General features: G+C 39.6%; 3 long non-coding RNA genes across 5 annotated transcripts; 2 read left to right on the top strand and 1 right to left on the bottom strand.

Annotated features, from left to right (window-relative positions):
- Positions 1 to 75,744: 75,744 nt before the first annotated feature.
- Positions 75,745 to 113,188, bottom strand: LOC128788324 (uncharacterized). The gene is made up of 4 exons (XR_008431026.1): positions 112,992 to 113,188; positions 85,199 to 85,269; positions 78,888 to 79,016; positions 75,745 to 76,078 (listed from the first exon to the last, which is right to left on the bottom strand). It is a non-coding gene; the product is annotated as an uncharacterized LOC128788324 (long non-coding RNA).
- Positions 83,252 to 84,602, top strand: LOC128788326 (uncharacterized). Its single transcript, XR_008431030.1, has 3 exons — positions 83,252 to 83,551; positions 83,664 to 83,722; positions 84,424 to 84,602. It is a non-coding gene; the product is annotated as an uncharacterized LOC128788326 (long non-coding RNA).
- Positions 108,074 to 109,197, top strand: LOC128788325 (uncharacterized). Of its 3 annotated transcripts, none has more exons than XR_008431028.1 (4): positions 108,074 to 108,259; positions 108,369 to 108,539; positions 108,733 to 108,923; positions 109,040 to 109,197. It is a non-coding gene; the product is annotated as an uncharacterized LOC128788325 (long non-coding RNA). The 3 variants fall into 3 exon arrangements; XR_008431029.1 differs by having other exon boundaries at positions 108,345 to 108,539; XR_008431027.1 differs by lacking the exon at positions 108,369 to 108,539.
- Positions 113,189 to 144,179: the final 30,991 nt, after the last annotated feature.

The raw sequence follows: 144,179 nt of genomic DNA, 5'->3' as shown, positions 1-144,179 counted from the left end.
ATGGTCCGCCTGAGCACCACAAAACCACCGTCCTCTGCTCTCAGTGTCTCTCCTGTGGCATTCAGACAGCCTAGTGCAAGTTACTTGATTTCAGTATGGAAGAACTAAAACTATTAAACCAGAATACAAGGAAAAGAAGGGAGAAGGGCATCAGTAAAGTGACAGAGACTGGTGGAGCAAGGGAGGCAGGCTGGGTGCAGAAGGTGGGAATAGACTCTGAACCGTCTGAACAGGGATGTTAAAAGAATTTGCAAAAAGAAACTGGGCATCTTGGCTGGGGAAGCAAATGGGAGCAGGTAGAGAATAGACAGCGCTGACAAGGTGGGGCATTGTCAGGGGAAAAGAGAGAATCACCTACAACTGTGTTGTTTATCGAGATGCTTGAAATAGAGAATTATCTTCTTATTGCCATCAGATGGCTCAAGTAGCACTGTGGGATGGTTCAGAATATTCCACTCCTCCTGATGACTCATTTGGATCTTAGTAGACTGCTACAGGATAAAATCTCTGTTCATGCCATTTGCTATTAACCCCCTCACCTAACTTGCAAAAAACTACTTGCTCAAGCATGTGCACTGACACACAGACACATGCACACACATGTCAGAACTATATTGAAACAATGGTTAATCTTGTTCAAAGAGGATTAAAGTGTATAGAATCAAGTAGAGAAAAACAGGAATAAAATCTGCTGTGCAGCAAGCAGCATTTCTTGTATACAGCCCTTGTTTGTACGGTACAATTCTCACTTGTGGGCCTTCCATCTTTTCTGCTGGGGCCCAGCTTCAGGAACTGGATGAAACAAAACAATGCCAATATTGGTGGCTACCCTATTTTGTATTCTCCTCACTAACAAGGTGCAGTTCTATGTCTTATTTGCTGGATGCTTCTCAAACTACCCATCAGAGCCTGAACGACAAGGTTTTCCTGTGGCACTATTTACCACTCTGGTCCTTGGATGATCCTCAGAGATCCTCTAATTCATATTCACAGAAATCCCATGAGCTAAAAGAGAGACTCTACCCACATTTTAAGGATAAGACTTTGGCACAAGCATCCTCTCCATTCTGGGAGCCCAAAGTCCTGGTAAAGTAGCACAGATGCTGGCACTGTGTGCTGTAAACAGCTTTCCCCTGGACCTTCCTGGCAGGGGCAAAACCTTGCCAGAGTTCACAACCAAGGAGCATATGAGGAACCAACATTAACAGACTTACAATTTGAATGTGTTAAAAACAAAAAGTAAAATACCTGCCCTTATAGATTTCTGCCAAATACATGCCCTTTGTTCTATACAAAGCACAGTTCTGAAGCAAGCACTACCAGGCACTAGGAGGTTAGGGAGCATTTCCCATTATCCCAGGTTAATAAAACTGGTTTTCTCAGCGTTATAGTGCTGTAACACAATATAAAATAAAATCAGTTATAAAAACTATTTTCTATCCTTTAGTATCTTCTTATTAAGTATTAGGATCAGGGCACCTGTGGCCCACAGGGCTGGTCCTGGGCCGTGGCATTTCCAGCACTGCAGGGACTGAGAACAGCCTGGGTGAGCTGAGCTACAGCCCACCAAGGGGACTTTCTGAGTTTGTCATCTCTTCAGATTGGCAAGAGTTTATTGTTTAATATAGTTCATTTTTTTGTGCTGCTGAATGCTTTTCCTGTTAAATAAACAGATCTTCTCCAAGGAAATATTTTCCCGAACCAGTTGGGGGAGGGGCTGCTTGAATCTGCTTTCTAGAGGAACCCCTTTGGAGGTTTTTCTCCCAAATTTGCCTTAAACCAGGACAGACTCAAATTTTGTACAGTTGGCAATTCCAGTAATGCTTTGGGGAGTGTAATGGGCTGCTGAGCATTGCTAGTTTGTGTCCAAGCAGACACAGTGGGCACTAGCTGAGATCCACAGCTCCTGTAACTGGTGACAGCTCAGGATCCACACGAGCTCACTTGCATGTGCTGAACTGAGGGCAAGGACTACCAAGTGACCATCAAAACCACCTGCCAGGCCAAAGTCAGGTTTCCTTTTCCTTTGGCACAAAAGGAAGACTGGAAGGTTGCAAGGAATGCACATTCCTTTCACACTGCCCAAGGCAGGAGGATCCAGGTCAGGGCAGCAAGGAAGGCCACAGTGCACTTACTGGCTGAGTTTGTGGTTATTTTGGATTATTGTTCCAGTAACACTTTTTTCAGCTTCTTCTGAATTTTCATCCTTGAGTATTTTCAAGTATTTTGAGTATTTTCGTGAGTATATTTCTTGAGTACTGAGTTTTGAATACGCCTAGAGCTGAAAGTCATAACTCAAAGAAACCTGTAATAACATTAATGCTTATGCTAACTTTTACAGGAACCTTCAGACACCTCTGGAAGCAAAGCTCTGAATGGGATAAATCCAGAAATCACAGGCAATATGCTTTCCCCAGTTAAATGGGAGAGTATTTAGAAAGAAAATAGTTTTTTCAAGGTGAACGAGCGTGGCAAAAACTCACTGCAAAGAGATTGAACCATAAATTCCTTTTTGCACAGCACAGGAGACCTTGAGCCCCAAAAGGCAGCTCAGTCTTTGGCAGAATAAGCTTCGACATTGCAGCATAATGATGCCAACAGCAATGACCTTGCACTAAGTGTGGTCAGATGGCACCTTCCAGGAGGACACAGGGTATGTTTTAGTGAAGAGTAAACAGTTGCCTGAATATATGCTAGACACAAATTACTGAAACTCTGATGATATGGACAAAATGTTGCTATTTCAAACACTAAGGCCAGCATCTTCTCAGTGGAATGGTGGTGGCCTTTTGGGGTGAAATGTTCTTGGCACACTGTTATAACCTGAAACCAGCCTCGCTCAGGGCAAGCTTGACCAAGGCTAACAAAATTATTCCAGGAGAAAAACAGTTAAAGTAGTCCAAATAAAATCTGTAAAGGCCTCTAGTATTATTTTGAAGGCATTCTTCTGATATGGAGAAAGGAAAATTCAAGTTCCTCCCTACAAAGTATTTTTTTCATTCTTGCCTCAGCTCAGCACTTCTATTTCACCAGAAATATACTTACAAAAACCTGCTAAAATCACATTCTGGAATCCTAAATGACCTATGTGGAAGAAACGTCCTAAATAATCTAGAACTGTTAGCTAATGTGTGAGCATTTTCAATGAAAAAAAAAAAAAAAAACAAAAAAATAAACAGAAGAACCTGATGTGAAAGCAGCTCATTCATTTTCCTACAGAATGCTGGATTACTTCTGATAAAACTTGTAATTTATAAAAATCTGTTTCTTTGGAGAAGGTACAACTCACCCCCCTGTACTCTCATAATTAAGAAAAAAATGAACCTGGTATGTGATTTATTGATGAAAAAGTAGGGAAACTAGGAGTTGAACTTTCTATGTTCACAATGGACACTGTTAATTTTGAAAAGTTAAAAAGCAAGTGGGAAAAAAAGGAGCTTAGGAGATGACAAGGTACTGGAGCTTCCTTCTTAATATCGTTTCCAACACTCAGATGCAGGTAATCCTCTGTATAAAAGTTATATTCTTCTTATCTAAATCTTGTAATAGCAGTATTCATATCTTCCAGAACAAGACATACATTCTTAGAAAGTAAGGGGTATTGGCTGATACCCAAGTAGAAAAATAATGGAAGAAGTGGTATAAACCCCAGACATTCCTCTTTCAATGGATTAAAAAAGTCAAAATCAACCACCCCTAAATTTAAACCAACCTATTCAAGTGCTATTTCCTAGCTTTGGTTCCTTTTTGTCACAACATTGTTACTGAAACGTGGATTTTGGTTGATGAATTTACTTGTAGCACAGGACTGTATGACAAGCAATGTTTCTGCATTTTGTTGTATGTCATTAGTTTCCTCCCCATAAACCATTCAGGCTGTCACTCAAAGATACCTTCCATGTGTTCTTTAGTCTCACTAGATTAAATTTTGAATTATTTTAAAATAAAGAGTGAAAAATGAGATGGTATAGTGAAATCTGTGTTTATTCAATTGCACTTTTAAGGGTATCCTGATATTTGAAAAAGTGGCCAAGCACATTCTGCCTGCTTGTTTTGATACAGATACATCTGTCAGGAATTCATGCGCAAGCTTGTATGGGATTCCCAGGATTGTGTGTGTTGTAAAAGAAATCTGTACTGGTCTGCTCCCAATATAAATACACTTGTGACTAAAGCTCTCACATGCAGATAGAGATCTAGCAAATCAAAGTCTGTTTCCAGGAGCTGTAACTTATTGAATTTACATACAAAATCTAACAGGTGATGGAAAAAAAAATACATCAAAGTGTACTTGAACTCTACTGTAGTACACTCCTACCATTAGATCTTATTTTATTGAATGATTTATGCCTTATTGGCTTTTCTAGATTTGCTTTTATATATCTGCCTTGCTATTTCAAGATCCATTATCTTTAATCCAAAAACTGCCATCCTACCTAAACCTATTTAGGATTTTCTATGATTAAATTTCATTGAATGAAGATTAGTGAAAATGATGGCTCTTTCACAGCACAGTCTGAGGCAACACAACAACCACAGCTTGGCATAACCCAAAAATGCCTTGCACACCTTTACATTTTATAACATCAAGATGTGAAGCTATAAAATTGGAAGGATTTTTTTTCTTAACTGAGAAAAACCAGCGGAAGACACACTGATGTGTGTTCAGCTTGCTCCTCACAGCAGAAAGCCTTGCAGTTTTCATACATTCATGTGTGATTTGTATCACGTGCAGAACACAGGACATGTTGTTTCTGTTGAGATGCTGACAGGGACCCGTATCTCAGGGTGGGAGGGAGCTCAAACCAGGACATGCTTGAACCACAGACTAGTTCCTCTGGAACTTGACTACTTTGCAGGAAATTCTCTGATTTGGAGCCACCACAGATGGCTCAAAATCTGTCTGCACATGCAATTAGCAGAAAATGAACAGAAAATTGCCATTATTTGGGAAAGACCAGCGCAATAACTGAAAATAGTCCATTAAAGCTTTTACATCCCATGCTTTCTGTTCACTTCTGATAAAATCCCACTCCCCATTTAAGAACTCCTAGAAACTATTTCCTTGATCATTTAAGGAACTTGGAGCATACTGTGTAGTTTGAAGTTACCCAAATTCCTGAACTTTGAGGTGGCAGCAGTGGACAGGGACTCTGACTTTGGGTCTGACCGTGTTGAGTACTTTGCAAAAACAAGGACTTTGATTCTAATGCCTTTTGAGCAACTGCCCTTTTTACAGAATAAGTTAAAATCTTACATATTTGTAATATACAATTTCAAATTTTAGTTGAAGAAATAGCATTTAAAAGTTATTCCTCTGCAGAGCAGTTAACAATTATTAATGTAAAAAACCCACGCTAACTTCATCACCTTATTAACATAAAGGAAACATTTTCCTTTAAAAAATGCATATAATAGTTTAATCTGATCTTTTCTCCCAAAGTTCTGAGTTAGTGCATGATTATTTCTAATGGAAGATCTCAGTATGCCTTTTCTGCAATGAAAATGTTTAAAAGATAAAATTATTTAAAAATATATTTTCTTACATTGCTAATTCCTGATAATTTAAAAAAACAATCTTTTTATGCTTACTGTATTGAGCTCAGCATTTTGTAAATAGAAAAGTTTAAGATTAAAAAAATCCATGTGTGTGAGGTTTAGTGAATAAAAATACTCCAGTTATTGGTCAGTTATTCAGTGACATCAGAGTACACGGTAAGCAAGTCCACATTCCTTTGAGACAACAGCTTCTGGTTTTGAGGTGTATTTTAGTGGCAAAAGAATATTAGTTGCATTATGAGTTGTTGATTTACTGAACTGTAGAGGACACAGCCTCAGACACTACCTGAACAGCTTCCCATCTGAACTGCACAGGATGCTGCTTTGCCAGTATTTCAATGTTTAGCTGAATGAGCATATTGTCAACATTACAACAGGGTGGAGTCACCTCTTCCCTTGACCAGCACTTCATGGAAGCTTTGGTACAAAAAGGCCCAAAGTTATACATGGGGGAAAACAGGCATAAATAAACATAAAATTAAAAAGTCTAAAAATTTTTCCACCCTCCAGCACCCTCCCTAATAAAGGGCATGAGAGAACCTGATGTCATGAGGTGTGTGGGAGTCCCTTGGGAGTTTCAGGTCCCTTCCTTTTTCTCTTCCTCTTCTCTTTCCCCTTCCCCTTTCCCCTTTCCCTCTTCCTTTCCCTTCCCCTCGCTGAGCTCTCGCACCACTCCATGGGCTGGGTGATGTTTAGGATGTTTTCTTTCACCTGAAGTGGTCTCAGTGGCTCAAGCAGCGCCTGAGGAACGGCTCCGTCCCCTCCGCCAACCACTCCAGTGCCAGCAGCAGGAGATGAGAGAGGGGCTGGCCCCAGCTCCACCCAGGAGCCCCCTGCCAGAGCAGCCCACACACTCTGAGGACCCTGCACCAACCACCTGAGGCTCAGCAGGATACCCAGGGCTGCCATGAGGATACAGGGAAAATGTGCGTCAGTATGTGAATGTCACAGGGCCACAGGTCTGATCTTCTCCCCAGTCACAGACCTCACTCGTCAGGACTTGAAAGGACTCTGGATTTGTGCTGGTTTTGGCTGGGGTAGAGTTACATTTCTTCCCAGTAGCTGGTAGTGGCTGTGCTTTGGATTTGTGCTGGAACAGGGCTGATAACACAGGGATGTTTTAGTGATTCTTTAGTTTAGGCATGCACAGAGCCAGGGCCTTTTCTGCTCCTCTCCCACCCCACCAGTGACAGGACTGAGGGGCACAAGGCCTTGGGAGGATACACATCCAGGAGAGCTGACCCCAACTGGCCACAGGGACATCCCAGACCATACAGCATCACTCCAGTATACAAAGCAGGGGGGTGGAGGAGGAAGGAGGGGATATTTGGAGTGATGGAGTTTGTCTTCCCAAGTCACTGTGACCTGTGATGGAGCCCAGCTTTCCTGCTATGGCTGAACACTTGCCTGTCCAAGGGAAGGGGGGAAGAAATCCCTGGTTTTACTTTGCTTGTGCACACACTTTTGCTTTCCCTATTAAACTCTGTTCATCTCACTCCCTGAGTTTTCTCATTTTTCTCACTTTTTTTTTGAATTCTCTCCTGTGTCCCACGAGCATGAGGGAGCGAGTGGCTGCGTGGGGCTGAGTTTCCATCTGGGGTTTAAACCATGACAGAGTTTCTCACACAATTAAACCCTTGTTCAACTGCAGAGGGAAAGGCTACTAAAGTGACAAAGCAAACTACAGAAGAAGCTTCCCCACCCTTCTCTTTCCAGATTTCAGAGGAGGTCCTTTGCTGGGCTGGTCTGAACACCAGCAACTCAACGAGGGTCAGGCTGTTTCACATCACCCTGGGACCTGGACTGTGCAGGGACAAGGTTGGAGGCAAATACCCCTCTGAGGACAGGTCTGATGCAGTCTGTTTACCTTGCTGGAGGGAAGACAGTGTCTGGGCTTGAGCTGTCATTCAGTTTAACCATCTGGTATGGAAAAGCAGAGCATGTGGTTCAGGACTGCAAGCTCATACTTGTTTCTAAGTCATCATTGGCCAATACCTGTTCCAAGCTCTGTGGTGAATATTTGAACATTTACACAGACATTGTGAAAAAGAAAGGAACTTTTTAATGGAAAAATGGCTGTGTGGGCAAACATCTTCTGCTTCAACAAAAACCTGGCCAAGGCAGTGGTTAAGGTATGAAAGACTGCAAAGTACAGTGTATTATTTTCAACTTCTAGTCACTTTTTTTTTTTTTTTTGAAGGGTTTAGTTGTCATTAGTTATCTGTTACCTGCTCTCCAGAATTTACTACTGATATTCATTAGTGTTACAGGAGTACTTGAGATCTCTTCTGAATTTTAGGGCACTGCTGTGGTACCGTGCACTTTGGAAAATGTACAGGGTTAATACAGATATTAATGAGGAGAAATACAATACAGGCCAAGGCTGGGAGCAAGAGCAGTGGATGGGGGATGTGTTGCATCTTTGGGGAAGAAGAAGAGGCTAAGAAATAAATTAAAATGCTGCTTTTAAAATAAACTTAGTAACTCAATGTGGAACTGAAGTAGTATCTCTGACTTCAGAGGTCCCTTTAATTCAAGAGGTGTGTGATTTAGTGTTACCTGTTGTTATTTCAACCTTAAGGTATACAAATAGTGGCAAATATAAATAAAAATGGGGGAGGAAGGAGAACAGAGCTACAACAACCATGCAGCTAATCAAAGAGTGCTCCCTGAAAATACAAAGATTTTCTTTCTAAAATATAAGTCAAAACTAATCATAAGACCGTGATGCATGGTACTTTCAGCACAGCTGGGCAAATAATGCCCTTTTATGTTGACTGTGTGAGGCTGATATTTGGAGCCATCACAGTAACAGTTGCAATTGCTTGGGATGATCAGGAACAATTAAAATGTTTCATTTGAAAGAAAACTCATGCAACTCTTTATTTATTATTTAACTAATGGGAGAGGTTCTCATCTATAAATGTTCATCTATTATTTAGAGAGGAAAATGCAGTACCGTGGTTTTTTTCATGTATCAGATTATTTTCTTATCTGCAAGGGCTGAATGTAACAGTTTATAAATGGACAAAAATAGCTTTTGAAAGGTACTGCAGTATTTTCCAAATGACAGAATGTCTCTGAAAAAAACACATTATGCCTCAAACATCCCCTCCCCAAAATACAAGATTGTAAATAAATAGCATTATTTCACACAAGGAAGTTATGATGGTAAACTGCAAAGATCTCTGTTTTCTACCTATAAACATGATATGTAGAAGGTCTGTCCTGGAGCTTTCCCCACCTGCTCAGGCCCATGAAAGCCCTCGAGGCTTTGGCCAGAGTATCTTCAGCCAGAAGGATTAGACTGTCAGTGTAGAATGCCCTGTGCTGATTATAATGTGATACAATGCTCTGGAAAAGTCTGATTTTCCCCTAAACCACCTGGCTACTAACTAAGCTTTCTTCCACCTCACATTTTTGTCAGCTTAGGCTCACTCTCCTTGCTCTCTGATACACCCAAAACTATGGAACTAAAGTCAATGTTTATGCAGGTCATTCTGTCTATGTCCTGCCACCCATTTCCTTATCATGTGTTATGTCTTTCTGAGGTAGCAACTTACAGCATTTATTTGCATAATTTTACATCAGAAGAGTTCCTGCTGAGATGTCCTAAACTCCACAGAACAGAATTCCCCAAGCCTCTGGTTTCTTTAACTTCTTTGGAGGCTGAACCAGGGGTGATGCCTCTATAGCTGAGCCATTTCAAACTCCTTTTCCACTTGTCCCCTGCTAAGCAGATGTACTGAAGGGTGGTGGCCTGCATGTCCAATTCACATGGAATTTTTGCAGAGCAACCAGCTAGTGACAGATCCATCAAGCATTGCTTTTGAAGAGCAGTTCCCTGCCAACTACTAGCTGGAAGGCAGAAATTAGCCAAGATACAGAAGTTTTAAGGCACATCAGGAGGCTAAAAGCACAGTGCATATTTGTAACTTTTCATTCAGGGTGTAGGCATTTCAAGTGCCACGGGATATTTATTGCGTGTATTGTCTATAAAATGACATTACTAAAGCATCTTCTGCTTTCAAAAGGCTGCAGAGGCCAGTATGCACCATCAGCAGAGGACAGCACATGATCTTTACACATCCATATAAAGTTTTCCAATACACTTGTTGGTGAACTTGCTTGAACTCCATTATTATATCCAAAGACAGTAGCCAGCAGCTATTCAGAAGTGCTCAGAAAATGTGTTAGCAGTTAGCAAGTGACTTCATCTTTCTGTTTTATTAGTTCTTTCAAGAACTAATAAACTACAATAACAATAGAACCTTTAGCACTCTTACTCAGACCAATGTTTGGACACCTGATATGCTCCAGTGAAGTGTGACAGCATCTGTCACCAGCCCATGTCACATAATTACACAGCATCTCCTTGCAGCTGGGAACTACTTGGATGGATATGCTTTCTGTAAAGGCAGGTGGAGAACTTCCCTGCAGGAATGGGACCACACAGTCTCCACAGCTTTCCCCTGCCAATACCAGAACTCCAGGTGTGCAGCTGGCCCTCACTCACTGCCAGTGAGAATCATACCTGTGAAATAATCTTCCAGATACTTAAACCCACGGTACATTTAACTACAAGACACTGGTGGCATAACCAGATTTATGAGTCCCCTTGAGTTATGCAGTGCTGACAGAAATGCTGATACAACCTACTTTAGTCTCAACATTTTAACACCAGTTACTTCGGTTACTAAAGGTTTTGCTGTGCAAAGATCAAAGTGCTAATAAGTGTTAAACTCCCTAAAAATATTTTACATGTTTCTTATGCAATGGAATGCTACAATTTTCCAAAGTCTGGTATCTCAACACTTTTACAGACTTGAATCCGTAACTTGCACTCAAGTGAGTGCCACCTGAGGAATAAAACTTTCTGTTGCTATTCTGCCAAATTACCTGATCCTCAAACTCTGCCACCAATTCTGGACTGACTACTGCGACCACTGTAATTCTTTACTTAGGAAAAAGCTTATTTGTGGCAGATAATACTTTTCTGTTAGATTCCTACCCCTCTGAGGAAACAGAATTTTTTTCAGATTAGAGAAAGTAATGAAAGAGCTAGATTAATGCAAAAAATGCATGAAAAGCAGTTTCTCTAGCTGATATCACCATGCTGCTAAACAGGATAGCAACAATAAATCCATAGCATGTACACAGCACCAGTATGTACACCTGGAAGCTTATATAAAGAAAGCATGTTCATCAGAAAAAAGCCAGCTACATTTGGTTCTTGGTTTTGGGTAATTTTTGCATTGTTTCTAAGTACCTACTTTTTGGTGAAGCATTATAAAATGCATTTCAGAGCAAATTATTCACCTGTTTTTCCTGAATAACTTAAAATTTTCTAGCAGCAGATGCACACAGAAAAAGACAGAGTGGCTGCAGAACCAGAGTCACCACCATTAAAAGTAATTAAAATGCAGTATCAATCTTTCATGGCAATTATTCTTTGAGTGACCCTTCCACACTATAAGAAGTGCCTAGCTAGAGCTTTCCCTCCAGCAGCAGCACTCTGACCTCACCAAAGGAAGAGAACACTCCTCACAAGACATGCCAGAAGCAGCCCCAACCAAGAATGGCATCTCCCCCTTCAGACACCCAAAATTTACACAGAGTGGTCAGACCTGGCCACATTCCAGGCTAACATTCCCTGCAAAGTAAAAATCCTTTGGTTATGTCAAAAAAATCCTACACCTAACTCAGTTGCATGTCGGGCAAATACAAGTCCAGTAAACGCAACAAGTGCAAATCTCCCTTTTAAGGAAAAACAATTTATATGAAATTTATATGGCTGGCAATCCCCTCATTGCCTTTCCCACATATTTCTATGCCACACTTTTATTTACTCATTTCTCAGTCTGTGGTTGCACCGTCTCACAGGTCACCTCTAAGTGTCAAAGCTGATGCTAATGTGGTGACAGCAGGAAAGGCACGGAGGGGTCAGGCTGATCTAGATCTTGATACAAGGAAAGAAACAATTTTTCTCCTGTGTCTCACCAGTTTCCTATCCTGGGTTCATCTCTAGGCCCCCATATGCCATTACACCCTTCCAGCTTCCATTCCAGTGGCTTTCAGCGCCTGCACACAATCCAGCTCTGAGTACCACAGAACAGTGCACTGGGACAGGAGAACCATGGTCACAATTAAACCCACTTCTGTTTAGGTTTGGTATTGTTAAGTATTCAAAACATCCTGCTCTTACAGGGGGCAATTGATGTGAAATGCGACTCAATAACAATATTGACAAGGGAGATACTTCTTAAATGGGACAGGCCTGGGGCTCCTGCACTCCTTTCCACTACCTCTGTCAGGGCCAAGGAGTTCAAAATGCCCTTTGTCCAGTGCAGCTGCTCTGTGTGTGCCTTTGACTTGAACTTCAGCAAAGGGACAAACAAATGGAGCAATCAAAAGGAGACTGTCCTCCACCCCAATTCCTCAAAGAACCCTTGCTCAAAGAACTACTTGTGTTCACACTAGAAATGTCCTTAAACTCCTGTATGTAGCAGAAATGAAAAAAGATTAAGCAGTGCCATGATTTCTGCAATAAATTAAATTAATTTCAAATAGTGTTGTGTAAAGTAATCCATCTGCTTAGAGGCCACATTTCATTGTGCACTTCTGGATGCGCACCCAGAAGTGAAGTACTACACAAAATTCTACAGAAGTTTAGATTTTCGATTGCTAAATGCTTTTTAAAGAGTGACTACTTTTAACTTAATTGGTTATGTTATTAAAAACTTAAATTGCAAAAACTATAATCAGCATCTACTTTTCTGAGAATCTGAATTCAATGAGAGCAACTGTTCAGAAGTATTTCCTGTTTTAATGGATCAATGAAAAAGTACTGAGATAAAATAACAGCATGGGGTAAGATGAGGAATAAAGCTACGCTTAGTGGGACAGTACATCTTTGTGCTGAGGCCCACGGGACAGAAAGCATAACCAGAACTTTTCATAATGAAAAATGGTCACCATCATAAGGGGATTCTTCATTACAATCAGGCATGTTCTTGGCTTTTCCAACACCATTTTCTCAGTATGAGTGAAGATTACATATATGTGTCCTGAAGTAGGAGATGGAAGGGCGTGCATTAAAGGCAATAAGAGCAAAATTTTTTTTCTGATCTTTCAAAGATTTGACAGGAGGAAAATATGGGTCCTTTGCAGGGATCCAAGTTCTGTTTGCTAATTGAATCAGTCTTTTCAGTTTCCCACTATGCCTCAGTCAGAGCAAGAGGTGAACAGAGATGAGGCTTCCCAAAAATTCTTCTGTCCGAGAACTGACACCAATAACCTCTCACTCCCTCCTCTACTCTGTATCACAGAACACTCCTGGCAGTGACCAGCCTTTGCAAACTCTAGTTCCTGGTCACACTGTTTGGTTTTGGACTTCAGCTGGGGAGGAAAGACAAGGAACACAGCATGAAAAGGTGATCCTGGGATCAGCCAACATCCATGTCAGCGAGCTGCCACTGCCACATCCGAACAGGCAGACACTGACAGGCAGTCACGGCTCCTGGGACATGGATGAGGAGGGAGGACAAGCTGCCTTGGGATAAGGGCCTCTCCTGGGAAGGTGAGGCTTAGTGGGCTATTGGCAGTATCAGGGCATGTAAATGCTTGTAAAGTTCCCTGGCTTTTCTGGATGTCTACAAATTGCATAATAACACAATGAGGAAAAGGGCCATTTGTCCTAATACTGAAATATCCCATGTATCTTACCTCTTCAGAGTTTATTGCTGGGGTCTCAACACAGCCATCAGCCCTGAGGCAGACCTAGCAGGTGCTGAAAAACACAAGGGGAGAGATTGACTGATCATAACATCAGTGTTGGGGAAAAAAAAAAAAAAAAAAAAAAAGAGAACAAGTAGAGGAAAACTAAAGCACCAGGTAAGAAAATCCCATGTCCTTTTTCCACCTTAAAATAAATCAATTCTCCAAGGCTGATTTATTATTTTTTTCTCTCTAGAAAACTTAAAACTCTAAACAACCATATCCATGGGGTCTCTCACACTGCACACCTAAATAAAGGATTTGTCATCATCCAAAATTACTGTGATATGTAAGTGTTCTGCTTGCTTCTTTTCTGTGGCACTGAAATCTCAATATGCAATTTCTGTATTTTCCTTCCACTATTCAAAACTAATTCCATAAAACCAAACCAAACTAAACCAAACCCAAAAATCCACCTATCGATCATGGCTGCAACTGCCAAAAAATCCACTGCAGTCCAGGACACCCAAGAGCATCCAAGCTGTACCTGCAACTTTGGCTTTCACTTTGGAGTGATCCAAGGGATTTAGGAGCTGGTGGAAACCACACCAATAAAAGCACAAAGTAACGTAACAGCTGCGTTTCCGACATTAGCGTTTATATAAATACAGCATCTTTCACACTAGGTCAGAAAACAGTGTGTATTTTCATAAAAATAAATCTGTTTTCTACAGCAAGCAAACCATTAGAGACTCTTCAGTTTCTGTGCTTCTCACCTCCTTAAAATTCCAGAAACAACGGAAGAGCACATGCGGATGTATACACACACACACACACGCGCGCGCACACACACACACACACACACACACATGTCAATTAGAAGAAAAATGCCAAGAAATTATTAATGTGGTATATCTGATACACTATGAAAGAATTAGTCACTTTAAAGAATAAAAAAATTGCCAAAAAGAAAGCTATTTTGAGTGCATCCTGTACCAGAACACTCAGCAGGGTTTGAGAGAAAAAGATACATTTTTATTATTCTAAAATAAGAATGTAGTTACATGTTTACAATGTAGCTGAGATGCTCTGTTGCTCTTCATCTTTTTTCAGAGCTAGCTACAAAGAAGCTTCCAATAGGCTACATCACATCCATGATTATGAAGATACTTAAAATCCCAGAAAGGGATTTATCGAATTACCCTTTGATTACACAGAATGTTTTACAGTCAGATCACTACTCACCTGCATCCAGAACTTAGTGCTAAAGGAAATAATTTGTGAATGAAAGAGCTATTTTGTCATGTGCAAAGCGCTTTATGCCTTGCAAATTGTTGGGAAAAAATAGGTATATCCTCTACCTCCCAACCCTATTGTAACTCAAATATGATTAAATACAGGTGTTAAAACCATACTATTTTTGTATCCAAGATTCATAACTGAGATGCTTGTAAGTATGAAGCACATGAGAAAGTTAGAAAAAAATATTTGATTCAGATAAAAGGCTGCAGCTAAAAACTTGGAAATTGCATTTCTCTGCATCTTTGTTTGTACCCAAACCTTAGCAGTGCCTGGAGGTGGTGGGATTCAGCCTATGGTTTCACTGGGTGGACGGTCCTCACCCAATCACTATATTAAATATTTATTTGTCCATTTTGAAGCTAAGATTCACATTAGGTTTCAGAGCATGACTACATTTGCAATCAGATTATCACTGTTCCTTTACTAGGTACTAAAGCCATGGAGCAGTATATCTCTAATTGTGGAAAACATTCTTAATAAATCAGTCATGGTTGCATTTTAAAAATTATTTTACAAGTGGTGAAACATTTTGCTTAATAAAATAGTCAAAACTGACTGAAAATATTTATTTAGTAAAACACATCAAACTGTTTTTTTTTAAAGTCGAAAAAACTCTCCAAGCAAATGATGACATGTTCTTCTCAGACTAATTTCCTGCGATGGACAATTTTATGCTGTTTGCGCCACATTAGTAGTTGTGTAAGCTGAAAAAAGTTGTTAAACAACTATTTTTTTGGTGCCTACTAGTACTCTGACTGTAGAGTCTTTTTCAATTATTCCAGACTATCTTCCCCTCAATACTTTATGTGATTTAAAAAAATGTTTATTTTAGGAGTTGCTTTTTCCCCAAAAGGTTTAATATTTTGTAAACATTTCCATGTAAAACATGCTTTGTCTCTCTGCATGTGTCTTACCCAAGATGGCATTTAAAATAACGTTCCCAACTGGATTTCCGAGGGTCAGATGCAACTTGGCAAGGCAGAGACAATGAGCTGATTATACCTTTGCGTTTGGTTTGGGGCGATTGTTTGCAGCCAGTGCAGCTGAAGAGTTAAAGCCATGTGCTGAATTTAAATCTATAAACATGAAGGATGGTGCCAACTTGGCAGCGAATCCTGCATTCAAAAGGAACGGGGCTCCCTGGCTGCCCCGACGACAGAGGCAGCAGGAGGAGGGGGAGCTGCTGCCTCCCCAGGCTGCACATGCGATGCCCCCAAACAGCCCCTACTTTGCAGAAAGACTCTTTACAACAGAACAAGAAAGGTCACAGTTTGCATTTCAATGAGCATATTAAAAGGAGATCTGGCATTATTTTGTTCCTTCATAAGAAAATTCTCAGATCTCAAGCTACAGCTATAAAGATAAGTGGTTTTTGTAACTGAGTTAAAATCAGTCCAGCTCAAGCAGGGCTTACGGGTTTCAGGGTAATGGGCTACAGTGAGCCAGCCTGGAAATGAGATGTCAGCTCCCAGCAAAACTGCAATAGTATCCTGCACAATGTGTTCAGACACACCATTTAAAATTCAAAATGCAGCTTGGAAGGAATCGAATTACAGTGGATAAATCTATATTTCATTTTAAGAACTGCAGAAGGCCATACCTTCTCTAAAACTAGAGGATGAAAAACAAAGCTAAGGACATGCTTTCTTTGGGAAAGACAGTGTTTTTTAGTATATATTTTAAGCTTTGATTGCAAGCTCTCAAAAGATCAGGCTGTTGGTGATATAGCAAAGTTTTCAGGAGATATCTTTATGAGTGTACATTAAAGCTATATGAACGGCTTTCAATTTTCTGACTCCTAAAAGATGCCAACTCTTTGTCAAGTCTGTACACAAATGGAGGTCTCCACACCATCTCTGCATCTAACTAAGCACGAAACATTTCAGGATGCAACCCAAACATACCTAAATAGAAACAGGAAGAAAAAAGAGCACCCAAACCCAAACCAGAAGGGAGATTAAGCTAATGCAATGCTTTCTGTTAAAGGACAAATGTCATCTTTTATGCAGCTGGACTCTTTTTCACAGAAGAGAAAAAGCTGGCAGCACCCCAGTGCAGTGGTGAGCAGTGCCCTCTCACTGCCTCCAGACGCATGGACATTTGATTTGCTGCTGATTAGTGCGGGCAAAAGAGGGGGGGGAAAGCTGGCATCAAGTCACATCCTCCATCTTAGTCCCAGCTGGTACCAAGCTCCGAAGAAACAAAGCGACTTCAGACAGTGCGATCATATATTCATGACCAAGAAGAAATATAAAAACCAGCACGTTTGAATTCCTGACAACCATAGAAGAATAGTGCATTGGCATGTTGAATTTTTCCAGCCAGCCTTTGCTGACCTATAAACCTTTGTGACTGGAACAAATGCAAATAGAGCTGACTTGCCTCCCAAACTACTGAAGGGTATTCAAGCCGAGTTGTGTCTAACAGGCTAACAATAACCTACTGTCCCACCCATGCAAAACACACAGTCTGGGAAAAACAGCTTTAGAAAAGCACTTGACGGAGACATAAAGTGCAGACTATGTCAGAAAAAATAGCGCCATCTTTCTTTTTTTATACTTCACCTAAAATTCCACAGTATAAAGTAATATGGAGTAAAATTATCTAACTATTAAAAGAAGAGTGCACAGTTTTAAAATAGGCTGGAAATTGGCAGCTGAAAAAATCAGGGACTGCACTGTCTGAAATCCCATTGGCTTTAGACACTAAATTTCATGCCCTAAAAGCAAACTTACAGTAAATTACAAACCTAAAAAATGGTTGTATGCTTCTAGCAGTGGGGAACAAAGTGACATGGACCCCCTTATGTATCTGAAGGAGATCTCTTTATTGTAAAAATCAGCCCCTTTTTATACCTTTAATTTCAACCTGACATATCTGAAACCAAACCGAGACTTAACAGAACTTAACAGAAAGAAGGCACCCATTGGCTGGCTCAGCTGCCACGCTGCACGCCACACATCCTCCCAGCCAATCAGCTCCCTGCTCATACGCTGACCACGTTCCTTCAGCCAATCAGCTTCCTGCTCGTACACTGTCCACGCGTTCCTCCAGCCAATCACAATCTCACTTCCAGCTGACTCTCTCCTCACTCATAAAGGCCTCTCACCCCTCAGCCGATTCCCACCCATCCAGCCTGCGGCTGTGCCTTTCCCATGGGGGCTTCCCGTGAGCATAAACCTTAACCACTCTAATCATTATGACCCCATATCCTACATATGCTAACCAATTGCATACTAGCACTGAACTGCACTACACTTCAGGAAAAGTGTATTCAGAGTAAAAGGTCTGCTTGACTACAAAAAATCCAGGATATTTAAGTGATCACTATTCCTGTGTTTTTACTCAGTGAAGGGAGATAACTGATGGTATTGACTACTCCAGCTTCCATGCAGGCCCAAAAAATACTTCAGTTGAGGAAGATCCAACTCTCGTGGAGACAGTAACCCAACAAAATCTTTTCCAATCAGCAAAAGGAAGCTAGGCATCACTGCAGGGCATTGACTCAGTGAAACAAATAATTTCTCTTCATGAGGGAACTAAAACGGGGAAGTGGGCGGCTCTTTTCCGAAGTATTTGCATGCCCTCACTATCCTTGTATTTGAATACAGGTCTGTGACTGAATGGGACCAAGCAGCCTTTCCTTGGTCCACCTTCACCAGAGGCCAGTTAAAGCAGCCTAAGTCCCTGTGCAGATGGAAAGGGCTGAACAAGAGCACAGGAAAACAGTGGGAATATGGTGCTACCTCAGTGCTCCTGCTGTGTTAGGCAGAGCCACTAGGGATGGAGTCTGGCCCTAGACTTCAGCCTGAGCACTTTCACTGTATCAGATGAATTTGTACGTCTAATTTATCCTCCCTTAATTCAGGTATTCATCCATCTAATTCCCTGAAGCTGTTGATGTAAGCAATGAAGAAAAAGGGACACCTCATGATGAGCACTCAGATCACCAGCTCACTGCTGGAAGCCTGACCTGAGCAAACTCCTGATCTGGAACTGAGATTAGTCCCCAGATCTCACCTTCCTAAAGCAGAAAAGATACAGAGCATCAGTCCTACAAGCAGATGCCATTAGTCTTTTTGCATTCAGCAAACTATTTGCGTGTTTAAAATTGATTGTGTGCAAATGCTTGGATTCTGAGCATGACAGATACATTTTTGAAACTTTTTCAACATCTGGCTTTTAAGAACAGTGTGTTAAGGAAAGCTGAGAAGATATGTCTCAAGTTTCTGTTAAAGCGCGTATGACATACAACCATTTCATAAACATTTCCCCATTCCCTCATGAAAAAAAAAAAAAGCAGAGACAACTGGCAGCCAGAATAGCTTAAAAGATACCACAAAAAGAGAAGCTCACATTTCCATCACCTGGGAGAAAAATGTAAGGCAGAACCCTTGTAAGAGGCTACTGAATTTGCACAGGAAGAGGGAAGTCTCTTCTGGACCAAACATCAATGTACATGCACACTGAGATGTTTAAAGCAGAGTCTGGCTGCATGTGGAATCACTTCAGAATCACTGACTTATATAGGCAGGGACAGATGCAAAAGATGTCCAAAATAAGTAATATATCTGTGGGGAATTCCCAGCAATGAACTTAAAAACCTGCCATTTTGGCATGTTCTTTATGAAAGGAGATCTGTATCCTCAGCTCTCTTGGACATCCAGGAGATTTGGGCTTGCAGCAGCCCACAGGGTGTTTAGGCTGGAATACATCCCATGAATAGCAGCTGCCTCTGTTAGGAACCAAGTGTGACTTGCCTTTTGAGCTGCTTGTGCAGCCAGAAGAACAAGAAACAATGATAGGAGTTGTCTTCTCAGGTGACAGAAGACATTCTCCACCTCTAGAGCCATTACAAAAGGATCCTTGATGTCCCTGATGACCTCAAAAGACAAGATGTAACATGCAGAGGCTGAAGCTTTCAATCCATAGGGTTTCATTATAAAGCAAAAACACATCCCCAAAATAAATTAAATTCCACCACACTGAAATTGAAAATGGTGAAACCAAAGCGGGTATTTCATTGAAACTCACTGACGGTTGTCTCTTCCTTGTGTTTCTGCATAAATTTTGTATCCACTAATTGTATATTGTTTTTCAGTGGCATTGGTATTGATCCTGATTTGTCTGGATTTGCGGCATTTATAGGCATTGTGCAGCTAAAGCCTGTAGAAAGACAAATAGGGGACTATGAAAGGCATGCTCTTCCTCTCGTTTTTTTCAATCCATGTTTGCTAAAGGTGTTAGTGTTGCAGAGTGTCAGCAATATACTGCCATGTGATGAAATCAAGGATGAAGAATGAAGCCAAATTACCATTACTCTAGCATAAAAACAACTAACAGATAGTTCTGTAAAAACATAAAGATGTGTAAGAAGTCTCTTTTACATTTAATGTGATGCAGCAAATTTATTCTGTGGATTAAAAGGAGTTTACCTCTGAAGCGTACATTAAAATGCACGGCTTTTATGAACTTGCTACAATGTGAAAAACAACTATGCTTTTTCTTTTTTAAAAATCTTTTCCTGCTACAGTCCCAAGAACTTGAAGGGTCACATGAGTTTCAAAAGCATTAACTTATCTAAAACTTTCATCTTATCCTTGCTAACTTTTGAAATATGGAAGCAGACAAAGCATAGTTGAAAGGTGAGCTCCCAGCTGTGGCACTGCTCTGGTACAGGGCTGCAGGATGTCTCACACATTTGTTAGAAGCCTTTCGGAAATGCACAAGCTCTGTTTACTCAAACCAATCAAATCTGAAAAGCCTGCCTCAGTCTCTTTTGGGTCAGGGCACTGCTCCATGCACCTCCTGGCTCTCAGTTCACATCACCTCTTCCATCCAGTCATTCACAGGACTGTTCGCTCTGGGGTAGAACACATTTTCCCAAAGGTCTGCTCCACTGGACAGCTCCATGACTGATTACAAGTAAAGCTTAAAAAGTACTGGTAGACACCACAGTTCCCTTCATTGTATTTTTCCTGTCCTTGTTCTTTTTTAAAAGCACTGAAAATTCTTACTAATGCCAAAGACAGACCTGACAAAGCCATTTAGTCTTTCATGACCGGTGACAAAACCAACCTGTGGACCCACAGGGGATACTATGAACACCCAGCCAGAAGAGCATGTGTGGGTATTCTCAGCTCAGTCAGAGAGAAAGAGAAAGGTTTTCTAACCAGGCGACAGCCTGGGAAGCAGTTGGGAAAGAATGTAAATAATTCTCTAATCTACCTTGTTATTCACATTGTTTATAGATATGTTCTGCCCCTGTGTGTCATTCACTGCCCACCAATGGTGTGGGATGTTTTTACTCTAAGACCAATGAAATTAGTCTGCATGATGTTCTCTATATATAGAGTGGTACATTTGAAATAAAGGAGAGAGTTCATTTTCTTAACCTTCTAATCTTCAGTTCTCTGTTCCCATCCTGCTCAACAGCATCAAGCGTGAATTTACGTGACACTTCATATATGTGTCATGTCTTACATGAAGCTGAAGAGTGGGGGGAAAAAAGGCCTTCACAGCATTTTTTTGAAACAGCAGGATTTCTCAGTGATCCCTTTTGCCCTTCTGCAAGAAGAATACCTGAGTAGGTGTTTTGGTCAAATGAACTTTAAATTCAGACTAAATGGCCTTTTCAGTTCAAGGGTCTCTTGATTAAGTTTCTTCATATGAGATCGGGAAATCATCAACAGTAGAGATCAGATATACTACAGAAAGGTACTAATCAGAATGCTTTGAGTGCTGTGAAAACATCAGCAAGCTAGGAAGGCCACAGATGGGACAAATGCAAACCCAGCACTAGCAAAAGGACACACATGGGGAGCTTTACACATACTATAAGCTCAAGAATGAACTCAGAAAACCACCTTTTAGGTCCACTGTCCTTAAATTCTTGGCCAGTGGTTTTCTATTCCTAGCAGGCTGTTGCTTTTTTTGAATCCCAAAGGCAGCACAGAAATTCCACCCATCTCTGTATGAAGATGGCCCCGGGTCTCCTTCTGACACTTCCTACTGCAGCATTCTCAAGGGTGAAACTGGGCCCATAATCACAAGACAAGCAGATGTTGCTGATTTCCTCAGCAGCACTTCATTTTAGAAATGTTAAAGGCAGACAATTGAAAAAGAACATTTCTGGAGAATAACATTTGTTGTTGGCAAGGCAAGCCAAAGCTGATTTGGGTTAATAAACCAAACAGTTATCAGAGGAACGAATCAAAACCACATACCTTTGGATACGTCTTTTACTAACTCACAGCTACAACACTACCACCATGTCTTGGTTATACACAATAGAACAGCCCTAAGACCTTAATTCAGTGCCTGCCCTTTACTCAAATCAAGCACATGAGAGAACTGTCCCAAAGACCTGAACTAGGGATGCCTCTGTTCCCATTTTCCTGCTGACACTAACTCCAGCCTGGAATGGACTCTCAATCACTCAAGAGCTACCGACCCACAACGTGCCTGCCAAGTGGGAGAGCTTCTCCAGCTTTGCTGGCACACGAGGAGTATATGTGCAGCCTAACATCCTCTGGGGCTGCCAGCCCATACGTCTTTATGCTCCTTTTAGAATTTTCTGTGCTGTGGATTTGGAAGTCTCCTTTCTTTACAAAGAAAATTATCTCTGATAGACAGTTTAAGCATGTCTGATTAGTAAGTGTGAGAAATCATCCCTGTTCCTGTGAGCTGGAAAGTTTTCTCATTCACTGTTCAGCTTTAGTTTAACTCATCCCTATTTGAACAGAAGAGCATTATCCCACTGTTGGGGGTTAGGATTTTTCCTTTCGTTTCTTTCTCTCATGGAATTTTGTCCCATCTGCTGCTTAGAAACAATAATGACTGGTACTTAAGAGAAACACAAAAATTGGCCAAAGTAGGGGAAGGGTGCAGCTGGCTGCTCTCTTACCTGGGAGCTTTTCTCTTGAGAAGGGCAGAGTTACTGCAAGATTTTGGCCGGGGTTAAGGGGCTGGGCTGGGCTGGGCTGAGCTGGGCTCTTCTCGCTCTCTTGCTGTTTGCATCAGGGGAGAAAGGTTGAGCTGTTGGTTACTGCGGGGAGAATTCACTGCCACCGCCAGAGCCCAGCCCTGTAATTGCTTCTTCCTCACCATGGGTGAGCCTTTGCTCGTAAGAGCGGCCATTGGACTGGGACCTTATTGACACCCTACCTCACTAGAAAGGACCCTCACCATCTGCTCGGGTGCCTCAGGGAAAAACCCGGGACCCCGAGCCCCTTTGAGGGAGCCTCCCCCGGCCGTGTCCGAGAGCCCGGCTGCCGCTGCCCAGCCCTGCCGCTTCTCTGCCACTGCTCCGGGTTTTTCACTACGCTGTAACCCCACCTCCCCTGCCTGCCGGGACACCCGCAGCTCCTGCTACAGCTCTGGAGTTTCTGATACGTTTCGTTTGCTGCTGTGGGGTCGGCTCGTCCCTGCGGTTCCTGCTCCAGCCCATCCCGCCATCCAGAGGGGCGCCGGGCCCGGCTGCCCCTGTGGGCTTGCGAAGGAAGCCCCTTTTCCATCCCGCCCGCCGTTACCCACGTGCAGAGAGGCGGCGGAGCTCGCGCCACAGCGCCCCCTGCAGCCGCGGGGGAATCACTGCAGCCACCCTGCCCGGCCGGGAGCCAGCAGCGCCCCTGCTGGCTGTGCCCGGAACTGCGCCGCAGGGGAAGCACCTGCAGCCGAGAGAAGGCTGGGACTGGGTTTGTGTTCTGCTGGTTTGCCTTATCATACACATACACACCAGTAAATAAATGTCATTCCTTTTCCCATGTCTTTGCCTGAAAGCCCCTTAATTTCAAAGTTGAAATAATTGGGAGGGAAGGAAGTAATATTTTACCATTCTAAGAGAGGTTCCCACCTTCTTTGGCAAACACCTGTCTTTGAAACCAAGACACCCACACTGGAACAAAAAGAGTCAATCTTCCCCTCAACACAGTATTTTGTTCTGAAATAAAAAGTTCAAATTATAAATAATTCAAGATTTGAATTCTACATCTAATTCTATGCAGACAGGGTTGTTTAAATGAGGTGTAAAGAACAAGTAAAATAGATAAACAAGGACTGTAGATAAGATCTCATCCAAACTCAGCCTCAGAAATTGCTTAGCATTTGGAGAGTACTTTGGATTGAACTGTTACCACTGAGGTAGTTGGGTTTCCTTCCTCAGTCTAAAAACTGAAAGTTATTTGTACCAATGCATTCTGGAGAGCAGACAGCTCTCAAGTCATATAAACCTGTGCACACTTGGTAAAACCTCTTGTATAAAAGGGACAGCCCATACTGACACTGCATTTCACAGAATATTATAAACAAGAACCTGGCAGAAGAATAAGTGACTAGTAAATTTTAAAAGGAACAGTGAGAGAAGGTATTCTTTCAGGAGGAGTGCCATGGAAGGGTTTTGCTATGGGATTTGGGGTGTGAAGGCATTTTGGAGCAAGAGGTATTGGTGAAGTTCTCTCAGATCAAGTCACACATGCTTAAATATATAAAAGCATGGATCTCTGTATAAAAAATAGATGTTTATCAGGTGCAGCCAACTTAAAAGTAGTAATTTCCCATTAATTTAAACAGCAAAACTTAAGGGAAAAAAAAATTTACACTTCTGATCAGATCATCAAAATTTATACCTTTGATAATTCTAACATGTTGTAGTAAAAATACTGGGCTTGACTTCTTTTTGTTTTGCATTTGATGCAACCCCTGCAGCTTGCAGTGGACACTGCTGTGTCACAGACAGTGTTTTCTTGGAAGAAAAGTTAAATTGGTTAATTTTTTAGTTTAGTTTAGTGCACTTATTTCCAGGAAAGGATTTTCTTGGTTACATTTGGTAATATTTTTCTAAGAACATATTTATTCTTGATAGTATTATATATAGTGTTTCCCTTGAGCCATTTGTCCTTATTTTGTAAGGCAAAGGGGACAATATAATTCTTTGGAAAAATGATTTGCTGCATCTCCCCAGGACAACAGTACATCTCATTCTTATCTCCAACAAAACAGCACAGGTAACAGCACAGAAATCCTGCACCGCTTCCATCAGATCACAGGTGATCACAAGCATCTTCCTCCAGACTGCACTTTCTTCTGTGCCAAATATAACATAAGCACCCTTCATTAGTCAGCCCAAAGATCAATTTTGGGAAAGATGCTGCCATGCAGACTTGTGACCGCTGGAGCCAGGATTCTCACGAGCCCCAGACCCATTACATTAAGGTACCAAACTGTGTTTACCTATTCATACTACACTGGTGCCACCAGTTCCTACTTGAATCACATGACAGTGGGAGAGCAGATACTAAAATGGTTTATACTGAGAAAGCTAATGGGTCTTGAGGAATAGCGTGTTGTTCTATTACAGGGGCATTGGTTCAAGTTTTGCTGTTGGCTTCAATGAAAGTAGGATCCAGCCTCTTTAATTTATAGTCTCTGCTGTAAATAATGAATTATATATCAGAGCTTTAGGAACTTGAAATAAATGTTAAGAGATTTGCACAATTATTATGAGACTCACTTGTGTGTGACAAGGGAGACAAGTCTTTTGGATTATTCAGTCAATTAATTAAAGACTTTTCTTCTGTTCCGATGCTTTCTCCAAAATTCCCAAAAAGTAAGTTCATGACTGAGGTAAAAGACTCTTATTTTTAGAAACATGGTCAAACCCCGTGTAAGCAGTGGCACTGTCACAGAACAAAGTGGGAAGCACACAAGGTTATATGCTGAGTTGTACAAAAGGGTTGCCTGGCCAAACCATTTGGAATGGACGATTAGGAAGTCTCCAAATGCTGCACTGAACAGCCAAGCAACACAATCCCCCCGATTGTTCTGCAAGGGGCAGTGTGAGCCTGCCTGTGAGGCGGGGGCAGTTCCCACGCCTGCCCTGGGCTGTGCTAAATCACCTCCATCGTTCATGTACCCGAGCTCAGGCTCTGTCACCATGTGCACAGGACACCCCAATAGTGGGGGGGGGGGGGGGGGATGCATTTCGTATGCCTCATTGCTCTGGCAGAGGTGGCTATTAATAAAATTTTCTGTAAATCAGCCTCACTTTTAAGAGAAGCATTTTCACTTCCAGGCTGTTCACTCACAGATGACAATACAGAATAAATTTAAATTACTTTTTCTGAGATTGTGGCATATCACACTAGAAACAACTGCAATCAGGAGAAAAGGAAAAGAATTCACATACTGACCCAACTTAAATCCCCGAATAAACACAGGAGTTATGTCCCTCCTTATTCCAATAATCAATTTATTTAATTACTGCCAACGCTGGGAAGAGCACAAAAAATACACACATACTCCACATAACCTTCTTGATTGTTTTATATTCAGACTTCCAGACATACTTCATACTTTTATTTAGTCCCAAAATGAGTCTACCTACATAGCTGGTTTTTTTGAGGAAACTAAAATATTGGTATGCCTTCGCTGTAGACAATCTTCTGGATGGTTTCAACTGCTGACTTCTATGTGCCTTTTAACTTAACATTTCTGTATACTTCACTAAGACCATTTTAAAAAGACATTAGCTACAGGGATGATCAGACATTAAATACATTCAATACTCCAGTAGCCTCTAAAACTACAGAAGTCTCAAAAATCATTCTACATTGACATGAACACATTTCCTTCAACAACTTTCTGTTGTGGAAATTTTATTCATCCTGTCCTTGCTTATTTTTTGCGTATCACAATAGCAACAGAGCCTTGCGTTCTCTCTGTGGCCTGATTATCTTAGTTCATTTCTCCATTCTGCTTTTTACAGGGTGATTTCATGCTACTACAGTTATGTTTTCTTGTGGTTTCAATTCTAGCACTAATACATAAATTGTATACATGTACATATACATGTATGAGACAATTCATAGTCATGCTTCAGGAGCATTGTAACAGGCTTTGAAGAAGACTTTGAATTTCTGTATCTGAACTGATTGAATCTGGATATCGGGTGTGCTGGAAATCTCACTTATCCAGACCAGGTATCAGGCACCTAGATAACAACAGCTTAATAGTGAAAGAACACAGAAAAAAAAAATCTTGTTCATTCTGAAGGAGTGTTTAGAATAAACCAACACAATATTCTATCCTTCCTTCATCTGTAGCAGGTCCTTGTGTTAGAATGCTCATGGTACTGATCTGAGGGAAAGAAAGGTGGGTAACTTTACCTCCTATGAGAAAATGACAATATGTGTGTCACAGGTTAAATAGAATTTCATTGCATTCTATTTGTGAATTACAGGTTCAATCTGAAGGCATTGTGATAGCCCTATATTATACACACACCCACACCCCCACACAACCACACCCACCCACACACATATATATAAATATAAATAAAATATGCTACTTTTGAGCTTTGTTCTTTGGTCCAAACTTCAAGATGAAAATAAACAACACAAAGGAAGTAAATATCTAACATCCTTCTACATCATAATTTCTTACAGCAAAACACAGCATTAATTTATGCTAGAAATATTTCTATCTGCCCTTTTTGAAACATGGAATGCACTTTATTATCTCAATGCACTTTTCGTCAGGCCATGCTCCCTTGGGTAGGAGGGGCTGTTTCCCAACACAAGAACAGACAACTCAAGAATTTGGAGCTCTACACTCTTAAGTGGAATGGACATTGCCAAGCCCTTTAGGGTCACATTTATTGAAGGAGATCATCCTTCTTAGTCAGGGCCTGCTTTGCAAAGCACCCAGCTCTCACAGAGACAGAGTGGCCAAAGTCCTAAAACACTGAGCTTCTGGGTGTCATCTGTTTGCAACTCACACTCCAGCTCCAGTTTTGAATACTAGATACTGAGCTCTTGTTTTTTTGGCCTTAGCATACAAACACCATAAAATTTCAGAAAGCTGTAATGTAGGTGAGGGCAAATCACATGGGACTAAACACTCTGGTGGGAAAAAACTGCGGAAGTGAGCCCTTGGTGAGCTGGAGTGTCAAGAGCCCAGCTGTTACTGTCAGATGAGCAGGCATCCTGATTTATTTACAGAACATGATACATCACAATGAAAGACACAGACCAATGTGCTACACAAACTGTGTTTGTAGTGGCAGAAATTATTTACCAGTTTTGTAAAATCCTCCAAGGACAACTTCTGCCTTGCCTGATGCAGAGGGGAATACAGAGTTAACTACAACAGCAGCTGCCTTAGCCATGTATTTCTTTTATTTATTTATTCTTTGCATTTATTACTCTCATACTATGGAACTGCAGTACTTTTTTCAGAAGTCAAAAAGCAGGAGGATCTGTAAAGGACCTGTATTAATCTTTGGCTTCTGTTACAGTTTTTATAAGCAGCCACAACAAACACTGGCACTATACTTAAGGGCATCGAGGGATTTACCAGACTGTCCTTGCAACTTCATGAAATTTGGTTTGATTTGGAGAAGAAATCTCACAACTTGAACACTTGTAATATTTAAAATGCTTTGTGAAAGACACCATCAAATGCCAAAACCATTCAGTACTTACATGGAATTTCTGTTCAGATCAATAAGAAAGCATAAGAAAATGTAGGCAAATATTCATGGGGTCTTGGGAAAACAAAGATGTAGTCTTATGAGAAAAGACAAGTTTTTCATATTTGTTTCTCTGAATATTTATGCCTTTTGGAAAATAATTCAGATACAAACCAAAAGGTATAAGAATTAATTTAGCACAGTATATGCAGACTAGTGTTTACATCCCAATATTTGTATTCTGATACTGGAGTTGTATCCAGCAGCCACTTCTTTAATATCCTTACCTAAGTGTTCCTTTGCCTCACGTACACTTTTTGGGTTTTCCCCCCAGTTTGAAAATGCAGACATCTGAGTAAGAGGGGAAACACTGTTTTACATTATCATTAATGAAACATTAGTTTGATGAAAGTTTGCTAAATGAAATGACAAGATTGTTACTTCTCCAGGGGCAGTTCTGTTCCTACAGATCATCTTCCTGCTGTCCTTGTGCCATGTGACTAGAATTTCAAGGATGAGAGACTTCAGATTATTCTACTGTCTGAACTTTGGGATAGCTTCCTGTGCATTTAAAGGTTCCACAGGCCAAAATCCTCTGCTGTACAGCACAAGAAAAGCTGCTACAAGACAGACACAAGAGAAGCTTTCTCATTCCTGCTGCTTTAGTATAGAACTCCACATACAACTGACTTCTTAGTTAAGGCATTTAGGAAAACAATCACTCTCTGCACTGCATTGTCATCCATTTATCAGTTGTTCATTTTTATCTCTTTACTTTCAATTAAATGGCTAAAAAAACTGCCTTCGTGAAAAATGTTATGCATATTTATAATCCCATGTATTTATAAATCTTTCTCATTGCTCTTTGTACTTAAGAATGGAAGAGAGGTAATTTGTACACCAAGTTCTATCTGCACACTAAATATCCTGCAGAAGTCACACAGAATGGAGATGCTGTGGTAGAACAGCTTTATCTATACCCTGCTCACCATGAGACCTCGAAACTGTGAAGCCCAGAGCAATACAGATCATCAGAACCGAATGCCAACACAACAGCAACACCACACCTGACATTGTATCTTCTGCATATACATTGGAAATACCATGAGCTTTGATATTTTTCCTGTTTTACACTGTGTTAAATCCTTCTCTAAAACCTCAGAAGTGAAAGGAAAACAGAAAAAATACAGTAAAAAATTACTAACTATAACCTAACTATAATTTTGCACATAAAAAAGCGATGCTTTTTTTAATGTGCAAAACTCATGATTTGAATACTGTTCTCTGTACTGTAACTGGTAACAAATGCCATGTGCCCCAAAACCTGGTACTTTCTCCTCTCCAGCAGGAGACTTGTTTCATGCAGAACTTACAACGTGCCACTGCGTTGCTGACTGTTGTGGACTCCTGGGCATTGGGCCAAACTAGTTTGGGGGAAAAATTCCACATCCACAAAGGGGGAACAAAATGAAACAGGTCCCTTGCAGAGACATAGATGTGTGTGTGTGTGTTAAGAGTAGCTTTAAGGTACAAGAAGAGATTATGAGAGTTCTTTCAGAGATTATGTATGGATGAACCAGCTACACAGTCCATGGCCAATTATAGTTTATTTATTGCTATTGGTGTGCACACATATACATGAGGACACTACATGCCCACACATCAGAATGAACTGCTGAAAAAATGGGATGATCCTCTTACTATGGCTCAAGAAATACATGTTCTCTCCTCCTGCCAGTGTAACCTTGCCTTGGGGACAAAGCCTGATAATATTCAGTGAGTGTTATCCTCCAAGGGCCTTAGCAGACATCACCATATTATATTTTTTAATTAACTCCTACCATCTCCATGCCCACACTATCTACTTCCACACAGAACTGAGTGAGCTAGCCAGCCAAACCTCATGAGTTTCTTCTTCCATACACGTAAGAGGAAGGTTCAGGCAAAATCATGACCACTATGGAATACTATGGGAATTTGCCATAAGCACATCTATCAATCACAAAACTCGGACAAATACCAAAGGGAAAAAAAGATGGAAAAATTTTAAAGCTGTGATCATAATTTTTTCTGTTTATGCAGTACCTAGCACAATAAAATAATGCCTCCTTATCAGTATGTCAAGTACAGAAATAGCTCTAAAGTCCCTTCTGGACTAAGATGGAAAGTTCTGCTTCTGCACGTTAAGCTGTTCAATTGTGGGAGTAGCAAAACCAGAATACACGTAACAAGAAGAATGGTTTTGCTTCTGATTTTTATTTAGAAATGTTTAAATTAGAAAAACATAAGGGAAATGGAAGTGATAGTTTTAAGGATAAAATTTTAATTATAACTTCCTAAGTATCCATGAAGTACTATTATTCTGACACCTTGTTTTCAAAGGCAATCTAACAAGTGGTGCCACAGGTGATATAATTAAATTAATTATCAGAACCATCAGGGATGGTAGTTTTCTGTTAGTGGAGAGATCTTATTGTGCCAATACTCTCTGTAAGTGGGTTTCTGAAAACACATCTCTGGCTCCGAACACTCTGTGAGGCTGATCAAAATTTTGTATTATTTTGATTTTTCAATAGATACACCCTTTGACTCCACTGTGAGATTGGAAATATTTACATACTAAAATAGAGAGTGAGAAAAAGCTGTCCTAATGTACTGATTCCTGTCCATGGAGCAGTGTGGCTATCACAACAGCCTGTCCCTAGCACTTAGGCTCTCAGAACAGTGGGAAACAGTCTTAAGAGGGGCCTAAAAGGTCTGAAGACATATCTGGGATATTGTCCCAGTCAGAAAATGCAGTCCTTTGACACTGAAATGCAAGAAAACGGCTATGTTCTACTCAAAATAGTGGGCGAGAGAGGAAGAGTTGACAAAATACTCAAACTGAGTATTAAAACATACTTGCTGTGCTCTCTCTACTCCATATACCCTTAGAACCACGTACTGAAACAGAACAGAGCTCTCTGTCATGGAAGAAAAGAGCCAGAAAGGACAAATGAAATCAGTTACAGAAAGAATCACAAAAGATTTCAGGTGAAATTGAATGTTTAAATATAAAAAATACAGAGTTACCTAATTCGAATCTACCTCCTCATCACCTTTCTTGCTTCCAGTGAGGAAGCACAACAATCCCATCTGTGCCTTCCTGCCTCGTGTGTGTAACATGCTTTACTTCCACTCAGCTTGCTTTACTTATGGGAGATATAAGACCTTGTGAAAAGCCAATGCTGGGATTTCCTGACTTGCCTGATACTGTGGCAAGTATTGTTCTCCAGTCCTAACCAAATTAAAAAATATTTCCTAATACTGGAAAAAATATGTTGAGTCTTCTTGATTATAATCAAAACAAAAGTCATGCTCTGGAAAGGGTATGTGCCAAAGACAAAACATGTACAATAGCTATATATAAAGTTTGAAAAAAGGGCCTCTTCTAATCCATTCTTTAGCTTAAAAAGATTACTAAAAACATATTTTGTTGAAGTAATGTAGAATATACTTTAAAAATGGCAATAAAAAATAATTTGCTTTAGGTGAAAGCTCTTACATGGTTACTGTTCATTAACTTCAGTTTAATAAGCACTCCCACAAGAAAGGCTCTGCTGGGCTGGATCTGCCCAAGTTTGGCACAAAATATTGTACTAAAGAATTTAAAGGTGGCAAGTATAGAAACACCAAATAAAAAGTTTGTATTTGGGACTCTGGCTGAATAATAAATAATAAAATAATAATGAATACAGTTTTTGTGAGTCAGGAGCACCCTTTGAGAGCACCATTTTGTCCAACATCTTTTGATAATACGCTGTGGGAGGAGCTAAGAAAAGGGAAGATAGTGATTGGGAGGTGAGGGAACAGGAGGGAGGAAATGTTTAAGCCTGTCTCTTCTGGCAGCTATTACATAAGGGCAGCAAGCAGGTAGGTATGTCTGGAGAGCTCAGTGTTTCAGTGCACAAGTGAAAGGGCAGTTGTGCCATGCACTGCTGTCACTTCTGACTTGGTGGTCTAATACCTGACACATGTTTCAAAAGCAGTTGAAACTCCTACAGGGTATATAGAGATTTTTTCAAGTGTATGCTAAAGCTGATTGTCACATCTCAACTGTTTGCTCAGAAAGACGTCAAGTGGGCCAGAAAAGTCTATTTATGCTTATTTCACAACCCTAATGTTAAATAGAAGGAGTTCTGTTTGTGCAGTACTCCAAACATGCCATATTGCAAATAAAGGCACACATCGCTTGGGAGCCTTGGTCACTCAGGCCAGGTAGGTGCAGGTGCAGACACTGGAGGTGAGAGCTACTGCTTTGCTTTGCTCTGAGGTGGGAGCAGCACCTCTGCTGCTCAGCAAGCATGCTTCTTATTGCCATTGTGCTGCCTGTTGTCAGATTCCCAGAGGGAACAGGTCTCTCTGGAAAACTTTGTAAAGTGCTGCCTCACAGCTAGCCTGTCAAAGATGAATCCTGTTCAACAGTACCCTGTTTGCAAGGAATGAAAGTAGATTCAAACAGTTATTATTAAAAAAATAATCCAGTGTATCTACGAATTTGATTTCTCTTAGCTGAAACATAAGACATTCAAATTAAAAGGTCATGAGCTCCTCTTCATATCACTTTTCCAGAACAGAAGAGAAATTAAATGGCCTCAGGCTTTGGCCAGAAGGGAGCAACAGAAGGGGGAAAGAAATTTTTTTGTTCAAATATACCATTTATCATGCTTTAATTAAATACAGCTCAGGAATTTCCCCAGAGTTGTACAGGGAGGACCAGAGTGCTTGTGATGGACATTTAGGATTCACAACCACAGTATTGTACTTTTTTTATCAGCACAGCATTCCCTAAACAGGCCACTAAATTAACCCCCAGGTGCTGACAATGACTGTTGCTTCACCCCAGTTTGCACCAGCCTGCTCTGTCCCACCTTATGGTCTCAGTCTATAACATTATCTCTGATCAGCCCTGGACTTCTCAGTGATTTAAGTCGTTCTCAAGCTGCTTGTTGCCTAAATTTCGATCTTTATGAAACACGGAGAAAATATTCCTTGTCACAAAGACGTGTGAATGCAGTAAAGGACCAGCCTGAAACCCCTCCACACTCAGGTCATGTCCAATTGCAAAGACTCTGCGTTGGATTGAACCCAGCAGCTCACCAGCTCTGCTCGCAGGAAAGAAGGGAGGCAGCAGTAACTGGCAAGATCAAAGCCTCTGAAACTATTCCCTTCTTTCCAGTTTGTAGGAAAGGCAGAGAGGGACTGGCTTCTAACAGTCATGGAGACTTTTGCACAAAGAGACAGATTAATCATATTCTCTCCAGTAAATGCCACCAGGGAAGTTGGGAGCTGTGGCTCCTGCAAACTCCATGTATTTTCTCAGACTCTTCTCCTCAAGCTGTCCACACGTAATTCCATTGGCTTGCGTGTGCCTGGACCTTTCTCATGTGCCAGCTGGTATTTACCCCCCGTGTGACACACTGTAGATAAACTGACATAGACTATGCCCTCTCTCCACTTTCACACAGATTACAGACACTTGGTACAAATAAACAAAACAAAACCATGCTATGCAACTGATGTTCCTCTTTAAGCACTGCATTTCTATGGAAGAGTACTGTAATAAAAATTATAAATAAATAAATAAAACCACTGAGGGGATTTAAAAAAATACTTCTTCTGGTAGTTCCTATATTTATTCAATACTCTAATAAGCTTTTGTACATACTGAACTGTGATGTAATTTCTGTCTCCATAACACTGTTTCCATAGTTCAGGTTAAATTTCTCTTGAGCTTAATTGGAGTCTTTGCTTAGCAAGAAAGTGGGGATTGGCTGAAGTCCTGAGTGATAGGAACTGCAGTATGCAGTGACCTCCAGTTCTGCTGCAGCACCTCATTCTTACTGCCCTGTGCAATCTTCTCCTCCCTTTAGCAGGAATGTTTTTAAACTTGAGCTCTTCATTTCCAGTTCCAGTGTCAAGGGACTAAATTTGAAAGAGCTTTGGCCTTCATTAGCACATCATCAGTACTAACAAAACCACAAGCAACAAAAAAAGCACATCAGCATGCTTTTCAGCACTGGCACTGGCTGACGTCTCCTCCTCCTCTGAGCTTTTTGTGTGTTGTGGGATTTTTTTGTTGTTGGTTCTTTAATCAGTGAAACTAGACTATTGAGCTTTGGGAAGAAAAAGAGAGCCAGTCCTTTCATTTTATAATTAGTGGAAATTCAGTAGGAGCATTAACAGCTGTCTCTTTCAAAGACGAGCTCAGCATCATCTATGCACGAGTTAGAGCACAGACTGGAGAGAAATAGTAGCAACAACATGTCTCACATCCACACTGGTGACACACTGGCCATGGGTTCTGACTAAGGGACAGCCCCAGCTTCTTGTTTGGACAGGCTAATGGCTTTGTTTGGCTCTTTACGAGAACACAACTTTTCATTTTTTACTTTCTGATTAACAATGTGGAGGAGAGAACGCATGAGAGAAGCAGACAGAAAGACAGACAGAGTGTCCCACATGATGAGATCAATTAGGCAATCATTTTGGACATGTTCAGACAAAGAAGGTGGTCTCCTTGGAAACTGCAATCACATGCACACACACTCAGAATAACTTCTCCCACATTCTATTCTCTGCTCGGTACAACAAACTTGGATGTAAGCTCCGAGGGACAATTGCACATCCAGTGTTGACAGACTTGTCAGCATTTCCAATGCCACAGGACAGGCCCCCTGCTCTCCTCGCCGACAAATTTACCAAAGACTGAAGTATTAAAAAGCGTATCAGGAGGGTGACAAGGAGGGGCCAGGCAGAGCTACCGAAGTTTAAAGACAAAAATTACAACATTTTGGAAAGCAAAACGGTATAAAAATACCTCTTAAGATCTTGAAAGTCTTCAGAAAACTCTCAAACATAAAATCTAAGAAAGTCACATGCCCAAAATGAAATAGTAAGCTTACGACTGGGATGAAGAAAAAATCCAGCTACTTAGTATTTTTTTTTTCCAACTTGAAAAATAAAGGAAAATATTTATATCCAAATTTGCAAGAAAATTTCTTCAGACCCCACTGTTCTTATTTACTGAAGTATTTAACCGCTGAGACAAAGAAAACCCCACCCCCTTCTGCAAGACTGAGATATAAACTTTAATGTTTTGAGCAATAAAGTCAGACATTACCAAAACAGGCCTTAACTGTGTTGACGTTTGTACTGACAAAAGGTGGCTGTTTGAAAGAGAGGAGAGCATGATTCAAGTATTTTTTTCAAGAAAGTACAATTATATAAGATTAGACTCCTCCTAAACACAACGTTTCTGAGTCTTCTGTAACATTAGAAGACATCCTGGAGTTTTTACCATATTAAACAACCTTCACTGTACTCATTTCTTTGCATTAAAACTCTCTCTCACTAGAGTGTAATACGGCTCAATTAATATAAGAGGGGTATGGTGCAGAGTACTGAGACCAAACACAAGCTGGAACACAGTTTAATGTAACAACAGGTGAAATATCTGCCATTGTAATACAGCTTCAATTAACCTCAAAATGAACTTCACTCTGTCAGGCAAAAAGACAAAATTTTGTAATTGGAAGCTTTAAAACCAAGCAGTGCCAACATAAGCAGTGAGAGAGCAAACTAACCCTGGAAGAGATCAGTTACCAGAGCTCCCGTTTCGCCCTGCACAAAAGTTCCACATTGGAACTCCCTGGAACTCCTATGAGAAAAACTTGGAAATTAATGCAAAATAAGATGGTCTTACACACATATAGAACTGCAATTACCAGTGGAGCCCAAACCTGCCTGAGTAGCTCTGAACTCATCAGCTCACTGTTAACACTGGGACTTACAATGAAGGAAGATGAATTAGTCCCACACTCTGCACCAGTAATTACCCTGCTAAGGACATTCCTTTTTCAAACGGACCTCCAGATGCCATACTAAGTTCTTCCTATCTGAAAGCAGATGCAAATTACAGCAGAATAAATTATCACAAATGTTTAAAAAACTATAAAATATAGAGAAAACTGATCCAAATTGAAATTTTCAGCTAAAGCTGTGCTTTGCAATCAGTAGGTCTAATGGAAAGGTTTACGCAGGATTCTCTCCCCATTTTGCTTCCCAAGGGAAGCATTAAAAAGGAGGGAGTACACTTATCCTCTCCTTCTGCAGAACAGCTTTTTGCAAAAGGTATATGTTGCAATTTCTTTCTGAACCTTAGCCCAAGACTCCTTGTGAGCATATTTTTCTTGCAAGAAACTAAATCAAACTGCAGAAGTTCTACTTCTCTAGAGATTCAGCTTCATGACTTCACCTGCTGAGTTTTGCAACTACAACACATCCTGTCTCTAAAGTCCAAGGGAACAGGATTAAGAGCACAAATTCCTAACTTCATAAAACTACTAAGAAAGCATTTTTATCCAAGTAAAAAAGGCCAAAGGTCCAGGGTTCCAACTGACTTCAGCAGGAGCCTTTTGGGCTTCTGAGATACTCCAGTCCCTGAGCCAGCCTTTGCCTATGACGTCACAGTACATGTCACTTGTAATCTCAGAACTAGTACAGGGCACTGCTGTGTAGGGATACACTGAAGGGGATTCTTGGACCAGTTTTACAGCTGGTCTGCCCGCAGAAGATAAAATTGCTTGGTGGATCTTGCAAATTAGAGCTCTGTGTGCTTTTAATAATGAAAATCTCAGAAGGTGAACTGTAAATTCAAATTATTGTTTTCAAAATTCGTAATTGTAGGCATTTTATTCTTTTGCCCTGATTTCATGGAAACATTTTTCATATAGAATGGTGGAAATAAAATCTAAAAATTATAGCACTCCTATAAATCTCTCCAGTGCAGTTGGTCATGTGAAGGATTTGAGTTTTGCGCAAGGGTGACCCACCCATTTCAGAGATGCCTTGATTCAATCTGCTGCTCAGATCAGAAGTGCTCACAAACGAGTCAGCTGGGCAGCCAGATGTATCAAAGGCAATTTCAGTGTTCTGCTTGGCAAGCCGCTGCCTTACATGAATACAGGAGGGGAACATTTTGAGTCTCAACCTTTGTGCAGGAATGATGCCACAGTTAAAGCAAATGTCTCCATCTCAGGGGCTGATGCAGCCCCATGGAAGCTGTGTCCTCCATCACCTCTTAGATGGAAATCTGGGCTGACAGGCTTCTTTACACTTCCCATTCTCCTCTAAATGACTGACTCACAGAGATGGAAACATGACATTGACACTGTGGTGGGATCACTGCTTTTTCTTAATCACACACACGTGGAGAAAGGTGAAATGGGCTTAGCAGTCTGTTTGTGTTGCCAAAGAGTCAATCAGATGCTTTCTCGGACAACCCTCCTAGAGCTTGCGATGAGTCTGTGATGAGTCATGGTTCACTCCTGTCCTCTACTACAACCCTGCTAAGAATTTCACAGCACTGGCCCAGGTAACCTGAGCAGGTTGCTTTCTGCTGCTTTCATTTTCTTGGACAGAAAAGATCAAGGATATCCTGATTTATGTCCAAAAATAATTTTGTGTTGCTTCCCAGATAAGGAAAATTGAAGGTGCCTAATTCTGCATTGCCGAGATTGTGTTTACTGAAGGTAATGGGAAAAAAACCCAAATTCCATGTTTCAGTAAGCACTGAATCAGGCAAAGAGACCTTCTAAAGTGGCATATTAAACCAGAAATATACGAGGGGCATTTTTTCTTGTAAAAAGCTAAACTGTGAGTTAAATAACACACTGTCAGCTTTTAATTACAGAAAGCCACTTAACAATGCATTTGAACAGATAAAGAGATGGGAGCTGAATTCCAGAAGAGGTGTTCTCCTTTCCTTTTAAAGATAGAGAAGAAAATACACCTAAAATTAAGGAAAGCACGTCTGAACTAAACCAAAATTCTATACACATTACTAAATTTTAGAATCATCACAGCAATCTCACATAGAAATCATGCTGGTATTTTCCATTCTACATTGGAAAAAGGGCACTTTTTGCTACATTTTTCCATTAAAAAGATTAAAATATATATATGAATTTCTAAATTTAGAAATACTTAAAATTACTAAAATATGCAGATTTTGAAAAAGAAGCACAAGTTAAAATATACAAATCAGGAGAGCAATTCAGGGAGAGAGGGAGGAAGAGAGAAAGAGAGGAAGGGAACGATGCTCTTTGGTCTCACCCTAGGATGGGATCCATTTTTCTCACCTGTGGGAAAGTTGCTGAAGCTTTGCCCAAGGCACAGATTTGTGTTGAACATGCCCTGTGGTGTAGAAACAGGCTCCAGGTTTAAACCCTCTGCCACATGAACCTCTTTGTTACAGCATTCTTGGTAGTTCATGTATGTTCATGAATTCAACAACTCAGGAAGTTTCAGGCAACATCTGCCCAGCACAGAGAAAGAATGATAAAGTAGAATTCCTTTCCAGCTGTGTGGAGCTGTGCACATTTCAACCAGTTATTACAGAATCAAAGTATAACTGAGTTTGGAAGGGACCTCAGGAGGTCTCAACTCCCACCTCCTGCTTAATGCAAGGACAGCTATTAGTTTAGATGAGGCTGCCCACGGCTTCATCTGGGTGGATCTTGAAGTCCTTCAATGGTGGGGATTCTACAACCACTCTGGGCAACCTATTCTGTTGCTTGCTTGGCTGAACTCATAAAAGATTTATTCCTTACATCCAGTCTGAACCTCGTGTTTCAATTTATGATCATTGTCTCTGTACTCTCACATTTTTCACTGCTGGGACTCCATCATCTCAATAACCTCCTTTGGAAACTGGAAGGCTGTTATTAAATTCCCCTTTCTTCCAAAGCTTTCTTTTGTCTGGGGTTAACAGAACCAGCGCCCTCAGCCTCCCCTCCTAAAGAAGCTGTAGCCCCCTGGCTGTTGTGGTGGCCCTTTGCTGGGCATATCAATGCCTTTCTCATACTGAAGGGCCCTAAACTGCCTGGTGCTTTCTAGATGAGGTTTGAAGAACTGTATGTAAGAGGAATAATCTCTTGCCTCAGCCTCCTGACTGCTCCTGTCAGTGCAGCCTGTGTCACAGTAGCCCAGGATGCTGCTGGCCATCGTCACTGCCATGGCACAGGGCTGGCTCTTGCTCAGCTCTCTGCCAACACCCCGGGCCTGTCCCTGCACAGCTGCTCCCCAGCCTCTACCACTGTAGGAGGATTCTTCCCTCTCAAGCACATGGTGTTGTGTTTATTCCTGCAGAATTTTGTAGGGTTCCTGCTGGCCCACCCCTCCATCCTGTCTAGGTCCCTCTGAGCAGCAGCCTTGTCTTCAGGTCTATCAGTTGATCTCTCTAATTTAGTGTCATCTACAAACTTTATGAGCACGCCTCTATCACCTCCTCCACAGCACTGCTGAAAGTGTCACACAGGACAAAAAAAAAAAAATCCTGTGGTATTCCTCCTGCCACGGGCCTCAGCTAGAATATGAGCCATTAATCACTACCCTCTAAGCCAGACCAGCCAACCACTAATTATGCATTTATTTGTCCATCCACCCAAATTCTAAATTGGACACAAGAAAATTTGTAGACCTTGTCCAAAAAATCTTGGTGAAGTTAAGATAAATGACTGCTCTCCCTCATCCACAGCTTCATCCAGCTGTTTTATCCTGGAAGGCAACAAGTAAAACCTTGGTAAATGCATACTGATTGTTTCCAGCCATCATTTCCTCCCTCCAAACTGTGTTTTTATTATTTACTCAGTGGCCCATATCCACAAGTTGGGTGTATGCAGAAGGTACCAGCCCAGGCTTTGTCATTGAACCAGCACAGAGGCTGCATCAAAAAATACTCTCAACTCTCAAGCAGAGCCTGCTCACCTGCACTGTGCAAAGCTCTGCTGCTCTGCATTTGCCAGGACATTCAGCCCCAGCCACAAAGGAGAGTGTGTGCATGTATGGACAGATGTTTGCATAAAGATAAACCAGTCAGTTGCTTTTCATCCTCACTTGTCAAAATTCAGTATTCACTCATGAGCCTTTCAGACCGCGGTCAATTCTGCTTAGCTGAGGCATTTTAAAGATACTACTGCACTATGAATCCAATTGGAAAAAAAAAGTAAGACAAATAAACCATTTCCTAATGCTTCCAAAACACTAAATATTAACTGAGTCTAACATGTATATACTAAGGACTAAAATACACACTGCAACTCTGAGGAAAATATTCCATTATATATGATGTTAACCACCAATGAGAATATGGTGTTCCTGATACAGAATTACAGATGAATAATGAAATCTCTCAAAACTAAAATGCATAGCAGCAAAATGTACATGCTTTTGGAATTATTCCTATATAAAATCATGCATTTATTTAATCCAAATTAATTTCTACAGCCCTTTTCCACAGAGGGATATTGCCTGAGATGGAAAGTAACAGACTCAACCTTCTTTTAGCAAGGCTAATACCTGCATGCTCTTGAGACTGCATTCTTATTTCTGCTGGTAGGTGCTGTATAATTTTGTAATAGAGACCATCTGATAAGCGTTTTCCAAGACTGCTTCTTCCACATGAACAGAAATAAATTCTCAGCATCTGGATATCATGGTATGAAGATTGTAATTGAAACCCTTGCTCAGTACACTGAAGTATTTAGAGGCAGTACAACATAATGGAAATTAGCAGCAGAAGCACAAAATTCCACAAGCTCCTGCAGCACATCTGACCAGGATAAGAGCTGCTGCCACAAAGGACAAACTGACCATACCATGGGCAATGCAGTATAAAGCCAGAGACAGCTGACCTTATTAAACACACAAAGCTTTTCCAAATGTCTGACACTATCAGTAGGTTCTGAGTTGCCTTTTTTCCAGTTTAAATTTATAAAATCACTGTTGCATAAACAAATAATTAAAATAATTAATTCTCCTACCTGCATCACCCTTAAATACTGGGGAAATTAGAAGGACTACATTTTGGGACATTCACTGTGGTATCTGCTCTCCTAACTTGAAGGAAACCATATCTGAGAGTGAATTGTCTTGAAGTCCATTTTAAATTACAGTCACAGTAATGCAATTATTTATAAACAGGTAAAGGTTAATAAATTTTGATGCTGCAAACCTGCAAAAGACTGACATGAACTTAATTCTAGCTTTCTACCTTATCTTCCTTTTCTCCTATTTATAACCTTATTTGAAAATACATTGGGGACACAGGCTGCATTGTGATCAATGGCTATGGTTTGAGTTTAAAAGTTTGGACTGCCTTTCCACTTGAAAGAAAAAAAATAGTGCATGATTGATACATAACATAAAGGAGTTTTATGACATGACTGAAAGAGTTACTACAGAATTTAAATGAGATATAGTAGTATATGCTGCTATATACACTCTGTTTTACCAGAGGCTTTTTTTAAAACAAAAATTTTATTAAATTCCACTTACATCAGTGAGAAGTCAACTTCAGACAAAGTTATACTTAGAAAAATGTATATACTGCATTTAAAGAAAAATGCAGAAAAATGTATATATTACTACTACTTAGAAAAATGTAATACTATTTAAACATATTATATTATCAGAAGTCCTCCTCTGCTGTACTGTAGGTGTGTTTACATTCCCATCATAAAAATTTGCTACAGGAAGATCTGGAAAGAAACTACATAAGACAGTATTCTCTGTCTATCAATTTAAGCAAAATTTTTAACACTGCTATTTGACAAGAATGCCTTTCCAAAGCTTGATTGTTAACAGACTTGAAGAAAAAAAAATTATTTCATAAATAACATCAAACATTTCAATTTGTAAGCACTGAAAACATGTGTTTACTGTCTGTGAAACTTCCAAATGGGAAAGGAAAACAAGAAATAAAAGCATCTGATTGATAAAAAATGGTGGGATTTAGGTTGTTTTTAAAGAATAGTTCAAACAAACCAAGAACAAACCCAATTTAATAGAAGCCCTTCTATTTTCATAAAGTCATAGAATTTCAACGACCAGGATTCTTCCTACAACACGTGCCATTCCAATGTAGAGAACGTTTCTGAGATCCTAAATTGCTCAAGCATCTTCATGGACAGCCCCTCTGATCTAAATTTCACAGGAAACTGCAGCACCATCTCCCAACCTCTGCTGAGAATAAGGGAGACAATTTAAACCAGAGTGCAAGAGACCAGCTTACAAAGAACCTATTCTACTGGAGTTTGCTGTGCATCACACAGTGCTCTCCATGTCCAAAGTTTCCTGCCACAGCCAAGAGCTTACTGCAGACAACAGTTCTGAAGTCAAACTGCTTCAACTCCTCTAAGTGTAGGCACACCTCCTATTTGGAGAACTGGTCATGAGTAACTGGCATTTTTATGCCTTTCTAAAATCTAAAGGAATCTGGTCAGATGTTGATGGGCAAGTGAAAGGCACAGAGCAGTGGAAGAGCAGCCATACAGCTGAGCAGTGTGCAAAGAGAAACAGCAGGAAGGCTGGAAGAAATGCTGCAGGTGGCATCAAACCCCCACCCACTTAGTAACTACAGCTACACTGTACAAGGTTAAGAAATACATTGCCCCTCTCTCAGGACCACAATTTCTCCTGCTGATGTGCAGTTATTTGTCCCTATCTACTGGCACACAGCAGAATTCTTTGCTAAAACACAGCTGCTCTACTGACAACTGAAGTGATGCCCCATCGCTGTGAGATGCCATCAGCTCCATCTCAGGGACTGTAAATGCTTCTGACCACACTCACAGCAGGACCACTGAGTGGGAGACACACTGAAATGAGTTTTCCACTTTCACCCATTGCTATATAAAATCTCTTTCACACAGGAAACGCCAAGACACTGTTTTACTCCTAGGACATTGCAGCAGCCCCTGCTTGTCCTGGCAAGGCCACATTTTTCCCGAAAACTCTATGAAACAACTGAAAGGATTATGGTTTCAGCTTGGCAGTGACTTTGTATTGAGACATGGCTTCAGCCTCACAGAAGACATGAATGAGGTGGACAAATCATAATCTATATACAGCCCTAAGACACCACTTTTAATCATAAGATGCTTAGTACTTAAAGTTAGCTTCCCAGTGACTCTCAGTTAAAAGGTTTGTCCCCCCAACTCATCCACACTAAAAAGAGAACCATCCAGGCCATGTTCACTTCAACTGAGCATGGGCACTGTTCTCACCATCACAGATGTTAAGCACAAGCAGTAATTTCCTTTGAGTCTTTATTAATTACCAGTGCTGCTTAAAAACCCAACACCTCACAGCCTGTCTCTGCTCTTCCAACTACAACTGCTGAAGTTAACTCACATGATTAATTTCTAACATAACAATGACTGTTATACTTTCCCCTCAAGTGCTAATAGATGCGTTAGTATAAAAGATGTGGACAGATTAAAATTATATACAGGATGAAACAGTTTACAAACACAAGGTAAATTGGTTTGGAAATCCTGATAACTGCTGGTGTATACCTAGGAACAGTTGTTAGAGAAAATTTTGTGTGCACGTCTAATGACAGTAATTTCTGCTCATGAGGAGCCATCATGTAATACTGTAATTTCATCCTGAACTGCCTGGGAACTTCTAGCCATGAGGTTACAATGGGTATAAACTAATGTACTGGTTTTCCCATGCAAAACCACCACAACTAGTTATTAAAACTCCCTCTCCCCTTTTGAGACAACTCAAATACTAGCTTCACTTAGTGCCTCTCACCTGGCAATGGCTACCACAAAGAACTAACTGGATATTTTTGGAAAACTGGGACAGTAAAATTTTTCGTTTGGGAGAAAAAGCATGTAAGTATACAGAGGTCAACTGGTTTCTCACTGATCTTAATTTAAGCCTCCTCTTACTGCAAACATGTATCAGGTAGTGACATATATCATCAGCCTGAATCAAAGTGAAGAATTCTCTAATACGCACAATTACAATCACAGCCCTGGAAAGCACAGGAGAGTTTGAAATCCCATAGCTCTCGGTTTAACTTACAATTTCCTTGCTGGATTCCTACACTCTGTGTAAGCTGCACAATAAGGTACTAAACATGTGTGTTTGGTTGCCAGCTGTTCCCTATTCAAACCTTGTCAGGCACAATACATATAAGGAACTCCATCAGTATGTATTTTGAATACTATCCCACATTGGAAGCAATTTTCTGTCTCAGAAATGCATTCTAATTTTCTCTTAGTATTACAGAATCATATATACCTGGACAAATGTGAGAGTAGAACTGAACAATTTTTTCTTTCACCCTTTATAATCATACCTTTAGTGTGATGATTCCCTCACATCTCTATGAATAACGGAAATCAATTCCACAAAGAATGTTCACTCAAAGACTTACTGGAGAAAAGGAAATGGGAAACAATTTGGAGACTGCAGAATGCACAGGATGAGCCCTAGAACTCTCTGACAAACATGAACCTTAAGATTACCTTTTCATTTCCTGCACTGAACGGAGTAAAATAACCATGGAATAAATGAAAGACATTTTGTTTTTAAAAAACGTAGCCCACTTGATGAGGTGTTGCAAAATCACAACTCATTTTTCTCTTATCTGTAAATACGGTATTTAACTGAGTAATTATTTGAGTCACGTAGGCCACTTTTGGATGAGCTGGATAGACTTTTGTGTTTTGTAAATTATAAATAACCCTACACAAACACTGCTTTACTAGAGCAATAGAAGTACAGATTCCACTTCTGAGAGGAGAAAAAAAGAAAAAATGGCAAACTCTTGCTTCCTGTTATGTTTCATGTTATTTTTCAAAGTTCAGCAAGCAAAGAGCTACCATGAAACAAGCCAGAGTATTTAATGAGACAGCATTGAAACTGGCAAATAACGCATTTCATGGGACAAGTTGTACTTTTTCTACAAGCTAGTCAATAAATTGTATTTAATGCATGAAGCTCTTTAAATATAGCTCTTTAAATAAATATTAAATGACAGGTATAAAGAAGGAATGTATTACTTTGGGAGAAAACCTTACTGCTTATGCCTCAGAAATTACTTCAAAAACTAAACTATTTGGAGTCAAAGAGGCAGAGAGAATCTCTTGACTTCACCTGAAAGGTGAAGGAAATTTGATGAACTAGTATTTATATGAAAAATATCTTACACTGGTTTCAGTAACTGCAATTGCAGACTGATTTCAAATACAGTAAAACCAAAAAAAACTGTTCTCAAAATTTAAAAATGTCTAATTTAGTATCAGTGAGATTTTTTATTTAAATGTGATTGTTCTGCCTGTATTTCTGCATCAAAATCTCTCTTCTGGTAAAGGTGTCATTGACCAACAATGACAACAAAGGCTTCATTCTTCCTCCTTTACACCTAGGCACCCACATCTACTGCCCCAATTTCTGTTAATCTTTATATTAATGGCTCACAGCGGTAGCTTTGCATGCTTTCCCTGCAGTCTTCCTGCAGTTCCATATTATGGATACAGCACATCCCTTAATGCCTGTCCCGTGTATCACCTGAGTGCTCATGTAGCCCTTCATGGCAAAGAACAACTCTGGTCCGAGTTCACTGGCATCAACGTTCCTCTCTCCCAGTGATGCCTCCAAACTGCCAATTCAATCCCACATTTGATACCTTCTTCCTTCTCCCTGCATATAATGGATCTCAGTAACCTGGTTTCTTTCCTAGGCTTTCCCATGTATTTCGATAATTAAATTTATGCTTTACCAGCTAAAATGCAGGCCTGTATTTGATCAAGGTGCTCTTTAGGAAATCATGGCACTGTGTCTCAGCTCCTGCACCAAAATCCCTTCGCACATGGCAGCAAAAGGGTTTCTTTCCTTTCCCTCTCACAACCCAGATTTCAGTGCTTCTTGTTCCATCTTCTGGCCCAAAGTACATATAATGTGGGGTTCAAGCCCAACTGAATAAATTCACCATAGGGTAAAGACCATCTTTAATCAAAGTCTTAGTTCTTAAACTACTACCTTGAATTTTCTGCTTGTCTTTTATTATTATAACCATGTAAAATGGAAAACAAAACTACGCCTCTTTTTTTTCCCTACCAATGTTCCTGTTCCTATATTCATTTGTAAGGTATCTTCTTTATTGGCATGTCTACTTGCAGCTCTAACAAACCCATTGCTATTTGCATCTCTACAAGACCATTATACTTTTTATGTACTTTCATTTTTTTTCCAAATGCTGATTCTCCTAGGTTTTCTTGCTTTTCAAGCTGAGCACTGAAAAAATCTGCCAAACAAGAATGAACCTGTCCCTGGACAAATTATTCTTGCAGCTTTAGAGGCTGCATTCAGAAACTTTTCCCTTTAGCTGAGCAAATGATTCTGCCCCTGGGAAGGTGTGGTCATCAGCGTTCACATAATATTAGCATTCAACACATCCCTGAGTGATCTCATCTTTCCACAACCCCAGGGTATCACTGTTTCTCCACTTTTGCAGCACACTCTCTCTCTCTGAATTGGCACTGCAGGCATTACTGTGTTAGCCAGGAGTTTAAACCTTTACAAATCTCGTACCTATATACAGAAATAATGGTCCATACAGACTCTGTGTGAAAGCAGTCACAGAGGCGTTCAGCTTCCATACATTCTCATGGATATAAAGCAGAGCTCAAGCAGAAGATTTGATGGAATCTGTGCCTGGTTTGATTGGTTTGGAAAATAAGGTAGTTTTACCTTATCTGAGGACATATTTACCATGGACTCCCTGTTACAGATTTGTTTCACCCAAACATCTGCACTGACTATTGAAAACCACCGACAAATGTCCAGCTAAGATCAAAGGAAACCTTTTAGATGGGGTCCACAGTAACAAATGCTCATTTTCAGAAGTCACTGAATGTGAGACACACTCACACAGCCATGCCAGCTGCACGAGGATCTATGCTCTTTCTTAGCACTACTTGTGTTGTAAGTGGTGTCTGTATGGGATCTCCTGACTCATAGTTCATGCTGCTCACTTCTGAAGTGAAATGTAACACTTGCTTTGGCATTAGACAGTTCATGTCACAGAAACCATTCATGTCTGACTGCCAGGAAGAGCAGAAAGCCAGAATATGAGATGCTGATCACTGCAGTAGTAGTAGCCTTGCTTTGTGAGCTTTATCCACATGGTCTCAAACTACAGAAATATCAAGGAGTTCCACACACAAGGTGCCCCATCACTGTGCTTATGTGATACAGCACCACTGATAGGGTTAAAGATATGGGAAAATGCCCATCAACACCCAGAAAACCACGCTGAGAGATGCTGATGTAGAACTCCTCCACTCATTACTGGCCCAATCACAATATGCCTATCCTGTGCTAGGGGGGTCACAACAGAAAAATGCTGGCTATGTAAATACTAAACATATATAAAATGAATGATTTTGCTTTTAAAATATCAGTATGGGTTTGTTTCTTAAATTACTTGATGGAAATTTAAGTGGTCATAGGTTCTGGCATTTTTCTCAACTAAAATCTGGGCCATGATCACCTGAATTTTAAGTTCATTCATGTTTCTAGAGAGCTTTAACAATACTGGCTGGAATACAGTTTTGGTTCATTGCATGATAAATATTAGATATTTGGTTCAAGTTATGGTTTATTTAGCATATATCTTATTTGGAGTTAGGAGTTCGAAGCAAGTTCCCAATGCACTGTACACAGCCTAATTTCACACATCTGTCTGGGGGACGTGTGCCTTTATAAGAGATTTGTCTGATTTGCACTTACAGTGAGGAACTTTATTGATCCTCTGATGTCATTCATCAGATTTAACCCAATTTCAACATGTTTAACATTGAGGGGGTTCCCTGAATCCAACATGCAGACAACTCTTTCCAGGACTGCTTTTATTATTTCCAGCGTAGCATATAAGAAAGAGGAAGGGATGATAAAGACACAGACATCTGTAAAGCACCTGTTACTGCTATGCTGCTATTTGTATTACCTTTTAAGTACAGTTGTAGCCCTGGAAAACACAGAGTGAAGCTTTATTACTGCATCTTTATCACTGTGAAGGCAGTGGTACAGAAACTGTACTGCCTTTCCAAAACCAACCAGTTCTTCCAAGGTTTCAGCAAATACAGAATAGATTTTACTGTCATAAGGTGACCTAGACTAAATGCAAACTAAAGAAAAATATACAGGAAAACTTACAATCCTCCAACAAAGAACAAATTTCTAAACTTTAAGAGAGACAAACATCACCAGCACATAGGTGGCCTGGAAGTACAGATTTAATTAACACTCCTGCAAACTTCTTGTCCCTAAAGGCCCAAGACAAAAAACATGCCTACAGAGTCAGCTTGACCCTAAAGAAGCTGTATTAGTTCAAAAGCAAAGTTAGGTTCAGTTACTAATCTTGATCCTTAGCCAGACAATTACAGAGACAGCATAAAACCCCACCACATTTAGTAAAGCAACAGTCCTGCAGGATGAAAATGACCAACACTTTTTTTCTTCTCTATACATTTCATAATACTTTAAAAGTGTCGGGGAACAGCCAGGTCCCTTGGTTTTGTCAGGTAACACATCTGCTGTGGAGTCCTCATTAGGGAGAGGTAGTACTGCTGCTTGCTGATGGGACTGTCCCTGTCAGGACACCTGCCAGGCATGTATCAAAGATGAAGCCATTTTCTAAACATTGAAACCCTTTCTTTTGTTACTCAAAAGATAAGTAGGACTAAATATAAATATTGAAACAGTATTGGTTTTTTTCTGAAATGTAAGTTTTGCAATTAGCAGCTAGACAGCACTTAGACTGGCATGAGTTACCAGCGGTGGGAGGAAGAGCCCCTTCCTGACACCATCTTCCACTGGCTTTAGAATTCACTGAAAAGTAGGCTCAGGTCTGTGCCAACAGGGGCAGCTGGGTGAGGAAAACAAAGGTGCCCTTCAGATCTGAACTTGGCAAAACAGTGAGCAGAAGATTTCCTAAGTTCCTACATACAGGACAGATGGTCTTATAGCCCACAAGCTTGAATTTGGCAGGATAAATATTCTCACAAGCTTGGTTTAGCAGAGAGATTGCATGGATTCAAATTGTGCTAGAGTGCACACTTAAAATTTAAAGCCATGGGATGGAGATCCAGTGTCTGAGTCACCCGCATCATGGACACACTTAGTTTACCAGGACAAATAAAAGCATTGTTTTCCAGATGCATTTGGATGTTGATGCCTGGCTCCTTAGCAGATGAGAGGAGGCTGATGTTGGAGAAGCAGCAGTGAGGGAGTTCAGTTTCAGCTACCCAGCAGAAAGCAGACACCTCAGAAAATCATACACAGTCTTCTCTGTCAAGGTCCAATGGAGATTACAGGCTCAGTGAAGTCTCAGAGAAGAAGTGGAAAAGGAAAAGCAAAGTATATTTTATGGAATCTCAAAGCAATTCAGGGGGACAATATGTGCACGTACACCTAATTTCAAGAGAAAATGACTTCCTGGACATGGCTGCTACTCTGTTCTTGCCTGAGGTAAATGTTCCGAGATGCACAAAATACCCCACAAGTTTTCTCAGAGCTTGTTTTTCTTGTTCAGAAGGTGAAGGGCTTACAGGGGACATACAAGTGCCTTGCACGGGGCAAATACCATCTCTCTTCATAACCGTGACAATGGTGCAAAGGTAATGTGGATATTCTCAGTTCAGTCAAAGAAAGAACAGCTATAATTTTCTCCCAGGCCGAGCCTGGGAAACTTAGAGAAAATAAATAAAACAATTATTATCTCTCTTTCTGTAACTGTTGTTTATAGATATGATTCCCCAGAGTGTGCTATTCATAGCTCACCAATAGTGTGAGAGGTTTTTACTTTGAGAGCAATCAAGTCTCACCTTAGCGAGTCACATTATAAAAAGATGCACTACTTTCATTAAAGCTTTCCAATTTGCCTTCTGAAAACTGGAGTCTTTTCTATCCGTCCCTGACTCAACAGCGTCAAGGTAAGACAGGCAAAACAGGTGACTTTGGTGAAGTCACCTGTGCCACCTCTGAAAAACTGAGACAGCCCAAGGTCACCTAATGCTGCAAACTTAAGTTCTCCTGTTGCATTCAAAAAGTTATTTGAATGGGTGGTTGATGAGAAAGTAGGACATCTATCACCTTCAAGAGAAGTCTAATGGATACTCCCAGTCAGTGGAGCAGGAACAAAGAGCCTCCTACCCATCTCCCTGTAAAGTATCTACCTGTGTCTGTTCAGATGTGATGGCCGAGTACCAAAAAATAGGTCATAATATAAAAATAAGTATCTTTGTATTTGGCACTTTGGATCCTAACACATTGCTGAGTCACACCTGCTTGTTCTAAAACAGTGAAAAACCTCCCAAAGATTAATCGCTTACCAGAATTTCAACAGTAAGGCTGTGAAAGCACTTGAACTGTGTCCTTCTGGGCACGTCAGCCACAAGCCACAAGCAGCAAACTGAATTCCCACTGGGAATTCTTACAATGAGTGCAGTGCTGAAAGCACATGCAGTGGTCTTCACATTGAACCCTTCTCTGACCTGTACAGATGGCAACCTGTAAGTCTTTCTGAGAAAAGAAAGAAAAGCAGGCAGACACAGGGAAAGGAACAAATTAAACACACAATTCCCAGGATGCCCTGTTTAGCCATTCTTTACACTATTAAAACACCTTGGAAAGAATTGGTACTCTACTGCATGGTAGAGAAACAGCCTTGTAGTTACTGACTTTCTTCAGAACAGCAGCTGGAATCTCAGAAAAAGGAATAGCCCCAACTCTTGAGCTGATATTTTACTAAAAGGAAAAATAGTCACAAACAGAAGTGGTCCAGAGAGTGCACTGAATATCCAGACTGCTGACTCTGACTGCAGATTTCTAAGTCTACCAAGAGGTACAAAAGTTGCCTGAAGACCATGACTGAAGCAAAATGCTACATACCTATACTGATTTTAGAATGGGAAATTCTAAAGCAAATGAATAATCTGACCAGAAATTTTACCCAGGAAAGAAAATAATCAATGACAGACTGTGGTGGGAGGTTGTGGGTTACAATTTATGTGGCAGTAGTACTGCCACAATTAGGGATCAGATCCATGTGGCCCTGGTGAAACAGAGAGCACTTGGAATCACAGGTTACTGCTGCCTTCAGCAGCTACAGAGTCACAAGACTCTTTAACCCAGTGGAGAGAGTGGGGTTCTTTACTGTTCTCTTTGGAATACAGTGAAATTTTGCCTATGGAAAAGAAAATATGCACACTACTTGAGATTTTTTTTTTGGCCCTTTCAAAGGGATATAAACAGGTGGAGTTTTCTCCCTTTCAAAAAGAAAAAGCAAAAACCAACACACACACAAAAACAAACAAAAAAGAAAACAAACAAAACAAAAAAGAAAACAAACAAACAAAAACCCCAAAAATGCCCAACCAACCAAACAAAATAATTTAGTACTGAATTTAATGAGCAGAACTCTTAAAACAATTTAAAATGTAAGTAATACTAGATGTGACATTCTATTCATCTATTTTGCTTTACATGTATGAAACCTTACCCGTGGGAAGCATCTCTCAACCCACCTGGAAGTATGGAACTTATTGCTTAGTACCCCGGAGTCATATGGGTTTACATAATCTTCATATCTACTCAGCTGCTTTGACACCACCAACAAATAGACCGAGTCGGATTGATTTTTGTGAGGATTTTTGCAATCCAGATTTTTTTTGCAGAAGAAACAGGATGTATACAATCCACCCACTAAAACTTTTAAATAAAAAGTTATTTTGACCCCCCTCTCCCAAATGTTAAAAAGGAGAGAAAAAGTAGTGACTTCTAGAAGGAAACCTTGCATGCACGTTACTTGTTCCCAGCCTTCCCTTTTCTCCCAACAGATACATTTCATGTCTTTTCCCCCTTATTCAAACAACTAATTCCTTTGCTTTACTGGTACTGAATTATAAAAGTGCCATTGCATGAGATGCAAAGAGAAGCAGAAACCAAATGAATGTACATACACATCACACTGAGGCCAACATAATAAAAAAATTAAAAAATAGATATTCTCTTTTCCAGTCCGCCTATTCACTTAGCTGAACACTTTAAAGAATGCTAACAGTTCTCCTTACCCATTTCCCTTCCCTGGCTTTTGGTGGCTTACCAAAAGCCAAATGATCAAATGTGGTCAAATGATCACTATCATTTGACCCATAATGAAACTATTTGATGGGCTGTCATTAAATTATTCAATTACATTACATGATACAAGCACTTCTGTAATTTTCACAGTCTCTGTCTAATTCCAACAGGTTCCTGCTATTGAAAGGAACAGAAGATGTTCCTTTCAATTACACCTAAGAAAGGTGTAATTTCTTAAGTAAAAAATTTTATGGCAGCCCAAGGCTGTAAATATAGCAGATATTTACAGGAAGCATAGGAAAACAGACAAGGTAACACAGACATGAGATCTAATTCTTAGATGTTGGAGACAGTGTGTCCCTACATCTTTCCTTCTTTGTTAGTGTATATTTTTCACTGCTACATTACAATCAAATAATATTTCAGAGAAAATGAGTATTAGCATATGGAAAAATCAGAGAGCTTTAAATAATTAGTTATGATTTTTTTTTCAATCCATGTACTTCAACATTAGATTTAAGTGACAGGAGCGTAACAAAAAATGGGATGCCCATGGTACTCGCAGTAAATAACCATGTAAAACCCAATCCAGCTCCTGTTGATGTCTGTGAATAATTTGCCTTTCTGTTCCTGGGGATTAGGATGAAAGCAAGCTTGTCTATGCTTCCAGTTCTACCAGTCACTGAAGGTGTCCTTGGAACAATGTTAGCAAAATTTCTGCAAATGCATGCCCAAATAGTTTTGCTGAGGTTAAAATTATGTTTATTGTGTTTAGCTTATATCAAGTAAATGAACTAAGCTATATTGAAAAAAAAAATCATTAACGTAAGACCAAACACCCAGAGCATTAACCTATTTGTTTTGTTTTGTCATGCAATTACACTGGAATACCAATTTTGACAAACACTCTTTTGTGTACAAGGTCTTAGAATCCTTTTTAGACCAAAGCAAAAGCAGTCAGTTGGAAACTGAGACCAGTGTTTCACTACAGCACATGAGGTTGACCAAACAAACCCCTTTGATGTCAGTGCAACAATTACTGCAAAAAAATGAAGTTAGAATGATTCAACAAATTAGAAGTTGTTTGGAAGTGAAGACCACAACAATTATCAGCTAACAGCAACACAACACTTACTTATTCCTAGTACAAAGGATTTGATTCTCACACAAGTTCCTGCTGAAGAATAAGAATGGAAATGAAAGAAAGAACCTTGAAACCTTCACCAGTTTCCAGGCAGGAAAATTCCTTCTCATGGAACAGAGTACAGGATAATAGAGCAATTACATTTCAACAGAAATGCCACTGCTCTGGAAGCAACCTTCAAACTGTGACTATCAGCCCATATCTTTAAGCATCTAGATCACTGCAGTTGTGCCTCTGGAAGAAAAGCCAAGGTGTGAAAGAAGCAGATGTCAATAATGTAGTTACAAAGCTCATCTGACTTACCAAGTTTAATATTCAAAAAGGGGGAAAAATGAAATCTCTGTGCAGAAACGCTTTATTGTTTTGTAGCTTTTATTATCCTGGTACATACACATTCATATTTAATCAAGATGCAAGACTTCATTCTGTGCTCTTGAAAACCAGGAACAATACTCTGACAAGCTGTCGCATAGAGTAAGCGTAAGTCAAGATTTAAGAGCCTAAATTCTTTGAAATATTTTTTTCAGACTGTATCTGTTCAAATCTTATTCATCTTCCTGCTATCCCTTGTTCCTTGTCTAATGGTACAGGAGGCAAGCCCACTGAAATGAAATTTTACACCCAAATAAAAACCCTGACATAATAGGCACACATGGTTTTTATTTCTCCTCTAATGCTGGTATACTTTTTATTCTCAGACTTGTAAGCAGATCATTTTGATATTAGTTATCAGTGAAGAAACCCCCCAAACTATTTTCAGGAACATAGACAAAAACTTCTTGCTCAATTTCTTCCTCTTGAGTCAAGTCAAGTTCGTCCTCTACTGACTTCTGCTTCCTACAAAGCAAAACCAAAAGTTCCCAAGCTTACTGAATCACTGTAATTGTTCGAGAGTTAAGACATTTTAGCTATTTAGTGTTCTGGTGATCTTTTTTGCCACTGGAATCCCTGAATGCCTTTGTTTTCTCCTGTCCTCTGCTTGTCATATAAATAGGCCTTCTGTCTACCCAGCAGCCACCATGTAATGCTGATGTCTCGTTTACTGCAGTCATAACCTCTCTTTCACAGTGACCTTGCAGTAATAACAGCTTTTGTTTTCACGTGAGATTAGCTGACATTTCTATGAATGAAATAGAACTGAAAACAAAAAAAAAAAACCACATATTGCATATTTAGATCTCCTCCCATGCTAAAACAAAGAGGAGAAATGTAAAATCAGCTTTCATTAACTCCTTTGAAGTAAGAGGGGATGCCTCAAAGACTGACAGATCAGTATCAATTTTCATGTTGCTTGTCATACTTGCCAGTCATTTTTGCCCCAGTGAAAGAGCAGCTTCAGGAACTCTAGTTTTAGCATTTACAAGTGCACTGCATTCACAAAGAGTTCAATTTCTAAAGCCACCATGGACAATAAAAAACTGTAACTTAGAAGAAGAAAACTTAGGATTAAGACTTGCAACTGGATGAGATTCTTCTAGAAAAGGCAGTTAATATATGGTGGCAAGGTTTCAGATGGTATAAACACAATTCCAGTAGAAGTGTTCAGTATTTAGACAGTCAAGAATCTGTATTTTGATGGAATTGCACTGAAAGCAAGATGCAAATGGCATAGAAGAGATTGATGTTTAAACCTGCCACCTCAAAGAACAACTAACCAAATTATTTTCCATGCAGTCAGGAAAGTTTAGCAAGTAACAATTGAACTTAAATCAGATCCTTCTGTCTAAGACATTGTTCTCATATGTGGTTTTAAGAACTCAAATGGCAGCACGTTAACATTAATTATTCCTTGTTTAGCTTGCAGCATTTAAATAACACATCTGTTTTTATAGATACAACATCTTCATACACCCTCCCCCGCCCCCTGCTTGGGAGGAAGAAGGGCATTTGTCTACTAATTTTGCTCTGTAAGTGGGAAATGTTATTCATCACATAGAAGATGGATGCAATTAAGTAACCACACGGAGAGTTGCTGTTCTGTTTCTCAAAGCACCAAGTTAACTTGAGCTGACTTTGTCCTCACTGAAGTAGGACAGTCCCTTTGTCCAGGCTGGCAGAGTTCAGTCAGAATACCAAGCCTCAGCACGCTCACAGGATGGATGGAGTTGAGCAGAGAATTCAGGAGGAGAAAGGAATGATGAGCTCATCACAAAACAGCCGAGGAAGAGAAGGTCAGGGACGTGGGCATGGAGAGAAGACTGAGGAGGCATTCTTACACCTGCATATCTATTTGAAGATGGGTGCTCATGGGGCATCATCATGCAATTTTGCCATGTCACACTCCAGGGCATGGTGGGGCTCTCCCTGCGGGCTTAGTGGGATTAAGTTACATGAAGGGAATGTTTGCTTGGCTTGGCCTTGTAGGAGCTTGCTAAGCACAAAGGAGGATATGCAGGTTACCTAATTTGCCTGTGAATTCACATTAAGGGGATTTTTGATAAACAGGGTAAGAAGCATCTCTCAGGAATAACATATGTATTGGGCACTCATGTTCAGTCAGAGCAGGAAGAGTCAAGATTATAAGGTATGGCTGTTATTATTTCTACATGCTTTATTTCCTTTTAATGTTTTTTTTTTTTTCCCTTCTTCTTCTAAAGGGCCTTTTTACAGTTCAGGAATTTAAAATACTGACTGTGGCCAAAAGAAATTTCCCTCTTAGAACAGGAAGGTCATATGCATATGCCCAGGCCAGTTATTTTTTCCCTCTCAGACATAAATTAATTTGGCTACAAATGAAGTTAAATGTAAAATTGGTCCTTGAAGAAATCCAACACTTTTATTCCTAAGACATTTGGCCAAACAAAGCAGGCTCATTAGACTTATCACAGAGTTAAAACTAATTGAAATCTTATATACCAGCTTTACTCAAATTCCATATGTAGGCTTTGTGGGGTTTGATACTATTCTTTAAAAATAAATGCTTCGTTTTCTCATTCAGCTGAATTGTTCTTCCCTAGAGACTTTCATTCCAAACTGTCAGCTACAGAAATGTCTGCTATTTCTATGGACTTCCAGGATATCAAGACATTACCTTCAATTAAATTATTGTTCTAAGAACCAAAGTTCCCTAGTCACAAGAGAAATGGGATACAGACTGATCATAAACAAACACAAGCACTTGTCCCTCCCTGTGTCACCTCAATTTACATGGACAATGTTTTAGAGTCAATGTTAATACATGAAGTTTCAGTAACTTATCACTTCAAGGATTTCACTGTAAGCAAAAGCAATCTGCAGTGCTGTTGCTACAGAGGACAATGGAAAACCTCCTGAAAAAGGCACTTCACGTGAAGAAAATGTGAAGAAGCTTCTTGAAAAAAATCCAATTAAGAGAAAAAATATAGTCAACAAGACAAAACAACCTTGAGTTCTTTAATGAGAAAACCAATGCTTCAAACATATGATCACCCAGCACTGAAGAAGAATAAAAGAGAAGAAGATATAGGCAACAAATGGAATAATTCATGCTATAGAGGAATAACGCTGATAGGTACGACAAGAAAAGTGGCAAGACAAACTTCTCAGTATGTACCCTGTGAAACTTGTATGCAACGTTCAGAGGAACACATAAAGAACAGTATGAGACAGAAGACTCTCAGTGATCTTTATCCATCTTTTGTTTTGTTCAGATTTCTGAGGAGTTTCACTGCAATTCTAAAATCCTTAAGTTTTGTAAATCCTGTTCATTAGGGTACTTAAAATAGCTCTATAATGTTTCATGGCCTGGAGTCACTGGTAAGTGCTCTCGATTTTAATTCTCTTTAAATGTGGATTTTGCCAAGAATATTGCAAATAGACAGCAATAACAGCACAATAGAAAACTATCAAACAAATCACTTCAGGAGAAGTTACTACCTAAAATGCTTTGCTTGGCCTTAGGTAACCCCAAGGTCCTGCACAGCCATGGCTACAGACTGCTACATAACACTGGACTGTTTTCCTTCTCAGAGAAACACCAAGGAATGGTAGCCACAGCTTTCCACCTAGAAACCTCATATGCTGGATAATGCAGAGCACTCTGATCCTCTTGGATCCAGTGTGTGTCATGCAATGTCAAATCCTCCCTGGAATTTCAGCTGGACGCTGCACTCGTAGGGGTCTGTCCCAGCTCTTGCAGGCTGAGGGGCATTTCCAGTAGCTGCTGCACATCCCTACAGAGCTGTGGTACTGCAGGGTCAGGGAAAAGACATGGTGCACCTCATTCTCAGGGTACCTGAAAGTGATATTTATATACTATTACACTTAAATATGATATTAATATGCTTATATTTGTATGATATTTATATGTTACTACTCTATTACTCCACTCTAGCTTTCTAAAAACAGTGACAGAAGGTTTTGCAAATATTTGAAGTACCTTCTGCTCAAAGATAAAAGAGTAGTATATATTAATATTGCATGTCCTGTATCTTTACAATATCCTTGATGTGAGTTTGAAATAAGCACAGGAATCCTGTGTAGTCACTGGAAAACCTTTGAGAAGACATCCTCTGGATCCTACACTGTGCTTCTGGAACCCCGGTGTCACTGGCTTGTAGCCAATGCACAGTTCAAAGAACAAAATCAAGCAATACCCTTCCTGTTCAAGAAGTGGCAAAAGCCTGCCAGAAAAACCTGGTGTGTCTTCTAGATCATGACTTTGCACAAGGAAGCAGCGCAATCCAGACATACTGCAAACCTGCCAGATATTATAATGCCCCATTGCAGCTGATCTAAAGCTGCCCCCTAAACTCAACCAACCTAGAAGAAAACAAGTGCCCGGATAAGGCGGGGATAGGTTGGATTCAAAGCCAAGCAAAGACCTCAGCCAACCCTGTTCTAGCTTAGATGCAGATACAGCACTGGCCAGAGAGCTGAGTGGAGAGAGGTCTCATCCAATCAATTACCCGAGCCTGGGAAATCCAAAGCCCCTATAAAAAGGGCCATATTAAACCCAGGGCTGTTTGATGAGGACTCTCGGTGTTGTTTTGTGTGTCTGTCTCCAACCCACAACTCCACGTAACATTATAAAAAGTCACCAAACCTAAAACTGCTTCACCCATTTTCAAATGCACAGCTGCTGAGCTATGTCCCACCAGTATTTTGTGGTCCTGACAATTACAAATTTACATGTACAGAAGACAGTAAAACTTATGCAAGTCAGGAAGATCAAGAAAAAGGCCTGAAAATTACATTTATTTTTTCTCCTCTGCTCCACTCTGATGTATTTAATGGCATTAGTTTGTATTTAATCCATACTGATAGAGCAGAAAGCAGTTTACTGTCTGAGACAAACACGGATTGGATTAACTCTATTTAGGAGCAAAATTTAAAATTAAAAAAAGAAATTAAATTCTCTATAAAATTCTGAGTTCTAGCTTAGGTGCCTCAGGCCTGGGAGGATGTACACTATGTTCTACCTAATCTAACTCACTCCACCCCCTATGCATTTTTAAATGAAAGCATGTCTCATCCTCACTAGAATTTGTAAGCTTGCTGACATATGCACATGGACCTAATCTCCACACAGTTCTTTCCCTTCCCCAGCTACACTTCTCATGTAGTCCTGTGCCCTTACACACAGAAGGTGAGTATGAGGGGGCGGTGGGGAAAAATCTCTAGCAAATATTTTCTGGTTTTGAAAGATTAGGCTGTTTCCCTGGGAATGTGAGGAACTTTTGGGTTGATCAGATTTTGACAGATTGCTGTATTTGGAGGAAAACCAACCACTCTCATCAGAGATTCACCATCTCAGGTTATCCAGATGAGTTTTGCTATAGCACTAAATACTACCTTTCTAGAAATGAGAAAAAGGAAAGAAAAGGCACTATGTGGTGGCATGCAAGTTCTCCTGGCAGAAGAACAGGCTTTCTGTACTATCCACAAATAATAAAATGATAGGCAGTCACACAGGTTATTTCAAACCACTGTTGATAAAATCTTTACAGCTCTTTACATCTTTCAGCATCAGGGCTATACCATAAAGCAGAATGTATGTTCTGTCATGGGGAAGTCCCCATCTCAAAATGATTACTTCTGCCCTTGGCAGGCTTTTCAGTCAGTGTCAGATACAACTACAATTTCTGTTCTTCGTCTATAAAGAGAAGGTACTGGTAATCTTTGCAAAGGCTAACTCACCAACTTCTCTCCACAAACAACCCACAACATCCCCTCCCCCCCCCCCCCAACACACAAACCCTTACAGTTAAATATTTTTAGAGGCACTTTTTAAATAGTTAATTAATTATTGCAGGTGTTCAAAAGATGTTTTTCTCTAAGGGAGGAGTGGGAGCTATCAATATCAGCATCTCATTACTTTTGTCGAGGGGGTAATTTAATGCATTATTTGAATGGAAACTTTCTCTGTGCTATTTCTTCTGACCAGACAAGTCAGTATGCCAGTTCTGTAGTTCCTTTTTCATTAGAACATTATGGATCTTCCATGTCAACATGAGTCAGTCAAGTGAAGCAGGAGTTATCTCCCCATATAAGGCTGTAACAAGATTAAGACAGTGGGTGTTAACTGCTGCTACCTGGGAAAAGTAAACCCAGCCCAGAGTTTTACTGAGCCTGCCTTATGGATGCGGGAAATGCAGCACAGCTTCAAAGTGTTCCACACCTGGCTGGTCTTTGCAATCAGCATGAATCCATGAGAAAGTAAAGAATATTTTGCAATGTTACTGTTACAGGTATTTTATGGTATAATGTATAAGGTATTATGCTATCATATATTGCATTCAGATACTCCCAAATTTTGGCAAGGTTTCTGGTTCACGTTTAGAAGTGAAAAGGCATGAGTCTGAAATGTGAACTTAGTATTTATGCTTTTGCCTGTTAATTCTGCCAGCCCACAGCCCACGGCCACTTTTCTGAGATCTACCAAGATAGAGAGATACACAATGCTGATCCCTCCCAGACTTCCAGTGCCTTTTTACATTGACACTTGACTGAAACAAGCACTCAACAGACACTGTCTCTCTAACAGTCTATCACTGCATTTTCTAGTACACTCAGACTATTCCAGCCTTCACCATTTGCAGCCTGAAATGACCATTTCAGGGGGTGAGCAAAGAAGGTGAAGACCACAGGGACATTTCCCCATTCTTGTCCCATGCCTGCCTTCTCGGCCACGCTGTCTGCAATAACTATTATGCATCTGCTCCCAAGCTGGAGAGTGTTTCTAGTACAGCGAGTCCCCGTCATAAAACCTTATCAGAATAGGGCAGGACAGGGGATGGTACAATGAGAGACCACCTCTTGTTCTTAATATCTATTAGCTGTCTCACAACACCATCAGATACTTTACCCTGAAATATCTGTGACCTTAAGGTAAATCCTGAACAGGGAAAACAGGGCCCAGATGCATTTTGAGCAGTTCTCTGTCTGAATGATCTCCCACTGCCTAACTCATAAAAGCATTACACAGTACTATGTTGCACTGTTATGGATCTGTTATAGCATTTCACTCTCCCACACAGTACAAGGGAATGGCTATGAAACACCACCTTCATAGGACTGGACTATGAAGCAGCAGGTGTACTGTTTCTATCGCAGAATTCTGTTTCAAAAATCCATCAGGCTGTTGGCTGATGTGAATACTGACTATTCAGGCACTGAAAAGATGTTTCAGGGAAACAGATTTGCCTTTCAGGAACTTTGAATTTACTAGTTGCCCAAGTCACTAGTTATGGAAGTTACTGGTTCCTCAAGACTCCAACCAAGAGTTACAGCCAAGAGCTGTAACTGGCATGTCAAAATCCCTTTGCCAGTAATGTTCAGAGAGATCAGATGGCTCAGGAAACAGAACCATGACATAACAGGAGCTGAAGGAAAACACAGCAGCTCAGTCTGTAAGTGTGACACGGCTGACCTACCTGCAATCCACAGGGCTTTTGACAAAATGCAGAACACACTGCAAAACATTTCCATTGGGGTATGCCAGCGTGGCAGTGGCACCAAAGTGTACTCAGCACTGACGCTGATGCCATGCAAATCAACCAGTGGGACCAAACTGCACCAGACCAATAATTCGATTACATCACTAAGGACACAGATGGATGAGGACGCAATGTACAGTTTCTCTCTTCTCTGGAGACTTCAAGTGCAAATGAGATCACTGATTACATCCAGACTGGAGAAACTGAGGCAGAAGTGCAGTGCAAACATTTGTAGACTGAAGAACTCCAGGCAAAAAAATGTCTGTGCTGGACACTGGGGTTCATCACCCAAAATTGTATTTGGTAGGCAAATGACGCGGGCTGCCAGATGATCAGACGCATGCACTTAAAACAGGGCTTTACAGAGAGTTGCTTTTCTGTGTTCTGAAACATTTTGTTTTCAAGGGTACAAATTTAATGAAGAAATGTTAACCTACAGGTATTTCATTTACAGGCAGCAGAAGTAGTCATTGTCATTATGTGACACATTACAGCAGTTTCACACAAGTAAGGGCTTCTCAGTTGTATCCAAGTGCCAGTTACATTCGTGTGCATCTATTACTTAGCAATGAGGTATTTTTCTGCAGCACCTCTTAGGAGACTGATGGGAAGAAGAATCCTAGCTAAAAATTAGGTGACACTGAATTCCAAATACAATGTTACAAGAAAGCTTCACGCACGTGGTAACTGGCTACTAGCTTTGGGGAAGTATATGAGTCACTCTGAAACAAAGCAGAAAAGACAGGTAGGAGATAAATATTTCTTAAGAGGAACAATAGAATTGAGGGAGCAAGAAGGAAAATAAATACCTTGAAAAATCTTTTTAATCTGGTCTTTTGCTCCAAAACATAAAGCTCAGAAGAGCAACATGATCTAAGTTTAATTCAAAGATGCCTTGTTTTCTGCAAAATTGTCTTGCCCATATAATTTTAAAAGCCTTTTTTTAAATAGCCAACAGCAATTACCAATTGCCTAAGTCACAGAGACATAAGCAGCAAGAAGATAGAAACTACAACCAATTTCCTCCACGTACTGTTTCCTCTACAACTCCTGGGAAGCGGAAAGTCCAAGTACAGCAGGAGTGGTACAAAAAAATGTAACAATGGAACCAATCCCTCCCCAGAGTGTTTGGGAGAGCCATGTGCAGCTCAGAGCAGAGGATGGTACTCCAACAACCAGCCCAGAGGCTGTTACTGACACTCCTCCTGTCCATCCCTGCACAGCTGAGGGCTGGGTCACAGACCAAGTGCCACACAAGCACTTAAAGGGCATAATTCCTATTTTAGGAGTGCCCATTTTTACAGAGTTTAGAGCTACAAGCTCCAAGGTCATGTGAGTTCACCATCTGGGGCACCAAGCCTCAGAGATTACACTCCACACCAGTGGTTCTGCTGACACCAGCAAAGCGATTTGCACAACTGATTTAATCAAACACAGATCAAAAGGGAAGAAACATTCAAATTAAGAACATGTAAAACCAGTTATGTAGAGACACCCTATGTAAAGCTTTAGGCTGAAAAATTCATCATTTAAAAATATAATATAGTGGGGTTTGCAACCAAAGGGAACTGAGCAATGCTTTTGCACTGATACAAAGCTCCTGGTTGTTTCTAGCTATGAAATGGGAGGGGAGGGGAAGGGAGGAAGAGAGGTTTTAAAAATCTGTCACAAATATTTATGCAAAATGTGTTAGTGAACTACACAGGACTTTTGCCTATCCCAGACACCCAGAGAACAATGCAGGAAATTCCATATTCCACTGAGGGAGGATAAAACATTTCAGTGATTTTTTTTTCCCTTTCTCCCCTTTCTGCTGTAGCGGCAGCTGTGTGAAACTTCTAGTTATAATATTAGAGGAAATGTCAGGGAGAAACACCAACTGAGAGAGAAGGAGATGTTGAACTCTTCTTTTATCAAACTAATGTTACCTACAGGTATGTGTAGGTAAAAACCGTAAAATTAAAATCATAAAAAATGCAGACATTTGCCAAGCTCTGGCCTTGCCAGCACAACAGGCAGCACATTCCCAGTGCCTGCCCTCCTCAGGACACTGACAGCTGGAGCAAGTGCCACCACTGCACTGAAACATCGGGGTCCTGCAAAAGGAACTGCTCAGGAAAAAAAGGATTAAGGAATTTAATTCCATGATTTTTCCCCTGGACTGATTTTCAAAGATAATGCTCTCACTTTTTATTCTTTAGAGTATAAAGGGAGGCTCTTTTTTTCTTTTTTTTCTTATAAAAACATAACATTTTTTCCTATATTTTGCCTTATAGCAAATTATTTTATCTCTTATATAACAAAATGCATTGTATTGCATGTTGGATACGATGTGTCTAATCAATCAGTCCTTTTGCTGTTAGTCAACTTGTCTAAATATTGAAAGGTTGAGCACTGGAAGCCTCTTCTATACCCTGCAAACAAAAAGGTTTGAGATAAATTTCCTCATAAGCTACACCAAAAAAAAGTATTCCCAAAAGTAATATCTACTGGACTAATTTCAGAAATACACTTCATAACACCTGCAGAACTACAAGCATTTTTTGTATTATTACTTACATACTTTTACCACTGATTGCCTTCAAAATAAACACAAATAAATAAAAAACTTTATTTCTTCATTTTGTTTTGATAAAAATATTGAAAACGTAACTTAAGCACACTTAAAGAACAATGAAGCCATTGAGAATGCTCAGTAGATGTATATGTGACATAGGAAGTGTAGTTAAAATTTTTCACAATGCTTTCGTATTTCAACAAGCAGTTACACTTGTAAAAATAACAGCAAATTTTGGAAAAATTTGCTACCAGAGACTATTACATACAAAAAAAAAAACAACCCAGTAATAAAAAAGGCCGACCCCCTAAAAATGACACAGTTCAATTTGAGGAAGAAAACACCCAACCATACTAATTTAGATTAAATAACAGAAGAGTTGTGGTAGGGTCTGCTTTCAAACTCCAAAAAATACACACTCTCTCTGAAGCAGTAAATACTTTGCCAGCTGTATCCTGCTGCCTTCACTCATATGTAATCAAATATTATCTTCACAGGATATTCTAGTGCAGTCAATGGAATTCTGAGGGGTCACAGGACTCAGGATGGGCATGTGTAAATTACCTGATCCTCTGGAGGTGGGAGAAAGGCCCTTGGAGTGTTAACAGCAGTCTTTATAGGAAATTTTATTGTTAATTTCAATAATTAATTGGATTGTTAATTTCAATTAATAATCTGATACAATTCAGCAACACTTCTCCATTGTGTGTATCAAGAAATTACAAATGTTAATCAACACAGACATCCAAAGCCCTTGCTGGACATTTCAAGAGACATGGTTCTTGTGCCAGAGACTTGGAGAAATTTATTAAATAAACAACAGAATGTATCATACTTTTCAGGAAAGTTTTAAATGAAACAAAGATCCTTCCAAATTCTGATCTCACAACTATGACATTTTCTTAATGGCAATGAGAATTATTTCAAGATCTAAAAACATCCAAGAAAATCAAGCTAGTCCTTTAGCAAGCACTTAAAAATTCCATGTTTTCTATTTCTAATCACATTGTCACCTGCTAAAGATACTAAAAATCTGTATTTGCATATTCATGTGTATTTTACTCAATACATTATTTCACTGCCTCATTTCATTGCACTGATGTTTATGTCTCCATATACAAAATGGATATGGATTAAAACCACCCCAAAACCCACTCATAGCTTAAATTTTTTGACTGTATAACTTAGCCTATTATCTCTGCCACTATTTACAGCATAATAAAAACATGCTCGTTCAAAAAAGAACACTGCTGCAGCTCACTAAGCAATGTTGTAAAAAAATCCAAACTTCCAACTTCAACATTAACAAACTTCTTAGCTACTAACACTGAGATACAATGTGTTTAGGTTTTTTCCTGCCTGCCTTTTCTATCACAAATTTTTCAAAATGAAGGAATAAACCCGGATTGAGCCTGCTGCTTGCAATGTAAAACCTGATTACTGGGCAGAACTCGAGAGAAAAGGAATTTATTCGGGTTGGAAGCATTAAAAGCAGTTCAGACTTTCTGGATTACATCACTGGAAGCAGTATGTCATTTGTTCCAATTGATGCCATTTGCTCACAGAAAGCCAGTATTTTATAAAGCACCTTAGAATATTTATACTTTCCTTCTTCCTGACACTGTGATCACTCACTTCCAGCTGACACATGGAACACGTGGGAAAGGCAAAGCAGAAGAATTGTCTGACAAATACATTTTACTCCAAACAAACTAATCATAACAGATGCAATGCTGCATCAAACAGAGTTTTAAACCTCCCCTTATAACTGAAAACGTCAAAAGAATTCCTCCCATTCTGGTCATACAATGACCTTGGATAACTTAGAGCTGTTCTTGTGGGATTTGGAACTCTTTCCCCAAATGGATGTGACATGAGGTAATGCCATTCAAATGGGGCTGTGCACTGAAACGTTACATGCAGAACTCAAACTTCTTGGCCCCAGTTCTAACCCTGCAATTACAGTTAACTGGGTCAATGGAATTTCTCAACTTCCACTTCTGGTTTCTTCACTTCTAGATTTCAAGAGTGCCAGTTGCATATGGATAACAAACTAATAGATGGCATTTCAAATTAACACCACAAAAGCACTGGCCTGCAAGGAGTACAGATTTGTGCTGTTCACCCACACCACGCACTGCAGGATGGGATGTGCTGTGTCTGCAGTGTGAGGGCAAGGCCAAACCCTGCCTGTGTCACCACAGCAAGAACACGGCCACCCAGCTGCAGGGGAGGATTTTAATTACCAAGGGATACTCCTTTTTAAAAGTGCTTTAACAATAGGCTCTGTCTGAAGCACAACAGGATAATCACATTTTTAAATTGACTCAATAAACACATTTTTAAATTGAGGTCAATTAAAATCAAGCAACTTCATTCCCTGTCCTTAGAACCGAATAAAGTTGTGAAAAAAATATGTTCTATATGATTTGACCTGTGAAAAAGAATACCATACATTTTAAAATCTCTGGAATAATGGTGGCACAATCAATGCAAGTGCTAATTAATACATGCAGAAGCTGAGTGTGTGTTAAATGAAACAGAGGGGGTTTGGTACCGGTCTCAATCTATTTACCCCACAAATACATTGTGCTAAGCTTCTATACTCTTCTAACACTGAACTCTCAGTAAGCAAGAATTCACCAGGGCATAAACTTGTGCTGCACCAATCAAATATTAATAAACTACTCACAGAGCTATGCAGATATCCATAGCTATATAGATACAATGGGGTTAAGTTTTTTTTTAAGTTACTGTTTTGGTTGTTTGCTTTTTTTTTTTTTTTTTCAGAAAGCAATACAGAAAAATCACCAGCCGACTTGTAAAAGGCTAGACATGCAGACTGAGGTTTAAACAAATTGCTGAGTCTTTGGTTCACCTCTGACAGAATTATTTTAATTTTAAATGCATACCACTTGTTTTTAAAATATCCATGTCAAAATAAAATAAAAGACAAATTCAAAGAGAAAACAGCATTATAGAAGCAATGATATTCCCCCTTAACTTCTTCATCTTGATGGGTCACTGATAATTTTTTGTCTGTGCCTCAAATCCTGTTCACAATTTTTAAATGGAATTGTGAAATGGCATGTCTGGCGACAGCATAAATCACCAGTGCAGTATAAATAACTGCATATGCACACCCCATGAAAAGGCACATGCTCATGGTTTCAATCCTGTGTCTTCTTTAATAAGAACAAAAGTTCGAGGCAGAGAACACCCTAAAGTATGCAGAACAATGCCATAAAGTATGTAGAACAAGGACAGTGCTGCAGATGCTTCCTAAGCTGCAGATGGTACTAAAGAAGATTTTAAGATAAAGATGAATACTAAACCTCCTAAATTCACTCCTCCTTGTTCCTCTTCTGGGAACACACACACAACACCCACAGCACACATCACCAAGAAAAGAGCAATACCAAATACGTTCACAGCATGTTAAGTTATATGCAATTTCTCACTCTGGGTGACCAAATGTTAACAAAGGTCTGTGCAGGGAGAACCAGGTTTAAGGTTTTACTTCATTTCTGAACTCAACATAAGCTGACAGCCCCAATTACAATTAATACTTCTTCACTTTGCTGTGGAGATTTTTTTCACAGGACATCAGAATTCATAATTCTTCATACCATACGACTACATCGGAAGTTTTGCAGACAAACACTAGTGCAAATACACTCCGATGAAAGCTTTCTGTAAAGCTCCCACAGAACGCGGTGTTTGCAGCAATACACTCAAGTCTTCTGGAGCCCGAGGCTGTGTCCAGAAGGCAGGACCGACCGGACAGGCAGGCTCTGCGCCATCCCTCCCTGTGTCACAGCCTGGCTCACCCCGAGACCGCTCCCGAATCGCAGCCCTCTTAGCCCTGTCTCGCACCTGGATCACCCCTAGGCCAGCCCCTGATCCCCCCACTCCCGCCTGTCTCACACTTGCCTCACCCCCGGATCCCCCGGATCCCCCCGGATCCCCCCGGATCCCCCCGGATCCCGGCGCGCTCCAGCCCTGCCCGCGGGCCTTGTCTTCCCTGTGCCGCCACCTGCCGGCCGCGCCCGGCCCTGCAGCGCCCGCGTCCTGCCCAACCCACTGCGGCCGGCGGCACTGGGAGACCGGCACGACTTTCCTTGGCCTGGAAAAACTGTGCCTCAAAATGCTGTCCATGGCCACATGGCATTTCATAGTTTTCTCTCTCTTTTTTTTTTTTTTTTTGTTTTTTTTTTTTTTACATTACAATTGTTTTCCAGATCCTTAAAGCTTAAAAAAAAAAACAACCAAAAAAAAACAAAACCAAAAAAAAAACCCACCAAAAAACCCAAACATTTTCCAGCACCAGTAAAACTTTCTGAATCTCTTATTCATTCTTGTCAAACAACACTGTGTCTTGAAGCTAATATGCAACCACTTCCGCATGAAGTTTTTCTGCGTTTCCTGATAAAACTCAGAAGGGCAGCAGAATGTTATCCCATGACGTAAGAGCATAATAAATACAATGCAACATAACTGTTCAAAGCAAGCTTAGTATGCAGTATTTTTACACAAACTAGTTTTTAATTAACATTTTACTTTAATGCTACATTCTGCTTCAAGGGCTTCTCCACCCCAAAAACCTGGTGGCATGGACAGCCTGCCTGGAGTTCCTTTATACCAACACACACAGCACAAGCAACAACCAGGAGGAGCTGAAGTCATTGTGCAGCAGGAAAACTCTGACAGTAGCCTCAGGGAGACATGGTGGATGTGTAGCAGACCAGGACTGGTCTGCAATAGATGGCTACAAACTCTTCAGGAGGTTCAGTCAAGCAAAGGATGCAAAGTTCAGACACAGCAGTTCATGTGGAGTCTACATCCCAACTCACAGCAGAATCGTGACTGCATCCTCAGGTATGTGATCAGATTTTAGGGAAAAAAATTGAAAGAGAGATCACTGAATGTTTCGTCGTGTTCAGTGTCTGTGCACTCCTGCAAACTTGTCCTACTGCACTAGTATTTCAGTCCTTCAGCAAATGCTTTACAGAGCAGGTGCCTCTAAAGAAAGTCAGGTAAGGACTCCATCAAATTCTCAGGGCTCCAGAACAAACACTTTAAAAGGGGTATGATGATAAAATCATGGAAGACTTGGGAAACATTATTTTCATTGCATTTACAGTCTCAGAAACTAGTTATTTAATACAGTACTATTTAAATTTGCATTGATGTTTGCCTATTTTATTTTTCAGAAATGTAATAATCTATGGGATTAAAATAAGAAAGCATCTTTTTTTTTTTTTTTTCCTTTTCAAACATAAATCAGACGATAGATGCAGGAGAAGCTTACATGACATGCAGCCAGCTGAACACCATAGCAAGTCACTAATTTGTATGATTATCAAGAGAACAACATCATATTGACTTCATGGGTAACTAAGCTCAAGAGTCCTTGACTCTGACAGAGGATTTCTTCTTAAAGACTTAACAAAATATGTAATAGTCCAATAGTGTATTTGGATCATGTAACTTACCCTGACAGCATTCTGAACCACCTTTCAAGAGAAACTACTCTTGTTTTGAAGGTAAACATGGCAAAATACTGAAGGTGTGGCAATATGAAATATAACCGCGCAAGCATGAACAAACACAAAGGAATGAACAGGGACACACAGCCTTTTTCATACTTCAGGCAGTAAGATTATTGTGAGCTACTCCAGGAGCAAGAGTTTTGTAGGTGCTAACATGTGATTAACACGTAGCATCCCACTACACTTGAAAATTCCCCATGCCCAGGACTGAGACAAGCAGCTTTTTTAACTGGAGCAGAGTTTATGCAGACCAGATGCAACCATAAAAATACAAACCACTTGAACCTTAATAAAATACACAGTAATGGAAATGTTGTAAAACAGATACTAAAACCATAAAATATTAACAAGCTTAATCAAAATGAACCAGGGTCAAAACCACTAAGTCCAACCATCATTTACAGAAGTACAACAAACACCAGATGTATTCTGATTTGGGGCAAGAGGAGGAGAAAAAACCTCCAAACCTATCTTCAGCATTGTAGCAATCTACAAGACAAAATATACAGAGCACTTAATATTTCACTGACTTGAAAAGTTACAGGTCTGTTACTAAAACTTAATTGGTCACAACTCTCAATCTATTCTGTAAAAGAGACATCTGGTATGTGTTAATAATATACAAAATGAGGGCAGTTGGCATTTCTCTCCCCTCAATCCCTTTCTTAAAGCTATTTTCTGAAGAAATTTGCAAAATGCTTCTGAACAAGTAACTCCACTTTAATGCAAATCTATAAAATCCTAAATATTTTTTTAAAGACATAGGTCCTTATAACTTAGTATTTCTTACATGTATATGAGGTTATGGTTTAGTCATAAAAAGTAACATCTATGTGAAAAAGTCTGAAAATTAAATAACATATCCTTTTGTGCATATATATATATATATATATATATACATACTATATATAACTATGCAAATGTGACAAACCAAGAAAATGCCTCCAATATTCCTCCTGAAAATGATCTGCCACATCTAAACATTTTATCTCAGTATTTTCCTTTTTGCAGGAATGCAGTTCCCTGTTTACCAAACTTTCTAAACCACTTCAGTTCCTTCAAGCCAAACACTACATTCCTTACTATGTTTGATATCGGTATGATGCTGCGATTGCAAATACCGTGGTTGTATAAAATACAGTTTATTAACCATTATTCTACAGGGCAATTGTAGTAATCAACTCTATAGTGATTTTGAAAGCAGCAGAAAGATATTTTTGCAGTTATAGATTATCAAGTTTCTCTGAGATGATTGCAGTGCTTGCACAGATCCAGACAAGTCAGCAGACCTTCATGCATGTGTGGTTCAAAACCTCTAATTCTTTGCAGTCCAAGCAGTTAAAAAGCCTAAAAATTTATGAAGTAAACTTGAAAACATTGGTTGCCAGTTCCTTTGTTTCTGTTTTTTTTTAATAAGTCTTTGCAAGCATTTTCCTGGGTGGGAAACACTTGATTATTTTTTTTTTTTCCTATTCTGCAATAAAAGTGAAGATCTGTGGCTCAGTAACTGTAGCTTCAGGAAAAACATCAAGTATCATGAGACAGACATGAAAATCACAAAGAACTGGCAGGAATTTCCTACTGCAGAATTGAAGTGTGAGACTGCCAAACGAACCGAATTACCTAGCAGCCAAGTGGCTCATGCAGTTTTCTAAAAGCAAATAGAATTGCATTCCAGATCATCACATAAAATGAATGATGTGGGGAGGTTTTGGCTACTTGGGCAGGGGGGAGAAAAAGTTAAGGATTAATAGCGTGAAGCATTGCCATGGATTTTCCCAGGAGACTGTGGGTTCTCACTCATTAGAAGTTTTTATGAATAGGTAAGACAGGCATCTGTTGGGAATAAAGTAAGTACGGTTTATCCTCTCTCCAGGCCAGGGAGTGGCCAACATAACATCTGGGGGGCTCTTTGAATCCTACTTTCTGTGATGCTATATTCTGCAAATGGAAAATGGAAAAACGCTTCCCAAACAGTATTCAAGTCTTGCTGCAGTGCTTTGAAAAGGAGAGCAGGGCACTGAAATCTTGGAAGGTTCAAGCTGGATGTTCTTTACCCAGTACTGCTGTTCTCTAGCTCAGTGAACATTATTTCATGCATTGCTTGAGAAATCTCCAAATACGACCACTGCTGAGAGATTTACAATTTTCCTACTCTGAATTCCCTGGAAGCTACACCTTTTCTTTTTGTCTTTTCTTTTTCCCTGGAAAGGAAATTCCTTTATTCTCTTTAAGGATACACGGAGGCAAGCAGACATTTCAAAATAGTATATCAACCCTACCCTGATCTGTCCCCCACCAGATATCACCCTGTAAATCTCCCCAAACAAACTTGTTACAGTCAGGTAATACTCCTGACAAACACTGATCCTTAATGACTGCTCTAAGTAGTTACATCTTGAACTCAGTGGATATACACTGTCACTTGATATTTAAGATACCAATCCTGATTTTATTTATGTGAACACACATGTGTGTGTGTATGGGAAAATCTCTCAGGAGAAAGAGAGATTATAGCAAATGTGCCTAACATCATAGCAAAGTGAGGGATCCACCCAGGAGAGGCAATTCCTCACTGGAATTGCTGTAGTCATTTTCATGAAGGCTGTCCCTGACCTTGATTCTGACCTATCGTTCTGGAAATTGTTACTTTAAGCCTGGTTACCCTCTGTTTAGTGAGAAAAAAACCCAAGCTCATGTGCAGACTCAGAGGTGGGGTGGAACAGGTCAGGCTCATACGGCACAGAGCAGAGCGGACAGCTGGCTGCCAGGGGTTTCTCTAGGGTCTTTGCCAAACTCCAGTGGTATTTTAGAGGATTTGAAGTAGCCAAAGCTGAACTTGCTGTGAAACACTGCATGTGAAAACAAAAGGGCCAAGCTTCTCCCAGAATCCAGTCCTGGGAAGCAGCTCAGAGCCTGAATGAATGGATGCATGGCTATACATCACATCCAAAGGCTCCCATCTAGCCAGGTGCAGCTGCATGGGGAACAGGGGCATGAGCCCTGCTCTCCCTTCTTCCATGGGCACAGCAGGCTGGTCCAGAGCTACATCATCCCTTGGACTGGCCACAGCCTGGCCTCACAGCCCTCAGTCAGAGACAGCCACTGCCCTTGCCACTGTGGCACCCGCACTCTGGAGCAAAAGCAATATCCAAACAAGTTACAGACTATTAGCATGAGATTTCTTCTTTGAGATTTTAAATCTGATTTAAACTTGCAGTAGAGAGCATTTACACTGCACGTGTCCCATATGGGTTCCTTTGTTTTCCTAAGTAACTACACAGTCAAGCACTTGGGAGATATATCCTGAGCTGCAGAAAACTGAGGAATGGCACCGCACACCACTGAACCACCAGCCATTGGCATTTTCTAAATTTCATTCTGTGTTTCAACAATATTCTCTTCACACCTGAATTCAACAACATGTTCAGGTAATCTGCAGACATTGTTTGAAAGGGGGAGAAAATATTTCTTTGTAACATTTCGCTGCATTGTGACATGCTGCTAAATTCTTATACTGAAGAAAGGGGAAAAACCCTCCCAGTTCACCTCTGTACACCACTAATAATTTATGTATATTTTATTATGTCTATCCTTCTATATGTCCTACCTCATTTAACTAGTATCTTTCATTCCTATATGTCTTCATTTAGGAGCTTCTCTGCACTTTCAATAAATTTATTTTTAAAATGAGTGTTCTTTTTCTAGGTAGCTTTTCTGACAAAGTATCTACTATGACAGAGTATGTCACATATTATATAATTCAAATTAAGGACAGAAAAACATTAGAGTATTTCTTAAATCCTTATGGAAAAAAAAAAAAAAGAGGTTCCTTTTCTAATTTCCACCTAAGCCCCAACTCTCCATTGCTGTCTTCCATTTCAGTGTTGGGAATAATATCATCATTTCTCAAGTCCTATTGTACGTGCCTCCCCCTTCACTCAAAGCTCTCCAGTTAAGAACCTACTTGGAGAACTTCTAGTTTGCATTTTCTTTACATGCACTTTTAAACTTATTTCCCAGGCTTTGCCAGCTAATCAGTTTAACAAAATGATTTGTCATCTCATATTTCAAAGGTAGAGCCTGTCATGCAGGAACCCATCCTATGTTTCACATCCATCCTCTGCACTAAATACTCGTCAGATCTGCACACCCTTGGGAAATAGTTTTCCACCTGGGTGTATTAGAAAACAATAGGCATCTTGGTCATCCTTTCACACAGTATTGTTTTTTTTTATGAAGTCTTTAATTTAGACTTTGCAAACTAAAAATCTCTGTATTTCTTTCAACAATAGAGCTGCTGCTGGAAAACTTTTAAAAAATTTACTCCTGCTTTGAAGTTTAAAATCAGCTTTTAAAAATCCTGAATATTATTTTTTATTAATGGTAATAACCAAACTACTCATGTGTGGAAGCATGTTCTAAAATGCAGATGTGGGCATGTAAATCTGTAAGGGAATGTGCACCACCCCTTTATTGCAACTTACAACACAGCTGCTGTAATTAAAAAAATTACTAATTCTTCCATAAAGGTATCTTAACCTGTACTGGCTCCTTCCAAATATAAAAGAAGGCCAGTTATCTAACAACCACCTTCAAACGGTTTGATTAAATGTAGAAAACTTAAAAGTAGCATCATCAAAATAACATTTAAAAAAAAAAGACCCCATGACTAGGGAAGAAAAAGAATTTATTTCCCATAGTTAAATACAACTGCTTTTCAGCTGGGCTATTAAAAATATTCTGTTTCCAGACATGCATTAATTATGTTAGAATTAATCTGAGGCAAATAAAATCTTCAAAACAGTACTTCCAGATCCATAACAGAATAACAAGAAGAATTTAGTTTCATTTCTTCTTAAAATAACCCATTAATTTCATACAGTCAGTATAAAAATCTGCAATCTAAATGTATTTCCTTTATAAAGTCAGTGCTCCCATATGAGCTATAGACAGGGGCACATTTATAAATCCTTCAGGACCTCTTTTTACAACACTGTAATTTTTTGTTCATGTAGGTGACATTATCCATTTAGCTTCATTTTAAGCACTGCTTCTTTCATACGGGCGCGTGAGTTGCTGGAGAAAAGGTCCTTCTGGAACTGAAAAGCAGATATTCCTCACAGCTTCCCCCTGCCAAGAGTCATTGAACACACAGAACCTGTGTCTCTGGACAGCGAAACAGGAATGGGGCAGAAAGCACAGTACTGGCCATAGTCAGTGTCATGGAATCAGGATGAGCACAAGGAAATCCCAATGACCGTCCATACAACCAGCACGGTACAAACCCACTTCTCGCCACAGCTGGTTTAAGAGCAGTAGATAGATTTCAAATTTTTCCACCTCAACTCATGTAAAAGTGGTGGCTTATGAGAGTAAGAAATACTGAGCATTTAAAACACGCAACGCAAAATACAGCATGCACCTTCCATAAGCTTCCCTGAATCTTGGTGCCACCACTTGCTCTATGGATTACGCTCTGAACAAGCTGAAGGGGTGCTTTGCCAGGAGCAGAGCTGTTAGTGGAGACACCAGAAAGTCAGCACAACAAGCTGTCTTAATCAGGAGCAAAAGAGATTGAGAAAGGAAGGATCCTCTAATTTCTGGCCCCTTTTATAGTGCTGTTGAGACACTTCATGGTCTTGTCTTCCTGGGATAATTGCAAAGTAAGGAATGATTACCATTGCTGTGCTACAAATAAAAGTGGCTACGGGGCTATATTTTAAAGGTACTTAGGTGCCTAAGGATGCAGATAGGCACTTACTGGTATTTTAGCTCTTAACCTAATTAGCAGATTTAGTTGCAAATTCTAGCCTAGGGCATCAGTGTTTGAAAGCTGTGCTATCTTTTGAATCACCAGCTGTCCTGAGTTTCATGTTTAGTGCTAATGTGTAACTTTAGTTAAATGGGAGAAGAAGAGAATATTCCAAAACTGAGGGGAATAGACTTCAAGTGATCAGTAATGAACAATTTGCACCAAAACAGGCATTGGAGTTATGCCAAAACAGGATATTAAATACCGTAATTCAGACAGTTTAGTTGCCTGGCCTTATATCTCTTAACCACATACTACTTCTGTTAATATTATAGTTTCTCATTTCATTCTGAACTTTTAGTTCATAAGGCTCCAGCCTAGGACAAGCAAATATCTACATTCATTTCACTCTCGGTTAAGTATTTGTTATTTAATCTTTTTATATGTCTTTATGTGAAGTTAAAAATAAATGGTTAACTGCATTAGGCTGCACACCACAAATAGTATGTTTATGTAGCTATGAAATTCTCTGCTAACAAATTGGGAGCTATGTAGAATTATATGGGTTAGAAACATTTGCAAAACAGCTCCCAGCACCATTACTGCATGGAGAGGTTGTCAACATGAGTAGGAATTCCCAAACTGGTACCTTAAATTAACCTAGAAACATTAATATTTCAAACTTCCCAAATCAAAATGAAATATTATAAGGCTAACACTTATTCTTCTATTTTTACAGGACAGTGCACATTCACAAATTGTATCAGATCTATATTTATGTCACTTCAATAATAAAAAATTATAGCAAGTGTTTCCCACTTTGGTTTCCTTCACAGCTTCTACAGAATGTTCAGTGTAATCAAACAAGGATCACTTGGACTTAATGATAGTTGAGCCTCCTTTGTGACAGAAATATGAACTAACTCTCGTTCTGCTACACCAGGTGACACAAAATCCACTGGCCTCAGTGCGCAGCTGTCCTTGGCGCCACACGCTTGCTGGACCTGGCACCATTATCCCTTCTGCTGGGCAAGCTAAGAGCACAGGTCTCTGCACTTGAAACTCATGATCCCTGCGGAGGTAAGAAGGCACCATGCTGGATTTCATTCATCACAGACCAGCCACTGAAATGCACAAGAAAATGCAATGCTGCCTTTTAGTATTGAATAAAAGCTAACACTGACTTTAATACTGAATGTAAGGATTTAACAATGCCTATTACTAATGAATAAGGATTTTTCAGTTCAATTTAAATTTAGGCTAACCAGCTGCTGGTCAATCAATTTCAATAGCCATTTAAAATAGGCAGATGTCTGTCTTCTTTTGAACTTCACAATCACAATCTAATCAATTAAAATAATGGTGGTAAGAAAGAAAAGCAATGCTCTCACAGAGGACAGCCATTGTGAGTTTCTGTTGTCAGACTATAATATTTGGGCTTTATTCAATGTGCATGTTTGGATAAGCAAACAACATCATAGAGAGATACTAAGACAGCTTTTTCTTTCTGTGCCTTTTAAGTCTTACAGATATTTAGCTTTTCAAAATAGTCCTGTTATCCAGAAGTTAAGCTCCATGGCTATTCCACCTAAGTCCTGGTAAAAGGGATTCCTCTCTAAGACAAAGCTACTGTTTCCTGGAACTTTTCATTACTTCTTCTGACAAGACCCCTCTTCTCCAGAACTTTACAGCCTGGTAACACTGAAATAATGCCTCTGATTTATCCAGCTCTTCCCTCTGCAGCTTACTACTTGTTCAGCCTTACGAACAGATATTGCTACCCCCAGCCATCTGGGCCAGTTCTTGGACTGGGCCTTGGGACATGTTAAAGGATTAGCCTATTTGCTAAGACCTTCCAGGTGACCTCAGAGCCTGATGCTTTTACCTGGAGTTACCTACGTCCATTCTTAGAGTTCTCATCAGACACAACTCCTACCATCATGTCCTTCAAGTCACATCTCAGCAACCCAACACCTGTCTCTTCAAGAATAGCACAGTACAGGCAAGACATCCAGTCCTCTTATTTACTGGACCACCCATGCTACCAGAGGAAAATACCAAGTGTAAGAGAAATCTCTTAAGGTAGTAGAGAAAATACCAAGGCAAATGCCCGCAGTGACACTGGGGCAGGCCTCCCTCTTGCTATGAGAAGAGGGCTTATTGAAGTATGTAGTCACTGCATGGGCACTCTCTCTGTTTACATGTACCCATACACACATGATCTCCTTCTCCTTAGGAAAACAACTACTGGGCCTTCTTGCCTCAAAACTGCTGCCTGCACCCAGCACTGCCATCTGACACAAATCTGCTTGCACTCCACCTGTATCTGAGCTCAGAGAGGACAAAAAACAGCTCAGGGTGTTCTATGAGCCACCTTTACATGCATTTATCTGATGATATTTTGTTTCTAGCGGCTGTGCTTGTTGCTGCTTGACATGTCTCTTTTCCCATCACCTGCAAATCAGCAGGGGTCAGTTGAGTTGGCACCTCTATTTTCTGAACAGACAACAGAGTCCTGACTAAAGTCAGTCTGTACAAAGACAGTGCTCCTCCCTTTGACTGGAGTCACTCTAGAAGGAGCAGGATATTATTTGTAAGATAAGTGAAGTGACAGAGAGAAGTCTTCCTAGCTCTAAGACAGCAGAACACTAAAATACAGAGCATCTTGAGTTACTGCTAGATTTGGGTTTTGAACTGACAGTGCTGACACAGCAACATTTTTTTTTTTAATTCTCTTGAACAGGAGCAACCAGAATGTGGCAGAGAATCATGTGTAAAGAATAAAACACAGGCCAGACTAAGTCTATGCAATCTCTCATAGAGCTGTCTGATTTTTTCATTCTGCTTCACGATTTATATCACAAACTGTGAAGCAGATATCACAACAAGGAAGTTTGATGTTAAATGACTTTTCCAATTCCCCTTATCTCCCCTTGTACTGAAAAGGCCATGTTTGTCTGTCACACAGCACTTTTCCCTCCCACAGAAGGAAAAGACCAGAAAACCAGCCTGAACATAAGCTTTGAAGCAGGAGAGCAGTGGCCAGGCAGCAGGTGCCCAGATGTGCTCACAATACTCCATTGAAACAGTTCTGCTACAGCCTCCACAGTTTCTGTGGGCAACCACCTAAAGTTATTTCATGATTGGCCAAGGCAGAGACCTCACACAGAGTCTCAGGCGGGTGTTGAATGGCCACAGAGGCCGTGGAATACTGCACATTAGGAGCAGGCATGGAGAAAAATCTTTTTGCTTATGGAGTTTTTGAGAATAGCAAAAATGTATTACTCTCAGTACACTTTTAATTTCTGATAGGAATTAAATTGTAATGCATTTGTTAACAGAATTAACCAATTTACTATGAACTATAAAAACCACCTTTGCTCCTAAAATCAGCTGATGATGATAGAGGTGTCTGCTTCATTTGTTCAGAATACACTGTTCATTGTTGAATATTACATTTTTCTGGGGGCTGCAGCTGGCAGTGATAAAAATGCCTCTCTGTTTTGCACCCAAGTACTGTAATTTGGGTCAGATGGATACTCTGGGGAAAGGTGCAAGGTACAGGAATCTCTCCTTTTCTGAGTTGCACAGGCTGTTCAATGGATGAAAGGCTGTAGAGGGCATGTGAAACAGGAGGGAGAATGACAAACACAGCATGCAGACAGGCCACAGCATAAAAAGAAACAGGAATATCCAGGCCCCAGCTATGAGGGAAAGTCTGACTTTTCTCTGAGGACCCTACATGGTCATGTCAAAATCATAACAACCCAGAAAGCCTTAAAAGTTGCTGAATGGAGAATAATCTGAGGCAGGAGATTTGTCTTTCACTGACACTCTAAATGACATGGAGATGTTTTTCCAAACCAGTTCTTTTTATCCAGTCTCAACCAGGAGACCTCAGCTGTTTCATGGCTTTGTATGAAAACAACTTACGGTTTTTGGTTGTCTCCAAATGATACTGAATCTGGGATGCAGTTTGCATCACTGTGAGCAAATTTTAAAAGAAAGATGCAGGAAGATACACTTCACAGCTCTGGCTGGCACAAGTCTTCCTTGACAGCTCTGTAAAGAAAAATGACAGCCAGTGCCCGGGTCTCACTGTATCAGAGACATTTCTGAGACAGCAATTGATTGTTCTTGGTCTTAGACTAAGCAAAATGTTGATTTAAGATAATTACAGCTAAACATGAAAAAAAGTGTAATTCTTCCAGCCTGGATTGTCGCACACAGAGGGCAGCAGGGTGGGATGGGAAAAAATATCTGGTCATAGCATTATGATCTGAGCATTGACAGCAAAGATGGGAAATGAAATATCAAAACAGAGATCTGGTATCCTAATGCCACAATTCCAGAGACAGATAAGAAGCTTCAAGGCTGTGAACAAGCTCTAGGTTGTTCTTGTTTCCCACTCTGGCTCTCCAGTGGCTGAATTGAGCATTAAAACAAGCGAATAACCCTGTGAGACTGACCCTCAGATAATGGCAGCTGGTGACATACAGCACTGGAGCACAGACAGGATATTGCTACTAGAGGCAGACAGGATGGCAGGCATGGCAGGCATCATCCTGAACTTCTTTTTCTTTGGGGTGTGTGGCAGATGTGGAGATGCTCAGTAGCACATCTGCTCAGTAGTTATTTAAGAATACCATGCACTAATTTACTCATCAGAATGTTTTTTTTTTTTCTACAGCTGTGGTGGTTTCATTCAGTGACAGTCTGTCTGGTCAAGCAGGCAGGAAGGAAAAGCTTGGCAAAATAAGTGACACTTCTTCAAGAGTTATAAGTCAGTGCCAAAAAGAGGTTGTTCTGGTTTCTTTTCCAGCAACCTATAAAACCAGCTCTGACCAGGACAGACAAAGCACATAAATACTGCAAGAGGTTAAGAATGATGATAAGCCCTAACAAAAAGAGCTTCATGCTCTTAAAACTGTGCTTTATTTACTAATAGGAGAAAGTCATTATTAAGTAATATTATTTATACAAATTCTGTATTATATAATTCCCTCCTTCCCCTGCTGCTGTAGAACATGTTTTATATCAAACATGCCTTCTTCAAACACAGTACACCAGAAAGTGCAGATTCCCCAAAAGAAGAACCGTGAGTAACTTATGGCACCCAAAAAGATCAGACAGCAGATCTGATTAAGAGAACTGAAATTCTGCTTTAAGGTACAAAATAAACCTTGTCCACTGAGACTAAGACTCATGCAATTGGCTTTCAGCCAGCAATTCCCTGCAATTAAATGTATATAACGTGTGACTGCAACGTCATGCACCCAGAGTATTCCCTAAAACCATGTGTGAAACATGAATGGTTAGGAATAGGAGAGAGCCTGCAGCTTCTACTGTGGTAGCATCAACCTGAGCCCAGCAGTCAGAGGAATTCTACTGAAAAAGCCCAGATCTTTGGTGCAGATTAGCACTGCGGTTCCTTCCCATCACTTTTCCAGAATTCACTTTTCTCTCAGTGGGTGGGATTGTTAATGTAAGATAAAAACTCATCAGAGCATGAAATAGCAGAGTTACAAATGCATGCAACGAGTTCTCTTCATTGAAGACAGCACTGTTACAAGTATTCATTCTGAGGTACCAGTAACACAATTTTGTCTTTTGAATATTCCCACTGTGTTTCATTTCTTTGCTCACAGTGAACTTTATCCTAATGGACTCACAAGAGTCACAGTCCACAAGATCTAGGTGCAATTTCTTCTTTTAGAGAGATTACTATAAAAATGGAAGCAGTCAGTCCTCTCCCTATGATAAGCACACTTTGACAAGGACTCTTCTCCTCAGACCTCGTGAACCTGTAATGCTGTATGAAGCCCTACTCAACTTCTCCTTACTCTCCTAGGCTGATCAAAATGCTCCTCTTGGAAGCTTCTTTCTGAAGCCCCAGATAAGAAACTTACTTTAACCAAACTCTCAAAAATGCTAATGGAAGTCATTCTGTTAGTGCAGAACAAAGTTAAGAAGCAGACAAAAAATGGACACAAACTATCATTACCGGGCTACAATAAGACATTTCCTCTGCAGTGAGGCACTGCTAGGAAGGTGCACCATGTCTGGAGGTAAATCTCCCACGGAGTTGTATCAAAGCTTACAGCCAAATACAGGTGGCAAAAAATGCAGTTATATGGAACTTCCTAAGCAACAGAGACAATGCTTTCAGAATAGCACAAAATAAGTAACCTACAAATAAAAACCCTTGGCTAAAAAATGTAAAGTGTAGTCATTCAAAAAACTACACTGAAGGGTAAAGGAACCAATGCTGGTGTCACTTATCCCCTTTCTGCTTAGATTGAGGCAGGCCCTTTAGGAAGTTTTGACATTATATGGCAAGAGGAGTAATGAACATACCTTTGTTTTTGCTGTCTACTATTTTAATGCAGGTATAGTCTTAATGGAAAGAATATGCATCCTACCATACACATGTTCACTCTGAGTCTGCCGTTTCATTCGCATTAAGTTTATAAAAGTATGCTACAGCAGATTCTAATGGATCTTCTGCCATTACACATAGTCCCTTAGATTTTTATTTTCAATCAGCTCCTGCTTTTCCAGGAGTTAGTCTGGTATAAGGCTTATTTTCTGATACGCTTTGCAAGACAACAGCTGGGAAGATGTTATCACACATACTGCTTTTTTTTTTACTGGTTAAGTATCACAGGAGTTTATGCAATACATATTCTGAGAGGACTCACAGATCCCTATCGTTTAACTAGGAAAATTCTTTTCTCATATTCACTCAGGTCTCTATCAGGATACAGTAGTTTGGTAATTGCTGAATTCTTTTCCATGTGTTTACCTAGCCTGTGAAGGTAACAGTCCATGGTAACTTTTTCACAGGTGAGATAATAAAATGTCAAAATATGAAGTCTGCAGCACCTGAGTGAACAAAGAACACAAAGGAGGCCTTTCTCACATTCCTTCTCCTCCGACAAAGAAGCTACAGCTTTTACTTTTTACTAACTCCCTCCAGCAGCCCAAGACTTGCCACCAAGGGCTGTGGGTGAGCATCCACCTGTGGGTTTCAGCTGATGGGCACAATGAATGGCTTGGAGTTCATTTGAAATGGAAAATAAAAAATAGGGAGCTAATTTTGATAACAGAATGAGTTTAAAGGTCTCAGGAACAGGAAAAGAATGCAAGCAAAGAGACAGGAATAAGACTATGAAATTATTATGAATGTTCTGAAAAAGAAAATACAAAGCACCTCAGGAAGGGGAGGTTATGCAGGAGTGAGGACAGGGGAGGAAGGAAGGGAACACACTGGCAAAAAACACAGGGAAAGACTTCTGAAAGAGTACAGCAAAGGAAAAACAATGTACGTTTACAGGTCTCCTTCTTAGGTGAACATTCTATTCCCTCTACTGTTAACATTTTAATATTTTCTCATTGGCTGCAAAAGAATTCTTGAGGTTCTTTGAGCCTGCCACTACAACATAGAGAAGACAGGACAGAGATTCTCTCAACAAGTGACAGGATCAACATCACAGCTTAAGATCATATTCTCTCAACAGCCTGAAAAAGCCTTTACCATGCCTTTCTTTTGACTTGCTAAAAACCAAACAAATGAAAACCTGCACCTGTCCTAGAAAGGCAGAACCTACAAACAGCAGCAGCAGCCCATTAAATTGTATGTGGCTGAGAAAATGATCAGAGATTGGGAAAAATCAGGTAATCTTCAATTTACCAGTTCACTGGTCTCTAGGTGTCAACACTCCTTATAGGTTTATTAAGCCAACAACCAGTCTTGCAATCCATTAGCTAGATCTCTTCAAATTTCTTGTGCTGAAATGTGTAATTAATAGTGTCTGGTTGTTACATTATTTGTTTTGCAGTCACAAGAACTAATCAATTTCCATGTTGTAGTTAGCTAGCCTGGGAATGCCTGTATATATTGATAATCTAGCACTAAGCAATTGAATTAGTGACATTTAGAGGCACACAAGACTCTTGTAACTCAAAAAATCTGTTCCTGTGCATACTTTAAAACAGCTGACCTCAATGCAAGCAATTGCATGAGTACAAAAGAAAACAGAATAAGAGAAGGCTAGCTGGAAATTCTAATCACCTTGTCATCTTCTCACAGTTCTTTGTGTAACTCTTCCAGAAATACACCATGAAAATCAGGCAAGTGTGAACAGGTGTGTGGTGTAGTCTAAACCCTTGTCAATATCCTGGGTACTGAGCTGGAATCCCAAACAGCCTGAGACCTATGACCTCAGAGCTCACAGTGCTCCCTGAATCGCTCAATTCAATAGGAACCATTAATACCAACTTCATCATCCATGGGATCACTTATGCATCAAGACAACACTCATCCTGCTTTTGGGGACAGCTTTGGTCTTCTCCTGGGGTAAAAACAGCAGTCATCCTTGACAATGGAGTCAGTCTGTGACCATCTGACCACTTCCAGAAATCCCAGCCAATGACTGCCAGTGCAAATGTCACACCACCCTATGGATGTAACTAGAAATTAGTCATGGATGGCAGTACAGTTTGGAATACAAAAGGGATGTCTACACTTCAAGGCTGAAGACATGCCACTGAGCTGGATATAGAACCAATATGAATTCCATCACCACAGAAACCAGGTACTCTTGAAGCTTGAAACATGTCCAAACATTTACTTGATCTTATAAGCATACATCTGTAGATTTCAAGTACAAGCAAAATCTGCATTTTGCATTGCTGCTATTCTTTCAGCTGGGGAAAGAATATTGAGAATATTGTTTTGGAGAGAATATTGCTTTGGATTATATGATGTAAGTACAAGCAATTTTACTGAGATTTATATCTTACTAAAACAACCAAGTTGAAGCTTAACTGAGAGCCTGAACCTAAAAATTATCAAAGTAGGATTCATTATGTGGATCACCCAAAATCTGGGTGCATAAATCTCATTTATACTTAGGTACCTATTCCAAGCCAGTCATTCTACCTCTTTCTGTAGCCAGCCATTCCAAAGCAAACCTCATAAAGCCTATGTAGAGCACCTGCTTTAGGATGGCCCAGGGAGGCATCAAACCGTCAGAGGGCTAAAACCATGCAACAGGAACCTGAGGGCTGCTATTGCTATGGCTCCCCTGATTTGCCACATGACTGCAAGGACACAGTGAAAGCCTACAGCCAGTCCCAGGCATTTGGGATACCCAGATTCCAAAATCTGACCTGCTGATCACCAGACCCAGCCTTTCTCAAAAATCTTATATTAAAAAATACAGGAAAGGTATCTTTATTTATATTGATCTTTACAGAGCTCTAGAACTATGAAGCACTGACCATTTTTTTTAACAAGATGAGAGTGAAGTTTATTTATGTATACTTTATTCTGGTTTAACATTAAAAATATTTTATCTTCTTCATCTGGTTTAAAATTGAAGAACAAAAAGGTGTATGAGAGTCTGAAAAATAACCTCTGCACATTTTCTAGGATGATAACCAAATTTGTTGGTTTGTTGTTCAGGCAACATGAAGAAAGAGACATCCATGGAAAAAAATCAACCAGGAGAGAAATATGACTATAAAAGTTCTGAGAAAAATGTAGTTTGTGAAAAAGATGTTTTATGACTTCTTTACAAGGGAAATTAACCACAAGAAAGACAGAAAATTTATATTACAATAAATTTTTAATACACTGCATGCAAAATAGTTCTGTTAAATGAGGCATTAAAAAAAAAAAAAAATATATATAATACTTCACTGCCACTCCATCAAAAGCTGATGCATAATTAGAGAAAACAAGACATGAATTTCATGGCAAAAGAAGAAAATGCAATGAAAAAGTCTGTAGGCATGTGTGTGAATGTTAGCCAATTCCTCTAGCTACTTTAAATTTGTATCTGCTTGAATTTGCAGAGCCCTTTTTCTCTACAAATAAAACAAGTGTTTGAGGCACCTTTCTCTCCTTCTTATTTCCTGTATCCATTGAATTAAATTGTAATAGATTGCTTTTAGAAAAAGTTTAGATTCTCATCTAGCTTTCTAAGTAATTAACTCTTTTCAAAGCCAAATAATAACATTATAGCAAGAATATTCTGCATATAAGCAGGTCTACACATCAGCTCTTGTAAAGGCCATTCAGTCCCAGGTTAGGGACAAGCTCTGGGTGACATTGCTCCAGGACTGCCACATCCAGCAAGGGCTGGACACACCTTTCTGGCAGAAATGGTGGTGTCACACTGCCTCTGCTCCAAGGGGACAAGAGGCTCTGAGACAGGTGTGTGGGATATGGAACGTACCTGCCATCACAGTGAAATCCAGGCACGGCTTCCTGACCTGCGCATGGCACTGACCAGTCCTAATCCAGGGCCTAAGAAACACAAGCAAAACCAGCCATCAGCATCCACATCTGCAATGTTTGAGCACAGACACCTCTTCCCCGTCACCCTACAATTACCTGCCCCTAAGGGCTCTTTGTCACAGGCTGTTCCACAGCAGGAAAGGCAAGAGCATGCAGACCTCACCTAGGCTTGCCCAGTGCAACAGTGAGATCTGTGAACAGGAATGAAGCATCCTGCCAAACACCATCTATCACTCTGGCACTTGATGTTGCCATGTATTTTTGTATAATACTCGAGAAAGAATATATCCAATATACCCATTTGTCATGGAACAAAAAATAATCCCATACAAAGAAGACAAGCAAAATATGCTTGCAAAGCAATAATAAATTTGAGGTTCTGTAACTATGACATTTGAAGTTTTATGAATATTTAAGCTAAAAATAACTTCTTGTTATGCATTGTCAAGTGAGATTAAATATTAATTGAGCAGGTGTTGCACAAAATAGTAAGTCTCTCTAAAGATTAAAGCAAATGATACAAAGTTTAAGGTATTTTTAAATGAAGATATGTTGAAAGTAGTTATTTAAAAAGAAAAGCAGTCCTAAATATAAAAACTCAGAACTTGAAACAGCCTGGTATGTATTATAGAATGTATTATAATTTAATCCTGACCTAGGGGATGAAAAGCTAATGCCACAAAATTTATCTGTGGTGACAAACCTTCAGATGTGAAGTCAGAGTTGTTCTCAGACAACTGAGTGGAACGAAGGCAATGTCTGAGGCCTGGACAATCTGCTCATGACAGCCACAGAACCAATTTGCTATAGACACGTTCCTTCCTCTGCTGCTGAACATACTGGTCACTGTTTAACTTGGGCCTCAAACGCTTGGAAATTTAAACAATATGCAACCAATATTTAAATAATTTTAAATAAAAATAATGGAAGACTACTCAAATTGAATTTATGGGGTGAACACTTAAGATTGCTGTATTTGCTCAAAGTTTTTTTATTTTACTGAAATAAAATGCTGAAAGTTTTTTTATTTTACTAAACCAAACTGTTTTAATTACAGAAGAGACACTTGAATTGGCAAAAAGCACTTAGATCTCACCTGTGAAAAGTACTGTGAGCCCAAATAAAGATGTTACTTTATCTTCCAAGGGACAATGAACTTGTAGTCAATTTAGAGGTGAAAAATATATACTGAAGGAATATTTTTATATTTGGTAAAGTTATGTATCTTGTGAAATTAAATATCTAAATCCAATTCTTAAATATTGATCTTATATAAGAACTTAACAGTTAATACTGAAATGATACTACATCCGAATGAAACCCTCTGTAAATATTTGTACTATTATAAGTCATAAAAAATACATGCCCTGTATTAACTTTGTACAAACTAGTAAGATATTTGCAGGATAATGAGTTCTTTCCAGTGTAAACTGAAATGCTAAAATGCACTAGATTAATTCCTCTCTTTTGAATGCGATATCATACAGAACAGGAGTTGTGGAATACATTTTTACCCTCCTGAAATTCTCTAAGAATCTCTCATTGCCACTTGCAGTCATTCTCCAGCACAAAGTTAATTAGAAAGTGCTAGCTTACATTTCACTTCATTTAATTAAAGAAAATAAATGTTATTTCCTAGGCAGGCCAACACAATAGAAAATCCTAAAGTTAATAGCTATTATAGTTTAACCTGTCAAGCAAAAACACTTTGTAATGGCTAACACTCCCTTCTGATATCCATGTGATACAAAGACATCTCTGTATCATGAATAAACCATGAGAATGCTGATGGAACTAGAATGGCTCCAGGTTATCACCAGAAATCCATTCTAGGTTGCTCATGCTACACAAGCTGTATAAATCTGAATGAAAAACCTTGAGTGAGTTGACAGCTCATATTCAGATGCAACATCTCATGTTTCAGTTTATATGCCCACTGCCCCCTTGTCCTGTCTGGGTACTACTGAAGAGAATCTGGTCCCATCCTCTTGATACCCACCTTTCAGATACTTTATTGCATCCCTAAGATCCTCTCTCATTTGTCTCTTCTCCAGGATAAAAAAGCCCAGCTCATTTCTCTTATTTGTGATTTTACTAAAAAATAAAGTGTAAAGGAATTGTTGAAACTAATTATAGGAAAAATCCTAACCTGTGCAAAGGGCCTGTGAAAGATATTCAATACTACCTAAAACCCTTTTGCTAGAATATTAAAAAATCTCTTGAGGGTTTGTGAGAGAAGTGCCTACAGACTGCAAACCATCTGGAAGGAAAAGCCTGGACATTTGTCAAGCATAAACTGCACAAAGGCCCCTAAAGAAAGGGAAGGAAGTCCTCTTCCTGCATTTTGAGTTTCCACTTCTACAATAAAGAGACACTACACTGTAAAAAACCACTACTGATTCACCTTGCTGCCATGAAAACTGCACTGGGCAGCTCCGATTGTAACAGATAAAGGAAAAGTTAAATTCTACTTGTTTTCATCTGATCTAAAGACAAGTCATGTTCTGGCACTCAAAACAATCCATCACTATACTTCCACAAAAACGAGCTTCAAGAGTCCTCTGTAAAACTTGTCACCATTTCCTCACATTATATTTTCAGTGTGCAAAACACAAAATAAAGGAAGTTACTTCAAACATGATAGAAGGTAAAGTAAAAGGACTATAGAAAAGGAGAGAATCAATATTATCAAATACATAGTATTGCAAGATATGTTTTTGTCTAGCTTAATAAAAGACAATGTATGTGGCCTGTTTAATTACTGAGTTTGAGGCACTAGTATCAGTTTTTTATACAGTTAAATCAGTTAATCAGTTGATTAACAGTTAAAGCCATCTGCATATAAAAAAGCATCTTCAGCAACACAAAATAAATAGATAAAACATGGTTGGTCCTCTCTTTGCTTTACAGTATCTAACCATGAATGACCCCACCGTACTTGCCCGAAAGCAGCCAGCAAACACCCACGGTGGCTGGGTATTCATTCCCTGTTCTAGGAATACTTTGCCCAGTGCCCAGACCATGACCTGTGTACCTGTCTCACCTTTCACATGTGACACATGGCAGAATACAGTTAGTCCTACATGCTAACTTTAAAAAAAACCCCAAAAATGCCCAACCCCAAGCCTCTTTAATCTCTGTAAAGTAAAACTTCAATAGGATTCACTTTCGTGGTATTAAAAGACAAAACAAAAAAGTACAAACTCAGCTTTGGCATTTTCTTTCATGAGGCTTGGAAGAGCTCAATATAAATGAAAACTGGTTTTATTTGCAATGGCCACAGAAAGTTTTGCTCTAAAAACTCACAGTTGTGTGCGTGTAGAGGTCTTACCTCTGTGCCTCTCATATAGTGGATAAATTGCTCAGAATTCAGATTGCTATAGAGAAATAGGGCCTCTGTAATTGCTATCAAGGTCAATGAGAAAAGGATAAGTGCTTTAGTGATGGATATATAATTTACATCACCCTGGAGCAAAATGAATTTTTTAACATGAATTTTCAACCTGTTTAATGTTTATTCAAATGCTGCAGTTGTGAAAAAATAAAGTTACCGCCTGAGTCTATTCGACAAAAAAATTTCTGTCTTCAAATACATATACTGCTTTTTTTCTAACCATCTACAGCAAGATTTAGAAGAACTGGATTTCAAAAAACCAAAATTAAATTCAAATAGCATCACCTTTCCTTTCAAAATATGAACAACGCCAAGATGCTCCAGGTCAAAACCAACAAAAAATGTAAAACCATAAATAGTAACTCTATTTTCTCACACAATTTGGGGGTATGTTTTTTATGCAATTAGTTAACTGTTGTTAACATTTATTGAATTAAGCTGAACCATCTCAATTCCAACATACAATCTGCAAAGTTCAGTCTCTGGACTACATCTGTTACCAAAATGCTGTTAAGAGAAAGCAGCTTTGTTTAGGTTAGCCAGGAATGTGTTCCCAGTGGATTTCAGTTAGAAGGATACATAGGTAGTGAAATGATAGATATATGTGATGAGGAATTTTGACCCAAATGTACTTTATGTACTTTAAATTGCTTTATTTATCATTCCTATTTAACACCTCCTTAAAGCCACTTGGCACCGTTCTGAGATCAAAGTGACCTTTTGCTAAAGAGCAATATTGATGCATAGTTCATTAACCAAACCAGAAAACACTACTGTTGATGATAGGAGAAATGCAAAAATACCAAATTCACCTTCTTTCTTTGTTTTCCTTCACACCTCTAATTAGAAAGCACACAGCAGTGGGACTATGCTAAGTTTAGCATAAGTGCAGGAAAAAAAGAGGAAGTTACTGAATGTGCCCTTTTACAGCTCACAGCTTTGACCTGAGAAAACAAATCAGCCTGATATTCTGAAGGTATTTATTTTACCCTAAGAAATATAACATATTCTCCACACACCCAAGATGACATTACCTTCCTCAGAAAAAATGTCTTGTCAAGCTTGCCAAAAATCTATTTCAACTCATGTACCTGACTATCTCTTAGGAACAAAATTGACTCCTCCTAAGTCACTGAAATACCACAGAACTATGTATTTGGTAAGATCACATTTTATGCAGCTTGTCTACAATTCCTAAAACCCAAATTTGGACTCAGTCAGTGCCTTGGTTAAAAATACTTGGAAAAACAGTGCAAGTACCAAGGGGCATTAGAAGGTGATGTAAAATTTCTGACCAAGAGTGCTGCAATGCCAGTAGATGTGGTAGAGGAAGGCAAAGGCAATCTAAATTGCAGAACAACACTATCAAGCAGATGTCATGTCACACTCTATGTGTACTGTAAGAGAAGAGCAAAGCAAGGACCAATTCAGAAGTGACTGTTTTCTTTTTCAGGGCATATCACAGAATCTCTGAGTTGGAAGGGACATTTTGAGATCCCCTGCTTAAGCAGGGTCATCCAAGCCAGGCTACCCACAACCATAGCAAGCCTTGTCCTGATTCTCTCCACAACCTCTCTGGGCAGCCTACTTTGGGTTTTGACTACCCTTGCAAGAACAAACTTGTTTTTCTTGTGCTTAGATAGAATTTTATGCTTTTTTTTTTTTTTTTTTTTTTTTTTTTTTTTTTTTGTGCTTCTTGCCTGTCACTGGGATCTACCAAGAAAAAGTACACTACCAAGAAGAGCCTGGCTTCCTCATCTTCATCTTCTGAATAAACACCTCTGGTATGTATACACATTGATACGACCAGAACCCCCTGAATTCCAAACCTTCCCTAGGCTGAAGAGTCCCAACTCTTAATCTCTCTCCAGAGGAAAGATACTCCAGTGCCTTAGTAATTTTCATGGCTCCTTGCTGGATTCATGCCAGTATGTCCAAGCTTCTCTTGTACTTGAAATGACAGCAGCCAGCTCCTACAGAACTCATGGATGCAATCCCTTGGGCCCCATGGACTTACAGATGTCCAGTATGTTCAAGTGTTCCCTAACCTGATCTTCCTTCACCAAGAATGACTCTTTGTTGCTTCATACTTCTCTTTGGGTGTCAGGGACCTGGGTTTCCTGCAAACTCATCTTTTTATTAGGGGATCTTAACATATGGGCTAAATCCAAAGCACTCCCACATCAAATCCTATTCCCAGCTCCTCCCCACAAAAGACTGCACATGAACAGCAGTATTTTCTCCTGGTACTTCTCTACATGTAGTTATTTAAAGTTAGGAACTTCTATTGCAGTTCATGACAATAAGATGATGTATAGTAAAAGAAAAATCAATGGAAAATTTACAGAAGAGCAATTCCATTGACTGAACTATTCAAAAATAAAACCAAACAAAACTCATTCCAGCTTAAAGCATGAGGCAGAGAAACATGATGTTTCTCTAGAAAACTTACATTGATTTTAGATAAGCCTTAATGTAGCCAACTACAATTATTACTTCCAACAGTGATGAAAAGAAATACTACCCTTTCACATCAGAGGCTTTTGACTGTTCTGTAGGATTCTTCCTTAATATGGAAAGAAGGCACAAACAGATACAGAGTAATTTAAAGACTAAAAATTAAAACATATGAAAAATACCATTGTGGTGAGTCTCATGTGAAGTCCATCAGAAAATGCAGTCTGCCAAACTGGCACAATAAAATCTGTGTCCTTGAGATCAATCCAGTTCAATGAAGTTCATTAACATAAACATAACAGTAAGTCAAGCCTGTACATAGGTTTATTTCCATGCTGCACTTCTCCCTTCCAAATGTTCTGAAGTTGCACTATATTTCATTGGTAGAGTCTCTGTGAAAGGGGTTCTGAAATGGAACTGCATTTCTCAGAAATGTGATTGTAAACCTGTGTGAGAGACAACCTGGGTTTGAGATTTTATGTGGCACCTTTGGCCACTCACACCCAGGACAAAAAGGAGAAAATGAATACATTAGTACAGATATGAACAATACACAGGAACAGAGTGAAAGGCTGAGATTCTATTGATACTGCAAATTAGTGCTTTTCCCGGGGCCAGCTGGCAAACACCATTTCATGTACCACTGATGGGAAGCAAAAAAAAAAATGCTCGACAGACATCCACACCTCCATTCTGTGGTTACTAATACCATTTCTAATGAAGGCTTGAAAAATACCTTCAGGGATATTGCCACGTAAGATTCTGACAGTGCCTCTGCACGATCATGACAACACGCCCAATAACCTTTGAGAAACCAGAAATTCTGCCATGCCAGACTTTGATTAAGGACAAACTTTGAAATCAGGAATCTTTGTTGTATATGCAAGAAGGCTGCACCATATTATATACATGCATCTGAAGTACCAGAAGTGCTCTTTCACACATGGAAAAATATTGTCTGTTGAAGGACAAAAGAAAGTACGGATCCAAAATCTGTGTGCCAGACATGCTGGAAAACTGCATAAATATATGGAGGATGGGGGGAGAAAAAATCAAACTAAACCCAAACCCACACAGTGACCAGCTGCAGCAAGGCAACAAATACCTCAATGAGAAGCAACAGCTGGAAATAGTCAGTTCCAGGACCTACTGCAGACAGAAGCAGAGATCCTAAAAATGCAACAGGCCTGGATGGAAGTGACAAGAAAATATGTTCTACAAAAATCAGCACATGGAATGGGACTGTTTTTCAGTGTGCAGAGAACCAAACTACTAAATTATTTTTATTCTTCTTTTTCCATAAGTCTTAAACTTGTTCTAACCATCTATTCCCCTTCCTTTCCCAGACTCCAACATTGTGATGCTGCAGTTAAAGAAATAAAAGTTTCTTCAGTGTTCTTTGCTACAAGTCTTTGTACTCAAAATTTGTGAAAAGTGTTTGTATGTTATCCAAAAAGTTCAGAATTATGTCATTAATCAACATAGTAGCTACAGAAAAAAAAAAAAAAAAAAAAAAAACTTTTCCATAATAAAATAACTTATCTCACACGTTTGCTTTCATTTCATGTTAGCTACCAGGACAAAGAATTAGATAGCAGCATTTGCTTGTTTTCTTTACTTTTCATCTCATGTTTTTATGAGTCCTAAAGACTGCTAAGAAATACCTACCCACAATTAGGGGTTGGTCTAAACAAACCCAAATTACAAACCTATTTACAGCAGCAATTCCTCATGACAATTTGCACAGATTCCCACTATTAGTCTGAATTTTTCTTGTATCAAAACCCATCTGCAACATATGCACATCTTTTTGTCAATCCTCTTTGGGGAGGGAGAGGAACTCAAAGTTTACTGACATAATGGAAAGATGGTATCAAAGGAAGCCAGAGAGACATGGGCAGAACAGAATCCCCAAGCAGAGGACAGTAATGTTGGAGAAGAAACACAAGGAAAGGCAGATCTTGCTGGTGGCATTAAGCAGAAAGCCCAAAGTAGAAAGGAGCTCAGCTACCCTCCAATTAATTGTAAAGATGCACATTTGCTCTGCTTGGTCTATGTGTGGCTAGGAAGACTTGTTAACTCCCTGCAGCATGTTTGGACATTTTAATCACTTTGGGATCAAAATAATAATCCTGGCTTTCCTATGCAGTGGTAAAATACAGCCTCAATAGGCTTTTCAAATACTATTTACATGGCATGACTCATTAAGTGCTGTTTCAGTGCCATTCTTCCATACACATAAAGGAGGGAATAGTGACTCCATTCCAAATTGAAAGATTGACAGCTATTTAAAGGGGGGAGGCCACATACAGACACCAATTTAGTGGGGCTGAACCTGCCCACTCTAGACCTGAATCTGACCCAAAATACCAAACTGGAAGAGAGATGCTCTATGGAATATGCTCTTTGCAAATATTTCTACTAAAAACAGTGAATGTATTAAAGTCGAAGTAAGAATCACTAATTCTGATAATAACTTCACATTTACAATGTTTTTTTTTTAATTGAGGCTTAGAAATCATCACAAAATAAATAAACCATACATTTATGTACATAAACCTCAATATCCAGTACACCTTTGATTTCATCTTTAGCCACAGACAATAGAAAGGTTCAATAAAGTCAAGTGACTTGATTGTGGATTAACCTCAAACCTCTGGCAAGACCTGGACTGCTGAACTGCCCATTATCTACCTTCTCCAAAAGCTCAGTTATGGTTCCCCCAAGCCTTCCTCAGACACTGGGACTGACCAGAAGACACTTAAACTCATGCCAGCTAACAAAAGGAAGTGCAGCACTGTTGTATTCATCGAGTGTAGCAGTGCAGCTCCAAGAGGAAGAATTCAGTGTCATCATTCATCTTGTGCACAACATGACCAACAGCTCCAGCCCCCCAGAGCTCCAACACTTGCCCCATCCAGGGCAAACAAGACTCTCTGTGGCTCCTACAGCCCCAGTGATTGGGGGACACAAAAGTCCACCTGCAGGCTATATAGAAGGCTCCAACAGACAGCCCTCAGTTGGGATGACATCAACCACAAGCATGAAACCTTCAGACATACTAGTCATCCAAAGGGGAGAAACCTGCGCAGTCTGAAGCAAATTTCACATAATTTAATAACATAATAGAGAATCTTAATTTAATAACATAATAGAGAATCTTAATTTTCAGATGCATTTAAGGCAGAGAAAATAATTGCTGTTATACATGTAGTTTGATGGCAATTAGCTCAAACATGTTTTAAAAAAACACATGGTTGTTCAGTTAAAAAAAAACACGGCCAGTGAGATGCACAGAGTGTACAAGCATATAGAGAGCTTTGCTTGGAGTGCCCACATATCCATTGCAGAGAGGACACCTGTCAGTGTAATGTGACATCAGATTAAACAAAGATTTTAATTGATCCTAATAAGGATTCCTTTCACCACAGAAGATGAGCTTGTGTTTTGTGATACTGCTCTAAGTGAAAAAAGCATAATGGGGCATTTTACTGCCTGAAGAGAGACAGCCATTCTGATACCATCTCCTCTCCAGAAGGTTTTCACAGAGACCCATGTTCTCACTGACCCTGAAGTTACATGTGAAAGCAATTGGAGCTTTTCTAATTTTACTACCCATCTACCTCCATTAACTCCCCTTATTGCTTCAAGCATGGTAAATTCAGGATGTGATACACAATTTACCAACTCTTTCAATGAGTCTTAGCAAGTTTACTTCTTAAAAAAACAAAAAAAGCAGGGGGATAGAAGAGCAAATTTTGCTTCTTTAAGTCCTTTGGCTGCCACACACATTCAGATATGGGTACATACAAAGGCCTATGCTTTATAGCTCTCTTTATAACTTACTTAGTGCAGCAGTAAGTGATTACAAGCATTCACTTTGCCTGTTATTTCTGTAATTTTCTAACAAAATTTGCCTTTGCCTAAAAGCACAGAGCCTTCCTTTACATACAAGTCTCCTAAATGAGGATTCTGTTAAGAGTCTCTCTGAAATGAGCCTTAAAGACTGCTAATACCTGCTACGAGTCTCTCAGAAATGAGTCTCTCTTTGTACTTTTAGAAGAAGGAAAGAAATTTGCCTTCAAGAAATGCAAAGGGAAAGGTGGCAAACTGAGTAGATCCCTAGCCAAGAGGTATTATGGTTCTGTACCATTACAGTGGGAAAAAATGCCTTCATTTATGCAGTAGATTGAGAAGTACAGAGAAGAATTACAGTCTGATAGTGAAAGAAAACAACATGTTTTCTGTAGGTGCTGTGACTCTTCCAAGAAGGAAAGTCAAAGCACAAGGAACAAGAAATTAAATGGAAAGGCAAAAGAGGAAACACAGACACCTGGAGAACATTCATGTAAAGAAAAGAGACAGAGGTATCTCAACACACACACAGAGGAAAAAGAAATGGCAAAGGATGCACAAAAGGTGTCCAGGGAATTACGTCTGCTGAGCAGAGGTCCTGTGCCAAATTTTCATTCAGGATGACAGATAAGCCTTGATGCTGCTTGCTGCCTTATATGCAAGATTTAAAGATTTTTTTTTTTTTTAGGGAAACTGAGACAATTCTCACCTGAATTTTTGTTTTTCAGAGTAACATTAAATGATCAACTGACTTTGCTTTTATCAATGTACAACATGTCACAATAGAAATAAATGCATCTTGAAAGGACACTTTTCAATACCATTAAATAACGTATTAGGGGATGGGGGAAGGCAGAATTTACATTAACACAACTGCACCTGAATAACATGTGAAGCACACAAACCATTTGGTTGCAACTACAAAAAAGCAATTTAGCCACTAGAATTCCATGCTGATTTTCTGCTTTCTCGGAGAAGGGGGGCTTGAAAACCTGCTACTGACACAGCAAGCACAAAAGATGCACAGAAATGTTTGTGTTGGAAATATTAAATGTTCATGACTGATATTAATGTAAATCCGACTGTTATTAAGTATTTTGGCCAAATTTGCAAAAGTAAAAATTAACATTTACATTGTTTTAAGGTTACAAAATATGCAATGATTTCCAGCAAATTTCAGCACTGTTACTGCATAAAATAAACCAAATAACTTGTAGACTGTACCTGGTTTTAAACTTGAATACAGCTCACACTCTGAAACAAACTCAAACAAGCTGAAAAAGTTAGCTCCTCAAACCCATACTCCATGGACTGAGCTTTTCCTGTTTTACATGACTATTGCACATCAGGAGTTAGTACCTATTATTACTTAGGGCAATTAAATTAAATATACAAGCCCAAGAAGCCATTTCATAGTAACTATTGTGTCATTCTTCTCCTAAGAAACATTAGAGTGTAAATACTTAGAATGTGACACTGAGACAGGAAGGTTCCAAGCTATTTACAGAATGTAGGCAGAGACAAGGAACTCTGTTCTTCACAACTCCCTTGGCTCAGAAAGGTCAATTAGACACTTGCTAGTAGGAAAGGCATCCTGTTAATAGAATCATGGTTTGGTGTGAGACTGCAGTTAGGCTTGTAGGTTTTGGAAAGCAAAATATTGAAAGTATATGTTGGCAATTCTGGTTTATCAATCCAAAATTACTAAAGATCTAGCTTGCTAAACCAGAAAACTGACATCTCTTTTCCCTTTTTTCATCTTGGGCTTTTGGGCCTTGAGTTTAGTTAACTATTGGTCTTCATTATGCTGTTATACTGTGATGATTAGTCACCTCCAATATACCATCTTCTCTATTTTTTAAATTTTATGTCAAATTTCAATTAAGAAGTAAAGCAATTTAACACAAGAGAAAATTTGATCTCAAATTCTTCAGATAAAAACTTCTGTGCAAAATGCAGGCCAACCCAAATACAAGTGAAATTACTCCTTCAGTTCATCAGTCTTTTCATCATCAGTACAGTGATTTTATAGACTAATATAAATGGTCACAAACATCAAAGCAAATTCTCAGTTTTTATTTAGGCAAATGCCTAAATAAAATAAGAATAAGAAATAAGCTTATTATTAAGAAATAAGCTTTTATAAATAAAATAAGAAATAAGCTGATTCTTCATGTCATGGTCACCTAGTTGTAATTAGAAATACCTGTGGCAAAGGCCACTGTAGGGGAATATACATAACAATATATTAGGTGTAATCTGTGCATATGGTGATACGTGTCTGTTTATAACAAGCAATATAAAAAGGATCAAGTATGATTTGTGATAAGTATTTATGCGTAATTTGTTCTAGTTTAGCACTTTTTAAACACTATGACATCATTGTTAATTCCAAACCTCTTGATGTAGTTAACCTGGTTTATAAGAGTATCACGTTCCCACTTGGGCACAAGAGAAACAGAATACTGAACATCACCCCTAAGATCCTTCCCAAAGGCACCATCCACTGTTCCACTCAAGATCTTAAACTCTAACAACACAAAATCCTAGCCATTAAAAACCTTCACACATGAACATATCCACTTACTGTTTCAACAAAAATCTTCTAACTCAAAGCTGTAGCTCTCCTGAATAAATTGATTCTTTGTTTTACTTTGTCCCCACCTAGGCAATAAGAGATATTAGAACTGAATACAAGGAACATCATTATTTACAGATTGTATTAATTACCTTATTAATGATGTTAATAATGATGAAAAAAAAAGAATACTCAAGACTTTACAATGGACCCAAATGTTCATTTGTGTCAATGGCAGCCAACACATACACATTGCTGCCAGAGTAGGAACCTAAAATTAAATACCTTCTAAGTAAATTAACAAAATTTCCTTCCCTCAATTTGTTCCTTAGTGGAACAGCTAACATGGCAAACCTGCTGTCTAACCACAATAAAAATTCCAGTGAATCCCTGCATTACTGTTCCAGTAGGTATGCAGCAGAAGAACTGTGTCAGCCAAACTTTAAATTAAATCTGAAATGCAGGACATTATAGGAAAAAAAACAAAATCTGTTTGTACAAAGCATCCAGCATTGGAAGAATATGAAGCACAATATTGTCTACTCTCAGCTAAAATACAGAAAAAAATATGCTTACTAAATTCACTGCCTGAATTCTCCATGTCCCCACATGGTTTCACCACTGCTGCATTCCCTTTACAGCCAAGAGATGAAAGCAGGAATAGCTGAGTATTCAGATCACTGCAACAGTGAAGTCTGGAATTCCAGCCACTCATTTAGATCTGAGCAAAGCCCCGTGATCTTATGCAACAATTGTTTCGTGGATTGCATCACACATTTACTTCATGTAAGATTCTGATTATTTTAAGTACAGAATTAATCTTTTCAGATGCAGGTCTGAGCTGGCAGTACAAATGAGCAGCTGCTTCACTGGGTGGTTTAAGTAATATACCTCTGCCATGGCAAGCGGGGAGTTTGTAGTGGTGACACCAACAAGAAATATGATCTCTCTGTTGAAAGGTGTAAGACATAGCTGGAGCCATAAATCACTAGCTGTTTTGAAGGCCAAACTCAGAAACATGCTTTGCTTTCTCTCAGCTTGCCATCAAACATCCATCCTCAGCAGGGACAAAACAGCTCTTCCAACAGGTACTTCTAAAAGACCTTTTTCCACAGGACCTGCTGCAGTGATTTAGGGCAGTCCCTAGATCCTGTAAAACTTTCTCCTTCATCTTTGGATCACTAATTTTTTTTTTTTTTTTTAATTCTCTCCATACTCAACACTTCACAACAGCACTGCAATGACATGACCTCTGTCTCTGCAAAACAAAGTCCTCAGCAGAGGCAAGACCAGGACAAAATAAACCCTCCTAGGGCAGGGCTGTACTGCCTCTGATGAAGATAAGGCAGTTTTTTCCTCTATGCAGACACTTCCTTTTTGCAAACTTCTTTTAAAAACTTGCTGAGTGTGGACAATCCTCCGACAATTTCATTTTGTCAGGGACGGACTAAGCTTCTCTTTCCCCCATACAATACTCCATAAATCCTGCCAACAATCTCTATGCTTCCCACTAGCACCCCATAGTTTGTCTGCAGCTCTGATGCCTCAGGGCTGCACAGGGCCTGGCAGAGCCTATAGAGAAGCCTTGTATAAAACTAGAGTATCTAACGGGGCACCCCCTGTCAGGCCTGGCTGTAGTTCAGAGGTTATTAGCTGGGTCACGACAGACAGACGTGGGACAACTGAGTAATTCTCATCTCCTTAGGAAATCCAGTTGAAGCAAACGTTTGGGAGACTATTAAAGGTTTTCTCTGCAAAATCTAAGACTGAAGTTTAACACAACAGCACAGCAATCTTTAGTCTGAAAGTCTGAGAGAGAACTACCACAAAGCTTCTGTGGTGCATGGAAGGTGAAACGTGTTACAACTCTGGTTTTATGCGGTTATGAAAGCAGACAGGAATCATTGGCCAAAAAGTTTCTAAATATAAAAGACAAGTTTTAGACACTAGAATGGCTAAAATTAACATTATAGGTGAAAACTTTGCTAGACCAACCCTAATGTGGAAAAGTATGCATTTTAGGCAAAATCATAAATACTAACCTGCACAAATGAAATTCAGAACTACTAATTAAAAAAAAAAATCCGAGTTACTAGTGCCATTTTCTTTGTTTCCCGTTGTGTTCCTTGGTTGACTTGCAGTCCCAGATAGGGTCTGATCCAGTAAATGTTTCCAGATGTAAGGCTTGTATTTAATACTCCACCTAGAAGTAAATCTTATTCCCACTAGTTACTGTTTGTATAACCCTTCAGAGTTCAGCCTTAAAGTTAAAAAAAAAAAAAAAAGGGGGGGAGAGGGAAGTAAAAAAATAAGTCCATATCTACTGGAAAGTTAACAACTTCGTACTCCCTGTCAAAGAGAAGGGAACACAGACCTAGGCCATCAGTCAAAATCTGCAGATCATCCATTTTAGTAAGATAAAATTCACACTGACTTCCATGGAACACAGGACCTCCCCCAGTCATTGCCAACCTGACTCAGACCTACCCAGGAAGGAGAGCGTGGGGCAGACAGTGACAATCTCCTGACCCTTCCCACCGCTCTGAGAAATAGCACAGCTTCTAGGGCATCATTCTACCGCTCGAGAAACTGCGATGGGACCGAAGGAAGCTGCTACCCAAATGCCCACACCACAGACAGAGAGCAGGTTCACTCCCTGCAGCACTTCTGTACCACCCAACACGTGGGGCCGGCCCTCGGCTGCACAGGGCACAGCAGATCCCTTCCCACACCATCTCAAAGTCTTTAGGGCATCGACTCAGTGACTCCAGGCTTTCCTATCACTTCTCAACCTTCCTTGAAACTCAGGCCACAAACCCAGCAAGACATGGCAATGCTAAAAGCTACTTTCAGAAAACTCCTGCAATCAGGTCTATGATGCTGACAGCTCTCCTGTGTCCCACTGCATGCCAACATAAGAAATCAAATGAACCCTTTCAACGTTGGCAAGAAGCCATAATGGGATCACTAAGACTTAACTTTCTGCAAAAACAGAAATAACTTCTACTTGTATCCAGAAATCCAGTGCCTCTTAGATAATTTACCTCTCCCAGACAAACACAAATATATATACACACTACAAACTGCCTCTAAAAGTATGTTCAGAGATCCTGGGAGAAATCTTCTTTGTTTTCTTTCCTGTTCCTTCCAACAGCATAACTGAGTTTTTTTTTGAGCTACATCATTTTACCTCCTTTGAAGAAAAGAAATCAAGTATTTTCCCCTACAAATAATTTTAAAGTTGCTTTATTAATGTAAACTCCAGAAATAAGAAAACAGAAAAGTCAGAGTAATAGAACATTCCAGACAGTTTGTTAAATAAAACACAGCAGCACCTCTTGGGTGCTGGAAGCGTTCATGCTTCAGCCTAATGCCTTTACAGCAGCCCCGTCATGTGTTAATGATTACATATATTCATTCACTACCAAAAATAGTTTCCTCTAGAATTATGCACAAAGAACATTTGTCCACAGTGAATTTCAAGCTTGGCTAGTCTGCTTGGGTTACAGTTACTCCTAATTTTACAGTGGCAAAAATCCAGAAGTCTACTTTGTGCTAGCAGTTTATCTTTTATGTCAGAATACGTTCTCCAGTCATTCAAAAGTTGGGAAAGCAGCAGCACCTAAAAACGGACATCTTTATTGATGGAGTTATCACAACATACAGATTACCATAACAAAATCCCAATTATCTTATCTGAAAAAGCATTTCTGTCTCTCCTTCACACCCCCCCCCACCTTCTCTAATTTTGGTCACCTCGAGAAACCACAAGTAGCAGCTTCCTGATCACTTTCACGTGCCTTAAGGAATCAGTACATGCTATCAAGACTGAAACATTTGCAAGCTTAGTTTACAAGTTACAAAACCAGTAGAAAAGGAAACATCCAACAAAAAAATTATGTGAATTTTTAATATGTCCACTGCCTTACAAAATATGAGTGCTGGAGTGGTGGGCAAAAGCTGCTGCACATTTTTCTAAGTACAGACATATATTACTTAAGGTGTAAAACATTTTACATATATTTGAAAAGTTAGCCACATAGAAGCCTCTCAAAGTTTTCTCCTGTGCTGCTTTGAAGCCATCTATTCTCCCCCTCTCCCCTCCTTTTTTTTTTTTTTTTTTTGGATTCAGAGAAAAATTGCTCCATTCCTGCTTGGAATCCAAAGGAGAACAGGAAGTAACGTCTGAGCTCCATAGAGATTCATTTTTATTTGCTTACAGGACGTGGCGGATTCAAAAACTGGCTTCATTTTCCAGTATCCTTAAAGGACCTGACTTTTTATTTTTTTCTTTTTGGCAGGGATCATGGTTGGAACTTCAAGTTCAGCCAAAATAGACAATAAAACAGTAAGAAGGCATAATGCCAAAAATGCAAAGGCAGCAGCGTCCAGAGCATAATTCCACCCTTTCTTCTCTCCCCCCCCGCAATGATTTACAGAGGAAAACGTAAAAAACAAAAATCCTTCTTTGTCCTAGAATGAACTCATATTTTAACAGCCTACAAACATCTCAGACCCACTGGAGGCAAGCTAAAGAATGATATTGCTCATTTAAGATGACAGATTTTTTTTTTAATCCATATGTTTTATTGTTATGTTCTTTTGAATATCCTACTTTGTTCTCCTTCTTGGGAGAAAACATTTGTATGAAGTAACAACATGTGGAATCTCTCACACAACACAATATGAAATTTGGTTCAAGAGTAGCCTCTTTCTTTTTTCCTCCTAGTTCATGATACGCATTTTTAGACACTTCTCACTAGAAGTATGCCTGTGTTAGCCTCTAAGCCAAAACAGTCCCAATTAATTAAAAAATCTCATTTGCTGCAGCAAAGATGATTTTTTTTTTCTTTTCAGGAGGGTCTAAGCTGCAAATAATGCTCTGAAAATGATATGCAATGACGAACAAATAAGTAAAGCTTCTTTGTGAGCATATGTGCAAATGTTTCCTCACGTTTTCAACAGGAAGCTAGGCAGGATGAGTCTGGGAGAAGGTCTGGAAACTGTATAGCAAAATTGGAGGGAAAGACAAAAATAGATTTTAAAGAGGATATTGTCTTCCTTACTGTATTAATCGTTGTTTGGAATTAGAAGCTAACTATTCAGTGTTTCCTTTCCATCATATAAAATTGAACCTATATAATTTGCAGAAAATATCCAGAAGCCACACAATGCCTTCTATTTATTAACAAGAGTCAAAGAACTACCTCTGTGGAAGCTTCTGTCTAACTTGGAAACCAAAAATGGCAGAGTAGAGGCCAGTTCCTTTAAATAGGAAGTGCAAAGTGCACCTGAAAAATATTAACTTTTTCCTTTTAAAGAGAGGAAAGAAAAAATAGCTACGACACGTGCATTAAAAACAATTAAACTGATAGTTGAAGACAAAAGGGTAGATATTCTGGCAGGGTGCAAAGTATTTTTGCAAAGCATTTGTGAGGCCAAACACTAGAAACGTGTGACTGTAAGGAAAAAGACAGAAAAGACCATCAAATCACCAAGAATTTAAACAGATGGTTTTCCGAGGAACTGTGGTATGAGATCACTTTGAAACAGGTGAGGCAAAATGGCACAGCAAACTGAGCTAGGGAAAATACAACTCTTCCAGCAGGATTAGTAGGAGCACAGTACAATTAGCAATGGGGGATAAAAGGGGAAAAAAACCCAAGTTCTGAGTTAAGTTACATGGCTGTGGCATTTCAGGTTGCCCCATTCAGAGAAGAAAACACAGCAGGTACAGTAAGTTTAAATATAAAACAGATGGTATCTGCACAAACTTCTGCTGATCTTGGAAACAGAAAAAGGCAAAACAAAACAAAACAAAAAACCCCAAAAACTTCACACCCCATGCAAACATTCAGGAAAATAAACACAGAAAGGATGAAACCATTGGCTGCTACAGATTCTTTACCAAATCCCTGCAATTTTAAAATGATGAATGTTAGCTTGCCTATTTGAATGCTTCAATAAGCAAGTATTGGCATGAGAGATGTATCTTGCTTACTGTCACATCAAAAACCACATGACATTACTAGAGCAAAGACCACACAGCATTGTGGACTAGTGTGACCTTCTAAAAGAAAAAAAAAAATAGGAAAAAAACCCACAATGGAAGATAACATTATAGCTGCTAAAAATATATCCACTAGTATGCCTATGTTTCTAGAGGAAAAATTAGGTTTTTGATTATGGATGTCCTGGACAGAAAGCACAACTTCATCTGAATCATTACGTCCCTTGTGAAAATTCAATTTCTAGTCCATTTTTTATCCATCCTACACAGGAAGTCCAGCTTGCTGGCCGGCTGAAGGGACCTTTAGGGGTGTGTTAGGGAAATGCACAAAGCAGCACATTTCCCAACTGCTCCAGCATCTCTTCCTGCCCTCCAGCCTGGCTGGGTGCTGTGACACCTGGACATCCCTCAGGCTCAGTACTGCACTGACCAACAACATGCACTGATTTGAGGCAATTCCCAACTGTTTTGCATCCATTTGTCTCCAACCACAAGGCTGACCCCTTGTACAAAAGAGAGCGCATAAGAGCAGTTTAAATTTTCAAGCACTTTCTGTGTGAAATTTTTTTTTAATTGTCAACTTAAATCCCAAACTTCCCTCAAAACTGAACTCCACTTTACCCCATGGCTAAATGAGAGGTCAGTCTGCAGTTCTAGCCTGAAGTCATACACCAGAAATAACAACCATTTGTACAACAAAGTTAGCATGACTCCTCAGGACACTACAAACCCAGCACAGCAGATGCACTGAGGCATTTTAGAATGGAACAATATTGTTGCAATATGCCCCAGTGATATCAATATCTTTTGGGTCTGTAAATGCAAATGATGATTATAACCAAAGAACCTGGAGATGGGGTGCTCAAAGTCAGGGCTGTTGGTAGTTTGGGTTTGGTGGTGATTGCAGGTGAGGTGGGGGACAGTGTTTGGTTTAGGTTTTATTTTCAGGTTCTTTTTCTTTGTTTCGCTGATTTCTTGTGTATGTACAAACCCAAGTGGGAAAGACAGCACATTGGAATCTGTCCACTGCTTTTGCAGTGACGTCAGATGAAAGGGCTCATCTAAATTCCAGGAGCAGCAAAGTACAAAGGGAGCTGATTTTAGAGCTGAATAATTTTCACTCTAAGAGGACTCACTTGGCATTAACAGAGATCCTGTATGTGTTTATTTACTGGTACCATGTTCTCTGTTAACAACCCAAGAAGAAAAAAAGCCCATCCCCACATGCTCTTTATCAGCCTCAGGAACACACTGTTCAAACGACAGCAGAATGGTTAAGTGGCCTAGTGGGCCTACAAGCAAGAAAGAGAGCTAAGACCAGAGGAACGGGAACCAAGCCAATTGTCTAGACAGCAGGCAAAAAAACATGCCTGCTAAATTTAATCAGCTGCCTCCTTTACTTTGTAAAGTGAATGGGTAGATTAGAGACAGGGTGACACATAATTTGTGATTGAAATTGCTTGTTTAATCATAATTTAAAAAGAGATGAACTTATCCCAGTTCCATATCCATCATTCTTACATGTACACATAAACCAAGAGCCATCTTCACAATAAACAGCAGCTGATGAAAGCCTCCAGCTTCAGCAGTGGCTCTGCGCTCTCTGTATCTTTATAGATTCTTTTGCTCATCCCCTCACTTGCCTTTACGAGAGAAAAAGAAGCCCTTTTTCAAGCTACCATAAGTTTTCTGCTCTTTATAGTGGGTCTTTCAAGATTCAGACTGGCAGCTTCTTTCTTGAGAAGGGGCAAAGTTGGCAAAGGACAAATAACATGATTTATAACATCTACTGACTAGGATCCATTGCCCAGGCTGTGGTACAGAACAGCTGGCAGGACAGTGAACAATAGTTCTTATTAGAAGTCTGCTATTTAAACCAAGTAACTATATCCAAAATTTGATCCAAAGCCCTTAGAGGAAACATGGTGAAATTCTAAAACTTTAGAGGAGGTGGGGGACAGGCACGGGGAGAAATCTTCCTTTGGTGGCATACGTGTCTGTAAGTCTAAAAACCCAATTTAACCTTGCTCTAAAATTTAAGACGGAATTTGTGATTACAGGCTTCGTGCAGTACATCACCAGTGGGACAGAAAACAGAAAAAAGGAACCTTAGAAACATTCAGAGCTAGAGCAGAAAACTATCAATCCCAAAATGGTGTTAATGTAATTTCTTAAGTTGCACCTCTCACCACCATTTCTATCTTAAATGACTGAGATCTGAGAAAAAGGAAAATGAGTTGGTAAGATTATTTCTAGTCACTTTTAATCTGTAATACAGCCACTGAAAATCCCAGTGGAAATTTTAATGAACATCTGAATATTACGCAATACTGTTGTTTAAAGTTTCAGCTCTTCACATACTTTACACTGCTTATGGCAGCAAAAATAACTCTCAAGCAACTGTATACAGAATTGACAAAGTTTTGCTTAAATCTACTTTAAAAAGTATTCAAATGAAATATGTAAAGCTGAATAGTCAACCTTATGAAATTAATAACTCCCTTTGATTTGGGTTTTGGGGTTTTTTTTCTCAGAAAACATCAAATTACTTTATATTACTTTCTCTGGTTAAAATACAATAGTGTATTACGACAGTCTTTTTAAAAACAGAGAATGGTTTCAATTTACATCCAGTATGAGGACACTGTAAAAATTTAAAATCTTTATACTTCTTTTAATCTAAAATAAAATAACTAAAATATATTTAGAATAAATTTAAAATATATTTAGATTAAAAGAGTACTCCCATGAATATGCTGGGCAGTGCTTTCTGAGACTCTCCAGTGAGTTACAAGCTTATTCATTCCAACAGAAACAGCTAAAATGCAGAATATACACAGAAAACGTATTCAAAGTTCATAATCGCAAACACTGATATTAAAAATCCTATCTCCTGCACTTAGACTCAGAGAACATATACACACCATAAAATTCACACTGCAGTTCAAATAACCCCTATTTCACATGATGTCAGAAGTGACAGAACAAGTTCTTTATTGGCTTTTGATCATGTCTGTAAAAAACCAAACAAACTAAAAAAAATTGCATCTGATTTACAGATAATCATGATCAAAGAGATTATATTTAAGTGAACAGCTATGATCACAGCAGGTCCCCATAATCACCTTGCAGTATAAAACACTGAAAAATAAACACTTTCCAGCTCCCCAAAGTAAAGCATGGATATAATTTATTAAATCAACATATTACCTCTTAAAAATGTCTGCTCACACATAACTACAATATGCTGGTAACAACAAACAATATATCTCTTCTTTATAGATGCACAGAAACACCCACACTTTAATTTTTTTAATAGGTGCAACTATTTAAATGGGAAAAAAACCCGAGAAGAATTAGGAAGTGAACCTATATGGAATCAATAGACTACTACTGAGCAGATGATTTTTCAGTCACCCTTCCACATCAGGGTTGCTTGGGGTTCCATGCACCAGCATAAAAGCACACCAGCATAGAAGAGAACAGCACTAGAGGCAAGACAGACTTAGTGTAAAAAAATTTAAAAAGTCAAATCCCATATTTGCAATAGGCAAGATCCTGTTCCTCAGTGCCCTGCAAAGCTGCTGTGACTGTGTCACCTCTGAGAAACAGACAATAGTGGGTAAACGAAACCACTACAGGGCACGGATAGTTGGGGCTTTATTTCAGTTCATAGTCAAAGCACATAGGATCTAAAATACAGCCCTCAAAGAGGACAGATTTCAGCCTTTCTTTATTGTCTTAGATACACAGAGGAACAGGCAGAAGGCACATGCTGTGAGCCCAGAAACTGTGAAACAAGGTGAAGATGGAAGACAAAATTGATATACCAATGAGAGAGCAAATACTTATGCGAACGACTTTCTGATACCCATAAATGCATGCAATGGAACAGATCTTTAAAAATATAAGGAAGAGGATATAAGGCGATACAAGTGAGCTGGTATATCAAACTGGTGTGTATTTGATTCCAGGGTTAAAAGTTAAATGAACAGACACATCTTGGCAAAAGGCCAGCTCCTAACAGAACACAAACCTCGTAAGATTTGAGTTCTGGTTTTGATTTCAAACCCATGAACTTTAAGTGGATTTGAAATCACGCAAAACATGCTCACCCATTGCTATTCATAACAGGAAAGACAGACAAGATCTTTTTGGGGCACAGACCACACTATGGCTTCCCAACCTGAAGCTGGCAGAGCAGAGCCCATGCATCCCGCTTGGAGACGGCACAAAGGAGTGACCCGCAGCTGGCAGTGCCCCTCCTGGGACTGCCGAGTGACCCAAAAGTTCTCTTTTGTCTGGGATTTGCTGCTTTTGTTTTTGCTAAGTTTACAAGGAAAGGTTTCTATTCAAGGAAGCAAAGAAGGGGGAACTGGGGAACCTCCTGCAGCATTTCAATGGCCTAGCTGGAGCTGCACCCACGCACAGTGATGTCACAATCCCTGCGGGCTGAAAAAACAGGAGAAAGCCCTCCAGAGATCAGTAGAAACTCTTAGAGGCAACCACGTGTAATTGGGAGAGGGGAACAGCATTCGAGGCACACTGGCACTTCTTTTTCACACCTGCAGAGAAACTGCTGTGTCTGCAATCTCATTTGCTTTTTCCAGTCTCAGGCATACAGCATAATTTAAAAAAAAAAAAATTATTATATGTAAAATTTAATTTATGTTTGGAAGTCTGGAACAGGCTTCAAAACTGAACGGTAAGCACCCCACTAGCTCTGACTCTGACACTTGTGCAACAGCTGCGCCATTTTTCCCAGCAATAACTCACCCTTCACCTGAAAGGGCGTATCCTAATTCTGTCCTAAGAGAATGTGTTACCACCACGCTTGACTTGGAATTAACCGTGGAAAGGAGACAGGACAAAGATACTACTGCAGTTGGAACGTGCTACAGCCCGACGTTCCGTGTCATCCATTCCTGGTCTCTTGGTATTCTGGTCTCTTGGTATTGGCCTCTGGAATACCTGAGAGGTTTTAGGTTGGTTATCAGGGAAAGGTTCTTCCCTCAGAAATTGCTCGGGCACTGCCCAGGCTCCCCAGGGAATGGTCTTGACACCAAGGCTGCCACAGCTCCAGGAGTGTTTGGACAATGCTCTCAGGCACAGGGTGGGATTGAGGGGTGTCTATGCAAGGTCAGGAGTTGGACTGCATGATCCTGGTTGGTCCCTCAGGATTCTATGAACACTGCACCCCTCTCTGGAATAGCCGCTGTTCTGAAGGAGTAAAGCAACGATGCAGACTGGTTACTGCCGTCAGCAGAGAATACCAGAACTGTTAATGACAAAGAGGAGCAAGAAACTCATTCTTCAGCTTTTCTTCTTTCCAGCAAGTTCAGTCAGAGCAAATTCTTTGGCAAAAAAAGGTAACAAAAAGATCCAAGAAATCAAACATAAATCTGGTAATCTGCCGAGAGGGGAAGAGCAGAGGGAAGAGAACTGGCAGGCTTTATGATTAAGCACACTTTGTGTTATCCAACAGATCCAAGAGTAACATACAGCAACTGGACTCTGTACAAGAAATCTATTATACTGCCTGCTCACAAGTTGAGTATATTGCTGATTTCAGAAATATCAGAATGCCTAACTCTGGATGCCTCAGGAATAAACAAGAATAAATTTGTATTCTACTATGCTTGAGACAGACCTAGTCAAAATTTTTCCATGAAAGCTGTTCCTCAGCAATGAGCCAGGTTTTCAATAAGCCTTTTTTTTCTTTTTGTGAAAAGTATCCGCTTTTGGATGCTTTCCTGAGATGCAATCCAGCTAGGAAACTGGGACCCTGGAGCAAGTAGGCTTATTTTTAGAATGAAAACCTGAAGTTTTCAGTTCTTCCTTTTAAAGATGTAATTCTCTTTGGTGGGAACCTTTTTCTGCTGAGACCTCTTTTTTTGGGCATTTCCACGCAGGGAATCCCTTTAGATTCCACAATAATGGTACATGTTGGATTTTAGAAGAGTGAACCATTCTTTTTTGCTGTTTTAGTTTTCCTTTAAGTAGAACTCCAAGAAAAATACTGATCACATGAGATTACAGTCTATTCTGACCTTGATCAGGGCTAGGGATCCTTAGGACTTGTGGACCTGCAGCACTAGTCCCTGACCTTCCTGTTTGAATAGACTGTATTAAAAATAAAGAATAAATGTTAATACAGCTTAATTCCTCCACTTTTAAAGTCAAGAAAATCTTAAATTAAGCCCTTCTAGCCTGAAAGGCTTCTTTGTGTAATTTAAAAAAGCCTACTTTTCACTATTTCATCAGGGAAAAAGCACTCCCAGACAGAAACCACAGTACCAATGTATAATCAGGACTACGTGTTTATGGAAAAAGTGATAAATCCCTGAAAAAAAACTGTCTCATAACTGAAGCTCTCCACAAACACTTTTGTAGAAAAATTAGTAAAATAACTTAGAACCAAGCAAATTGCTTTAGACTAGATTAAAAAATCAGTGCCTAGTCGATCTGCATCCAAAAATTTGATTTTCTTTTAAACCTTTTTCATAAATACAGCAAGATTCAATGCTAAGTATGAAACAGGCCATGTTAAATTCAACAACGAAGTTTTTAAAGCAATGGTTACCTATTTTTCTACATTTTTAATGAAATAAGCTGTCCTTAAATGCAAGAGAGTCTGGATAATTACAAATATTTAGATTCATATTCTCCCTTGGAGAATACTTTCAAGGCACTGATCAACAGACTCCTAAGATTAAGTTAAGAACTATATTAATAATAGGCACTTTCTATCTGTTACACATAATTTCTCTTTACACACAGAGAGTATACAGATTTTTCTTTTTCTCTCTTCCTTCCCCAAACTTACAAATCAGTCTGGTCACAGTAACAGTGCAAAACAGCAAGTGAACCTGTGCAATGTGTCTGATGTTTGGATTAGAGTATTAATTCTGCTAGTCAGCTGCAGCAGTGCACTCTTTTAAAGATACTTTTCATATTGAGTCAATAGTTTCGTGCTATCATGTATAGTCACAATGCCTTGATTGGATTTCTTTAAAGACTGCAGTCTTGTTCTGTGAGACAGCATGGATTAATTTCAAAAGAACTCATACAATCTGCTTGGCTGTGCTGCAGAAATCAGAACCTAGAATGCCAGTGAGCACTACCTATTCAGGGTAATATGCATTATGTATAATTAAAAATGGACAACTGCACTGGCTCCATAGTCAGGAAACTTTTCCAAATGCGTTTTCTGTCCCATAAAACCCATCTGTGGGTTTCCAAATTTGCAGTTCAATACTAACAGGGATGCATGAGCAACTCACTTCTAGTGGAGGAAAAAGAATTAAGCATCTTTTTGAGTCCATAGCTACTAATGAAGGTGAATGCCATCCAGCACAGCAGAGGATTCCTTACGGCATCACTTCTGCATCATAAAACACATATACAACTAAAACTGTGCAGAAACTGGAGAATCAGAAGACATAGCAACTATAGAGAAAATAGAGCAACTACATTTCATACCTCATAAAAGCATCAAATGTTCTAGCAAAATCTACAAAGACCTAATATCTTCTCTTAGGTAAAAACCCAACTTTTTCAGTATTCTCAACCTCCAACATTTTATGTACAGAATTAATATTAGGGGAACAACAAGAGGAATTTAAATTTGAACAATACAGAAGTCAAATGAGAAAGTGAAGCATTCAGTTTTATAACTGAAGCTCACTCCAGCTGGACAAAGAACCATATTTTTTACCTCTCATTTATATTAGGAGAAGTACAATACATTGCAAACATCACTCCTGGAGAAGCAAAAAATTAGGACTGAAATACAAATATTTCATAGGGAAAGAGTTGGATGAGTTGGATGCAGGGGAATGATCAACACAGCTCAGAAGGCAAAGCCATTAAATCCAGCTTATAAGAATCATGTGTCTGGAATTAAAAGTATAGCATTTCAGCATGTTTTTTACTAAAGAGAAAAAAAAATCTCTCAACTCCCCCTCACTTTTCCAGATATTGAAAAAATATACCATAGAAGATGCTGAGAAACACTATAGTGCACTGTTGGAATTGTGATGTGTGCAGTTTCTCATGAAAGCCTGTGCCATGTTTATTAGAGGCCACTCAAAGTGTCTCACATTTTCCTGCCTTTGTCCTTCACACTTCACTATCACAGGGAAGTGAAAAAACAAGTGTACATGTAGACATTATTCCATACAGCTACAGTGCATGTTTTGATGCAGCATTTGGTGCCCAGCATGTGCTCCTGAAAGACATTTTTGCCACCTCCAGGAACTTTTGTGTATCTATTTCATTAATTATTCTACCAACTTGTGGGTAGAGACCAGTTAAAGAAAATACAGTTCTAACTTTCCTTAAATGCCAGCCAAATAAGTAACAGTGCTGTCTGCTACTTCAGCATCTTAAAGTTGTTTTAACACTTCTGAAAGGTTACAGAATCAGAGCAAAACCAGAGAAGATGTATTTCAGTATTCACAGTGTATTCCTAAGAAGCCAACACACCCTCAGCTTCCATATCTATTTCAACACTTCAACACTTCTGTGGTTCCAAAGCAAAAAAGGCGCCTGGGAATGGAGTAGCTGTACCTACTTTATCTCTCTTCATGTGCTTCTCCCCAGTATCACCAGAAGGGTACAGATAACTCCATTTCTGTCCAAGCTATGCAAGCAGAGGGCACCCTTCACTCTTGGCACAGTACTCAAATATCATGTTTTTACAACCTCCATGAACTGTCTCGCTTCTCCAAAGTGAAATATGTTATATAAATAAGACAACTGAAAGCTGGATTGCAGCAGAACTTTATCAGTATATATAGTATAGCAATCATTCATTGTCAGGTATGACAGTCCTACTGAAAGGATTTTTTTAATTTAAAGGAACTATAGCAAATGAGAAGAGCCAAAACACTGAAACTGGTGTTAACTTCCACTGAGAAAGATGGGACAAAGACTGATGGAGCCATGATATACAATGAAAACAACTACTTTAAACTCATCAGAGTGACAATTCCAAAAAATTTAGAAGAATTTTTCATCTCTTAATCCTGAAATGTAGGAACCTCTTTTTCTAGTGTACTGTGTGGAAACCAAGCACTATTTGTTGTTTATATCTGCACATAGAGGGGCTGAGCTAATATTGATGCGACACCATGGCCACATATAGGCTCCAGATTGCCAACATGTGCAGCCAAGGCTTGCTTGCTGAACTAGCTCCTGAAAAGTGTCAATACATTCCTGTCCAATTTAAATTCCACTTTCAGGATCATTTTGTTGTTGCACAAGAAAACCAGTGATAAATTAACACACGACAGGATTCAGGCTTAAATGTACATTAAAATACCATTCATTATCAAAGTATTGCAAAAGAAGGACACTGTGAGCCTTCATAATGGCAAGACTCAGCAAACTATGTCTGTCTTTTAAAATGTCTTACTGAAAACATTTAAGCTCACCAAGACAGTTTTGATTCAACCAGGCTGCAGCAGCCACACAGAAGTTGTGTTTGCAGAGTACAAGGGTGGGGGCCCTCAGCAAAGTTAAACCCCAACCAAACTAGAAGAAAACTGACAGTGAGGTCAGTCAGTAAGCAAAGAGCTGTGGCCAAGACCATGCTTGATCGTACCCTATGTCACAAAGGTAAGTTCCATTGGGAGAACCTTCCTTTCCTCCGCTATGGAAAATATTTAGTGGAAACTCCATGGATTTTAAAATAAACCTTTTACATTTGTCCCAATACACAAACTGGCATCCAGCTACACTCTGAACAAAGGTACTGACAAGTACCGCGCAGAAAAATCAACACTTGCCTGATTTTCCCTCATTTATTAGAAGAAACTGTTTCATTCTTAATGCAAAGACAGACACTTTCTTTAAAACTAAACAAAGGGAGGCATCTGACTAATAAACAGACCAGCAAATCAGCAGCTGGATCTTTCATGCACGTTCCATTGTCTCAGCCTACCCCAAGCCTGTGTTCATGTCACAGGCTGCCAGCAGGTACAGGTGGCACCAACACGAGCAGACTGCTGCTGTACTGGGCTCACAAACACTACACTAGGTAACTTCCTTTAGTTACAAGCCAATATATTCAGTAGTAAAAGCTTTTTTCTCCTAAGTGTCTGTATATTATGTTAAAATACCAGGAAATTATATTAAGGAATAAAAGGAGAAATAACTATGTGAGCTGTTTGCATTTTGAAATTAAATTTATGAGTTAGAAGTTTCCTTCTTCCCTCGTCACTTTAAAGTACCTTGGACAAAAATTTAAAGTTTATTTTACTAGAAGTATTAGCAGACTAGAATTAAGAATTGTTTACAAAAAGAATCCTCCAATCTTGCTCAACTGCACACATCTTCTCCCTACCCTAGCAGAAATAACTTATGCTAGTAGTAATCCACTTCATCAAATTTGAGCCAAAGAAATGGACTTGTGAATCAGTTGTTTTATAAAAGACAAACTATTATTTGGTAATGCTGCTATCTGACAACAAGTGGCTTTTTCTAAAAAAATAAGGACACAAACCAACCAGTGCTTCTCTCATCTGAGGTGCACCTCTCAATGAACTAACAGGAAGATTCAAAGGGTGGGAGTCATAAACAGGTAGGGGAAAACTTAATTAAAATATTAAGCTATTAAAAAGTAACAAGAAAAACAATAAAACCAAACGGCTCTGATTTACGGCTGGAAGCAGCTCATTTCCTCCAGGGGAGTCAGCACCAGCTGCAATTAGCTGCTGCATGGATTTACGCCGGCTAGGGAGCTACCACTCCCTTCAGCTGCCGAGAGCACTCTGCTGCTCCTGGCCAGTGCACCGAGTGCTCACACCTACAGCTGATCCCTGCAGCTGATTCCCGTGCCCTTTTCCACCCAGCACCCCGAGGGACTTAGCTACTGCCAGCAATTAAAGGACTACAGAAGTAACTTTTTATTTAGGAAGTGCATAAAAAGAGAAGGGTAAGTGCTCACATTTGCAAGAAGTCTGAGAAACACTCATCTACCCGATCCATTACTTCATCAGCAAAGATCTGTGTTAATTCATACAATTCAATAGGCCTGACACCAGGGCCATGCTATTTTTCAAGGTTTATAAAAAAAACTTTCCCTACCTACACATAACAGAGGCATGAAGTAAGTCAGGGCCAGAAGTCACACAGATATTCAAACACTAGTTACAGAAGACTTAGGTTTCAAACTGCTTTGCTTTGTTCTACCCTGATCTAGTGAAAACATCTTGTCTCTCTCCTCCAGCCATTGCTGTTTCCAACTAAACATCCAAATCCCAAACGTGGTATAATATAGCCACACAGTAGGCTCATGGGGCACTCCTGGAAGATTTCCCTAAGGCACACAGGTCACAGGATTAGAAAAATCATTAAGCATCTGAAAATGTGCTCTCCATCCGTACTAAAATCTGGCTTAGTTTACTGAAATGGAAAAAAGGTTCTGGCTGGCTGTGCCAAGTTTCCCATGCAGATTGGTACATTTTCAGATGTCTGGTTATGTAATGGGGAATCCTTCCCACTGGTAAATGATACTATCCCCACCTTAACAGAGTAAAAGTGTATGCAGCAGGAGTTACACTGTAGGTCTTTTTTTCATGCTGTGAATTTATCAAGGTTTCACTCTATACAGAGGTAGATTCTTCTTCCTCTCTGCCCACCAGAACAGTTAGCATGAAGTTACTTATCTTCCTTAAGACTCACATTAACTTTGTAAATATTTAAATATCTATTTCTGATGCAGAATATGAAGTTAACTATACTCTCTGATTAGCCTATATTTTATTCCACAGCTCTTCTGCAAGCAATTTTCTCCCAATCTCATCCTTATCCTGCATTCTTGGGAAAAAGAAAAAAAAAAATTCAGGGGATCCCTTAACCATGTAGTGGGCAAAGGCATACAGCATACCCAGTATATTTGGATTTTGTTTTTTTTCTATGAACAAGGAAACTCAGCATCAGTTTGATGATTTCCACTTCTTCTGCGAACTTTACATTACTTATACACTGGAAACTGGAGCATTTAAAAGTAAGCATCAGCCACGATGACAAAAATTCTGAAAATCTAGTCAAAAGAATAATGACCACGCGAGTTTATTTTAAAAAAACATTAGTTATTTTCAGGTAATTTAATTTTACAATGTTACCTATTGCTTTTGGAAAATATATATATTTTGAAATATAGATTTCAAAACAGGCAGCCCTGTTCTGCAAGCTGTCCTGGGAGAGGGAAGCACTGCATGGCTAAAGCCTCTCAGCTACTGCAGGTCGCAGTCCCAAGCACCAGTGTCCACCTTCACTGACATGTACTTGACTTTTTTAAGAGTCATTTGTCATACATGGAGACAAGGTTTCATTTAACTACCTCCCCACCAGTAGAGGGTCAGCATTCAGACTGTCCTGTTGCCAGTGTTTTATGAAAGGAGAGCTGATGTGGGCATTTCTGAGGCTGCTGTAGCAAGGCCAGTGAACTCAAATTAAAGGCTTTATAGACAGGTTTTTTTCAGTTAAATTATGTTATTTCCTACTTAATTTATTATAGACATAACGTGCTTATATGTGACCAAGTCAGAGACAGTGTACAAGGTAAAATTAACTGAGCTAGCAATGTTTGACCATGAAATTCAGAAAACATGTGCAAAGCCTCGGCTTACTTCTGAGTCACATTTAAAGCCTTTAAATATTTAGCACTACAACAAAACCATTTTAAAGCTGAGTGTACACGGCATATACATCACTACTACTACTGTAAATATGAACAGAGGTTAACTAGCACTCTACAAAGGAATCAAATATCCAGAAGTTTATGAAGTTTTACAAACTACTAAGTTGCCCTAATTTCACATCCATTTCTCCATTACACATGAGTAAATAAAGACTGGTCAAACAGAGAGTGATAGAAACCATAAAGGCCAATTCAGCAACAGGTGTCAGCAAGAGTTAGGGAGAGATATCACTACTGAGCACCAATGAGTATTTTTTATTGTTGAACCTCTTCTATGAGAAGGAAGAACAGCTTTCAAAAATCAGCCTTCAAAATGCAAGGTGAAATCCCAGTAAAGAAATTTAAAAAAAAAAAAGTAAAAAGGAAGAATGAATGACTCAAATAGTAATCACTCCTACACTGCTGGCAGCTTCTTGAGAGAGTTACAAATGCATTCAGATTTATTAATTCAAAGGGCTGCCTGAAGAGAGAGAGATTATGAAAAAAGTGAAATATCAATGACAATTAATTCATCTCCTTGTTCCCTCTCCTCCCCGCCCCTGCCCCTGAGTTAAAGCTCAGATAGAAGGTCCTGCTTCTGATCAACCCACATAACCTTAGCTTGACACAGCAGGTAACTGGTACATCCAGAAGGAAACAATGAATGCTGCCTATCAACCTTATCACCCCCTAATTTCACTCTAAAGGATGACACACCTCTATCCCATCACCTGGCTCGATCACGCACACAGCACCACAGACAGCTAGCTCCTTCACAGCCTCTCAGCACCACCAGTGAAGCCTTGCCCAGTCACCTTCCCAGGCACCTGATGGCCTTCCCGGGAGAGCGAGCACACAGGGACAGAGCCCCCTGCCCGGCCCCTTGGCACATCCCGCCCGCTTCCCGAGCCACGGGCTGGGCAAAACCCACCTGCCGCTTGGCTTTTCCGGGGTCCTGACTGAGCGGGCATTTTTGTGTTTGGGGTTCGGAGAAGGCTCTCCGAGGTCCCTCCAGCCCTGCTCCGCCGACATCCCCCGCCTCAAGCGGCTCCAGCTGGACAGGGCGGCCCTTCCACGCCTTGCCGGCCGCCGGCACGTTCCTCTCCCGGGGACCCGCCGGTCCGCCCGCGGCACCCCAGAGCACAGCGCTCCCTCATGCCCGGCCCCGACCCCCCGGGACCCCTCTCACCGCCTTCCCACCTCGGCAGCGCCGGCCGTCCTGAGGAGCGCCGCGGGCTCCGCGCCTCCCGGCCCGCGGCGAACCGGCCCCGCCGGCCGCCCCTGCCCGGCCCCGCGCACCTGCGGAGGGAGGGCGCTTGTGCTCGGGCAGGGCTGAGCCCGGCCCCGGCAGGGCGGCAGCGAGCGGCGGCGGGCACCTGCGGCGGCCGGGGTGCCGCCCGAGGGAGGGGAACAGCGCAGGGCAGAGCCGGCCCGAGCGGCGCTCTGCGCCCGCCGAGCCCGCGGGCAGCGCGGCTCCCTCGGCGCGGCCTCGGGGGAGCGAGAGGGGACGAGCGGAGTCACCGCAACACAGCACTCGTGCTTGAAGGTGGCTTTTCTTTTCTCTTTTCTCTCTTCTCTTTTTTCTCTTTTCTCTTTTCTCTTTTCTTCTCTTTTCTCTTTTTTCTCTTTTCTTTTCTTCTTAGAAGGACAGTTTGAGTATTTTGTTTTGTTTGCGTTTTCTGTTTTGCTTTGTATTTTGCACGCTGAAGAGGCCGCGGAAACCTCTTTAATGTATTTAAAGTGTTAAAGCAATGACACTCATCTAAAAAGGCAGTGTATTTACGCAGCGCCTTTATTCCTAGAGCAGTCCTGACTTGGGGCACTGTGTCCCGGACTCCAGGTATTTCCAGGATCCAGGTGTTGTTCGTGCACGGCTCAGCGCGTCTCCTCCTGGGAACAGCCGCTTCGGGATAAGGGGTGGCATCCCGACAATAACACCCACTCCTTACCCAGGTGGAGTGGAGTGGTTTGGTCAGGCAGCCCTGGTCCAAGTTAGGGGAAAAAAAAAAAAAAAAACAAAAAAAACAAAAACAGGATTAAAGAGAAAAGACAAGAAACTACTTGATACCTCAGTTCTCAGTGCATCATATTAAAGGATTAATAGAATTACTCAGAGCTCTGTAAACATGTCGAGCAATAGTATTTTGTGCATTTCAATCATCTTTTGCATCCAGTCCCAAGGGGGTGAAGTGATGCACATTGCATCTTCAATCTAACACATCTATCAATAGTTTCCGCTAAAACTGTAAAAACTTGAGTCAGGATCTTTGGATTTGGAATGAAACCATACAGCAATTCTTAAAAGTAATTAAAAAAAAAAAAGTATTTTTCAAAATACCAATTTGGTAATCTAAGAGGAAAAAAGTATTAAAACAGCAAATTGGGTGTTTTTTAGTGATTTTTCACATACACTAAAGTTCTAAAAGAACTTACCTGAAACCGGTTAGTTAAAATAAAGGAAAACCAAACTTTAAAAGACTGTGGAGGTTACAGTTCATAAACTGGGGCCCGGTTGCAGCTTGCACATATACCCTTATAAATCCCTGCAGTATTCCAAACCATGATGGTCTGGATGAAATGTAGTTTGTGTCTTCAGTAATCAAACTTTACTCTCTGCAGTTAAATTATGTTATTTCCTACTTAATTTATTAAGTAATTAATTCAATTTATCAGTGTCTTTATGGGAGTGATCAAATGCTAGGAGTAATACCCTTCATTGTATGGGGGAAATTTCATTCCCAACTCACAAGGCAAAAGTGTTGAAGTGGATCTGCATATGGGCAGAACTGTATAAGCAAAGCTTTCACTTCTGACTGAGAAATACTGAAAAAACAAAGATTTTTAAAGCATAAATTTAATAGCAATTTTATAGACATCATAAATGCATTGGAAATGCTTTGTGTTAAAGATACTAAAGATGTTTACTTTCAGCTGATTAGATGCTTGTGCACATTAGGTATATAAATAAAAGATAAGAATTAGTCACCACTTGCACATCAATATGAAGACCTAAGATACTCAGTTGTTACATTTTAGGACTCTCTTATCTTGTCAAATAAGTGTGATTTCCACACTGCTTCTTCTTAACATAGATACTAACCATGTTTGCTCTGCCATGTGTTGAGGAAAGGCCTGCTATTTTAAAGTTATGTTCATCATCACTCTTAAAAGTGTCTTCTTTCATATATTCAAAGTTTTTCTCCACCTCTTTTTGCCTGTTGAAAGTATCATGTATATAAGCCTCTGGAAGGCTTTTCATGACTGCAAAAAAGAGTTATTAGTCATTTGTTTGAAGAAATTAATATGGTAAACAACAAAATTCAGCTAACACCCTTCCAATAGTGAGGTGCAATCTATTTTAGCAAGAATTGGCTAGAGCATTCAAACTTGGCTTAGCTGAGTAATTACTTGCTTATACACAAAGTGTGTAGTTGGAATTTCATAGTAAAATATTAAGCTGTGAGCACACATTCTTGCTATTTTTTATACCAGTTCTAGATGTTTATCCATGCATTACAACAAATAGAAAACTATGTGGTTAAAGTGAAATTTCAGTTCTATTTCTCATTTCATCACTACTTTTTAAGGTTTCTTTAGGCTTGACCTTTTCTGTGTTAATATCCCACATAAAGGATTTATTTGTGATTTTTTTTTTCAAATGTAAGAATAAATTCAGTATAGCTTTAGTTGAATCATGCACATTAGTGGTTTGTATTTTTATATCTCAAAGTTAGATCAATGAACAGGACATGTTTTCAACCTGTAGTAAGAAAGAAAATACCAATTCAAGTTAGCAACGAATTTTTTGAGTAAAGTGTAGCTTCCTAACTGATGCTAGAGTGTTAGGTTCCCACCAAAAACTTATGTGACAACATTGTTTAAAAAATTAATTGAAAAAGTTCATGACACGGACAGAAACAAATCTTCCAATCTGAAATCATGGGGTTTTTTTTAAAAAAAAAACCTTAAACCAGCATAGTTTTTCCTTATTTTTAATGAAGTTGTGTACATGGCAGATATACTGGGAAAAAAACCCCAAACTTAGAATGCTACTGGCATCTTGATTATGGTGCCAGTTAAACTGGCAGGCTTGAAGCAAATCAATATTGTTTCAGTTGTTTCCTAAGGCTGGAAAACCAGACTGTAACTGTTGTAACCAAGCTAGATAAGCACAAGCTATTGGCACAGCCTTCATTTTACTTATAAAATAGGAGCCAAGAGCAAAATTTTTGGAGGATCAGCTGGAAATTATGACCATAGTGGAATTTTACAAGGAGAAACATAAGAATTATGCACTGTGTCATGCCAAAACTGCATTGCCATACTTAAAGAAAGCTTGCTATTGCAAAACAGTAATTTAGGCAAGGACAATTACATAGGTGAATGTACCTTATAATAATTTTCCAATTTTTTTCCCTTCAAAATAAAACAAAAATATCAGATCCAAACAACAGATAGAAAGCTAAAATAGATAATAGCAATAAGATCTGACACTCCATGTCATACAGGATTAGCTCCTCATCACATCGTTTTTGTTGAATAAAAGCAAACGTGTGGAAGCAGACATTAGCACCTCCCATTGCATTTAGGAGCTGGCAACCAGGGAATCATGTATTGCAGTTCTGGTCTATTTGCTGCTCATTTGGACTTTTTCTGACACCTTGCTATACAAGAGTCTCCGACTGTAGGTGAGCAACTAAGTTTATCCACAATTCAGGACTGCTTGGAACGAGACAAGAGAAGAGGAACTTGTTTACCTGGCTGCTATTAGAAACACTAACTGGAGAGGTGCATATACCCAGGATTTATTCACCTGACAGTTGGCAGCAGGAAAGTCACAAACTGGTTTCGAGTCTGGGCAGCAGTGGTCTCTTTCAAAGAAAAAAGAAGATGCTCTGGACTAAGCTAAGAGAGAAACAGGTTTTACCTTTTTTAACTCCATCCTGAAGAGAAATTGTTTTATCATCTATTAATTTGAAGTAAAAGCAGCTGCTCTCTGACCACCAACTAGGATACAGAGCTCCCTCTCTGTCCTTAAACACCATGTTAAGAGGTCATTCTCAGTCTTGGGTTTTCTATCTCTACTCCACAGAGCCCCTGATTCCCTACGTATCTGCCAGCATTTCCAAGGAAACTAAGCAAGCAGAATGCTGCAAATTTCTGAAGCAGCAATCAGGGCAAATTCTGCATTTATACTGAACTTGACCTGATGTCACCCAACACTGCAAAATGGCTCAGACAATTCTTTGGACTTCTGCCTCTTTTTTCCTGTCTCTCCTTTTTCTCCTTCAGTTTCTGAAGGAGTAACAGAATCCTCACCTATGATTTTTTGAAATGATCAATTCCTAATCCTCAAAATGATTAAGCAGAACAGAATGCAGCCTGTTTATACAATTTCTTAACTTTCCTCAGAGTTCCTCCAGCTATGTGTACACTTTCCTGTTCTCTTAGGGCCATTGGCAAGCTGAGCCAAGCAGGTGGATTCTGTCCCTCTGAAGAAAATCCATGGAATACCAAGGGACTCCAGCAGACTGTGAAGGTCTGTGTGACCGGGGGTCACAGCTCCAGCCTGACTACCTAGACTACTCCAGCACTGCTTTCATTCATCCTCACAGGCTTGCATCACTTTGAAATCTAGTAATGCAGATAACAGCAAATCTCCATCTGAAATCTTGAGAGGTTTATAATAAACCCCATTTTTTAATCCTTGGTCCAAGCTGGAGGTGTGAATGAACCACACAGTAAAATACCCCAGTAGAGCCCACAATATATCAAGATTCTTGGAGACAACATCAGAACTGATTTTTTTTTTTTTAAACCACTTACCATTGCAAACATGTAAATAGTAACATTAAAAAGAACTTACCATAAACTAGACTTCCACAAAAATCAGAGGCATCAGTGTTCTGGGGCTGCTTCAGTCATCAACTTTTACATATCTGGCTTGACTCACAAGAGTTAGCACTAAAGCAAGGATAATGGGATACACTTCAACGTTCCAAATGTTATGGGAGGGACCAGAATATTGTGACCCACTATTTGGGAGTGCTGAGATTAAAAATATGCCAAAACCATTTTCTGATGGCTGCATCAATTAGAAAGATCTGCATGATTTTCATCTGTGCTGCTATGGAATCAAGGGGAGCCAGATTAAAACCAAGCATGAGTATGACTAAAATCATACATACAGTCTGCAGGTTTATTTTTAATGCAAGAGGACAGTAATATAGTGACCACTGGTCAGTAGTTGTTCATCACACACACGTATTGAAATGTCTCAGTTATTAATATTATATCTCACAGGTCCAACTCAAGTACAAGTTTCAGTTCTTGAGGAAATCACCAATGAACAGGAGAATTATGAAATCACTACTTAGAGAATTGAACATCAAAAATTTCAACTAGATTTAAAAAATTGAACATTGCTTAAATTTTACATGAAAACCATACACGTATAGGTATTAAAATGGCAGTTTTGCTTCTGCACCACGGCTAAAACCAGTCATCACAGGAGTTGTCAGCAGTGTTTTTTATTTGCTAGATCACATTTTGTATCATGTTATGGCAAATAATGTACTTTCAGGTTTTGAGTTCTCTCCACAAACAGGAACAGTCTAAACACAGCAATATTTATTTGATTATTTATCACTCTTCTTAGCATAGTGGCATTTTAACGTGCCACAACAGTGTTACTCACATGCAATAAGCTTTAAAAATGTAGCATTTTTAACCTGGAAGTATTATTTTAATGGCTGAACAACAAGGATGGGGGCATGGGAAGAAAGGGTTGACTAGTATAATGATATAGCATCAATTAACAGTCAGTACTCACCAAATTGTACTATCCTTGGCCTGCTGCACAAGGCTGAAACTGCTGCAAACATAATCCAGACACCTGTGGGAGAGATCTATAATGAGAATGATGGAAACCACCAATTTAATAGGTTTTACTTAGTGCTGTCATATTTCACTACATTAGAAAACATGAGTGCTTTAAACAGGTGACTTTACCAGGTAAACACATTGTCAAAACTTGTTTCAAGAATATATATTTTTCAATAATACACTAGTCTATAATAACCTACAATAGTAGCTCAAACTGATATTATCTAAAAAATATATGATCCAATATAATTCAATTAAATACCAATCTAACAATTTTAATGCAAATTACTTGGCTCCATCCTGCACATTCCTTTATCTCTGGAGATCATTCTCAATTTCCTTTTCTGTAGCTTTTCTAGCCCTACACTGCATTTTGTTAATATCACCACTGAAGCTGAAGACAGTATTTCAACTCTTAAGCCTACCAGAAAATTATAGTTAGATTTATACTGGCTTTAGTCACACAACTTTGCTTTCCAATGATTTTTCAAAGTACTTTACCATAAGGACTCGAAAGTTCAGACAGGACACCAGCATTATTTTTGGTCTAGTCTAAATTTTAAACTTGTTCTTGAGTCTGTTAATAACCTTTGAACAAGAATGCTCATTAGAAGGAAGGCTGTTAGTGCATCCTAAATTGCCAAACTCTTCTTATTTTAAGTCCCAGTTGCTTATAACTTTGCCAAACACTAAGTGCTTGGGCTGAAATTTTCCATGCCATGTCTGTGTCTCAATCTGAGATGTGTTGGAAAATTTAATCTAAAATAAATAGAATGATTTCCAAGAATGAGTGTTGGGGGAAAACATTCTGTTTTACTGGGCGGGGGAGGGGAGGGAGAGAAGGGAAAAACAATCAAGAGCTCTTTTCACTGCAGAGCCCTGAAATTGGCAGGAAGGGATAATTTTGTTTAGAATTACACTTTTTTTTTACTTTCCCTGTGAAAATCAACTGAGTATGGACTACTTAAAAGCCTTTGAAAAAATGCTGCCTATGTGAATTTACTGCAACATGGGGTGGGAAAGAACTGGCTGATGGGCTGAGATCAGTCCCACGCAATTCTGATGTGTACAATAGATGCCCTGGCCCAAAAGCTCCACAGACAATCCTGGAATGTGCTCCTGCAAGCCCTTGGCCCCCAGACACTCTCTTGTCTTGCTCTGTTAAACTGAAAAGACAAAGCATGAGGTGAAACCCATTACGCCAGTTCTGTGCAAGAAGGAAGCAGAAGAAGCTGGAGAAAGAGGTGGAATAGAATTGCTAACATAGTCAAGGTGACCTAAGGACCAGACAAACTGCAGGGGAAGGTAATGGCCCTTTGCAATTTGATGTGGGGTTAGATTCTTCTTGCTCCAAATCTGGAGTGCAGTTCCAGCAGCCAATAATCACTGGCAATTACATCCACACTGAGATTTCCATTTCTGGCTTGAGCATTCCTAGGGTGAGTTTGTAAACGGAAGATATACTATCTGTCTCTCTAGTACTTTAGTGACCTGCTGCCACCAACACACTGGAGGAAGCTGGTTAATTCAGGAGTCAGAACAACAAGACCTAACCCTGCAGCAGCAGCTGCAATGCCTACAGAGAAAGGGAGTCAATGGGAAGAGAAACCTGGATTAGACTGGTTGTGTTTGAGTCTGTAGGGACAAGGGAAGACTGCAATGCTCAACAAACCCCATATAGCACACATGTGGCATCTCCAACTTAGATACCCAAATGACTTCAAGAGGCAAGGCTGTCCTGCCATCAGCCTTTCAAATGTACAGGGATATTCATAAGCCATGAGAGAAAAAATGGGCAGAATTGCCAGATTCATGATGGGCAACAAACTTTGTGTCAGGGTCAGTCATGAAGAATGGACAAAATTCCAGCTTGCCTGGAACTTTGAATTGTGTAAGTTGCAGTTGCTTCCTGTTATGGGAGCAAATATGGCTTTGCTCCCATATTCCACAAAGTCCTGGCAAAGCCATTATGGCTTTGTCCTGGGGTGACTTTATGATGCTGAATTATATTCCCATTTGTCTGTTTAACCCAGAAATAAGTTTCACACCTTTAAGACTGGTTCTGAGAGTGAAGTGGGGAGAGAAGACACGCGCAGTTTGTTTTCAGAAGCTGCACTCACTCCTACATTCTGCTCCTGGACTGTGTTGTCTGCAGCACAGACAGACAGCAGGACAAGGCTCTCCTTTGCTTTTAGTTAGTTTTTAGGTAGCTGAGGCAGAGAAGTTCCCTGGGCTGTGGTTTTTCTTTTTCTTGGACCTGCTCAAACCTGCTCTGGACTGAACACCAGAAGAGCACGGGCAGCTCGCAGCTGTGGCCCACAGGGCTGGTCCTGGGCCGTGGCATCTCCAGCACTGCAGGGACTGAGAACAGCCTGGGTGAGCTGAGCTACAGCCCACCAAGGGGACTTTCTGAGTTTGTCATCTCTTCAGATTGGCAAGAGTTTATTGTTTAATATTGTTCATTTTTTGTGCTGTTGAATGCTTTTTCTGTTAAATAAACAGTTTTTTTCCACTTTTCTCCAAGGAAATATTTTCCTGAACCAGTTGGGGGAGGGGTGCTTGAATCTGCTTTCTAGAGGAACCTCTTTGGAGGTTTTCTCCCACATTTGCCTTAAACCAGGACAGGCTTTTTAATCCCTTTTGTGCTTAGCAGCTTCTGATGTCTTCACAGGGGCAACATACAGTCAGAATCAGTCCAACAGAGCCCAGAGCATTACTTTCTCCTTCAAAGGCCTCTGTGCAGATGGAAAGCTTTTGTTGTCTGTGTCATAGATATCTGGCTGCCATCACTGAATATATTCAGAAACTGAAGATGTCTGGGGTGTTGTGGTAAAAGAAAACTGTGAATGGAGAGGGGTATTTTTTAGGCCTTGAGTTCAGGGCAAAGTCACAGAGTTTACTTACTGTAAATAAGTGATGGAAATTAGAGGATAAAGGACTATATCTGCTCCTGCTGTAGAGGTTCTGTATGGTGGGGGGAAGAAAATAATGATCTTTTCCACAGCTAGACATGTAAGCATGTGTGCTTCTTTTCTGACTGGACATTCAAGGTCATCATCTGAGGGATTGCTGAGCTGTCACAGCTGGAGCTGCAGTAACAGAGAATTGTAGCTTAGGTATATAAAGTGCTGTAATAAAGTGATGAGCTCTTGAAGCTCAGGAACCTTAAATTCAGCCTCTGACGTTTGTGAATGTTTTTAGCCTCAGGTAATTCCCATGAAGGACAAGCAAGTTGTTTGGCAGACTAACCAGTTTAAGGAGTACCATGGAAGGGTGACTGTTGTAAAGGAGGGATACCTGTTGTTACCTATGACTGTCATAGATTGTCTTAGTTGGGTATGAGAATGGGCATTTGTGTTTATATGAAACTGTTAGACTGTGTGAGTGAATGAAAGCACCTTCAAAAACTATCTTCTCAAAGTAACAGCATATATCACAAAAAAACCCCCAAAAAAACCCCAACCACAAAATTCACACCAGAATAATAAACTGAAGAAAGGAGAAAAAACATTTTACTACATGTTCCATTAAATGCTACCTCAAAAATAACTTGTCCTCGCTTCCTTCAAAAGCTACCCTGCATACAAAGGAAAGAGTGGAGTTTTTTATAGTTTGTGGCAGCAATAATAGCATTTCATATCAGAGCATCTTCGAAAGTCATCCCAATTTTACTTTGCATTGTGGATAGATACACCTATCTTTTCATCTGGAAGAACTGTCAGTGAATCACACAGGTTACTGCACTTCTGTTATAATCACTAGGAGTAGAATTAGAATTTTTCATCTGAACAAACACAATTCTCAGTCATGTCAATCTTGATGCTTAAAAGAAGAGTACGTAAAACTAGGTAACAATATGTTTAAGTGGTTTTCTTTCCTGCTCAACTAGCTCAAAATGAACAATCTAATTTTATTCTTTTTTCTCCTCACATAAGTGCATGAAAGATCTACACAATTTAAGCATTGCATAGTCCTTTTCTTGCATGTGAACAATTTGAAATAAACATTTTTATTGACTTAACAAATACGCTGAAGTAGAAGAGAAAAGACTCAGTGCCATTGAGCATTGTCCTGTCTCTTTCATACAAGGGCTTTATTGACCTGTGTAAAAGTTAGTTTTTGCTTAACTCTATAGGATTAATATGTTCTCAAGCTAATGAATACTTTAGTAATTTAGGATACATATATGAACACAATAAAAACAAACCTTAAGTTTAAAAATTAGGGGCTCTATGGTCATGCACTTCAGTAATTCAATGCACTAGTGATTTATCAATGCAGAAGAATTCTCTCTGGTGGCATAGCCAGAATCACTTGATGAAGGTTTCTGTTTCACAAAGGAAATGCTCAATCAGTCATCATGCCTGAGCTAACTTGGAGGCTAACTTCATTTCTTGAGTGTCTCAGGTAAGAGCTTCATCTCTCCAATTCATACTGCACAATTCTTTACACTGATTTTGCTTGTTTAGAAATTAAGAATGAAATTGGCAACGGCTACCGTGCATATAAACTTTGTTAACTGCTTAAGGAACCTTAACATGGTTAAGTCTTTTTAGTGAGGGAAGAAATCTTAACAATGCTAAGACACTGTAGGTGCTTAAGTCTCCTTAGGAATTTAGAGTAGCTCAGCCATGCTAAGGCACCAAGAGCTTAAAGAAACATTAATTGGTTAATAAGCCATAAATTCTTAACCAATCTTAAAAGAGTTAAGTGCTCTAATCCTAAATGCTTGATTCTTTTATCCAGTCAAAACAATCAATGAGATCAAAACTGTGAGCCTCTGAAGTTCAGTATAACTTTCCTTTGTATAACTGGGCTGAAGTCTGCAACCAAAGTCTGAATCCATGCTCAACCAAACCTTCATGGCCAGGGACTTCAGCCTGCTTGAAATTAATATCTCTCTGCCCTATGGATGAATTTGTACTAAGAGTTCAGTTCTAAACACTGGTTACCAAAGCTTTTTTCTCTTTTTTTTTTCTTATATGTTATACTAGTGAAAGTAATTTACTGACCCTTCCTGGTTAAATACCATTAGGCCAAAAACTCAGTAGAACATTGTTTTAACTGGGCAGTCACTATAAACAGAAATCTCTGATTGTGGGGGCAGTAAGCCAGAGGGAATGTGAAGATTAGGGCAATGTTCCAAAAAAAATTATAGAATTAAATTAGCCAGACTAATTTAAAATATTATGTCTCAATTGTGTATATATATATATATATATGCATACTTATATATATATATATATATATATATGAGAAAATAAACATATTTATTAGAAATCAGTGTCTTCCTTGCAATTTTAATAATTATTTCAGGGTGAAGGAAGCTTTTAAAACCACCTAGTACATTTGGGTAGACTGATTCTATACACTGCTGCTTTACTGGTAGCAACAGATTCCCCTCATACACATCAGCATTTCATTAAAGGCAGTGCTGTTTTCTGACTTCTTGTAGAAAATTAGTTTATGACCAGTAAGAGATGGTCATTAATAAATAGTAAATTCTGGACGCTAGTCATGGCTCCTTGGTATAGAAGGATTTTACACACAATGCCCTACATTTGTCAATCTCTTAGAACTGTGGCTCTATTGCCAGTAAAAGGTTAAACTGCATTTTTGTAGTTTTGAAGTGAATCAAAGGGCATTACCAAAGAGCAGTTACTCTTCTTATGAACCTCCAAACTAGGTTTGAGGGATTTTCTCTTTATTTTTGTGTGCTATGGAAGCTCCTTAAGCAGCAGCAGTTCACAGCCAGGTACGGTGTGACATAATGCAGGGGAGAAAACAGACAATGAATGAAAACACCCATCAGGTTTGGTGCCACTGAAAGAAGATGCAGTAGACAGTTTTAAGGCCTTAAAGAAAAAAAAAAAAAAAAGATTAAGAAAATCATGTAACATTAACCCTATTTAATGCAGTTCTCAGCTAGAGAGTTGTGAGTACATGGACAAGGGAACAAGAGTGTGTCCAGAGAAAGGAATCTGCTTCTGGGGCTACATCGAGGGTTCACAATGAGAGAGAAAGCCAAGGAAGCCAATTAGCAGACACTGACCTTCCTGGATGACACATTATCATAGCATGCCTGTTTCTGACCTGCTGAAGTGGCTCCACATGGCCTCAGAGCTTTCTGGCATTACCAACTGTATGTACTCCAAAGTGCCAGTCAGTCTTCAAAATAGGATGACTTTAAAATAGTTGTATTTGCAAAAATAAACACCTTACATGCTTTTTTGATTACGATCTCTGTGTTCAGAAAAAAAGTCAAAGTTTGGTTCAACTTTTTTCTCTACAACCATCTAAACTAGAAATCATAATTAAAAATACATTGTTTAAAGAGGCAGCATTCTTCTATCACTTCAGTGGAAGGGCTGGGACAAACGTGCAGCTTACATGAGCTAATCTGTCTAGCTCTGCCCAGTCAGTTTTACTGGAACAAACTGTAATTATGCCCTTCATTTAATGTTTGCTCTTACCTGAGTGTAGCTCAGCTTATTAGTGCAATTGCCATGGATTTAACAAATTGCTCCAACAAGACTGGTCTGAGGCCTGCTGGAGGCAAGGCAAAAATCATTACTACTCTTTATTATACTTAAAATTCATAACTGGAATATTCTTTTCATCCAGCAACTTATAATTCTTAAAACTTTGAAGTCTAAGAAGGCATTGCAAGTTATACAATACCTGCCCATTACAAATTTCCTGTATTTTGAACAAAAACATTTAGGTATTTAAAAATTGCAAAGCAAATCTCTGTTAAACAGGATAAATACCTTTGAAAAAAGGTTGTTTTACCAAAGGCTTACACTCTCTAAATAGCTTGTAAAAGTACTTATTTTATTTTATCTATTTGTAGATACTTTTGAGGGACCATTTTGAGTCTGTTTAGGTATGAGAACAGACTGATTTTTCCGGCCTTTATTATCCTTGTAATTAGATTAAACTGTTTCCAAAACTCAAGCTATAGAAGTTATGTATTATAAACATAAATGTCACATACACACAGAGACATATCTGTATACATTTGGAGATTCTCTTGGCTGGTGTGAGGAAAAAGGTAAAAAGATGAGGATGAACTGTCAAGATTGTCTCTGATGAGAGATTGTCTGTGCCATCAGCTGCCCAGCACACCCAGGCAGGTTCCTGCTCAGACTCACTCCAGCCTCTTTGGTTTGAGCAGAGCTCAGATTCCTTTTTGCTAATCCCTTCTAGCCAATTTTGCCATGTTACACTTTATCTGTCTACTCACTTTTCCCAGGCTAAACTGATTCAGGTTGCTAAGGAAATTTTTCTGGTTTGGTTTGGCTTGGTTTTTTTGGCTCCTTGTGGCATCAATTTGAAGTCACATTTCCTCCAACCTTTACATGATTATTGCCACTACAGAGACTTCTGGACAGTGAACAGCTGCAGCTGTTACAGTGTTTTTCCTGGAGCTTTGGGGAAAAGATTGAAGAGAAACAGATCGTAATGTACTGGAATCTTTTCCTTTCCTTCTACCTTACTCTGCTAAAGGAATAGCATCTCCCAGATATATCCAATACCACACTTGTGTACCAAATGCTGATGAGTTTGGATATTTGTAGTTAACAAAAAATGGTTGAGCTCTGATGTTTACTCACTGTCAAAGCCAAATTAGTTATTTGATGGTAGGAGCTACTCAACAGGTGCCAAGGCTGAAACTGTTAAGAGTGTGTGAATGCTATTTTGTTAAAATAAATTGGTAACTCTGTGTATTTAACAATTTGCAATTAAGCATCTGAGAGTGGCTGATGCTAGAAACCCACTATGCATTTGTTTTCTGTTTGCACTCAGCAGGTCTCATTAGGTCATTATTGTTTCCCGTATTCAGCAACAAGAGACAAATAAAGAGCTTCTTTCTTTTCAGAAAGGTCACTGTTTGTGTTTCTGCTTCTGATACAAAAATTTGTACATTGAATTCTTGATCCATTTCCTTATTGTGACAGTTTTTATACCTCCTATTGGCTATTTATAAAATAAAGGTGGGGATTTTTTTTATGGCATGGTGACTTTTCCCAGCTATTTGCTAGTTATCTGATGCCACAAGGAAAATAATGGATAGTGTAGAGATCTAATGAATTCCAATGCATACTTACATTCTAATGAAGTCCATAGGACTTAGTGCACAGTTGAGTACTTGTCTGTGTGTAGAAGAAAAACTACAATTATAAAAAGCATGCAAGCTTAAAACTTAAACAGATTCAGATACATAGTGTCAGATGTAATCTCTGGAAAGATGTACATATTTTACCAGGGATATTGCTTTTACTTAATAGTTGCATTTAATGCCTAATTTACTCTCTTGTGACATACCTTCTTCTTTACATTCTGCATATATGCAGAGAGGGGACAGACAAACATATAAAATGTGGTTTGCAAGACTTTTCTAGTGGCAGGCATGCTTTTTGTCTTCTGTAACACCAAACAATGCTAGCCTGTTGTATTTTTTCCTAGACAACTTAGGTGAAAGAAACAAACTTCCATTTGTGCAATTTTCAGAAGCAAAAGGAAAATAGAGTTAACATTACAATCCCATGCTGGGGCTGAAATGAGTGAGCAGTGTTGCCCTGTTCCAAGGATGCCATAACAAATAAATGATAGCACAGAGCAGTACACTGCAGTGTCCAGGGGATGGGCCCCTTTGCTTTCTGCCCCAGACTTTCTCTGATGAGGATTTACATTTCTGGGCCATGATGGTGCTGAGGCTGTCCTCCATCTCTGAGCCAGTGTAGGCTCTTCACAGCATCTAGAAGACTGGCATCACCACACACAAGCCTGTGAGCTGCCCATGAGGCCCCCAACCTTTAAATTGGGGAAATGGGTTTAGGTTACCTTGCTTAAATTGCGTCCTTATTTTTCAATACCATTAACATTTAGGAACTCTTACATAAACAATAATGTGGATGATTATGGACCAGAGTGGCTCATCTTAGGTCCCCAGTAAGACTCATCTATTTAACACCAATACAGAAGGAATTGGAGTAAGAGAAAACTGTGCCTGGAAAGGAAGGAATTGCACATATGAGGATTCCAGGTCTATCATATTACATCAGTTTTAACCTAAGGTAGAATTTTATATAATGAAAATCCAAACCCCAAAAATAAAACCCTAGCAGCATGTCTTTTTAGCTAAATCAACATTTTCACTTCTAGAAGTTCAGAATCATTCAACAGCCTTTTCATAGCTGTATATGTGTATGGTCATATGTTCTTCTTTATTATCTTCCAGTATGAATATGAAGCCAGAGACAAATAGGAGTGTCACCTACAGTCAGGGCTGCAATAAACTATACATAAATAAATAAATAAGACCCACCAAACCAAATCCACCCCACGAAAACACCTTTTCAAAAGTGAGGTTGTCATGAATGTGGCAAGTCAGACCTTTAAAGTCTTTTCAGCTCTGCCAGAGGTGTGGAAAACAATCCGTTTAAGACAATATTCCAGACAAAGACTTTGTGGTGATGCGGGGGTTAATTACAAACAACAGAGGCTCATTATCCATGCCAGAATGTTGTGTTCTCACACAAAAGGCGCTCTCACTTGTTAAATGTCTAGCCTAGACTACCAGAAATTGCATTACACTTGCTGCCCCTCCCCTTATTCCCGGACTTTCTTACTCAGACCTTTTTTTCCCCTTCCTCCCATCTCTATTGAAAGACAGTAATTAAACACTAAAGCCTCTCAGTTTCTGCAGCACTGCGGGGGAACTCCTCCCTGTAATAAGCACCAATTACTGGCTGCGACTGCAGCTGATGAAGGATTATCCTCTCACTGAGCTACGGCAAGCTCTAGAGTATAATCTTCAATTAGTTCAATTCATGGAGCACACTGGCAGGCAGGCCACTATGTTTCCCACGACTTACACAAACAGCCTTTCTTTGACACCCCCCAACTCTGCACAGATGGTCCCAGCACTGTCTGTTGCAAAGTTCAGTGCATCTGGCCCCTAAACCCACCTAATGCAGGCAGCAAAACAAAGCCTGGGACTCAAGTGCCCTACAGTACCTATTTGTTTCAGTAGCAGCAGGCTGGCCTTTTTTTTTTTTTTTTTTTTTTTTTTTTTAATTAAAGAAAGAGAAATTATTCAAGGAGTCAGAAAACAGGTGGATAAACAAAAAACAACCAACAATCTTCTGGACTGACACTATAAATCACTTCTAGTCATTTTAACTCTGTTTGAATTTTTAATAACCCAATCTTACAATAATGTAAATAATAGGGCTTCAACAGCTAAGAGGTAGGGAGAGCAAAATTAAAAGTCTATGTTTAGCTCTTTTTTTCTGGGATTAGGTACTGCAGAAATCCTCAAGAAATAGTTGATTTGGGTTTTTTTTTCGGTGTGTCTGTTCACTACTTGGAACAAAGGTTTTTGTGAACCCAGATTTACGCTAGGCTTTGACTTCTTGCTTCTGCTTATGGATATTTTATATGGTCAATGTATCAAGTTTCTTTAATTGCTGAAGCTAAAAATAAATACAGTGATACTCTAAAGCAGGTAGACTTTGATTAATTGTCAGTCTGCCTTTATCTGTTTTTGATACTGGGAGACTTTGCTATATGACTGCTAAACACAATAATTAAATAGACTAAAATAGATTAGTTCCACTGACATCATCATCATCTAACACACTGACTAATTCTGTTGCCGCTGCCTTTGCTTCAGAGGAGCTGCCAGGACCAGAAGGCACAATGTAGCTAAAGGCATAATGCCCAGAGCACCTGCTTTTATGGCCTGGTGCATTCATCCAGGGATGCAATTTCCACTGCTGCCTCCACGTGGCTGCCTCAGCAGGAGAGAACAGGTTTTTTTTCCAAAATCAGGGTATGTCCTTACCTGTAGAGAGGTTATACAACCTTCCAGGATGACTTAGAGCAGATAATTACCTGTCTTCTTCAGCTTAGGGTAAATGGGCTCTTAGAGGTCCTCAGATCTGGAAAAGCACTTGTATGTCTGAAAATGTTTCTGGTTGGGTTTTTTTCAACTGTACGGATTGGGATTTAATAAAAGATGTTATTTTAATGCATAAAGTTTGCCTCAGTAATATCCTTATACTGTAATTTATATAATCTGCTGAAATACCACTATATACACTTCAATCATGAAAAACCCGTCAGACAAAACCGCCACATTTGTTTTAGCTGAGCTGTTTATTTCAGTCTGGCAAAAAAGGCCAAAAGTAAAGTGTAGATCCACTTAGTGAAATGCCAACTTTCAAATAAGTGCTCTCTAGCTGTTCTTCCCTGTTCCACTGCTCAAACTGCAGCACTGTGGGTATTTTCAGAGAGAATTTAAAAAAAAAGGAAATAAAATCAGCCTTTATCCTAAAGAACATAGAATCTCTATTTGCAGCAATTCAGACTTTTAGACTTCAAATGCCCCAGGCTGGTACTGTGTAAGCACAACCTCCAGACTGAGGCAGAATACTAATAAAGAGGATCTTAGAGAGAACGCCCTTCCTATTTCCTATAGACCCAGGAGTAGAAGGAATCAAAGTTGTATATTTCTAATATATGGGGAGTGATTGAGGCACCCTGCCATTATGAAATCAAGCAAATGTACAAGAAAAATACTCCATAAAGCTAACTTTCCTTTCTGCTAGGAATCCAGAGGGAAAAAAACCCCAAACCTGTAGTGAACAATGGGCTGCTCTGACTTGCCATGTGGAAGGTTTTTAAGTGTGAGGCCTTATGTGCATGTTTATCTCCCACATCTGGTTGTTGAAATGAAACTTAGTTTTATTACAGTCATGAGACTGTCTTCAGTGCTGCTATAAACACCCAACTGTAGGATTTGATCAGATACAAGTATCATATTTAAAAGTGTATTTACCATGAGCCTCAATTTAAAAGCATGGAAGATGGGTTTGTTTTATAACTCGATTGTCAGACAGAGCATCTCAGAGCCTGAGATCACACTAACCTTACAAACCTGGCCTCTAACCAGCTGAATTCCTGCACTGACCATCTGAGTAGTTTAAAGGTGAAATTGTCTGATGATGCAAAGATACATCAAAGAGAAGAGCTTTCTGCATGTGAACTTCCCTAACTTTGGTCATCCACATTTATCTTCTTCCATAATTTCTCTCACATGGAAGAACTTATTTGGCTCCCTCTGTAGCCAAACAAAATGCTTGCCTTTGTCCACTTGGCACTTTAATCACAGAGAAGCACACAGAGGCAATTACAAATAAGAGAAAAGCTTCCCTCAAATAGGTGTGACCTCTGAACTTGGAGGAAACAGAGAACAAACTGAGGAAAATCAGTGGGAAGAATCAAGTGACCACCTAATCGTTGATCCTTGTCACTTACAGCTGGCCTAGGCAGCAGGTCATGACCATCATATGGTGCAAGTCTTGCCTCTGCTGCACAGTGAAAAGACCATGGGTATTACAGCTCCATTTTCCACTCGGGGGGGAAGAATAAAGTAAAAAAGGAAGTTGAAAATTATCAGTCCCATAACATTTTTTTTTAATTGTAGAGCACTGAACAGATAAACAGTCTCTATACAGTTAACACAAAATACAAAAGGGTGTGTCAGAATCTCAAGTTGGAAGAGATCCATAAGGATCATCAAATCCAGCATCCTGAGAACATAACTTCTGACCTGAAAAATTTAGAGAGTTGACTATAATGGTACATGTAAAAGATGGAAGCTGGAGAATATTCATATGAAAAGAAGATGACACCGGGACTTGCTGGGGACACTTGGGTTAACTTTGGTCAATTTTTATCTAGAATAAAAGGAGCAGTGCAAATGTAAACAATTGTGGCAGTGCCTTCACTGGATTAATTTTGGATTAATTTTCCTCAGTGATCTAGTTTAGTTTAAATTTCTAGTTTGGTATCTAGACCCTATCAAGTGCCATATTCAGATAGCAGGAACTTTGTGTCACCTCATAAATCACCCTATAGATCTTTTTATATGTATAGATAAATTTATTTATATGTATTTAATGTCTCTGTTGACCGTCTATGGCTGCTGCCTGTGAGCTGCCACGAGCAGCACTGGGAATGAACCACAGGAATTGAAGGTCTGTGGGCCATTGCAGGGCTATAGTCTCATTGGGATCACAGAGATACATTGGGACAGCTCAAACAGGAGTGGCAATGGCTGGATACAGGCTCTGTGGGAAGGATAGGCTGGGAAGATGAGGAGGGGGAGTATGAGTCTGTTAGCATGTGAGAGAGCAGCAGGAATGTGAGGAGCTGTGCCTGGGACAGACAGGGAGCCAGCGGGAGCTTTGGGGTCAAGATTATAGTGCAGATGAGCACAGGAGATGTGGTGGTGAGTGTTTGCTGGGGTCTGCCTGGTCAAGGAAAGCCATTTTCACACTGCTTCACATCCACATGCCCTGGTCCTTGTGAGAGGCTGGAATCTCCCCTGGATGGGATGAAAGGCGACACAGCAGGACACAAGAGTGGTGCTACTGGAATTGATCCTTACAACAAGGAGGATCATGTCAGGAATGAGAAGGCTTGGGGCAGCGAACAGTGGAGTGTTTGCTTGTTTAGAGCACAAACCAGCAAAGAACAGCAAGTCTCAGGGATCTGATCACCTACTTAAGGTTAGGTGCATGCTTAAAAGCTTTTCTGGATCAGAGCCATTATTGGCCATTAATATATACACTGGGAAAAAAATCATGCCAAATATGTTATAATGCATCTAGAGAGCAAATTGAGTCTTGAGCACTGCACATGCATTATTCTGCTCTGACCTGATGAAACACACACAATTATACTGTTTGCTTTAAATAATGTGCCATATTTCATGTAAATGCCATAAACAGGAGGCAAGCTGGACAAAGAATTGTGTCATACCTTTTAATTGAGAACAGGAGGCTTTAAGATTAAAAATCTCCTTGGATAACACTAGTCATGCCTCTTTATAAATTGCTGAGTTTGTCAAAGGACAGCTTTCTCCTAGGAAATATAAATAAAGCCTGATGTGTTATTACCAAAAATATTTGTAAGACATTAATAAAGTTTGCAACCAGCATTATTAACTGCACAGTAACAGGGGCTTTATTCATCAGGATGCGCATGTAATTTATTCCTTGTAAAATTCGTTATCACAAATATCAAACATGCTGTGGATAATAAATGACCAAGCAGAAATCAAACAAAAAGAGCTTTGTTTCAAGACACAAAAGCAAATTGACCCTTTTGATTTATTTGTTTTTCTAAAGAAAGGAAATGCTCATTTAGCAGATTAAAAATGAAATAGGGAAGTTGAACAACAAAAATCTTGATGAAGACAGTACTTGTTAGAACTGTATGGAAAGATAACAAGTGATTATAACAGAAAATTTGAACAGTCCAATAAAACACAAGTATGATCAAAGCTGTGAAAAAAGCAATTAAGCTCTTTTGACACTTGACTGATGAGTTGAATGTGTGCGTGGATTTGAGGCATTTAAACTGTTCATGAACAATTCTGTTTACAGGGCACCTACTAGCATAGTTTTCTTTCATCTTGCATTATAAAACAAGAAGAAAAATATTTCAAAAAACTGTGTCACTGGATAAATCAGATTTATTTGCTACACTTTATTAGACCATGGGCACTTTGTATTCCTATAGGAATAACACCTTTAAGTTACTGAATAATTGGAAGATTTATTGTACACAGGGTGGAAAAGTAGTTCCAGAGCTTATAGAATTTCCTTTTGGAGAAATGTCTTTATGTAAATAACTGAGTTGCTCAATATGCAAGCCTATCAAGGTAACTGGAAGCTTTTTTCTTTCCAGGCTACAGGGAAAAAATAGAAATAGAGTTTGCTAGTATCTAAATCCAAGACAAAAACTGGATCCTGAAGGCTTTTTAAAGCTCAGTATAATTCAATAACATTTTAAATGAGACTAGCATTAGACTGAAATTTGTTAGGCAGTAGTTTGAGATGTCCTCTTGAATAGAAGAACTGTAAAGTGGCAGAGGACAGTTGTTCCTAATTGTTACCACATTTTTGATGCAAGAGCCTAACTGCAGGAGTCAAAGGCAGTTTTTCCATTGGTTTCAGTGAATTCAGGGTTTCATCCCTACCATTTCTACTCTCAAACGATTGTCTTTTTTTTTTTTTTAAGTTACTATGTGAGGTGCTTGACAGGAAATAAACAGACCGTAGCAATAAGAGCTAGACATCACTTTTTCAATGTTTTGCAAATGTAAGGCAGGGCTTCAGCTGTAGACATTTCATGGGAAACTCTGAACAAAACATCATGTTCTCTGCCACGGCAGAGGCAGCTCTGCACTGGCTGAGCCCCTTAACACTGAGCACAGAACAGAAATACCTCTGTCACCCGACTAACAGGCAAGCAGAGGTGGCACTACAGAGGTCAGCTTTGAGTACAAGACTCCTAAATACACTGTCCTGGAGAGCTACTGCTTTGAAACACAGGAAGATGACAGAAGTCCCAAAGAAAAACCCCACCAAACCATCAGCAAATACAATCCAGCCCCTATTCTTGTTTGCTTGTTTTTCCAAAGGAGTGAAATAACGATGAAAAAAAAAAAATTTCCTTTGTGGAAAGCAAATGGGAAAAGTCTAGGAAAAGATTGGTATTCTGCATTTTCACCTACACCAGTGCAGACTGCCTTCTGCTCTCATTGCTCCTTCACACTCAGCAGTGGTGGAAAAAGGCCAAAAGAGACAAGTATGACTCAGGTTAGTTTTCCCTGATACCATGCCGAAAAAAGACTGCAAAATGGAGCAGAATGGAAATGGGCAACCTTGTTCCTAGACACTCTGGTTTTGAGTGAGAGTTAAGGACAGTGAACTATGACATGACAAGATAAGCATGTTCATACATCCACCTTAGTTAAAGCAGGTGCTGACAAACCTGAATCAAAACCTGCATGGTTCCTCTTAGAGGCTACATCACCACAGCTGAAGTCTCAGATCTTCAGAGTGACAACCAGAGCACACTAAGACAAAAGATGAGATACAGGTTGGAAAAAACTAACCACAAGGCACCACTGAGGCACAAGTACTGCTATTCCATGCAGCCATACAACTCAAATACCCCACTGTAAGCCTTGGAAACAGAGAGTTGTAGATATAAGTGCAGACTTGACAGTTTGGAAGGAAACCAAAGGCTGAATTACCCTTGGATGGAACTGTCAGGGCTCTCACAGCTCATGAAGCCTAAAACACTCCAGGGCCTGTTCTGCTGCTATTTGTGCCACATGGAGCTTGGCTTTGGGTGTCACATGAGTCACCACAGCACTCTCAGCCTGCACAGAGGTGGACAAGTCTCACATTACTTCTCAGTGAGGCAAGGAGAATGGTGCCTCCCAGAGGAGTCTCTGTCCAGGTGAACCAGAGATTCTTGGTTTGAAAAGCTCCTGCCCTGTGTAAAACATTTCACAGCATGCAAGAGAGAGTGCTGCAGAGAGGGATTTACGAGACAAACCCCAAGCTGTTTCTGTGACACATCCACTCACACAGCTGGCTGCCATAACTTGGGTGAATATAACTCTCCTGCACTTCAGCCTTTCAGGGCTGAGGGTTGGGTATCTCTGTTTACCCTCCCCTGCCTGGTCAGTCTCAATCAGCAGCTGCCCACTTCACTTCCCTTATTCTTTTCTCCCCTCAGTCACGCATCTCCTGACAGCTCCTCTTCACAATTTCCTCTCCTCAGTTTCCTCCCCTTCCCATTTTCCTTTTGTGCCTTGTCACGTTCTCTAGCTTGTTTCTTCCTCTCCACCTCCTCCAGCATGTACATGAGTCTCCATCCCTCCCCTCCAGAAGGGCTTCCAAATTTCTCATAACGTCCTGGCTAACTTCTCCAAACACTACTTCTACTTACTGCTCCTGCCAGTATCCCAATAATTTCATACCCACACCACCCTGCCTGGCCCCCCTGTCAAGAGAAGCACACTACCTCATTTCTCAACAGCAAGCAGCTCACCTGCATCCTTTCATAAACAACACTTGCCAATCCTAGACATTAAGCAATCCTCATAGTAGCTTGGAATACAGAGGTTTTCCAGAAAACAAACAAAAAGCCATTGTGGAACCTCTTTTTTTTTTTTTTTTTTTCTGGGTTTTCTTGAGCCTCATCTTGAATTTTTCACTCTCTCCAAAACATAAGCATTAGAATGCTTTTATTTATTAATTTAAAATGTAATTAATTTTCTCCATACAGTGTTTATTGGCATTGCCAATACTAATGTGAAAAATAACTAAAAATATTATAATTCAGAAATAGAAATTGCTTTTTTTATTCTGCGGGGATAGAATCTGAGTGCTGCCGACAGAATAAGTACAAATGCTGACATCCACGACACTGTCACCTGTCTTTGATGCCTTTCACCATACTTTCAACTGAGGTTAAACAGTGCCCCAGAGTTTAGAGGAGCAATTCTGTGAGTATGAGATCCACCATTTTCATTATAAAAAAGGGTAGTGAAAACTTTGGATTCTGCTGCTTCAAAAGACCGAAGTCCCAAGTTAATCTCAAGCACTTATTAGTGGCAAGAACTGAGTGGAACAGCTTTGGTGGGAGTGCATGGTACTTTTGGTCTTCTTTATTGCATCACTACTGATATAATTATTCTGGTATAAATCATATACAACCAAAAGTTATCCTACTGGGATATAGACAAATAATTCCTCCAATGGTCACACTGCTTCCACATCCATTGCAAAGCAAATAGAAGTCCTTAGGCTAAAACATTTGAAACACAAGCTACTAAGAATTTACCTTGATTTTTTTATAATTTTCTATGTCAGATGACTTGAGACTTTTGAAACTTTGACTTTTGTAGCCATCACAGTGGAGGATACTCAACACAGGAATCAAACCTATCATGTTTTACTTGTAAATAATGGCAACATGCTGAGAAATAGGTAATTGCATTTACTATGTGATAATCCCTTTAGATGCTCTGTCTAGGGTGATATCCCTTTTAATAAAGTGTGGCAAGGGAAGAGGCCTTTTTTGTGGATGAGAAGCTGACAGGAAGAGGATGAAATCTCACCCTCATGTCTTTATTATGCAGCTCTTGAAGGACTAATCAGACCTGGGGCTGAAGGGATTGTGTTGGGGTATCAGTCATGGGTCAGTGCTCACCTGGGTCCTGGTTCCATTCTCTTTAATGTCAACACTAAAACTTCCCTATGTGCCACTGAGAGCAGATCCAGGCCTAAGTTTACAGAAATGAAAGTGAAGATGTGTTAGATAGCACCGGTCACTGGTGTGTGGGGCTTGGAGGAAGTTTAAAAGCAAACCAGTTGAGGTGAAAAGTTTCACTGAAGCAGCAGGTAGGATCTCTCTTTTCTTGCCAGGAGCACGCAGAGACAGACACACAGAGCTGAATGACAGCAGTGATACATAGTATTGTTATTGTAGAATTAGGTTGTATAAATAATTGGGTCAGTCCAGATCCTTCTGCAGCAGATAAAAATAGGGGGAAAGCACCAGCACTGGAGATATTTCAGTTATCCCAGCACAAGAGTGTTTGCCATGAAATCACTGGAACTTCAGAGCTGGCTTTGGTAAGTAGTGTAAGTGTAACAGAAAGGCAATTGCAGAAAGATTTAATTTAATGTTCACAACAGTGTGACACAGTAGCACATTTGGAAGGGGAGAAATCAAAGCTGTGTTTGGTGAAAATACCGTAAAATACAGAGTCCTATCATCTACAGAGGGTGTCAGGACAAGTATTTTGGATTCAGACTAGGGGTTCTTAAGGTGGAAGTGAGGAGGACAGAGTCATCTGGTTTCTTTAATTGACCACAAGTTGACTATGAATTGCTGATATGGTGCAGCTATGGAAAGATGTACTGAAATGCACTAATGTTTCCCTGAAAAAGAATTATGAAATTTATTACAAGGGTACTCATGAGACTTTGTGCATGAGAATATCTGTGTGCTGTTGTGGTCATAGAAAGATGAAAACCAGAAAACATGTTACCAGAGGAATAGAAAGACTGGAAAACAGCTTGACTTACTTAGCTTAGGATTAAATAAGACTCAACAGGGAGTCTAAAATACTACAATTGCCCAAAATCAATAATAGGGAAGGAGAAGGAATATTTAAGTGGAAAAACAATGTCAGCCCAGTATGGAGTGATGTAAAATAGGAATTAAAGTAGACTCACAATCAGAATGATTCTAGATCAGCCAACTTCTTGAGACACAAAAAGCGTTTCTGCTTTCCAGGTGGTGAGTTGAGCTTATATGAGACTGGCCTTAGGCTTAGATAACTTCCCTAGTTATACGTTTCTAAAAGGGGTAAATTTAAAGAGATCAGAGTTAATAGGCAATAAAAAATTGCCTGGAAAAGAGAATTTTAAGAAAGCTACATGATTGCAGTGAGACAATGCAAAGCACTTGTCCTGGACTTTAGCATGTCTTAATTTTAAAACTTCCTAACCATAAAACTCCGAGTCTTGGTTTCAAAGTTGAGTATACAGTTGAGTTTGTATAGTTTTGATGAAAGAAAGCAATAAACTAACTAAAAGAATATGAAAAACACATGGGTGATGTTTTATCTGATGGACTGAAAGCATAAGGTAAATTCAGACAGTGAAACACATTTTTACTGGAGTTTAATAGTGTTGTTCTGGAGTAGGACTGAAAATTTGTAGTTTTAGTTTCATAACACTGCCCAGCTGGAATTTCCATTTCCAGTTATTATAATACAAAGCTTTACAGAGGTATTTTAACTGTTCATTTTAGATGGTTTTCACACGGAGAAGTTTACTTGAACACCAGATATACTGTAAACATACTGAACATCTGGTAATTAAGTATAGTGCACAGTAATCTCCATAAAGCCCATATCTGTGGTGAAATCTTTTTAATAAATAGTTGAAAATGGAATGAAGCTATTAAAAGAATTACAGCACACATGGTCAAGTATGGCCATTATTAATCCTGTAGCATGAATAAAAGTTTTTAACTGTCCATTTTACCAAGAATCCTTAAGATGAGCCTGTCCTGGAATGAGTGTCAGCATAGAAATATCCCATTTGCAATAGAAAAAAAAAAAAAGAAACTCCATCATTTGAGTAAATAATTCTCATAACTACTCAACTACCCAGTGAGTTGTGTACCCTTCTCAAACTGTTCATACCCCACTTCATGACAGCACAACCTCCATAGTCTTCCCTAAGGCAGCCAGGACACCGGTGGGAATCGAGGGTCACTTCTATGTTACACTCCTTTTAAGAAATATTTCACTTTGCAGCAGTCTGTGTGCATCATTGTGGGCATCTGCAGAAAAGTTTTCTTGAGCAGGGGGAGAACACATCTGAACTAATGGGAGTAATTACCTCTCCTGGTTTAAGATTTGTTCTTAAGACGGCATTGTGTTAATGAGGATTCATTTATTCATTTTGAACAAACTGGAGATTCCGATCTTTAAGCTGAAGTCACTGACACTTCACAATTTCCAAAAGCAAGTCAAGACGTCACCATCCCTTAAGATGCATTACCTGATTGCCACCTACATTTTATTTCAAGAAACACCCATCAGAACAAAACAGCTTTGTTCATCCCCTTCTACAAAAGTCTGCTTAAAATAAAAATCCTGACATCTTTTAAATAACAATATTTTTTCCCTTGCATTTGATCAGCAATTCTTATTCCTAAATCGAGGCTAAGTTCAGCATCCACCTTGAGCTACCAAGTTTGAAAGGTGGCATGTATTCAGATTCATAGGAGCAATATATTTATACTACTGGGTATTTTCCAACCTCAGCTTTTCCAATGACTATTTAAGGTCTTCTGGACTTTTCCCAGAAGTACTGGTACATTGTTTAAATCACTGGTATGACTCATTAGCTTATTCTGTATTTTAGCCAGTTAAGTTCCTCTACCTTACACTCCTCTGTATCCTTTTTTTTTTTCCCAAGAAAATAATGTCAAGACACCTTGTGCAGTTGGTTGATAGTTGTAAAGCCAAATGTGAATTTAACACCGGCAAACGTCCATGCCATACAACCAAGACACCCACATCCCATCACAGGAACTGCTGCTGTGGCACCACCTCCCTGTGTACATCCAGTTTCCAGCTGCAAATCATTCC

Source organism: Vidua chalybeata, chromosome 5 (genome assembly GCF_026979565.1).
Source record: "Vidua chalybeata isolate OUT-0048 chromosome 5, bVidCha1 merged haplotype, whole genome shotgun sequence".
Lineage (NCBI taxonomy): Eukaryota > Metazoa > Chordata > Aves > Passeriformes > Viduidae > Vidua > Vidua chalybeata.
Note: the sequence above shows the minus strand (reverse complement) of the source record. Positions and strands in the feature narration are given on the sequence as shown.